The sequence below is a fragment of the Papio anubis genome, chromosome 18 (assembly GCF_008728515.1).
Source record: "Papio anubis isolate 15944 chromosome 18, Panubis1.0, whole genome shotgun sequence".
NCBI classification, from domain to species: domain Eukaryota; kingdom Metazoa; phylum Chordata; class Mammalia; order Primates; family Cercopithecidae; genus Papio; species Papio anubis.
This window is the reverse complement of record NC_044993.1, coordinates 70,969,679-71,103,766: the sequence shown is the minus strand read 5'-3', so window position 1 is coordinate 71,103,766 and position 134,088 is coordinate 70,969,679. Positions and strand designations below refer to the sequence as shown.

Genomic DNA, 134,088 nt, shown 5'->3' with positions numbered 1-134,088 from the left:
CTCCTGAAAAAAACAGCTGAGGATGCTGAGATGATCCCCTAATGTGATTAGTAGAGGCCCTCGCGGGGCAAGCCGGGCTAGGGATTGTTACTTCCCTCACCGAGGGGCTCTTTATCCGTTTAACTGGGTGGGAGGAGTCACGCTTCCGGCCAACCCTCCCCCAAACGCTGGCCTTCTCACCCACACCTCTCCTTCCGCCTTATTTTTGCTATCCTTCTGCCTTATTTTTGCTATTGTCCTAATCTCTGTCTGATGCTCTATCTTTTGTTTGTGAGTTTACTTGTTGACTACCTGCTCCTCCTAGCCCTGGCCTCCAGAACCAGCCCCCCAGACCCTTCGTGCCCCCCAGAAGTCTCTGACAGGTGATGGACTGCAAAGCTTCCCACCCATTCAGTGCCTCCACCCTCTGTAAACGCTCTGTGCATGCAGCAGCAGTGTAGGGGAGGAGAGGCTGGGATCCTGACTGGGGGCGGCAGCCCACCTGCCTGCCCCTTTCCTTGTCCTTTGCATCTCTGGCAGCTGTGCCCCAGTGACTCAGGCAGGATCCTTGTTGATGACTCCAGACTGGCCCCCAGGAGGCCTGGGGCACACACAGGCCCCTCCCCAGCTTCCTAGGGCTACCTCTGCCAGCCCCATCTCCCCGACAGGTCCCCTTCCAACCGCCCATTTTTGAAAATCTGATTTACAATGATAATTAAAAAAAAAAAAAGCATTGAAACACGTGCTTCCGATGTAAATTTCACTGTGTGAGGAAAGGCTGTAATATAAATGTATGTAAATGGAAATAAGGAGAGGGAGCAGGTAAGTGCGTGGACTGGTGTGAGGGAAACTAGGGCTGCGATCCTGTCTGTCCCAGTTTCTGCATGTGTAAAATGGGGATAAAAATAAAAGTGTTCTAGCGGAGGCAACATAGCAAGGCCCTGTCTCAAGAAAGAAAAGAGAAAAGAGGCCGGGCGCGGTGGCTCAAGCCTGTAATCCCAGCACTTTGGGAGGCCGAGATGGGCGGATCACGAGGTCAGAGATCAAGACCATGCTGGCTAACTCTGAGTGGGCTCCCGTCTCCATCCTAAGTGCTTGAGTGCGCCCTGTGGTCAGCCGGGGAGGGAGGGGCTGAAAAGTGAGGAAGAGATGTGGCGTGAACCAGGAGGCGGAGCTTACCCAGTGAGCTGAGATCCGGCCACTGCACTCCCAGCCTGGGCTGACAAAGGAGCCAGACTCCACGTTCAAAAAAGAAAGGGAAAGGAAGTGGCGGTGAAGCCTGTCCAAGCACTTTGGGAGGCCGAGATGGAAGTGAGGATCGAGGTCCGGGAATTGAGACCATCAGCTAACAGAGGTGAAACCCAAATCTCTACTAAAAATACAAAAAAACTAGCCGAGGCCCGAGGGAGTGGCGGGGCGCCCTGTAGTCCCAGCTACTCGGGGAGGCTGAGGAGCAGAAGGAGGAATAGCAGGAACGGGAGAAATGAACCAGTAAACGAGATCAAACTCGAGGTTTCGACAAAACAGACCAGTCAATAAATCACGAAGCCGGATACGAGATCAAAAATCACATCAAACGATAGCTATTTATGGGTGAAACCCTGTCTCTACTAAAAAAATAAAAATTAGCTGGTATTGTGATTAGCGAGCCTGTAGTCTTACTTCCGGAAACTGGAGCCAGGAGAATAAATAAACCGGAGTGAACTTACAGTGAGAGCAGAGATGCGTGCCACCTCAACCCTGGCGACAGAGGCGACTCAGATCTCAAAATTTAAAAAGAGAGGAAAGAAAAAGGAAGGAAGGAGGAAAGAAAAGAAGATAAATAAAGAAAGAAATAAATCAGTGCAGCACAGTGGCACACACCTGGAGTCCCAGCTCCTCAGGAGGATGGAGCAGGAGGATCACTTGATCCAGGGAGTTAAAGGCTGCAGTGAGGGCCAGGCATGATCCCGCGCCTGTAATCCCAGCAGTTTGGGAGGCTGGTGGGTAGATCCTGCCTGAAGTCAGGAGTTGAGACCAGGCTGGCCAAATGGTGACCCCATCTCTACCTAAAAGCCACAAGAAGAGTGGCTGGGTGTGGTGGCAGGCACCTGTAATCCCAGCTACTCGGGAGGCTGAGGCAGAAGAATTGCTTGAACCTGGGAGGTAGAGGTTGCAGCGAGCACAGATCGCACCACTACCCTCCAACCTGGAAGGTGACAAAAGAGCAAGACTGTCTCAAAAGGCTGCAGTGAGGCCATGATTGAACTACTGTACTCCGGCCTGGGAAACAGAGTAAGACCCTGTGAAAAATATAGAGTAATAATATTAGCAGTTCCTCCTTCCTCGGGGAGTATGAGCACTAAATGAGAAAATGCCTGTGAAGTGCTTAGCACAGAGCAGGACACACAGTAAGGGAGCTCACTCATTGTTTAGAATAACAGGCTGGTGAGGTGGCTCACGCCTGTAATCCTAACCCCAGTTTGGCTAGGCTGGTGACGGGTCACTTGAGCTCAAGTTTGGGAGACCAGCCTGGGCATGTAAGCAAAACTCCCATCTCTAAAATACAAAATTAGCTGGGCATGGTGGGTGTGCACCTGTGCTCCCCAGCTACTCAGAAGGTGGTGGCAGGATCCTTGAGCCAGGAGGTGGATGTGCAATGGCGAGGAGTATGTAGCACCAGCTTGGTGACAGAGAGGCCGAGACTTCAGGTCTCAAATTAATGATAATAATAATAAAACAGGCGAGGCCAGCGGTGGCTCAAGCCTGTAATCCCAGCACTTTGGGAGGCGAGGCGGGGTGGATCCGCGAGGTCAGGAGAGATCCGAGAGACCATCCTGGCTAACATGGTCAGAGGCCCGTCTCTACTAAAAATACAAAAAAAAACTAGCCCGGTGGTGGCTGAGGCTGACTGTAGTCCCAGCTACTCCGGAGGCTGAGGCAGGAAGAATGGCGTGAACCTGGGAGAGGCGAGGAGCTTGCAGTGGCAGGCGAGATAAGCCACTGCACTCCAGCCTGGGTGACACAGTAGCGAACTCCGTCTCAAAAAAAAAAAAAAAAATAAAATAAAATAAAATAAAACAGTAAAAAGACCCCCTCATCTGTACAGTCTGTTTGCGTTTCTTTTTGGTGGGGAGTCTCACTGAGCTGTGGCGTCTCGGCTTTCTCCGCCTCCAGGTCTCATTCGCTGGACTGAGCATAATTTTAATTTTTTTAGTAAGAGATTTCACTATCAATCTCGGCTCAAAGACCCGAGCTTGAGCCATCCTCGGCCTGCGGTCTGGGCCAAGGAGGCCCCGGGAGAAGCCGGGACTCCTCTAACCACCCTGGGGTCACAGGGACCGAGGCACTGGCCCGCAGGGTTCCGGACCAAAGCGCTTGGCCGACCTCCTTCCGGGAGGAATCCTCCCAGCCTCAGCCCAAGGACGCAGTTCCCGCTAGTCCCACCCGTACGATAAGCGCGGGCCGCGCGCGCCCCCATGTGTCCCATTGCCGCCACAGCACCCGCGGCTCCGCCCAGACCCTCCCAGGAAGGCGCACATCCGGTTTTGGCCACAAAAGGAAAGGCGAGGCCCGGCGCGGTGGCTCGCGCCTGTAATCCCAGCACTTTGGGAGGCCGAGGCGGGCAGATCACCTGAGGGCAGACGTTTGAGACCAGCCTGGCCAACGTGGCCCCTACTCTACTAAAAATACAAAAATTAGCCGGGCGTGGTGGCGGGCGCCTGTAATCCCAGTTACACAGGAGGTTGTTACACAGGAGGCTGAGGCAGGAGAATCGCTTGAACCCGGGAGGCAGAGGTCGCAGTGAGCCGAGATCGCGCGACTGCACTCCAGCCTGGGCGACAAGAGCAAGACTCCGTCTCAAAAGAAAAAGAGCGAGGGAATGACGACCACAAGGGCAAATGTGGCTATCCTAATGGGAGGGAGGGGACTGTGATGGGTGCTTCTGCGGAACTGATTTCTTGACCCGGGTGCTGGGTGCATAGGGGTTGTCTCATAAGTACGATTGCTACACAGCACATTCTCGTGTGCGCTAATCTTTGCATGCTATGTTTCACACTTGAATAAGGTTTTTTATTTTATTTATTTATTTATTTTCAGATGGAGCCTTGCTCTGTCGCCCGGCTGGAGTACAGTGGCGCGATCTCGGCTCACTGCATCTTCCACCTCCCGGGTTAAGCGATTCTCTGGCCTCAGCCTCTCGAGTAGCTGGGACTACTGGCGTGCACCACCATGCCCAGCTGATTTTTGTATTTTTAGTAGAGACAGGGTTTCACCACGTTGGCCAGGATTGTCTCCATCTCTTGACCTCGTGATCCACCCACCTCGGCCTCCCAAAGTGCTGGGATTACAGGCGTGAGCCACTGCGCCAGGTCTGCATAAGGTTTTAATGAACTGGCAGATGGGTGGGGAGAAGGAGTTCACAGAGGTCAGCTTTGCTGGTGTGAGTTGCCTTGGCACGCCTAGGAAGGTACACTAGAGGCTCCGATGCTTGGGTATGGGCTGAAGAGCTGCCCAAGCAGAGTGGCCTGCAGGACCCTCAGCACAGCTGCGAGTGCAGAAGGTGTCAGCCCGGCTGGCGCCTGGCCACCGCTCCAGCTGTCCTCCCCAAATTCCTGCCCTCACAGGTGCCACTGGTGTCAAGCAGCTGGCAGGGAGTCTCTTGCCATTTTAGGGCAATGCACTTCCTGGGCCTGGGTCGTGCACTTTCAACATCCCTGCTGTCGCCCTGCCCTTGGCCCTCAGCCCTAGCCCCTCATAGCTGCTCCTCTGTTCAGAGGCTGTGCTGTGTCCCCCTCAGGCCAGGGTGCCTGGGAGCAAAGGGTAGCCCAGGTCGAGACTCCATCAGGGGCTCTCCCAGCCCACACATAGACTCTGTGCTGTCAGGCAGGCCCTGCCTGGGTGGGTCTGGGGGTGAGTAGAGAGGACTGGCTGTGCTGGGAGTACCAGTGGTGGCATTGCAGGGGCTGGGACACCCGACTGGACCCAACCTGGTCCTGAGTGACTGTCAGGCTGGCCCGAGGCCCTGGGCTGGCTGGCATTTTCCAAGGCCATGCTAGCACCAGGCAGACTGGCAGTGGTGGCGGGCACTGGTGTTCCCTCTGGCAGTGGCCAAGCAGGTGCCCATCCTTTACCTCCCACAGGGCACCTCCTGGTTTCCTGCCTGCCTCCTCCTGGGCTACGCTTTCCCAGTGCCCTGCAGGGCAAGCCATGTGTCTGTGTAGGAGCTCTCAGCTGGCCTCGGTCTCAAGCAGACACCTCATCCCGTCTGGCATAACTGGGCCTACTGCCCGCCTGTAAGCATGTAAGATGCTTGAGAGCAGGGACAGCAGGCATGGGGACTTCCAGACTGCTGGGGTTCAGATCTCAGCCCCACCGCTCGGGAGGTGCACAATCTGAGCCAAGTCCCTTCCCCCTGCCTCTGTTTCCTCATCTGTAAATGAGGAAAAGCAGCAGCTCCTCCCAGTAGCCCCAACATAGAGGTGCTCTTATTGTCATTTTAGGGGAGAGTGAACACACACAGGAAGGCCCCGAGCCAGATGGAGTGGGTGTTTGCACCCTGTGTGAATCCAGCACTCAGCTGCTACCCACGGGGCTATTCGGCTACCCTCCATGAATATGCGGGGGACATGTGCCTGCTGCCATGGGCGGGGCAGGTGGCCTGGCAGGAAAGTCCTCCCAGGGAGTCTGAATGGACCATCCCTGCTACCCTGGGCACTCATAGGATGGATGGGGCCAGGGGGCATCCCTGAGCCCCTGTCAGCCACCCATGAAGGTCCAGCCTCTGGGACCCCAACTCATGGCTGTCTGCCAGGCAGGACAGGAGCGGGGCATTCAGGGCACTGTTCTGAGGCGCTGGGCTGAGGGGCCCTGCCGTGAGCACGCAGGCCTTGTGCAAAGGTGGGTCTGTAGTGGGGAGGTGGGCACCACAGGCATCATAGTGTGCCTGTGGGTGTGAGCCCTGTGGGGGGCTTCATGTGTGGGGAGAGAGAGCAGCAGTGGGGTACAGCCTACAATGTGGGTGAGAGGGGAGGCAGAGAGGCAGGGGGCGCAGGGACCTAAGTGCTGGGCTGGCCTATGAGTAAGGGTACCTGGTGGTAACTAACCCTGTAGTCTATTGGTGGCTGGACCTGGCCACAGAGGTGTGGGCTCAGGAACCTCTCTCGGAGAAACCTCTGCTGCCCCTTCCTCATTATAGCCCTCTCCAGACCCCCAGCCTAGCTGCGCTGCCTGGCTTGGCAGGCTGGACTCCTTAGCCAGAGATGCCAGGAGGGGCTGGCTGGGCCAGGGACAGGCCAGCAGACAGACAGGGTGTGGGACCTTCTGGACGAGGGTGCAGGGGCTAGGGGCTGAGTCACTGTCATTCCCAGCCAGCCTGGTGGGGTCTGAAGGCTCATTGAGGGGTGGTGCCTGTTGTCCAGACCTCCATGCCCGGCGCCTCCCTTCCAGGCCCCCAGCACGGGGCCCCAGCTCCAAGTCCATCCACCCAGCCCCAGGCATGGATAGCTGCTCCAAGCCCTCCACGTCCCCTTCTCAGCCTCTCCTGCAGTCCTGCCCCCCAACCCTGATCGGTGGCTCCGCTAGTCTGTGATCCAAAGTTAGAGTCGCTGCTGAGGCAGGAGATGAGGCAGAGCTGGAGGGCCTCCAAGGACTCTCAGAGAGGCTGGGCACAGTTGGCCCATCCTCATGTGTCCCTGCCCCTCCTGGAAGGAGGAGAGAGGAGGAAGGGGTGGCTCTGAAGTTTGGGGCTCTGGCCCACTCTGGCAGGCCGAGCCTCCATGAGGACAAAGGACCCCCCGGTGGGGTCTGTGTAGTCTCAGGACTACACGGGATGACTCCTGGCTTTTGTTGGGACCACCAACCGCCTGTCAGACAGGGTCTGAGATGCTGTCACCTCCACCCCTGCTGTCTGCAACACTCCAAAGCCCTGGTTCCTGCCCTCTCCCCAGCTGTGTTTGGGCTGGGCCTAGGGTGCCTGCCTGCCCCTTGCTGGGGGGACATCTGAGCCCTCTGGGCCTGGAGCCAGGGCCTGAGTCGCTGACAGGGGTGGAGAAGTCTAGGGGGCCTGTCCTGCTGTCAGCGCCCATGATGGATGAAGAGCCAGAGCTAGACTTCTGCCACAGGGAGAGGTGGGGGGCTGACCCCCCAGGGTCTGCAGGCAGAGCCTCTGCCTCTCGCAGCTGGGGTGCCTAGGTGAGGGTCCCCACCCAGCCAGGGGTGTTTAAAGGCCCAAAGGTTGTGGGCACTCCCACTCTGCCTAGAGTCATGGGTGCCTGGGCCTTCCCTGCAGCCCTTTTCCTTCTCTGCCTGACTTCTAAGAGCCTGCAAGGTGGTGAGGGCAGCTCGGGGCTAGGGGTTGTAGAGTGGGCATCTGTGACTGGGGCTAGGGGTCCAGGTGGGGCCCTGGCCGGATACTGGGGTTCTGGAGACAAGGAGGGCTGGGGTGTGGGAAGCCTGGTCTGGGCAGAGAATTCAGACAGTGAGGGTTTCTGGGGGCTGGAGGTTAGATGCCTGGGCCCTTCCCCATCTCAGCCTCTGGGGCCCCCAGCCTTGAGTCAGCACCACTTTGCTCCCCCAGGGCTGCCCCCGCTGCCTCCTGGCCTGGGGAAAGGTAATGGCCCCTCTGGCACTGGGGTCAGGGAAGAGTCTCCCATCTCTCCCGCTCTGGGGTGCGTGGGAGCTCTCTGGGACTCCCAATGCGGGGCCCAGGAGAGCTCAGGGCCCTTGCTGTCTTCCGGGCAAGGAGTCTCATCAAGTATCCACTCGGGGGGGAGCACAGACACCCTGCGCTCTAGGAAGAGTCCACTGGGCAGAACATACAGCCCTGAGGAGGGGCCTGGGCTGCCTGAGAAGGGTGGGCAGGTGTGACAGCAGGGGCGGACCTCACGGCAGCCCAAAGGAGCCTGGAGGGGGAGAAGAGGGAGTGGACAAGAAGAGCAGAGTCTGCTGAGGGGCAGGAGGCGAGTGTCATGGAAGGGTCTTTACTTCAGGGACCTGGGGGGTCCTAAAGGTAGGAGGAGGGGCTCCCCCAAGCCCTGATGCATCTGAGCTTCAGGAGAGAAAGATTGGGGGGCGGAGGCGGTGAGAGGCGGAGGAGGAGATTTCCAGGAAGGGAGGGGAGCCTAGTACTGAGAATGGATGGGAGAGGAGAGGAAGAGGGCGGAGTGGGATCTGCCCCACAACCCCCCAGAGCCCCAGCTCAGACACCTTCCTCCAGGTCCAGGGACCCTCTAGCCTCCACTGCCCTGGCCCCAGACTACTTACCTGCTTTGCCCTCTACCCTCCTGTGACAGCAGGGAGACTGAGACCTGGAGAAGGGGGTGGCATCCAGATTTGGGCCCCTTTGCCCCCCCATAAGTTCCCCTGCTTCTCCCTGAACCCCACAGGCTTAGAGAGCCCAAATGACTACCGATCCGTTAAAAGCTGGTGGCGGGGTGCTCGGGGAGGGTGGCACACCAGCTCCCAGCTGCTCCAGCACCCCAGTTCAACATCTCAGTTTTCCCACAGCCTATGGCCCCCACAGTGGTCTGGGAGCAGGTGAGGCCTGGCATAGGGAAGGGAGGCATCTGAGGGCAGGGTACAGGGCAGGGAGGAGGCACGGCAGGAGCAGGGAAAGCTGGTGGGGGGCAGGTAAAGGGGAAAGCAGTCATCTCAGAAATACCAGAAATACGCGGGGACAGAGCTGAGCCCCAGAGCGTCCCCCAAGCACCCTGGCTGGGGAGAGGGGAAGGCAGGCAGGAAGAAATGGAGCAGGGCAGGGAAGAAAGGAAAGAGAGAAGAAAGGAAGGAGAGAGGGAAGGAGGGAGGGAAGGTGGCTGAAAGCACCCACCTGTGCCCCACAGCCCTCCACCCTCATGGGAAGGGACTGAGTTCCCACAGGCCCGCTGCTTGGGCAGGTTGTGGGCCAGGTGCGGGGTTCTGGGGAGATCCTGGGAGAAGAGTATCCCTCACCTCCCTGTCTCTCCAGGATCTGAAGGGGGCGTGAACCCACAGAAGCCAGGTGAGCCCTGCCCCGGCCCCAGCTCTTCCTGTCTCCCCCTCTTTCTCTTTTTTTTTTTTTTTTTTTTGAGACGGAGTCTCGCGCTGTGTCACCCAGGCTGGAGTGCAGTGGCGCGATCTCGGCTCACTGCAAGCTCCGCCTCCCAGGTTCAGGCCATTCTCCTGCCTCAGCCTCCGAGTAGCTGGGACTACAGGCGCCCGCCACCACGCCCGGCTAGTTTTTTGTATTTTTAGTAGAGACGGGGTTTCACCATGTTAGCCAGGATGGTCTCGATCTCCTGACCTCGTGATCCGCCCGCCTCGGCCTCCCAAAGTGCTGGGATTACAGGCTTGAGCCACCGCGCCCGGCCTCCCCCTCTTTCTCTTACACTCCTCACCTCACCTCATCTGTCTCTCCAGGATTCAGGGTCAGGCATGGGCTGGGAACCCAGCCAGGTGCGAGCCGTGGGGTCCCCTCCTTGCCTTCCCAGGCCTCAGAGGGAAGAGGCAGGATTGGAGAGTCATTGTGGTGGGGGGATGCACAGGGAGCCTCTCAGGTTTGCTGGTGTCTGGCTTAGTCCAAGGAGGGGTCCAAGGGTCTTGTACCCCCACCTCAGCTGAGATCCCAAACCTTCTCAACTCACCTCTCTCTCTCCCACAAGCCCTTCCACTCAGATTGGCTATGGAGCAGGTAGAGGTGGGAGTGGGGGAGCTGGAAGCCAGGATTCTAGGGGTATCCCTGGGATGGAGATTCCTGAGCCCATCATCTGATCCCCCTCTTTCCCAGACACTGAAGGGGGCATGAAACCCCAGAACCTAGGTGAGGCTCGCCCAGCCCCTGCCTGCCTCACTCCTCCTAACTCCCTCCTGCCTTCTCACCCCAGGGTTCAGGACCTTCCCAGGTGCTGCAGCCCAGCCAGGTGAGGCGGGGATGTGGGTATGGAATGGGAGGGGCTTGGGGGTGCCTAATCTTTGCCTGATACTGTGGGGGAGGGGATGCAACCAGATCAGCATTTCCAGGTTCCTCTCCAGGCTCCCCCAGGCCTCAGAGAGGGCAGAACAGGTGGGTGTCTCACAGGAGGTGGGCAGGAGGGGAACCATGAGGAGTTCTGATGTCTGGCTTTGTAAGGGGACAGGGGCACCTGGGCCTCACCCCTGCCTCAGCTCCGTGTGGCTGTGGAACAGGGAGCCCGGGGCAGGAAGGCAGGGCCCCTTCATCTGCCCATCTCTCTTCCCAGGCTTTGGAGGGGCTGTGAAACCCCAGAAGCCAGAGGCGAGCCCACCCCACACCTGTCCCAGTGTCCACTTCCCGCCCTCTGTCTCTGCTCAACGCCCCATTCCCCCCTCCTGATGTTCCTCTGGCTCTGTCTCCCCAGGATATGGAAATGGGCTGGGAGCAGGGGCCTTCCCAGTGGCCGGAGCCCAGCCAGGTGAGGACAGGTGGGACAGGACCTGGGCTTCCAGGAGGGAGGGGGAAGGGGTAGAGCAGAGTCAGGGAACCAGGAGCTGGGAGAGCTGGGCTCTGGAGGGAGGGCAGGGCGCGGCCACTCTGTCCCTTCCCAGGGCCGGGAGTGGGCGTGAAACCTCCGAAGCCAGGTGAGGCAGAGCCCTGTCCCGCCCTGCCCACTTATATCCCGGCGCCTCTGTATCCCCCAAGCCTGCCCACCCCACTGCTCATGGCCCTCACCTCTGTCTCCCCAGGACTGGGGAGCAGAAGTAGTTTGGGCGCTGGCATTCTTCCAGGGGCAGGAACCCCACCAGGTGAGGGTGGCTGGGCAGGGGCCGCAGGGAGGGGCGGGCAGGAGGGTTCAGGGTCCCAACTCTCATTCTTAGGGGAGGAGCTCTTGGGGTCAATGTCAGCCTCTTTCTAGCTCTCCCCATGCCTGGGGGAGAGGGAACCTCAGAAGCGGATGAAGGAAGGACCCCGCCCACATACCACCTCCCTGCTATGCTCACCATGTCTCGTCCCTCTCTGTCCCCCTCTCAGTCTGTGTTATCCACCCCAGGCGCTGGTCCCTCTCTGGCCTGCCAATGCCATTCCTGGGGTGGGGACTCCTGTGGAGGTCTCTGAGTTGCTTCCTGGGCATGCGCCCTTAGAGAACTGTCAGAGCATGGGGCACAGCGGCCCTGGGGTGGTGATCGGACCCGCACTACACATGGCCTAGCTCCAGCCTCTGCCTCCCTCGCCCCACAGGCCCAAAACCAGGTCAGGGAGAGTAGGGTGGAGCTGAGGGCCTGGGCTTGGATCTGGGGGCTCCAGGGAGGAGCAGGCTCCTTTACCTGGTCTCTCTCTCTATATTCCTGATGGGGGTGAAACCTCCGAAGCCAGGTGTGCCTCTCCTTTCCTGTGTCCCTGTCCTGCACTCCCCGCACACACACATCCAGCCCCAGCCTCTGCTTCCTCCTTCCCCTTGGTCTCCCAGGATCTGGTGATGGGAACAGGATGGGAGCTGGGGCCTTCCCAGGAGCTGGAGCCCAGACAAGTGAGGGCGCCTGCACCACACTGGGATTCTAGGAGGCACAGGGAAGAGCCAGGGGATGTCAGAGGGCAGAAAGCTTATTTCTGGGGGAGGACAGGGGATGGGTGGGGTCCGTGAGCCCCTGCTCTTCCCTCCCCTATCTTGACTGTTTCCCCTGAATCTACGGCCTTGTCCCACCCTCAAGGCCTCCCCATATCCACCCCTCACACCCTGCTTTTCCTCCCAGGATACGGCAATGGAAACAGACCGGGAACCCAGCCAGGTCAGGGCCGAAGGGGCTGGGGTGGCTAGGAGGGAGAGGTCAGGGGCCCGGGGCCACACTCTGGGTACCAACGGATGGGCTCTTGGGGTTCATTCATTCACCCAGTCTCTCCTGAGCACCTGCCCTAAGTCAGGCCTCGGCTGGGCATGGAGGACACCCGAGCTGGTCAAGCGTGGCCACGGTCTGGACTCCTAGGTCAAGAGCCAAATCCAGCTTCAACTGCGGTCGGGCCTGGGAGGGAGTTCACAGAGACGGAAAGGGAGAGGGCAGGGGTCCTGCGAGACAGAAAGCGGGAGGGCAGGGCTCCAGGCCCTAGCTCATTCCCACTGCACCACCATCCACACTCCTGTGTCTGCCCCTCAAATAGGTCCTGCCACTCAAAATGGCTTTGGACCAGGTAAAGAGGGTGGGGATGGAAGCGGGGAACCTGGGGCTGAGATTCTGGGCACAGGTCCAGAGGAAAGGATCCCTCACCCTCTCATCTTTCCCCCAGGCTTTGGAGGGAGTGGAAAACTCCAGAAGCCAGGTGAGCCCCACCCTGTTCCTGTCTCGCTGCCCATTTCCTATGCATCTGCCACTGCTTCCCTAGAGTCCCGGATCTCCCCATTCTCTTTGGCTTTTTCCCGTGGGATTTGGGAATGGGAATGGGCGGGGAGCCGGGGCCTTCCTGGGAGCTGGAACCCAGGCAGGTGAGGCCCTGGAGTTCTGGGAGCATGGAGGTCTTAGGAGTTGGGGGTTACTGATATGGGGGCCTGTCCCTGGTCCTGAGCAGAGAGGAAAGGCTGGGTGGACTAACAGAAAGTCCTTCCCCTTCTCTTCCCAGGCCTGGCAGGGGAACTAAAGCCTCAGAGAGCAGGCGAGCCCCAACCTCTAGCCTCCCAACTTGGTCTCACACAACAAACCTCATTCGGCAAACCAATCCAGGCCTGGAGCGGTGGCTAACACGTGTAATCCCAACAGTTCGGGAGGCGGAGTTAGGTGGATCACTTGAGCCCAAGAGTTCAAGACCACCCTGGGCAACATTCCCAAGCTGGTCTTGAACTCTTGGGCTCAAGCAATCCACCTACAAAAAAAAACAAAAACCTAGCCAGTTGTGGTGGCACGTGCCTATGGTCCCAGCTGCTCTGGAGGCTGAGAGGGGAGGATCACTTGAGCCCAGGAGGTCAAGATAGTAGTGAGCGGAGATTTCACCACTGTACTCCAGCATGGGTGACAAAGGGAGACCCTGTTTAAAAAACAAACAAACAATCTGTGAACCATGCCTGTTCTGAGCCAAGCAGGTGCTGGGGACAGGCCCTCCCCAACTAGGGCCACGCTGGGGCGTACAGTATGAGCTGAGGCTGCCCCAGAGCTGGGCCCTGGGCATTCTGGGTAGGAGGCAGTGGAGGCCAGGGAGGAGAGGAGAGCGTGGCCCAAGCCGCTGAGAAATTGGACCAAAAACAGAGTTTTGAACAAAGAAGGTACCGGCTCCAGCAAGAACTCAGACCTAGCCGGGCACGGTGGCTCATGCCTGTAATCCCAGCATTTTGGGAGGCGAGGTGGGTGGATCACTTGAGGTCAGGAGTTCGAGACCAGTCTGGCCAACATGGTGAAACTCCGTCTCTATTAAAAATACTAAAAGTTGGCCGGGCGTGGTGGCAGGCGCCTGTAATCCCAGCTATTCAGGAGGCTAAGACAGGAGAATTGCTTGAACCCGGGAGGCGGAGGTTGCAGCAGTGAGCCAAGATCACGCCATTGCCCTCCAGCCTGGGCAACAAGAGCGAGACTCCATCTCAAGAAAAAAAAAAAAAAAAAAGTCAGACTCAAGATGTGGCAGGAGCTGGAGCTTGACAGTTGGAGGCTGCTGAGGAAAGGAACCCATCTTTCTGGCTGGTTGAAGTTGGAAGTAGGGACACCCCTGCCTGAGGTGGCTGGAGATGGCATCCAGGGCTCCGAAGGGCCTTAACCCTTTCTCTCCTCCACAGGCCCCACTGCTCAAAACGGCTATGAACCAGGTAGGGGCGGGGCTTGGGTTTGGGGAGACCCACAGCTAGGGCCCCAGGTTCCTTAGCTGCTCCCTGTCTCTCCACCAGGCTATGGGTGGGCCATGAAATCCCAGAAGCCAGGTGAGCCCTGCCCCGGCCTGTCCCTCTGCCTCCCCAAACCCTGAGCTCCCTCCTCTTATTCATACCCCGCCTTGATCTATTCCCCCAGGATTCCTGTACAGGATTGGGCTGGGAGCCCAGCCAGGTGAAGGGGGTAGAGTCTGGGGTTCCGGGGTCCGCATCTGGGCGGCCTCTTCCTCCCAGAGGTGGGATTGGTGAATGATGGGGAGGGGTGACGGGGCGTCTCCAACCCTGGCTTCTGGCTTGGCCCTGAAGGGGAACCATAGGCACTGTATCCCCAGCTTAGCTCAGCCCTCCCTCCCCAACAAGCCCCCCACCTCAGAATGGCCCTGGAGCAGCTCCTGAGGGGATGGGAGGAGCTGGGGTCCGGATGCTGAGGTTCTGAGGTGGATCTGAGTTGGGGGCTCCTGGGTACCTCATCTGCTCCCCATTTTCCCGAAGGCTTTAGAGGGGGCATGAAGGCATAGGAGCCAGGTGAGCCTGACTCTCCCCGGACTTCTGTCTCCCCAATGTTCAGAGCCCCCTTCCCGCTCTCATCCCCACCTCCATCTATCCCCCAGGATTAGGGAATGGGAATGGGTTGGGCGCTCAGCCAGGTGAAAGAGGTGGGGTCTGGGGGTCTACCCCTGGGGCGTCCTCTCCCTGCCTCCTTTCCCAGTCTCATGGAGGGCTGAGCTGGTGAATACCTGAAGGGATGCTGGGAGGAAGCCTCCAGTATTCCCTCACCTCCACCTCAACCAAACCCCAAATCATCACCCCACCCTCCTCTCCCCATAGTCTTGACAGCCCAGAATGCATTTGGATTTGGAGCAGGTAAGAGCAGGGGTGGGGAGGGGCTGGGGGAGAACGTGGGTGGGGCCCCTGAGTCACTCACCAACCCCCCATATCTCCTCCAGGCCTTGGAGGGAGTGTGAAGCCTCTGAAGCCAGGTGAGCCCCACCCTGGTCTGCCTCTCCATGCATGCACCCCTGAAGCCATAAGCATCCGGTTCATGCTCCCTCTCCCTCTCCAGGATATGGGAAGAGGCTGGGAGCAGGGGCCTTCCCTGAGGCTGGAACCCAGCCAGGTGAGGACACCTGGAATAGGAGCTCAGGCTTTTTATTTATTTATTTTTTGAGACAGAGTCTCGCTCTGTCGCCCAGGCCTGGGTTCAAACAATTCTCCTGCCCCAGCCTCCCGAGTAGCTGGGATTACAGACATCCACCACCACACCTGGCTAATTTTTGTATTTTTAGTAGAGACAGGGTTTCACCATTTTGGTCAGGCTGGTCTCGAACTCCTGACCTCAGATGATCCACCCGCCTTGGCCTCCCAAGTGTTGGGATGACAGGCGTGAGCCACGGCACCGGGCTGAGCCCAGGCTTCTTAGAAGGAAGGGGGAAGACAGAGAGCGGGCCAGGGGGCCAGGAGGGCAGAGTGTGGGTCTGAACCCTGAGGAATTAAGTGCCACTGTCTGGCCCAGTGTGGCTCTGTCTCCGGAGCGAAGCCTCAGAAGCCAGGCTGGGGAGGGCCCTGGCCCCTCGCCCTGTCTCTAGAGCTGCCCACAGCCGACTGAGCTGCCTCCTCCTGACGCCCCCTCCGAATGCCGCTGTCTCACACCCACCCCATCCCTCCCCCCAGGATATGGCCACAGAAATGGACCGGGAGTCCAGTCAGGTGAGGGTAGCTGGGCCTGGCTCGCAAGGGGTCAGGAGGTGGGCAGGCAGAGAGAAGCTGGGGCCACAGGGACAGAGGGCTGGTGTCTGAGGATCAGCAGCACTGGCTGGAGTTGATGTCAGTGTCTCTGTCTCTCCCAGGCCTAGGAGCAGGGATGAAGCCTCAGATGCCAGGTGAGGGGACTGCCGGCGTCTGTGGCCCCACCTCCCCTAGATCCTGGCGCTCTAGTTGGTTCTGCGTGGGACTCCCAGGGGAGGGGTGACCCCTGCCTCATGAGTGAGGGCAGGTCTGTAGGAGCACCGAGGACCGAGGGGAGAGTAGGTGGAGGAGAGACTGAGAGCCCCCTTCCTGGGCCCTGCCTCCCTGTCCCCCACTGGCCCAGCCTTACCACTCTTCCTTTTTTGCCCCACAGGCTTGGGAGCTCCAAATGGCTATGGACCAGGTAGAGGCGGGGCTGGGGTTCCAGGAGGTCCGGAGCGGAGGCCTTGGGTCCCTCACTTGCTCCCTGTCTCTCCACCAGGCTATTCAGGGGTTGTGAAGGCCCAGAAGCCAGGTGAGCCCTGCCCAGCCTGTCCCTCTGCCTCCCCCAAACCCTGAGCTCCCTCCCTCATTCATACCCCATCTCAGTTCCACCGGGATTCAAGAGGGGGCTGGGAGCCCAGCCAGTGAGGGGGTGTCGGGCTGCTGTTCCTGTCTCGCTCCCAGGCCTCCAAGGCAGGTGGGCACCAAAATGAGGGAGGAGAGGCGGCTCCAGGATCCCTGGTTTCTGACTTGGCTCTGAAGGGGGATCCAAAGGCCCTTCGCCCTCTCCTTAGCTAGAATCCCAAACCCCCTGCTCACCCCTCCCTCCCCACAGGCCCCTCAGCCCAGAATGGCTACAGAGCAGGTACTGGGGGGCTGGGGTTGCTGGGAGTGCAAAGGAGGAGAGAGGTAGGGGCCTGGGTCTCCCCTGACACTGTTCTGAGGGTTCTCTTGGGGGCTCCTGCAGCCTTAGAGGGGGTGGAGTCTGGAGACGCGGTGGCACAAGGTGGACGGAGGTGCCGTGAGCTCCAGTTCCTAAACTGAGAGGAAAGGGGGGCCAGGCTCCAGCCCCCTTCTGTACCCCAGCCTCTCCCCGTACCGCCCCCACAGGCCCTGCAGTTCCCACTGGCCATGAACCAGGTAGGGTAGGTTGGCGTGGGCACCGGGTAGGGGGGCAGATGCTGGGACTGGAAAAGGCCCCTCAGCGAGGGGTGGACCATTGGTCTCTCACCTGCTCGCATCTCTCCAGGCGTTGGAGAGGGCATGAAACTTCAGAAGCCAGGTAAGCCCTTCCCACTCCTCCTCACTCTCCCTGCCTGCAGAAACTGCCAACCCTTCCACTCTTTTCCCCTCCCAAGCCGCACCCTGTCTCCCCAGGGTGCAAGAATGGGCTGGGGCTGGAGCCTTCCTGTGGGAAGGAGCCCAGCCAGGTGAGGGAGGTTGGTGGGAACTGGAGGAGAGGGGAAGGAGGACGGGCTCCAAGGGGCAGAGGTAGGTCTCAGAAGGGGAGGGGTGGGGTCGGCCTGTCCATCATTCTCCATGGGTCTCTGGACTGGGAGGGAGCCAGAAACCTCCAAAGCTGAGTTCCTCTCTGCCCCTCTTCCTGCCTCCTCCAAGGTCCCTCACTCCAAACCCGCCCTCATGCCCTGCTCTTCCTCCCAGGATACACACCAGGGACCCGGCTGGGGCTCCTGCCAGGTGAAAAGGCGCGGCTAGGGGAATCAGCAGGGGAGAGAGGGGTTCACTACACCCCTGGGGTGGACTGGTGTCTGAACTGGCCTCTTTCTCTCTCTCCCCAGGCCTGCGAGGGACTTTGAAGCCTCAGAAGCCAGGCGAGTGGGGGACCCCTGGCTCTGCCCCACACCTCCTTCTGCCTCTCAGCCCTTCTAGCCCCTGCCCCCAGTGTTGCCACACTCATCTCTGCTTTCCCTCTCCAGGATATGGCCATGAAAATGGGCCCCAGCCAGGTGAGGCCACTGGGACCAGGGTTGGGGGCTCAGGAGGAAGGGAGAGGGAGGCTGCTGAAAGATGGACGGGCTGGTGGACCAACACCAGGAGCCCCATCCCTGACAGATCCCTATGTCCCTCTATGCCCTGCCTGGATTCCCAGGTCCCCCCAGCAGGGTGTGGCCTGAGGGAGCTGGGCTTTTTCCAGCCTGGCTAATGTCCCCCTTAGGTGCTGGGTCTGCCCTAGAAGCCACTAGAGGCCGGTAGCTTGGCCAGGCCAAGGCCTCCTGGGTGGCGTCGGTGAGGACTGGCCTGGAGCATAGCTCCATCCCTCCCTTCCTTCCCATCTTAGGTCCCTGCAATGCGAGGGTCGCTTTGAAGCTCCTTCCCAGGCTTCCCACTCCAGGGGTCCCTTCGGACAAAGAGGGTGGCTGGGGCCTGAAATCCCAGCCCCCACCTGCAGTGCAGAATGGCAAGTTCCCAGGTCAGTGTGGAGTGGGGGTGCCTGGGGAGCACTGGGAAGCACCTGGCCGCCATGTCCCACTCTGTCCTCGGACGCCAAGGCTCAGAGAGGGCAGTGACTTGTCACACAGTGATCTGCTGACGAGAAGCCCGAACTCTTTCCCTGGGACCCCATGTATCCCCCAGTATGGGAGCCCTTTCAATCTCTGCCCCATGGCATCCGCAGCCTCTCAAGCCCTAGGCTGGGCTCACTCCTGCCCCTGACTTTCCTCCTAGCACCGATGCCAGCCATCCAGTGGGGACTGCAACCTCAGAAAGCAGGTGTGAGTCTGTCTGCCCCCAGGCCCCACATCCCAGAGGGACAAACTCTCAGCTAGGTCTGTCCTCTATCCCCACCCCATATCAGGGTCACTCCTCCATCACCCTTGTTCCCTAGGCTGCCTCAGCTATTCAGGCACCCTAAGGCCAGGAAGTCCCTCCCTGAGTCTACCCTCTTCTACCCTCTTGCTCCTTTTTTTTTTTTTTTTTTTTTGGAGATAGTCTCGCTCTGTCGCCCAGGCTGGAGTGCAGTGGTGCAATTTTGGCTCACTGCAAAATAAGCCTCCCAAGTAGTTGGCATTACAGGCACGCACTACCATACCTGGCTAATCTTTGTATTTTTTGTAGAGACGGGGTTTCGTCACATTGGCCAGGCTGGTCTCGAACTCCTGGCTTCAAGTGATCAGCCCGCTTCAGCCTCCCAAAGTGCTGGGATTACAGGCGTGAGCCACCGTGCCCAGCCTCTTGCTGCTCTCTGTTTCTTCTGGTTCCATTCCCTGTGGACACAAAAAGTCCCTGCTTCCCCTCCAGAGTCCCTAAGGTCCATCTTTGGCCCCCCAGGAGTCAGGGGAGACCTGGGTCCTCCGCACTGACCTTCTTTCTCCTCACAGGGCACCAGCCTCCAAATGGCTATGGACCAGGAGCAGAACCGGGTGAGGAGGCCCTTCCTGGAGTTCCTCCCCTCCCTTCCCCTCCTCTTCCCTTCTCTTCCTTCTGGCATCCCAGGAAGAGGGGAGGCCAGGGCAGTGGCTCTCGCTGACCTTCATCTCTGAGTCACAGTTTTCTCTTCCCCAGGTTTTAATGGTGGCCTCCAGCCACAGAAAATTGGTGAGTCCTCCTGGGCTCCCCCATGTCGGGCAGAAGCTAGCATCTCCCTCATGCCTGAGTCAGTCTGTCTGTCCGCATCCCCCGTCTATGAGCTGGTCACCTGGCCCTCCTGATGCTGTCCCTGTTCCACTAGCCTGTCCCTAGCTCCTCTCCAATCTCTGTCCTGCAGGTGTTGGTTATGGGAATGCTGTCCTGGGAGCCAGGGTCTTCCCCGAGGCCCACCCACAGCCAGGTATCTGGGGAGCAGGGGTGGGGGTAGGAGAGTTGGGCTTAGAGCCCCAGCCTGGCCTCTGACACCCTCTTTCCTCCTCCAGAGTTCCCTGGGGCCAGAGGTTTTAGGAATGGTGAGTCAGACCCAGGGGACAAAGTGCAGTGGGGTTGGGGAGACAACAGCCCAGGGGCTAGGCGGGAATGACCAGAGTCTCTTGCAGGAGATGAGGCAGAAGCTCTGGTGTACCCCAAAGCAGGAGCTCCAGCCCCTGAAGGAAATGGTAAGAAATGAGCCTTCAGGGAGCAGAGCCAAGTCCAACAGGGGCCAGGGGATCCCAGCTCCTGTGGGCAATGGTGCCCATGCCAGCTTTCCTCCCCACAGTGCAGGCCCGGGTGCTGTGGGACTCTCGCTGGCCCACCCTTCAGGCCTGGGGGGCTGGCTTGAAGCCTGGATATCAGGCTGGAGGTGAATATGCTGAGGCCAGGAGTCAGCCAGGTAATGGGATGCCTGGATGAGTGTGTTGGAGCCATTAGAGGTGGCTTGAGGGAACTGGGCCCTGGGCCCAGGTCTACCCACAGCCCCACAGAGATGGAAGGTACAGCCCTCTTGGTGGAGGGGATAGAGTGAGTGGAAAGAGGCCAGGAGGGCATAGGCAGGAAGGAGCAGGAAGGAACTGGGTTGGAGGAGAGGCCAGCAGAGCCCAGGACCCTGAGAGCCAGCCCGGACACTGGACCAAGAAGGGGAGGTGATGGAGCTGGGCCATCAGGGACTCAGTTCTCCACACTCTGTCCCTCTCCCCACGGTCCTCTGAGAAGCTGAGGCAGAGCTGAGCCCTGGGTCCTCCGGAGAGGGGGGGTCTCCCAGAGCCTGGGTTGAAGCTTGGGTGGACGGAAGCTCTCTGGTGACCCAAGTGCCCCTGATCTGTCCGTCTGTGCTGTAGGGGGCCCTGAGGTGAAGAGAGGCAGCAACGGCCAGCTGGGGAATGGCTACGGAGGTGAGAGGGAGGTGCAGTGGCCAAGCCGCCTGCCCAAAGGCCCCCCATGGTCACCCCTCCAGCCGCACTGGGGGACACCCAGCCATTGGGAAGGATAGCAGATTCTGCCACCTGTAGGTGGCTACTGAGTGACTGACCCCAGAAGCTCAGATCCCTGGGAGGGGAGGAGGGGCAAGGCCTCACCAGGGCCCCACCCCTCCCTAGCCTGGCTCTATCTCTTCCCAGGCCACTGCCCTCTGGGGAAATGCTGAGCACTGCAGTGCCCCTGCGGGTCCTGAGGGCCTCTGCCTCACACCTTAGCCTGCCCAGCAATGAAGACAGACCCTCGGGCCTGGAGTCCGGTGCCTCCTGGCCGTCGACCTCCTCCGTGCTAGCACCACAAACACGCTTCCCTGCTTGCCTCTGCGTGCCATGCAAGGGGCTTGCTGACCAGGGTGGGAGTGGCATGGGCCTGCAGCCACTGCCCAGTACCTCATTCATTCATTCGACAAACATCAATGAGGCCATGTGCCAGGGACCATGTTCCCAATAGGAGAAACCATGAGAAGCAAACAGACTCCATCGACGCCTGCCCTCAGGGAGGGCATCACTTGGTCACCGCCTAGTGGGGGAACCACATCCAAGTTAGGGGACTTATGCATGGAAAAGAACACTTCATTCTTTGCGTTTTAATTTATAATCGATTTGTTAAAGTTGTTAGATAAAAATCTCATTTTCCTTAAGCCTTTATAGTGGCCTTCCAGATATGGTATTGACTAATAATTTGGAAAATTATAAAATTCACTTTCACATTTTTTGATGAATGATCATTAGATTATAAATTTCACAGCTTGGCCAGGCATGGTAGGTCACACCTGTAATCCCAGTATTTTGGGAGGTTGAGGTAGGAGGATTGCTTGAGCCTACAATTTTAAGACCAGCCTAGGCAATATAAAAAATAAATAAGTAAATCAAAACAAATATGAATTTCACAGCTTGACTTTTCCCTAAATATTTTGCATGCCTTAAATGCATGCCCCATCTCTATAAAAAATAAATAAGTAGGCCGGGCGCGGTGGCTCACGCCTGTAATCCCAGCACTTTGGGAGGCCAAGGTGGGCGGATCACGAGGTCAGGAGATCAAAACCATCCTGGCTAATACGGTGAAATCCCGTCTCTACTAAAAATACAAAAAATTAGCGGGCATGTGAAGCGCCTACAGTCAACTTCAGGAAGAGAGAGGTGCAAAACAAAGAGAATCGCTATGTTTCCGGAAAGGAAAGCCTTGCAGTGAGCCAAGATAGCGCCATTGCACGCCAGCCTGGGCGACAGCATGAGACTCCATCTCAAAAATAAATAAATAAATAAATAAATAAATAAATAAATAAATAAATAAATACAAATATTAATTTCACAGCTCAACTTTTCCCTAAATATTTTGCATGCCTTAAATGCCTGATTAACAAAATACCCTTAGACATCTCAAATAACAATTAGAAACATAATCATTTCGACTCTTGATTCCTTTTTTTTTTTTTTTTTTTTTTGGAGACAGAGTCTTCACTCTGTAAGCCCATTTGAGCTAGATGCATTGGTGCAAAATCTGGGCTCACTGCAGCTCATGCCTGGGTTCAGGTGATTCTCCTGCCTCCAGCCTCCCAGGCAGCTGGGACAGTAGTGTGCCACCATGCAGCTAATATTTTTTGTATTTTGAAGTAGAGACAGGTTTCACCATGTTAGCCAAGATGGTCTCGATCTCCTGACCTTGTATGATCTGCCGCCTCGGCCTCCCAAAGTGCTGGGATTACAGGCAGCCAGGCACAGCCCCAATGATTCTGTTGATTCTCTTAATGGAGCTGAGCACAGATCCAAAATCAACATTTTCCTAAGCACTGACGGGGCTCTTGGAAATGAATAAATCAGACATTTAGTATATCAGATTACTGAATTCTTTTATTTATTTATTTATTTATTTATTTTGGACACAGGGTCTCACTCTGTGTCCCAGGCTGGAATGCAGTAGTGTGATCATGGCTCACTGCAGTCTCAACCTCCTGGGAGAGTCAAGCACCCTTCCACCTCGGCCTTCCGAGTAACTGGGATCTCCAGCATGTACCACCACACTCAGCTAAATTTTTCTATTTTTAGTAGAGTCGGGATCTCACTATGTTGCTCAGACTGGTCTCAAACTCCTGGGCTCAAGCAATCCTCCTGCCTCGGCTCCCAAAGTGCTGGGATTACAGGTGTGAGCCACCATGACCAAATGAACTCTTTCAAACATCTTAAAAAGCCAGTTACTAATCCTGGATCAGTGTAAGAGCTACAGGACAGCTTAATTTTTCATCTCATGATTACAAATTTACGAACAGTAAATGCAGAGGCAAGGCAAGGTCCAGAGTGGAGGCTGTGCAATTAGAAATCGACCCACAATGGCCAGGCCCAGTGGCACGCGCCTGTAATCCAGGCCCCAGGAGGCTGGTGGGCAGATCCTGAGTCCGGAGATGAGACCATCTGCCTGGGGCGAGCACAAGTCTCTACTGAAAATACAAAAATTAGCTGGGTGTGGTGGTGGGTGCCTGTGGTCCCAGTATTCCCAGGAGAGCTGGGCAGGAGAATGGTGCTTGCAGTGGCGGAGATCCTCCACTGCACTCAGCCTGGAGTGACAGTGAGACTCTGTATCAAAAAAAAGAAAGAAATTGACCCTGATACTGAACTTTGAGAGCTCAGGCCTGGCCAATCCCAGAACTTTTTTTTTTTTTTTTTTTTTTTTCCAGGGCTAAATCTCATTCCTTCATCCATCCTTCCCTCCATCTTCCCCTCTTCATTTCCTGTCCCTCTTTCCATTCCACTGTTTCTTGTCTGTTCTATCCACAAACTTCATTCTTCTTCTTCCATACACCTCTACCTCTGAATTCAAAATTCTCCCTCCAGCCTCCCAATACTTCAAGACCAGAGTGCATACTACCATGCCAACTGTCATCCCAGAACTTTTACTTTCTTCTTCTCTTTTCTCTCTTTCTTTCCTCTCTTTCCTCTCTTTTCTCTCTCTCTCTCTTTCTGTCTTTCTTTTCTTTCTTTCTTTTGAGACAGGGTCTCTTGATCATAGCTCACTACAGTCCCAATCTCCCAGGCAGGCTCAAGTGATCCTCCTGCCTTGGGCCCCTGAGTTGCTGGGACCATAAACACATGCCAACAGGCTCAGCTAATTTTTTAAATTTTTAGTAGAGACAAAGTCTCACTATGTTACCCAGGCTGATCTCAAACTCTAGCTCGAGTGATCCTCCCACCCAGACCTCCCAAAGAGCTGGGATTACAGGTGTGAGCCACTGTACCTGGCTAAATCTTTACGCTCTGAGTTGAGCCCTTCCAAATCCAAACCTCTTCTTGCAAGCTGGTTCACTGATGGGATCTGGCATTCCTATCTGGCACCTAGCTCTTCTTTTCTTAGTCCGATTTATGATAATGGTATTTGGGTGTAGACCAAAGACTTATCTCAGTATGCACAAGGTTTTGGGTTGATCAACATTCAGGAGATTCTGTAAATAGTACTGGAATTCCAGCCTGATTTTTCTTGACTACTTCATCTGATTTGCTCTATTGGAGAATCATAGACTTTTGCTTTTTCACAGAATTACTGATTCTTTAAAAATATTCAGCTGGGCTCAGTGGCTCATGCCTGTAAACCCAGCACTTTGGGAGGCCAAGGCAGGCAGATCACCTCAGGTCAGGAGTTCGAGACCAGCCTGGCCAACATAGAGAAACCCCATCTCTCCTAAAAATACAAAAATTTACCAGGAGTGGTGGCAAATGCCTGTAGTCTCAGCTACTCGGGAGGCTGAGGCAAGAGAACTGCTTGAACCCGGGAGGGAGAGGTTGCAGGGAGCCGAGGTCTCGCCACTGCACTCCAGCCTGGGTGACAGAGGGAGACTCCGTCTCACAAATAAATAAAAATAAAAAATAAAAAAATAAAAATATTCAAACAATCTTGTCTTTCTCTGCACAGCATCGAGTAAACCACATTCCAAGGTTTTTCTCTTTACTGTAGAATAGGATTAGGAGCCAACATCTGCTCAGTGGCCACTGACCAGACTCTCAGGGCAGTGGATGATATCCCTTAACACCAAGAAACACTGTTGTAATATTGTTTTAATTGTTCTTATAAACGTCTCCACCAGGTGCAGTGGCTCACGCCTGTAATCCCAGCACTTTGGGAGGCTGAGGCAGGAGGATTGCTTGAGCCCAGGAGTTCGAGAGACTCCCATCTCTTTTTTTTTTTTTTTTTTTTTGAGATGGAGTCTCACTCTGTAGCCTAGGCTGGAGTGGCACAATCTCGGCTCACTGCAACCTCTAATTTTTGTATTTTTAGTAGAGACAAGGGTTCACCATGTTGGTCAGGCTGGTCTTGAACTCCTGACCTCGTGATCTGCCCGCCTCGGCCTCTCAAAGTACTGTGATTATAGGCGTGAGCCACCGCGCCTGGCGACTCCTATCTCCCCAAATAAAAAAATTAGCCTGGCAGGGTGGCGCATGCCTGTAGTCTTACTTGGGAGGCTGAGGTGAGAGGATTACTTGAGCCCAGAAAGTCGAGGCTGCAGTGAGCCATGATGGCGATACGCACTCCAGCCTGGGTGAAAAAGCAAGATCCTGTCTCAAAAAGAAAAAGTTTCTATATTCCAATTTTGAATAGATTGACCATTTTATCCTTTTTGTTCTGAGCTACCAGATTCTCACCCATCTATCATTTACAATCGTTCTTAGGAACTTGAACACAAACACTTAAGTATATTATCACCAAACTTTGCTTTTGAATTGTGATACCGTTTTATCTTTCTTAAAAGATAACTGAATGGAAATCTGTGTACCATGACCCATCCACACAGGATCCTCATACCTGAGTTGCAATGGGTAAATAGCAACGAGAGGACAATCTCACACTCCAAATTGGTGGCGTCGCGGGGCGGGCGCGGTAGGTCATGCCTGGAATCCCAGCACTTTGGAAGACAGGCCGGCGGATCGCTTGAGCCTTGGAGCTCGAGATCAGCCTGAGCAACATGGTGAGACTCCATCTCTACACAAAATATAATAATTAGGCCGGGCTCGGAGGCTCACGCCTGTAATCCCAACACTTTGGAAGGCCGAGGCGGGTGCATCACCTGAGGACATGAGGTCAGGAGTTCGAGACCAGCCTGGCCAACACGGAGAAACCCCATCTCTACTAAAAGCACAAAAATTAACCGGGCGTGGTGGCGGGCGCCCATAATCCCATCTACTCAGGAGACTGAGGCAGGAGACTCGTTTGAACCCAGGAGGCGGAGGTTGCAGCTGAGATTGCGCCAATGCACTCCAGCCTGGGGGATAGAGCGAGACTCCATCTAAAAGTATAATAATTAGCCGGTGTGGTGGCGCGCGCCTGTAATCCCAGCTACTTGGGGAGGCTGAGGCAGGAGAACTGCTTTAGTCCGGGAGGTCGAGGCTTCACTGAGCCGTGACCGCATCACTGCACTTAGCCTGGGCGCCAGAGTGAAACTCAGTCCCCAAAAAAGCCACCTAAAAATCAAACAAAAAAACCAAATCATTGAGCCGAGGCGCCTCGGGATCGCAGCGAATCTGCAAACCCTCAGGCCAAGTGGGGGCGCTCACTGCGCGTGTGCAGCGCCTGGTCTCCAGGCTAGTTGAGGGCGGGGAGCAGCTGCGATACCTGGGACACAGCAATTGGCTGGGACCAGGAGAGGGCGGGAAGAACTTGGAGGAACGCGCTGATACCTCTGATTGGCTGCCAAGGGTAGCCCTTGCCAGCTGCCGGGACGGAACCGTAGGCCGCTAGCGCACTGGTCCCTGGTTGGTTGGAGCGCGGCGGCGGGCGTCTGCCATTGGCCGGGCCGGTCGGAGCGAGGCGCGTGGCCACCTCCGGAGGTACGAGGTCACGGCGGGCGGCACGCTGGGGAGCCTTGAGGTGGCGGCCGCAGCCAAGCTGGCGGAGCGACTGTCCCGCTCCAGCTCGCACCCGCGGCTCGCCCGCGCCCGCGCCCACTCGCGACTGGGCCGGGCCCGCTCTACGCTGCCGCCAACCCCGCTACCCGCGCCGTCTCTGCCGCACCCGCCGTTGCCCGGCCTGCCGCCCGGCCTGAGCCCCGGGCCGTCGCCGCCCTCCATGCTCGCCCTGGCTGAGCTGCCGCCGCTTCCCGCGCTTCCGCTGCGGCCCGAGCCGCTGCTACCCTGGGGCCCCAGCGCGTACCTGGCGCTACCGGAGCTCCCGCCCGAAGCCTGCGCACCCGCCCCGCCCCCCGCCGCTCTAGCACTGCAGGACCTGCCGCGCCTACCTGCGCCCGCGCCACCGCCCGCGCACCTGCCGCTGCCTCCGCTGCCCGAGGCCGCCGTCGCCGCCGTCCCCGGGCCCGTGGGCGCGCGCGGCCTCCCGCCCCTGGTCTCCGAGCCGCCCCCACAGCCGCTGCCTCCGCTGCCAGCGCGACCCTCTCCTTTCAGCCTACTGGCGCCCCCCGCGACCCGCGACATGTGGCCGCTGCCCGCCTTCCCTTCGCCCCCGCCGCTGCATTTTTTCCTGTCGCCACCCTTCTGACCCGGCCCCTCCCGCGGCGGGTGAGTAGGCAGCCCCCGACAGGGCCAGTGCCCCTAGCCACCTTCCCCGAGCATGGATTCAGAGGACGGGGGTTAGAGCCCAGTTTGGGGAAGAGAGAAGTGGAATCGGAAGCAGCCCAGGTTTGGCAGAGACAGAAGCGAGACTTTCTCTACCAAATAGAAAATAGACTCGTCTAAAGATTCGGGTCTTTCTTCCATTTTCCCCTCTAGCCCTCCAGCGGGCCTCTTGCTCGGTTATTTGAGAATGTAACCCATCCGCTGAGCTGATAACCTGGTTAGTGATCAGAGCAGCGGGCGGGGCCCACAGCACATGTCCAAGGGCATGGGGATCAAGGGTATAAAAACAAAAGTTGAAAGTGCTGGCCGGGCGCGGTGGCTCAAGCCTGTAATCCCAGCACTTTGGGAGGCCGAGATGGGCGGATCACGAGGTCAGGAGATCGAGACCATCCTGGCTGACATGGTGAAACCCCGTCTCTACTAAAAGTACAAAAAACCAGCCGGGCGAGGTGGCGGGCGCCTGTAGTCCCAGCTAATCGGGAGGCTGAGGTAGGAGAATGGCGTAAACCCAGGAGGCGGAGCTTGTAGTGAGCCGAGTGGGCGCCACTGCACTCCAGCCTGGGCGACAGAGCAAAGACTCCGTCTCAAAAAAAGAAAAGAAAAAAAAAAAAAAAGAAAGTGCTTTATATCCAAATATTTCATTTCTCTTATAAATAAAGGGTCTGGATGCCATGGTTAAGGCCATCCTCAGTGTATGGCTCTTCAAAATTCTGATACTGTCTCAAAAGTCTTTTTTTTTTTGAGACGGAGTTTCGTTCTTGTTGCCCAGGCTGGAGTGCAATGGCACTTTCCGCCTCCTGGGTTCGAGCGATTCTCCTGCCTCAGCCTCCCGAGTAGCTGAGTTTACAGGCATGCGCCACCACGCCCAGCTAATTTTCTATTTTTAGTAGAGACAGGTTTCTCCATGTTGGTCAGGCTAGTCTGGAACCCCAGACCTCAGGTGATCCGCCCACCTCGGCCTCCCAAAGTGCTGGGATTACAGGCGTAAGCCACCATGTTCGGCCTCTCAAAAGTCTTCAGAAGTCAAATTTTCAACTTGACAGATCCAGGGGTCGGGCTGGCTGTGCGCACCAGGGAAGCAGCGGTGTGGATCGATACTGGACCTGAGGGTCACATGCAAAGGCTGTGAATCATCCCCAGGGGACAGGAGAGCTTCCCCCACCCCAACCCGCGCTGGGCCCTGAGAGGAAGCTCCTGTTCTTTCCAGCTTTGCCTGCACCCCACCCGCCAGTTTCTGTGCAGCCTCTACAACTTAATAAAGTTCTCTTTGTTCCCTAGGTGGCCTGAGCTCAGGTAATCAGGCAGAAGTTCTATCTCAGTGGGCTCCGCTCCAGCAGCCCAGGACTGGTATCAGGAAGCCAACCTTGACCCTAGGGGACCTCAGAGAGCCCGAGACCCACCACCAAGAAGGGCAGTGTACTAGTTCTTTGTGACTGCAGTAACAAATTTATACACATTGAGTGACTTCAAACAACAGAAATTTATTCTTTACAGTTGTGGAGGCTAGAAGTCAAAAATCAAGGTGTGGGCAGGACCCTGTTCCCATCACAGGTGCTAGGGGAGGATGCCTCCTGCCTCTCCCAGCTCCTGCTGGCTCCAGGCCCTCTGTGGCTTGTGGCTGCATCACAGGAGTTCCTGCCTCCGTCTTCACATGGCCGCCTTCCCGTGTCTGTCTCCAATCTCCCTCTGTTTTTATCTTGTAAGAGGTTGGATTGTCGTTGAATGTAGGACCTGCCTGAAATCTAGGATAACCTCATTTTGATATCCTTAGTTTAATTACATGTGCAAAGGCCCTTTTATCAAGTGAGGTCGCATTCACAGATTCCAGGGCTTAGTGGGTGGAGGTATCGTTTTGCGTGCCCCCATCCAATCCGGACAGGTAGTGTCCTCTCCCCTGTGGGGCTGGCCTATCTTTCCAGCTGTCTTCCCAGAAAGTAATTTTTTTTTTTTTTTTTTGAGACGGAATCTTGCTCTGTCCCCCAGGCTGGAGTGCAGTGGCACGATCTCGTCTCACTGCAAACTCCCTCTCCCGGGTTCACGCCATTCTCATGCCTCAACCTCATGATTAGCTGGGACTATAGGCACTCGCCGCCACGCCCGGCTCATTGTTTTGTATTTTTTAAATAGAGATGGGGTTTCACCGTGTTAGCCAGGACGGTCTAGATCTCCTGACCTCATGATCCACCCGCCTCGGCCTCCCAAAGTGCTGGGATTACAGGCGGCCTCCCAAAGTGCTGGGATTACAGGCGTGAGTCACCGCACCCGCCGAACACGATGTGTTTTAAATCTGTCTTGCTGACCTGGAGCCTTGGGTGCCTTTGGGTAGGAGCTGATGGCACTAGTACCTTGATAAAGTTCTTACTGGCACCAGAAGAAAAGAGAATAAAGTGACTCCTTCCCCTTCTCTGACTTATGGCTAGGTGCCCATTCCCATTGGCTTGCCGCTCCCTAGCTCCCCGTACTTTATATTGTTGAGGCCTCCTCTCTCAGCTAAGAAACAGGAAGTACACGGACGGATGTGTATTCTTAAAGACAGCATTAGCCATGGGGCCCCCACCCTCAAAAGGGTGGGAGCCACAACTGCTGCTGGTTGAAACTGACAATTTCTACTGATAATAAAGTTAATTGTTACCCAGTCAATGGAGTCTGCCCAGGTTTACAAGTGAAACCTCCATTATGCTTCTGACAAAATATGCTTGCCTTGAGTCAATACCTACTTCGATCCCCAAGGCACTAGCTCAGGGATGTGCCAGGGTTGAAGCAGAACTGTCCTCTCTCTGCTTTACAGCCAGGAGGCACCTGAGGTTTGGGCAGCTGTGACTTGCCCAGGGATCCCTGGGGTGGGGCCCTCATGGGGTTCTGGGAGTCCAGCCCGCTGCCTCCTGCAAGTGGGGAGCAAAGGGCACGTCCCTTGCCAGGGACGCGGCAGTGAGAGTGAGCCAGCAGGTGGAGGGGGCCTCCTCCGTAATCAGATCCAGATGCAGTTCTCTGCAGAGGTTTTCCTGTACTGGCAGCCTCGAATAATTTGGGAAAAGGAGGAACGGGGTGGTGCTTGGGAGGCCCAGAAGGAGAGGTCCTGCCCGGCTGCCTGTCGGGAAAAAGGTTCAGGAGGCTCTCTCAGCCCACCCAGGGGGCTGGCTCCAAAGTCAGGGTCTGGGTTGGTGTCAGGCGTGTCCTGCTCCCTGCTGTGCACTTGGTCAGGTTTGCTCAGCTCCCTGAGCTTGTTCCTGTCTGTGAAGGTGGGCAGTGAACCCGTGAGGGTGACGGCCATACCACCGAGATTTAGCTGCACCTTTTGGTCTGGGAGCCAGGGGACCGGCTTCTCTACCTGTAAGATCAGGGTCTCAGCTCCTCCAGGCGCAGTGGGTGACTCTGCCCTTGGGGTTCTTAGTGTGCAGTCCCCACACCCACCCCCGCACCATTCCTGCCTCATGATAGCTCCTGGTAACTTAGTTCCCTTTCTTGGTCGTTGGGCCCCACTTCCCCCTCTTTTTTTTTTTTTTTTTTTTTTTTTTTGTTGAGGCGGAGTCTTCACTCTGTCGCCCAGGCTGGAGTGCAGTGGCACCATCTCGGCTCACTGCAAGCTCCGTCTCCCGGGTTCGCGCCATTCTCCTGCCTCAGCCTCCCGAGTAGCTGGGACTACAGGCGCCCGCCACCGCGCCCGGCTAATTTTTTGTATTTCAGTAGAGACGGGGTTTCACCGTGTTAGCCAGGATGGTCTCGATCTCCTGACCTCGTGATCCGCCCGCCTCGGCCTCCCAAAGTGCAGGGATTACAGGCGTGAGCCACCGCGCCCGGCCCACTTCCCCCTCTTAAGAGCCGCGGGTTAACCCACTTCAACCCTATCCAAGCTGATCCCTGGTTTCTTCTGCCCACCTGAGTCTCCCTGCCCCTCTTTCCTCCTAGACGGAACAAAAACAAGGTCCATTTTGTCGCTCCAGGAAGGGGCTGGTGGAGGGCCGACTTCCTTTCCTCCCAGGGTAGTACAGTGGGGAAGGTTCCCCTCCCCCACCTCTTTCCCCCGACCTGGCGGATGGGGGAGGGGACTTCGCTGGATGTGTTAAAGTGCCATTGAGATGGTAACTACACCAGGGGGCTCCCACTTCTCCATATCAATGGCATTCCGGCCCTTGAAGTCTCGGATTCAGCCCCAACCTTAACCCTTCCGTTCCCAAGATCCAACTGAATCCAGGTGCACGGGGGCCTAGGAGAGGGTCTGGGACCTCCCCAACCCAGGCCTAGAGAGGGCTGAGGACAACAGGTGAATTGCTGCCCATGTGTCCTGGGAATCCTCCCACCGTGGGCAGGTCCCCAACCACCCTCTTCCAGCCTCTCCTAGGCTCCGAGATGTTTCCCCACTTTTACTCTCCCCAAGGGGCTTGGAGAGATACTTTGTTTTATCTTAGAGACCTGGAGTGGGAGTCGGGGTGGGAGGAGGCTGAAGCCACACCAGGCCACTGTGAAGGCAAGTCCAGCGGGTTGGTCCCTGAGGTGGGGGTGTGTGTGTCCACTGAGCAGCCGCCACACACGCAGCTGGCTAGTCCCTGGAGTGTCGGCTTGCTTTCCTCCTTGCTCCAATCTGGAGATGTTGGGTCAAAGAGGAATTGGAGTCTTAAAAACCTGGGGTTGGCTGGACGCGGTGGATCACACCTGTAATCTCAGCACTTTGGGAGGGCAAGGCAGGTGGATGATGAGGTCAGGAGTTCGAGACCAGCCTGGCCAATATGGTGAAACCCCGTATATCTAATAAAAATACAAAAATTAGCTGGGCATATTGGCGCATGCCTGTAGTTCTAGCTACTCGGGAGGCTGAGGCAGGAGAATCGTTTGAACCCAGGAGGCGGAGGTTGCGAGGTTGCAGTGAGCCAAGATCACGCCACTGCACTCCAGCCTGGGGGTTAGAGCGAGATTCCGTCTCAAAAAACAAAATAAAAAAACCTGGGGTTGCTGAGCAAGTGTGGCGGCGCTCGCCTGTAATCCTAGCACTTCGGGAGGCTGAGGCGGGCAGATACCTGAGGTCAGGAGTTCAAGACCAGCCTAACATGGTGAAACCCTGTCTCTACTAAATTAAAAAAAAAAAATAACTGACTGTGGTGGCACATGCCTGTAATCTCAGCTACTTGGGAAGCTGAGGCAGGAGAATAGCTTGAACCCGGGAGACAGAGGTTGCAGTGAGCCGAGATTGTGCCATTGCACTCCAGCCTGGTCAACAAAAGCGAAACTCACGTCTCAAAAAACAAAAACAAAAAAACCCTGGGATCCTCTTATGCCCTTTCCAGGCACAATGCTCACCGGATGTGTGCAGCCCGCCACTGGGCTACAACGTAAGGGTTTAGAGCTGCCTGTGGAACCGCAGGGCCCGACGGCAAGTGGACCAGCTGTCCCGGTTTCCCTGGGATGCAGGACCCAATATTCAAACTGGGAATGTCCCTCGAAAAAGTGAGATGAGCCGATCACCTTAGGCCCTAGGAAGAGGAGGATTGGTTCTGGCCTGGGGAAGAGAATAGCCCCTAGGATGGGGCTGCAGGGTGGGGGCCTTCCAGAGAGCCAGGCTTGCTGCTGCCTCCTGACAGCTGCCCAAACCTGTGCGACTGGATTCCTGGAGGCCCCTGGAAGGCTGCGAGGGAGCCCACTGACCGGCTTGCCTCCGTCTGCAATTCTTCGCTCTCCCCACCCCCACCCTGTGAAATCCAAGCCCCGGGGGCTGGATGAGCTAGACAAACCCACCACAAGATTCCCTGAGTCCATCGACGGCCATTTTCCAGCCCCTATCATCAGCCCCCATTCTCCAGACTCTGTGGGGCCACCAGGTCAGCCCCTCATACCGGAAGAGCCCCCCTCAGTGGAAAGGGGTGGTGAAGAGGAGGTGAGGCTTCTGTTTACCTTACAGACCAGCTGATTGGCGCTGGCCTCAGTCTCTGTGTTTGCAGAGGAGGATCTTAAGTTGTTTTGGGTCAAGGCCCCTTTGCAAATCTGAAGGAAAGTATAAATCTCTCTTCCAAAAGTATCATTTTTTTTTTTTTTAAATAGAAACAGGGTCTCACCTAGGATGGACTGCGGTGGCATAATCATAGCTCACTACTCCTGGGCTCAAGAGACCCTGCCACCTCAGCCTCCTGAGTAGCTGGGACTACAGACAGGAACCACCTCACTCAGCTAATTTTTGTATTTTGTTTGTTTGTTTTAGAAATGGGGTCTCACTATGTTGCCCAGGCTGGTCTCAAGCTCCTGGCCTTAAGCAATCCTCCCACCTTGGCCTCTTAAGCGCTGGGATTACAGGTGTGAGCCTCAGTGCCCGGACCCAAAAGATGCTAAAACCTTTCACAGAAGTGATGCTCATACTCCTGGATTTGAACCCTGAACGCTCCTTGAGGTTGGAGCCCTTTATACATAATGTCCCACCGAATAGGTGAGGGGCACTGAGCAGGGGCGTGCCTGGCCACTGGCTCCCTGAAGGCAGTGCCGTGAAGTGGTGCAGCCACCAGATGTGTGTGGTGGGCACCCCAGCCCTGCCCACACTGGCCAGTGGGCTCCAGCACACCCTAGCCCTCCCAGCACCAGGCGGGTGAGAGGCAGTCCCAGGTGAGGGCCCACTCTGAGGATCCTCTGTACCTCCCTGGAAAGTGTGTGAATGGAGGGAATCTTCCTCACATCGCCTTTTCTTTTTCTTTTTCTTTTCTTTTTTTTTTTTTTTTTTTTTTTGAGACAGAGTCTCCCACTGTCACCTGGGCTGGAGTGCAGTGGTGCGATCTCGGCTCACTGCAACCTCTGCCTCCTGGGTTCAAGCAATTCTTCTGCCTCAGCCTCCCAAGTAGCTGAGATTACAGGCGCCCGCCACCACGGCCAGCTAATTTTTTTTTCCGAGACAGAATCTCACTGTGTCGCCAGGCTGGAGTGGAGTGGTGCGATCTTGGCTCACTGCAACCTCCGCCTCCTGGGTTCAAGTGATTCTTCTGCCTCAGCCTCCAGAGTAGCGAGTAGCTGGGACTACAGGCTCGTGCCACCGTGCCCAGCTAACTTTTGTATTTTTAGTAGAGACAGGGTTTCACCATGTTGGCCAGTATGGTCTCGATCTCTTGACCTCCTGATCTGCCTGCCTCGGCCTTTCAAAGTGCTGGGATACCTAATTTTTTTGTATTTTTAGTACAGATGGGGTTCACCATGTTGGCTAGGCTGCTCTCAAACTCCTGCCCTGGTAACTCACCCGCCTTGGCCTCCCAAAGCGCTGGGATTACAGGCGTGAGTCACCGCACCCGGCCGTCACACCCCCTTTTCAGACAACAATCTTCAGAGGTTCTTAGCACCCGGGCAGGAGCTTGAGGGAGTTCATGAATGCTCCCCCACAAATGAGGGGCACATTTTTGTGGGTGCTTTTTCTGTGAGTCCCATGGGGTTTCTCAAGTGGGTCTTTGACCAAAGGAGGTTAAGGACCTTGACCTTCCATGATCTGTCCCAGATAGGGGTCAGGATTTGAGCTTCGGTCACTGGGACTCCCAGGCTGTCCCCGTGAGTGGAATCACAGGCTCTGAGGGAGTTTTTCCAGAGGAAAGGATTTCCTGCACACTGGAAGGCAGGTCTTGGGGACACTTGAGTCCCCGGACTTAACTCCCGTGCCCACCTCTGGGGTGTCTTGTCCCGGGAGGCCTGACTGGCCACTCACTCACCCACTCATGGAAGATAACTGGATCCTGGGCTGCGCCTCACCCTGGGTTCCAGCCCAAGCCCCTCCCACCTCCATCCCCCTTCCTGAGGGTCCCCCAACTTCACAACAGGCCCCTTATCCTCTGGCCTCTGGAGACCTTAGGCAGCTCAGCTCAACCTTGGTTTCAGCAGCGGGGATGGCAAGAGCGCACCTGAGCTGAGGTTGAAGCGGGGGTAGTTTTCTAGGCCGTTGCCAGGGCGATGCCACCTGAGCTGGGCGCCAGGCACCTGTCGTCCGGGGAACAGTACGGGCGGGGCTCTTCCCCTGGGAGCTAGCAGGGCCACTGGGCTGAGACGGGGGATGGATCAGATTCCTGAGAGTCCCAGGCAGGTGGGGGTGTGCGATACTCGGGGAGCTGGGGCATGTTTGCATCACGAAACTGGGCTGGGGGAGAGCAGAGGCGGCTGGGAGGGGCTGTGGGAGGAGGCGGCTCAGGAAGGCAGGCCAACGCCCCCTGTGTGTGTTTCTGTCCTGAGCCTGTTACTTTTTTGGCCCCCAATCCCTCTCTTCTTCCTCAGCTTGTCCTCCATCTTCCCCTCCTTTACCTTTGGTTCCCACATGCACAGATGCTGTGGATGCTTTTCCTCCCCTGTCGCCACTCAGTCGCGGCGTCCCCCACTGACCCCCCGGGCCCCTCATCCACCTGCTGCCATGAATCCCCAGCCCCGCACCCTCCCCATGGCTCAGGTCTCCCCTATCCTGGCCTCCCTGCACTTCACTCTGCTCCTCCCCTACCTGGGCCTTAAAACCCCGCCTGCAGCTGAGAGCCTGCAGAGTCCTCAGGTGGCACTGTCAGAGTTGCTTGGTGGGAACCTGTGCCAGCCCGCAGGGGACGCAGATGTCCTCAGCCTGGCAGTGCATCCAGAGGGCCCGTGTGAGCTCAGCCCAGGTGTGACAGCAGGGTGGCAAGAGCAGCAGCACCCTCACGGCATTCGATGGGCGGAGGCCCCTCAACGTGACACCCACCACTCAGCTGAGTGGGACCAGGAGTCTGCTTTGTACTCTGCAAGGACCAGAGACACCTGCAAGAGGCACGGAGAGGAGGAGCCTTTCAAGAGGTTCACAGAACTGAGGACTGGCCTGGCCTGGGGACACCAACAAGCCTTCCCCTCCTGCTGGGCACAGAGACGCCCATCCAGCACACCAGACACACCCTTTGAGTCACCTAGGCTGCCTGGGGCTGAGAAGACCTAACCGAGGGGCCAGATGGCTTCGACTGGCTTAGAACTGCTGGGCATGACCCTGGCTGTGCTGGGCTGGCTGGGGACCCTGGTGTCCTGTGCCCTGCCCCTGTGGAAGGTGACCGCCTTCATCGGCAACAGCATCGTAGTGGCCCAGGTGGTGTGGGAGGGGCTGTGGATGTCCTGCGTGGTGCAGAGCACGGGCCAGATGCAGTGCAAGGTGTACGACTCGCTGCTGGCGCTGCCACAGGACCTGCAGGCTGCACGTGCCCTCTGTGTCATCGCCCTCCTACTGGCCCTGCTTGGCCTCCTGTTGGCCATCACAGGTGCCCAGTGTACCACATGTGTGGAGGATGAAGGTGCCAAGGCCCGTATCATGCTCACCGCGGGAGTCATCCTCCTCCTTGCTGGCATCCTGGTGCTCATCCCTGTGTGCTGGACGGCGCACGCCATCATCCAGGACTTCTACAACCCCCTGGTGGCTGAGGCCCTCAAGCGGGAGCTGGGAGCCTCCCTCTACCTGGGCTGGGCGGCAGCCGCACTGCTTATGCTGGGCGGGGGGCTCCTCTGCTGCACGTGCCCCCCGCCCCAGGTCGAGCGGCCCCGTGGACCGAGGCTGGGCTACTCCATCCCCTCCCGCTCAGGCGCGTCTGGACTGGACAAGAGGGACTACGTGTGAGGCAGAGGCTTCCCCTGGGAGCCCGCTGCTCCCCACTGCTCCGCACCTTCCACCTTGGCCTGGTGACCAGATGCCCTGCTCCACCACAACCTCCTTCCCCAGGAAAACCCACTTTCCAAAAACCCAAGCTATACCTGGCCGCAGGGCTGGGTCAGCTGGCCTGGCTGAGCTCTTCTCAATGGGGTCCCCTTTGATGTTCTCCCCCAAGCTGGGCAGCCCAGAGGTGTTGGGCACCCTGGCCTGCCCCCGCCTCCCCAGTAGTTGTTTCCTTCCATTGCCCAGGATACTGGCTGGCCTTCCTTCTCTTCTGAGCCCTCCCCTGTCCCAGGAACCCTGACCTCACCGAAAGGGCAGCAGCTCATTGGCTCCAAAACCAAGGAGCAGACCATGCCCTCCCAACCCTGGAGTTGGCAGGGAGGGCCTGCCCATCACCTCCCCTCCCCAACACCCCCACCCGCGAGTTGGAAATAAAGAGCATTTGTAACTGGGCTCCCTCTAATCTGTGTGCCGCCACTAGGGCTGGGCAGGGACAGCCAGGTAGCCTCCCTTGGTGGCTGTCAGGCCAAGGTCTGGCTCCAGGTTCTGCCTGGTAGGTATGCTCACTCAAGCCACGGGCAGAGGAGATCATGACTCACTTATGCCCACCTCTTCCCCTAGCCAGGGTGGGCACTCAGTAACCCCCTGCAACACCAAACGCACTAACAAAACATGCTTTATTTGGTAAAAATGTGAGTGTAAAGGGGCGGGCAGGGCAGAAGGGTGCAGTGTTGGAGGTGGAGGTGGGGGTCTACATAGCTGGGACCTGGCCCCGGGGGTGGACGTCCTATCAGGATGGAAGAGCCAGAGGTCAGAAGTTCCGGGGGTGGGCAGTCCTTTGTTAACAGATCACTTGCTTTTCCAGGGGGTGATGAGAGGAGCTCCAGAGGCCCAAGTAGGATGGGGGTTAGCTGTCCAGTGACGTCTAGGGAAGCCCAGCCCCCAGCAGCAGCAGGAACTCTTGGGGACAGTCTGTCTTGTTGCAAAGGCCAGCACAGCAAGCAGCCCCCACGTTAGTTCCACAGCTCGACTGGCTTCTAAGATGGGCATGTCAAGATCCAAAATCTCAAAGCATCCCCTCTTTGGCTCCATCATCCAAGGGTGAGAAACAGCAGAGCCTAAGTGGGAGTCTGAGCTATCTTCTTGGTTCACTTTTCAAACGAATTTTAAATACCCTCAGTCAAAAGAAAAACAGCAGAAGGCAGAAACAAAAGATACCAACCTATCCCAAAGCTGTTGGACTTCTGGATGGCTCTAGTGCCAGCGGAGCCCCCATTCCCCTCCACGTCAGACGTAATTCTTAGTGGGGTACTCAGAGGGCCCCCGAGAGATGACAGGGGCAGATGTCGAGTAGCGGGCCATGTAATGGCTTGGGCCCCGGGACACCCCTGAGGGGCATGTGCAGCACAGCAGCCCCCCACCCAGCAACAAAAGGCCTGAGGCTGCCCAGCCCAAGTAGAGGGAGGCCCCCAGCTCCCGCTTTTGGGCCTCAGCCACCAGGGGGTTATAGAAGTCCCGGATGATGGCATGCGCCGTCCAGCACACGGGGATTAGCGTCAGGACCCCTGAGATGACAAAGACAATCCCAGAGGTGAGCACCAGGCGGGCCTTGGAATCCTTCTCCTCCACACAGGTGGTACACTTCGCCCCAGCAAGGTAGACCAGCAAGCCGAACAGGGCCACAAGGAGGGCAATGACACAGAGGGCACGTGCAGCCTGCAGGTCCTGCGGCAGTGCCAGCAGTGAGTCGTACACCTTGCACTGCATCTGGCCGGTGCTCTGCACCACGCAGGACATCCACAAGCCCTCCCACACCACCTGGGCCACCACGATGCTGTTGCCGATGAAAGCGGTCACTTTCCACATGGGCAGGGCGCAGGAAACCAGGCCATTCACCCAGCCCAGCAGTGTCAGGACGACTCCCAGGATCTGCATTCCGGCAGAGGCCATGGCGAGGTTGAAGGAGCTGCACTGTATTTGGGACAGAAGCACAGCAAGGTGAGGCCTGGCAGGCCCAGACCTCAGGCCACATGTGGACAGGACACTAGGGGCATACACCATGGAAAGTGGTCATCACATCCCGGAACTCGGTCAAGACATGCTCCCTGAGCCTCACTTCTCATGGGCAAAATGAACACTTAATGCTTTAGCATTTATTATTCTTTCTAGTTATGTGACAGGCACTGGCTCATAACAGTGAATGTGCAAGCAGCCCTGCCCTGGCTATTCTGAGTGCAAATGAAAAATAACAGGATGAAACCTATGCAATGACAGTCCAAGGCCAGAGCCAGTGATCAGGCTGCAAGGCAGCAAAAAGCAGGATGAGAAGACAGTGTGATTTCCAAGCAGTCTCCGTGTAGAATGGTTCAGTTCTAGCCCTGAGTTTAAGGCTCAAAACTCGTCCATTTCTTTTTGTTGTTGTTGTTTGAGACAAGGAGTCTCACTCAGTGGCCCAGGCTAGAGTGCAGTGGTGTAATCTCGGCTCACTGCAACCTGTGCCTCCCAGGTTCAAGTGATTCTCCTGCCTCAGCCTCCCAAGTAGCTGCGATTACAGCTGCACACAACCACGCCCGGATAATTTTTTTTTTTTTTTTTTTCTTTTTGAGAGGGAGTCTCGCTCTGTCGCCCAGGCTGGAGTGCAGTGGTGCGATCTCGGCTCACTGCAAGCTCCTCCTTCTGGGTTCACATCATTCTCCTGCCTCAGCCTCCCGAGTAGCTGGGACTACAGGCGCCTGACACCATGCCCAGCTAATTTTTTGTATTTTTAGTAGAGACGGGGTTTCACTGTGTTAGCCAGGATGGTCTCGATCTCCTGACCTCGTGATCTGCCCGCCTCGGCCTCCCAAAGTCCTGGGATTGCAGGCATGAGCCACCGCACCTGGCCTTAATTTTTGTATTTTTAGTAGAGATGGGGTTTCAACAAGTTGGCCAGGCTGGTCTTGAATTCGTGACCTCAGGTGATCCGCCCGCCTCAGCCTCCCAAAGTTCAGGGATTACAGGTGTGAGCCATCGCACCGGACCAAAACTTGTTAATTTCAACACTAAGATTGAAGATCCCAAGCTTCCTCCCACCACCCAACATTCCTCACAACTTGGTTCCACACCCCAGGCTGGCAGACACCAGGGGCAGGAGAGATGAAGAAAAACATCATTAATCCTCCACCTAAAAGCAGTTCCTTCCCCAAAGTCACTCAATGACTCCCTGGTCCCACCCTTCTGACCTCCCCTAGGGGCTGGAGAGCATAGCCTCAAAACTTGAGGGCCTTTTCCTGTGAATTCTAGACCAAATGCTGTGCTAGATTCCCCTCGACAGCAGTTCTCCCACCACCACCTGGCCTGCACCTGTGTCCCCTCATATCCCAGGCAGTGTTGGAGGGGACCATCTCTGACCAGGGCCTCCCACTGCTGGGGCCTCCCACTGCCCAGAGTTCTTCCATTGTACAGCTTGGACCTAAACTTATCCCGGCAGGCAGTGGCCGGAGGGCAGGCTCTACTCATTAGCCGGGGGTCCCAGGCCTGGGCAGAGCAGGCCACCTTGGGGAGACTGGCTGGGGCAGGCTGCCCCAACGCCCAGGTCCGGCCGTTAGGCCTCTGGCCGAGCTAGGGTCGGGGCCACGCTGGTCTAGGCGCCCCAAGCCTCTCCCTTGTGAGTGTGCCCCTGCCCCTTTCTTTTCCATGCACTGCAGGCCCGACTCTGTCCGAGGGCGCCCGGGCCCACCCGACCACTCCAGCCTGGGAGCCGCTCGCCCAGGAAGGGTTCTATAGCTGCAGTGGCCGCAAGGTCTGCTCCCCTAAGCGAGGGGGAAGGGGGAGGGGAGCCCCGCCCCGAAAGGCAAGATAGGTGGGGGAGGGGCGCTCGGAGTTTCGGTGTCTTTGTCCCTGGGGAGGGGGGAGGGGCGTTTAACCCTTGGGAGCCTCGAAGGACTCGATCACCTCGGCGTCTTGGGCGCAGACCGCCCGACCCCCTGAGGGACTCGCGCATCCAGGTGGCCGCAGCCCGAGTTCGCACGCACCCCTACCCACGCCGCCAGCACCCTGCACCCGGCCCCAAGAGGCGTCTCTCCAACACTCACACTTGCCCGGGACTCACCTGCGAAGACAATAAGGGAAATTCCTAGGCCGAGTGTCGGGACAGGGCGGAGGCGAGGGTCTTAAAGAAGCGGTGACGTCACTGGACCACCGCCCCGGAGGAGGGGCAGAGACCCTGTACCCGACGGCAGCGGGCGTGCGAATCCCAGGCTTGTCAGAGGGGGGCGCTGGAGGCTGAGGTAGCTGCCAGACTCACCCAGGGTGAGGGCGCCAGGCTTAGGGGAGGACAGAGCTTGAGTCTCCGCTTTGCCACTTAAGCAGCGCGATGACATGGGGAACTCACCTAACCTACCCGAGCCTTCGTTTCCTACTCCGTAAAATGGAGATAAGTCTGCATTTTATTTTTTTTTATTTTTATTTTTATTTATTTTATTTTTTTTTTTTGAGACGGAGTCTCGCTGTGTCGCCCAGGCTGGAGTGCAGTGGCCGGATCTCAGCTCACTGCAAGCTCTGCTTCCCGGGGTCACGCCATTCTCCTGCCTCAGCCTCCCGAGTAGCTGGGACTACAGGCGCCCGCCACTTCGCCCGGCTAGTTTTCTGTATTTTTTAGTAGAGACGGGGTTTCACCTTGTTAGCCAGGATGGTCTCGATCTCCTGACCTCGTGATCCGCCCGTCTCGGCCTCCCAAAGTGCTGGGATTACAGGCTTGAGCCACCGCGCCCGGCCAAGTCTGCATTTTATTATGTAACTACGTCCTAAGTTACAAATTACAGGGCAAACTATTGGTATTATTTTAGAGAAATATTTTCACTGTGTCACCCAGGCTGGAGTGCAGTGGTGCGATCACGGCTCACTGCAGCCTCGACCTTCCGGGCTCAAGCGATCCTCCCGCTTCAGCCTCCTGAGTAGCTCGGACTACAGGCGGCACACGCCACCGCGCCCAGCTAATTTATGTTTTGTACAGACAGGGTCTTGCTATATTGCCCAGGCGTCTCGAACTCTGGGGCTCAAGCGATCCGCCCACCTTGGCCTTGCACTGCGCTGGGATTACCGGCTTGAGCCACCGCGCCCGGCCAGATAATATTATTTTTATGTTGTTATGATTTTTTTTGTTGTTGTTTGTAAAGAGTCTAGCTCTGTCGCCCAGGCTGGAGTGCAGTGGCGCGATCTCCGCTCGCTGCAAGCTCCGCCTTCCGGGTTCACGCCATTCTCCTGCCTCAGCCTCCCAAGTAGCTGGGACTATAGGCGCCCACCACCATGCCTGACTAATTTTTTGTATTTTTAGTAGAGATGGGGTTTCACCATGTTAGCCAGGATGGTCTCGATCTCCTGACCTCTGATCCGCCCGCCTCAGCCTCCCAAAGTGCTGGGATTACAGGCCTGAAACACAGCGCCCGGCCTGTTTTGATTTTTTGAGATGGGGGCCCTTTCTGTCGCCCAGTCTGGAGTGAAATGGCGCTATCTCAGCTGACTGCAACCTCCGTCTCCCGGGTTCCAGCAATTCTTCTGCCTCAGTCTCCCAAGTAGCTGAGATTACAGGTGCCCACCAGCACGCCCAGCTAATTTCTTTCTTTTTTTATTTTTAGTTTTAGTAAAGACGGGGTTTCACCATGTTGGCCAGGCTGGTCTCGAACTCCTGACCTCAGGTTTAATTGTTATACCCCCAGGGGCCTTAAGAAAGCTGCAGTGGCCAGGCTAGTCTGGGCAACATAGTGAGACCCTGGTCGCTACAAAAAATACAAAAATTAGTCGTGTGTGCTGGCGCAGTGCCTGTGGTCCCTACTTGGGAGGCTGAGGTGGGAGACTCGAGCCCAGAGAGCCGTGATCGTACCACTGCACTCCAGGCTGAACAAGAGGAAGACGCGATCTCAAGGGGAGGAAAAAAAAAGGAAGCTGCAGTGATCTCTGCATGGATTGTTCATGTGTCTGATTTTATTTATTTATTTATTTATTTATTTATTTATTTATTTATTTGAGAAGGACTCTCACTCTATCGTCCAGGCTGGAGTGTAGTGGCGCCATCTCGGCTCACTGCAACTTCCGCCTCCCGGGTTCAAGCGATTCTCCTGCCTCAGCCTCCTGAGTAACTAGGATTACAGGCGCGCGTTGCCACGCCCGGCTAATTTTTGTATTTTGAGTAGAGACGGCGTTTCATCACGTTGGTCAGGCTGCTCTCGAACTCCTGACCTCCTAATCCGCCTGCCTCAGCCTCCCAAATTGATGGGATTAAAGGCGTGAGCCACCGCGCCCGGCCGTACATGTCTGATTTCTATATGAGATGCCGAAGAGAGCACTCGTGTCTGATTTTTTATTTCCCCACCCCACGCGCGCTGGACTAGATCACCTGCTGGGCAAGGGAGGGGTCTGCGTCCCTGCGGGGTCCTGGCAGCTCCCGCACCAGAACTTTGTTGAATGAATGACTGAACTGAGCGGGCCCCGCGGGGCGGGGCGTCCCGCAGCCAAACTCAAGGCGGGCGGAGGCGAGAGCTCCGCCCCGGAAGGCGGGGGCGGGGGCGGGGCGGCGGCCGTGGGTCCCTGCCGGCCGGCTGCGGGCGCAGACAGCGGCGGGCGCGGGACGTGCACTATGGCTCGGGGTTCGCTGCGCCGGTTGCTGCGGCTCCTCGTGCTGGGGCTCTGGCTGGCGTTGCTGCGCTCCGTGGCTGGGGAGCAAGCGCCAGGTACGCGGGACTTGGGGGTCGGAGAACCCCGATCCGGGGCTCGGGAGCCGGATTGGGTGCCTGGAGAACAGCGCGGAACTGGGGGAACAGGCGGATGTGGGTATCTGGGTTCAGGTGGCCTTCTAACAGCTCGCTCCCGGCTGTGGGAACTTCCATCACTCTCCAAGTTTCATTCACAATCCGGGCCTCAGTTTCTCCCACCGTCCAATTGGGGTTGGGGTGGGTTCTTCGGTTCCGAAAGTCCGAAAGTACTTGGAAGTGGAGAGAGAAAGTAAGTGAGGGCGGGATGTTTAGTCTAGGAAGGGGCACGCCCCCAGCCTGGTCAGTACAGGGTCTAACTAGCCCCAGTGACCGACGAGTTGGGGAGGCCGTCGAGAGGTACTAGGGTCTGTGCCCTCTATACCATGTGGGGTGCCCCCTTCCATCCGGTGACTTCAGTGCCCAGCTATGCGGGGGGAGGGACCGGGGTCGGGCCCGGTGCCCAGGAGTGAGTCACCCGCCGGCGGCAGGGGGGTTGTGGGGACCTGACCCCCCCCACCCCCAGCGTCCCGCGCTACGCCCTCCCTCCTGGAGCTGCCGTGTCCCGGTCGGGCCGTGCGGTCACCTGTGAGGAATGCGCGGGGAGGGCGCCAGTGACTCACGTTATTCGAGCCGGCCGACCCTGACCTCAGACCCCAGAATAGCCGAGTCCCGCCCCCAGCCTCTGACCCGAGGCCCCCTCCCCAGGCACCGCCCCCTGCTCCCGCGGCAGTTCCTGGAGCGCGGACCTGGACAAGTGCATGGACTGCGCGTCTTGCAGGGCGCGACCGCACAGCGACTTCTGCCTGGGCTGTGAGTGGGGGGCAGGGCCAGTGGCCAGCGGACCCCAGACTGGGAGAGAGGGTGGCTGGTGCGGAGAGGGTGGCCGAGAGCTTTGCATCGGGGAAGTCAATCGGGAGAAGGTGGGAGTTGGAAGGTGGCCCGGGTCAGGGAGGAGGCCACGGTTGGGAGAAGGCTGAAGGCTCAGTCTTAGGGGGCGGGGCTGGCCTGGAGAGGGGCGAGGTCTGACTCCGAGTCCCGCCCCCAGGCGCTGCGGCACCTCCTGCCCCCTTCCGGCTGCTTTGGCCCATCCTTGGGGGCGCTCTGAGTCTGACCTTCGTGCTGGGGCTGCTTTCTGGCTTTCTGGTCTGGAGACGATGCCGCAGGAGAGAGAAGTTCACCAGTAAGTGCGCCCTGGCCTGCCCAGCCCTGTCAGCACTCGACTTTTTCTCTGCCCCTGACGACCCCACCTCTTATCTTGCAGCCCCCATAGAGGAGACCGGCGGAGAGGGCTGCCCAGCTGTGGCGCTGATCCAGTGACAATGTGCCCCCTGCCAGCCGGGGCTCGCCCACTCATCATTCATTCATCCATTCTAGAGCCAGTCTCTGCCTCCCAGACGCGGCAGGAGCCAAGCTCCTCCAACCACAAGGGGGGTGGGGGGCGGTGAATCACCTCTGAGGCCTGGGCCCAGGGTTCAGGGGAACCTTCCAAGGTGTCTGGTTGCCCTGCCTCTGGCCCCAGAACAGAAAGGGAGCCTCACGCTGGCTCACACAAAACAGCTGACACTGACTAAGGAACTGCAGCATTTGCACAGGGGGGGGGGTGTCCTCCTTCCTAGAGGCCCTGGGGGCCAGGCTGACTTGGGGGGCAGACTTGACACTAGGCGCCACTCACTCAGATGTCCTGAAATTCCACCATGGGGGTCACCCTGGGGGGTTAGGGACCTATTTTTAACACTAGGGGGCTGGCCCACTAGGAGGGCTGGCCCTAAGATACCGACCCCCCCAACTCCCTAAAGAGGGGAGGAGATATTTATTTTGGGGAGAGTTTGGAGGGGAGGGAGAATTTATTAATAAAAGAATCTTTAACTTTAAATGGTTTGGAGAGACAGTGATCCCCGACTGACTCCCCTGAGCTGGAGGGAGGGAGTGAGTCAGCCAGCCGCGGGGGCGGGGGTGAGGCTCTGACTCACACATTCTCAATGCCTGGAACTCAGCCGGCCAGGACCTGGCTGGCCCTAACAGTTTTCCAGGGAAGATCTTGAGGAGAAAGCCCAGCATCCCGCACCTCTCCCCTCTCCACCATCCCCCAAAGCCCCAGGTTCTAGACTGAAGCCTTCCTTTGCTCAGCAATCTTTATTCAGTTCTTCTTGGGGGTGGGATGCCTCCCTTCCCATGCTCCCACCCCTCCCATCCCAGAGCTCCGTTGGGCTCAGTGTCCTCTGTTGAGGGAAGGTCTTGGTGCCCAGATGCCTGGTCTGCAGGAGAGGGAGGAACCTTGTCCCTTTGCAGGAGTCGCTGGTCTCTTTTGTGGGGAAGAAGGAAGGTGGGAGGGGCAGTCCACCAGCACTCAGAGCTCCGTTATGTCTCCAGCTGGGGTTGCAGGGTAGGGGGGACTGGGGGTGTCCCCCAGCCTCAGCAGACGAAGGGCCTCGGGGATGAGGCTGCCAGGGTAGCGCCAGAGAAGCAGCTCAGAGCAAGGGCTTCTAGAAGAAGAAATGACTGTCAGGGCATGGGGCTAAGGCTGGCCTAGCTGAGCACCTCCCACCAGGTCCAGGTCCCCAGGGACTCCTGGGTTCCCAGCACTTTCCAAAGAGCCAAGATGAGAAACAACCCAGAGGTCAGCTAGAGCTAAAAATGGCACGATGAGGCAGGGCCTGAGGTCAGCTGCGAGGACCGCCTGTGATTCTGCAGAAGGCCTGGCCAGTGGAGGAGCCTACCTGAGTGGGGGCAGGGCTTGGGGGAAGGCCATGGGGGGGCTGCAGTAGGGGTGGTCATTGTGCAGGCTGAGTTGAGAGAAGTGGGTGGCCATGTTCTCCTCAGACAGAAACTGCTTGCGCAGAGGCTCCCTGGGGAGAGATGGGAGAGAGGCAGGCTGGGATATTGAGACAGGAGGCAGCCTGTTGGGGACCAGAGGTGACAGAGCTCTCGTTGGGAGTCCCTCCCTACCCCCAAACTCACTGCTCCTCCTCCAGGCGCCGCTTGGTGCTCATGGGCACAGCTCCTCGGAGAGGGGAGCTGGGAAAAAAAGAGAGCCTGGTGCACCCCACCCTCTTGGCTCCTTCCCAAGGATATGCCCGCCTGAGCCTGCAGCATCAGCCAGGAGCCCCAAGCCCATTACTGTCTCAGCTGGTGCTGGTCCCCCCTCTCCTGGGCCATCCAGCAGCGTACTTCGGAAGTCTGGACCCTGAACTGCAGCCCCAGTACCATCTCAGCTCACGCCTAAGCCCCGCCGATTCGCCCCACCCCGTGTTCATCCTGCAGACCAGCCCTGAGCACCCAGCCAAAGCTCCTGCGGCCCTTGGTCAGGCCCACCCTGGTCCCCCACACGCACCTGGCGTCCAGGCCCCGAGTCACCCCCAAGGCGGCCCGCGGGAGGCGCTGGGCCCCACCCTGGGGGCCTCGCTCCAAGGGCTGCTGAAGGATCATTGGGTTTTGGGGTCCTGCGGGTGGGATCTGGGTGACAGGGGAGGAGTCTCTGAGGGCGTGGCCCAGCGAGGATGGGCGTGGCTTTAGGCGGGCACAGCGGCGAGGTTCTGCGCGGGCGCGGAAGAAGGGCGGCGCGTGGCGGAAGGCAGGCTTGCTCCTCGGGGTGGGGGAGGGTATCCGGCTTAGCGGGGCTGCGGTGGACACCACTTCTTAATGTCGGGGGTCTTCGCGGCGCTCACCTCGGCTCCTGGGGTTCAGGACGGTACGCAGCAGCCACCTTCGCGCCGAAGGCAGTAGGGCGCCACGGAGAGGAACCGCTGTAGGCACGTAAGGCCTCGTGAAGTTGCGTCGCACGCGGAGCACTCTGGGACTTGTAGTTCTGGAGATGGAGCGAGCTGTGCCGCTCGCGGTACCGCTGGGTCAGGTGAGACGGACGTGGTGCGCGTTGCCTTCTGGGATTTGTAGTCCATTCATGGCTGGGACGGGGCGGGCAGGGAATTGTGCCCTTTGAGTCCTATTTTGCCTGGGCTATTTGTGGAACTCAGACGCTGACCGGGGGCGGGAGAGTAACCCAGAAGTGCCTCAGGGGCTTAGCACGGTCAGTGGGGATTATAAAATCCGGTTTTCTATGTTTGGGGTAGTGGGCCCCTTTTTTTTAATTTTCTAGTTCCTGCAAAGCACTTTTTTTTTTTTTTGAGACGGAGTCTCACTCTGTCAACTAGGCTAGAGTGCAGTGGCACGATCTCAGCTCACTGCAACACCGCCTCCCTGGGTTCAAGTTGCCTGCCTCCAGTTTCCTGAGTAGCTGGGACTGGTGATGTGCCACCATGCCCAGCTAATTTTGTGTTTTTAGTAGAGACAGGGTTTCACCATGTTGACCAGGCTGGTCTCGAACTCCTGACCTCAGGTGATCCTCCCGCCTCAGCCTCCCAAAGTGCTGGGATTACAGGTGTGAGTCACCATGCCTGGCCACATTTTTTTTTTTTTTTGAGATGAAGTTTCACTCTTGTTGCCCAGGCTGGAGTGCAATGGCTCCATCTTGGTTCACCACAGCCTCCGCCTCCCAGATTCAAGCAGTTCTCCTGCCTCAGTCTCCCAAGTAGCTGAGATTACAGGCATGCGCCACCACTCCCAGCTCATTTTGTATTTTTAGTAGAGATGGGTTTCTCCATGTTGGTCAGGCTGGTCTGGAACTCCAGACCTCAGGTGATCCGCCCACCTCGGCCTCCCAAAGTGCTGGGATTACAGGCGTGAGCCACTGCGCCCGGCCCCACATTTTTAAATTTTTTGTTGAGACGGAGTCTCACTATTTTGACCAGGCTGCTCTCGAACTCCTGGCCTCCCCAAGCGGTGGATGACAGGCATGAGCCACCACACCTGGCTTCAGCACTGAGTGACAGCCCCATGGAAAGCTCTTGTCTATACACTAGCTCATCTAATTGTGATGGAATCTTCTGTGAGCTCCACTTGACAGTTGAGGAAGCTGGTAGGAGAGTGCTGGGTGCTTGCTCAGAGGTCCCTGAGGCATCACCTCGACTCGCCCCTTCTTCAGTGTCTTCTTGGAGCCGCCCATGGGACTGCATGGGCAAGTGCTGGCTTGGGGCCGGGCCGCCTCAAAAGAGGGCTGAGAAGTCAGGACAGTGGGAGGCCTGGCAGGTGTTGGGGGAAGCAGGAAGGAGTCTGTGGATGGGAGGTTTCATACATCCCAGGCAGGCCTCATCCAGTTCTTCCCTGCAGACAGAGGTGTTCCAGGCCTTGCAGCGGCTCCATATGACCATCTTCTCCCAGAGTGTCTCACCGTGTGGGAAGTTTCTGGCGGCTGGCAACAATTATGGGCAGATTGCCATCTTCAGGTACCCTCTGCCGCTGTCCACCCATTAGCCCTGGCACTTGGCCCTCATGGGACGGATGCCCCTGTTTCTGACTCCTGGGTCCCCTCCGCTGTCCCCTGCAGCTTGTCCGCTGCTTTGAGCTCCGAAGCCAAAGAGGAAAGTAAGAAGCCGGTGGTGACTTTCCAAGGTGGGTATAGCTGTGGAGTCTGGCTTCGGGACTTTGGGTGGAATTGGTCAACTCAGTTCTGCATTTCTCTTTAGCCCATGATGGGCCTGTCTATAGCATGGTCTCCACCGATCGACATCTGCTTAGTGCTGGGGATGGGGAGGTGAAGGCCTGGCTTTGGGCGGAGATGCTCAAGAAGGTAAGGAGTTGAGCTCGGGAAAGGGCTGGGGTGCCGGGACCCAGAGAGAGCCTTTGAGGTCAACTGGTATTTTCCCTTTTGAAGGGGTGTAAGGAGCTGTGGCATCGTCAGCCTCCATACAGGTGAGCCAGGGCCACATGGATAGAGGGGGCATCGGGGTGAAGTGACTTCCTCACTGACCCTGCCTTTCCTTCCCCAGGACCAGCCTGGAAGTGCCCGAGATCAATGCTCTGCTGCTGGTCCCCAAGGTCTGAGCCCCATGTGACTGTTCTTGTCCAAACTTTGATCCTTCACCCTCTGCCTACCCTGATTTGACATTGACTTCCTGCCTCACCCTGCTCCCTCCACAGGAGAACTCCCTCATCCTGGCTGGGGGAGACTGTCAGTTGCACACTATGGACCTTGAAACTGGGACTTTCACGGTGAGCAGGGTCTTGGAGCCCTAGAGCAGGTCCAGGCCAGGGAGAGGCACTCTTCCTAGGTCTCCTCCTGACATCGCCCCTCTACATGCAGCGGGTCCTCCGGGGCCACACAGACTACATCCATTGCCTGGCACTGCGGGAAAGGAGCCCAGAGGTGCTGTCAGGTGGCGAGGACGGAGCTGTTCGACTTTGGGGTAAGGAGGTGGCTGGCTGGAGGGCAAGATGGCAGTGAAGGAGGCTGAGGTGAATGGGGCACCACTCACAGTTCTTTCCCCGCAGACCTGCGCACAGCCAAGGAGGTCCAGACGATCGAGGTCTATAAGCACGAGGTGAGGGTCTGTCCATGGCCATTGTCCTCTTCCCCTCCCGCTCCTTGAATTCTGCATGTCTTCACCTCTTTCCCTCCCCCGCCGCCCAGGAGTGTTCGAGGCCCCACAATGGGCGCTGGATCGGATGCTTGGCAACTGATTCCGACTGGATGGTGAGCTGGGCAGACTGTGGGATTGGATGGCAGCTCCGGGCCCTGTCCGCTGTGGGCCTGTAGTTCACAGCTGGGGACTCCCACCTTTCTGTCCAGGTCTGTGGAGGGGGCCCAGCCCTCACCCTCTGGCACCTCCGATCCTCCACACCTACCACTGTCTTCCCCATCCGGGCGCCACAGAAGCATGTCACCTTCTACCAGGACCTAGTGAGTCCCTCTCTCTCACTTCTGCCACCCCCACTGACTCTTCCCTTCAGTCGTGACCCCCGAGCACCTTCCCTGTCCTCTGCAGATTCTGTCGGCTGGCCAGGGCCGCTGTGTCAACCAGTGGCAGCTGAGCGGGGAGCTGAAGGCCCAGGTGCCTGGCTCCTCCCCAGGGCTGCTCAGCCTCAGCCTCAACCAGCAGCCCGCGGCGCCCGAGTGCAAGGTGGGTCTGGCAGGGGCCATGGGGTGGCTGGGAGGCAGGGGTGTGGGCAGGCCAGTCATGCCCCTCTTTCCTCCAGGTCCTGACAGCTGCAGGTAACAGCTGCCGGGTGGATGTCTTCACCAACCTGGGCTACCGGGCCTTCTCCCTGTCCTTCTGACCTCCGACGACACCCCCAGCCAGCCCAGGGTTTTAGAGTGTTTTTCATTTTCTTTTTTACAATAAAGTTTCAGGCTTTTTTTCTGTGCTCTTTCTTTCCACGAATGGAGGCCAAATCGGTGGAGTGATTTATATATTACTCTGTCCCATCTTGATACATAAATACCCAGCCCCATCCCTGCCCTAGAAAAGATAGACCTATATTGATTCGGAAAATAGCTCTGTTCACCTGCCCCTGCCACCCACCAGGGGCTCCTGCCCCACAAAGCTGGCCCCTGCTCCAGATGAGCCCCTGCTCCCGATGAGCCCTTGTCCAGCATCCTGGGGTGGGGAGGGCATCAGCTCCTTTTGGAAGACAATCCAGGCCCTGTCGCTTAATTGGCCAGAAGAGGAAAGTGAGCCCCTAAGCGGGCAAGGGCAGCCCCTGGGCCCAGCCGTCAGGTCCTTCGGAAGAGGTTGCTGAGAAAGCCACCGGCGGTCCCGGGGCCCAGGCGCAGAGAGAAGCGGGGCGCGGCACGGCGCGGGGTCGACGACGACGCGGCGGCGTTCAGTTCCTTCTGGCGCTGTGAGCGCAGCTGCTGCCCGATCACCACCTGCATGTCGTCCTGCGGGAGGCCGTGGTCGGCTCAGCACCGGTCCCGCCCCCTGCCCTCCTCCGCACACGGACCCGGCCCCTCACCTGCCAGGCCTCCAGCTCCTGCGTGAGCGCCACCTTCTGGCGGATGGCGCGCAGCAGCTCCCGGGACAGGGAGTCTCGCTCCAGCGAGACGCGGTTGAGCTCCAGGGACAGCTCCAGGGCCCTAGGCGGGGAGGGGCGGACGACGCGTTTGAGGGCGCTAGGGCTTCAGGGAGCCGGGGTGGCGGGGGAATTCTGGACCCGAACGGGAGGAGGGCTGCCAACACCTAGATCAAGGAGGTCAGTGGGCCCCTGGGTGGGAGTGGGGATCATTATAACCCGTATCAGAAGAGGAATCAGGAGCCCAGGAGGGCCCAGAGGGCGCTGGGGTGGTGGTGGATGGCTTGAGGCTTACTTGTTCACGGCCTCGTCCCGGTCTGAGAGGGCACTGTGCAGGGCCTCCCCAGGGTCTTCCTGCGCCCGCAGCTCCTTCTGCCTCTGCAGCTCTTCCCGCAGGGACTGCAGCTCTGCCTGCTGCAGCGAGATCTGTGAGCAGAGGAGGGGCCGTGCGGCAGATGAGCCAATGGGCCTTTCAGTCCCTGCTTCTCCCAGCAGCCCCGACTCTGGCTTTCCCCAGCCCTCCTCTGCCTGCGACAGACACCCCAGGCAGCTGTAGCCCTGTGCTGGAGACTCCAAGATGAGCCCTCTGAGACCCTCAGGCTGGTGCAGGGTGGGGTGGAGCAGGGCTAGTGGGAGTGGTATAACCCTGCAGGAGGGATGCAGGGAGAAGCATTGGAAGTGGAACTAAGCGGGGAGGTGCTGTCTAGGAAGTCTTCCTGGAGGAGGTGGCATGCAGGCTGGCTCTTGAAGTAAGTTTGTTGAGATGAAGACCGATCCAGGTATAGGGAGCTTAGTGGGCAAAGGCTGGGAAGTGGACATGGGAGACAGAAACTGACAGCTAGAGGGGCCCTGCATCCAGCACAGTGCCCTCTCCCCCACCTCATCTTGCAGCTTGGCCACTTCTGCCTCCTTCTCCTCCAGTATCTCCGCTGGGCTGAGGGATGTTCGCTTCTTGGGGGGCTCTAAGCTCTCTTCCGGAGGTGAAGGCTGGGGACTGGATGCCTCTCGGGTCTTTGGGGACCGGGTGGTTTGTGGGCCAAAGAAATGGGTTAGTGGTGTGGAGTCTATTAGGGAAAGGAGGAAAGGCAGAGCCTGCGACCCTCTCGATGGCACAGGTAAGGGGGCTGAGGGCCCACGAGCTCACCGGGGTGTCTCCGCGTGCTTCGGCGCTCTGGCCCTGGTCACCGTCCTCGAGGCTGTGGGCCAGTTCTGACTGCAACGAGGCACCCGACACGTCGGCGTCCTGGAGGCGTGACTCCTCCTCCAGTTCGGAGATGCGCCGCTGCAGCCTCCGCAGCGCGCTCAGCGCCTCCCCGGCCTCGGACCGTGCGCGTTCCAGCTGTGGACGGTCCCGCAGACGGAAGCGCAGGTGGTCAGCGGGACGCACCCAGCGCCGGCATCCCGCGGCAGGTCCACGCGGGGGCGCCGTGGAGGGCCCCGCACCCCATCGGCCCAGGCTGTTCCCGTTCCTGGATCGCTGGGCGCCTTGGGCCATGCACCTCCCTCAGCAGACACACAATTTCCTCGCCTATAAAGCAGGGCCCCACCTCGAAGAGCCCTATTCCCTCCCCTGCCCAGTCTACCTCCTCATTCACTAATTGTTTCATGCAGCATTTATCGGTGCTACTGAGGCTGCTTGTCCCACAGTAGCAAAAAGGGGCACTGGGATGTGAAGGCAGGCAAGCTGACCCCAAAGTGCAGACTCCTTTGATCTCTAACATCAGACCCCGCGTCCTCTTTTCATTTCTTTTTCTCCATCTCCATTGCCCAGCCATGGTCTAGGGGCTGTCATTCCTGGCCTGAGCTCTGGCATCAGCCCCTTCCCTGCCCTTTCAGCTGCCAGGCTCTGATGTATTCTAAGAGCATGCCTCCCCTGCTTAACAGCCTTCCGTGGCTCCCACTTGCCCATGGGCTAATGCCCATGCTCTTGTGGGCCAGCCTCTGGACCTCCCAGTGATCCAGCTCTGGCCTCATCTCCCAGAAAACCCTGAAGCCATTGCTAAGGGTCCAGGCAGTTGTATCCCCTAGCCCTGCAGGTCACCTCCAGGTTGTGCTCCCGCCTCTCCCGCCTCAGCAGCAGCAACTCCTCGTGGGTGGTCTGCAGTCGGCCCTGGCCCTTCTCCACCTCCTCACGCAGACCTCGGATCTGGGCCTCCAGGTCCTGCCGGCGGCTCTGCAGCATCTGGTTCTGGGGAAACGCCTGAGAGCTGGGGAGGGGGGCAGCCCCCTCCCAGCCCCCGGCCCGGCTTTTTTGTCTCAGACAATCCCCCAGCCCCAGCTGAAACTCACTTCCCCCTGCAGACTCTCCAGCCGCGTCCTCAGCTCTGCCCCAGCCAGTGCCTGAGCTTGGCACTGTCCCCGAAGGGTGTCCAGTTCCCTCTGAAGTTCCTGCTCAGTCTGGGAGGCCTGAGGAGGTGGAAAGGGGGGCAGAGGAGCCTCAGCACCATGCCCAATGCACCCACTCCCCACTGGGGACCAAGGCGTCCTCCTCCACCTTGTCCACCTGAGCCAGCTGCTGGCTGAGCCGCAGGTTCTGCTCGCTGAGCTCGCTGAGGGCCCGTGCCCGTTCTCGCCCACTGTCTTGCTGCTCCGAGCGCTGCTCCCCGAGCTGGGCCCGCAGGGCCTCCACGTCCCCCTCCAGCTCCACGGCCCTGGCCTCCCACTCGGCTCCTCGGGCTGCCAGGCCTCGCCGGAGCTCATGGTTCTCCTGCTGGAGCTGCTGTAGGGGCCAGGGCAGAGGGACAGAGGCAGAGAGGCACCGATGAGACTGGACAGGCACAGAGAGATGGGGATGGAGGGACAGACACCTAGGGAGAAAGCCTAAGGGGGCCTTGTGTCCAAGATAGACACAAAAGCAAGGGAGAATGAGGGGGGAACAATGAGCAAGACCCAGGGATTTAGAGGGAAGGTTCCGGGCAGACAGGACGCGTGGGCCCAGGGCAAGGGTGGGGATGGGGCTCTCTGATGACCACTCACCTCCAGATGTTGCCTGGGCTTCTGGACCCGAGGTCGCAAGCGCCGTTTTTGGCGCCTGAGTCTGGCAGAGTTCAAGCCCCGGCCCATGGCGGAACACACCTGCTGTGTCCCAGGGGCTCTGGAGGCCTGGACTCTGCCCAGCCCCCTCCCCAGCTCCTCCTAGCCAGTTCCCTCTAATTAACCCTGGTCAGCCTCGCCCCAGCCCCAAAACCTGTCTGACCAGCGGGGGAACGCCCTGGCACCCCCAGATGCCCAGCGTGGGGAAGCAGATGAGTCGGGGGTTAACCTCTGGCCCACTCTCTCTAGGCCCTCAAAGCGGGATGGGCTTGGACGAAGGTGACAATTGCCACAGCTACTGCAGTGACTGGCAGGTACCCTGCATTAGGGGTTTATCTGCATTACTTCATTTCATCCACTAGAGGGAGAATCACTAACGTCCTGGGTTTAGATGAAACTGAAGCTCATAGTTGCTAAGTGCCTTGCCTAAGGACACACAGTCATTTATTTTTGTTTTTATTATTTATTATTATTTTGTTGAGACAGATCTTCACTCTTTTGCCCAGGCTGGAGTGCAGTGGAACAATCTCGGCCCATGGCAATGTCCGCCTCCCAAGTTCAAGAGATCCTCCTGCCTCAGCCTCCCAAGTAGCTAAGATTACAGGTGTGCACCACCTTGCCTGGCAAATTTTTTTTGTTTTCTTAGTAGGGATGGGGTTTCACCACGTTGGCCAGGCTGGTCTTGAACTCCTGGTCTCAAACAATCCACCCTCCTGGGCCTCCCAAAGTGCTGGGATTACAGGCGTGAGCCACCATGCCCACACAATAACTTCACAAAGCAGGGATGCCAACTCAGGCAGCAGAACTTTTAACCAAATCCTGTAGGGACAATACAGCTTCAGGATTAAGCTGTCAGGTTCAAGGTCACATTGTCCTGGCTGATATTCGGCTCTGCTGATGCCTTGTGGCCTGGACACAATATCTCTAAGTCCATTCACCCACACTACTATCAATCCTCCCATATTTCCTGAGCTCCGCTTGTTCTGGGGTCTGCTGTCAGCGGCACATGAGACCACCAAGTTCACTGCTTCAAGTAGCTTAGAGTCCAGAGGGCATGGACACATGCCGGAGCCAGGTAATTTCAGGGGGACAGTAAGGGCTGCAAAGAGACGCAGGAAGTGATGGAGAGTAAGGAGTGGGGTGGGGGTGGAGGGTCCTTCAAGGAGGATGTCGTGTTTGAGTTGACTTCTGCAGGACAAGAAGAGCCACCAGAAAGAAGGCTAGGCATTAAGGGACAGCAAGTGCAAAGTTCCTGAGGGAACAAGCGTGAGTTCTTAGAGGAACTGAAAAGAGCCCTCATTGTCGGGGAGAGGGTGGATCGGCTGCCCTTCTTGGAGGAAGGGAGAAAGGGGTGGTGTTGCTGTGGTGAGGTCAGGGAGGAGCCCAGCTTGCCGGGACTTTTAGGCTCTGGGGAAGAGTTTCGGTTTCATTCTAAGTGTGAGGGGGAGATTCTGGTTGAGGAGTGAAATGATGTGATTTGCAGCTTTTGAAAATTCCGGGCTGTCCCTTAGAGAATGGGCTCCAGGGGTCAAAGGTGGAAGCTGGGGGCTGGGCGCAGTGGCTCATACCTATAATCCCAGCACTTTTGGAGGTTGAGGCAAGTGGATCAGCTGAGGTCAGGAAGTCGAGACCAGCCTGGCCAACATGGTAAAAACCCGTCTCTACTAAAAATACGAAAATTATCTGGGCTTGGTGGCACACACCTGTAATCCCAGCTACTCGGGAGGCTGAGGTGAAAGAATCACTTGAACCCAGGAAGCAGAGGTTGCAGTGAGCTGAGATCGCACCACTGCACTCCAGCCCGGGCAACAGAGTGAGACTCCATCTAAAAAATAATAATAATAAAAGAGCGGAAGCTGGGGACTCAGGAGCAGGTGGCTGGAGTGTCTGGGGCAGAGGTGATGGAGGCTGTGATCTGTGATCAGCTTGGAGGCTGCAGAGCCAACAAGTGGGTGGCTGGAGTCTAGTCTAGAAGAATCAAAAGGACTTGTGGATATTGGGGGGAATTTGTACATTCAAGAAAGTTTGAGCGCATTGACTCACACCTGTAATCCCAACACTTTGGGAGGCTGAGGCAGGTGGTTTGGTTGAGCCCGGGAGTTTGAGACCAGCCTGGGCAACATGGTGAGATCCCATCTCTACAACAAATGCAAAAATTAGCCAGGTATGGTGGTGCATGTGTGCCTGTAGTCCCAACTACTCAGGAGGCTGAGATGGGAGGATTGCTTGAGCTCATGAGGTTGAGGTTCCAGTGAGCTATGATTGCACCACTGCACTACAGCCTGGATGACAGAGGGAGCCCGTGTCTCGCCAAAAAAAAAAAAAAAAAAAAAAAAAAGGCCAAGGAGGTGCACAGGCCCTGGTCCTCAAGTGGGAAGGCAAGGATGGGGACAGCAGGTGATGTGGGCATGGAATCAAGTGTGTGGAATCAAGTGCCACTTGTGTTGAGATGCCCACTAGGTGGCCTGGTGGAGAGGGTTAGCTACCCAGGTCAGGCTCAGGGGAGTGGTTGGGGCCAGCGCAGCAGATGAAGGAGGGTGTTCAGGAGACCAGATGTGAGCCCCAGAGCAAGAATTTGGCCAAAAATAGAACCTGGGTAGAGGGAACTATTCCTGCCTCATTGGGCTGGGCAAGAATCAATGGAGAGTCATGGAAAGCACTCAGCCCAGTGCCAGGCAGGGTGTAGACACCCATGACTGTTGCCTGGTGTTCTGTGATACTGCTGAGGAGCTAGACACAAGATCCAGAGAGGGCCAGCAGCTGACCCAGGGTCACACAGCTGGACAAGGGTCTGAACCCAGTTTTTTATTTTTTATTTATTTTTTATTTTTTTTGAGATGGAGTCTCACTCTGTTACCCAGGCTGGAGAGCAGTGGCATGATCTTGGCTCATAGCGACCTCTGCCTCCCAGGTTCAAGTGATTCTCCTGCCTCAGTCTCCCAAGTAGCCGGGACTACAGGTACACCCCATCATGCCTGGCTAATTTTTTTTTGTATTTTTAGTAGAGATGGGGTTTCACCATGTTGGCCAGGCTGGTCTCGAACTCCTGACCTCAAGTGATCCAGCCACCTCAGCCTCCCAAAGTGCTGGGATTACAGGTGTGAGCCACCATGCCTGGCCTGAGAATTCACGCCTTTTTTCCTTTCCCTTCTCTTCCCTTCCTTTCTTTTTTTTCTTTCTTTTCTTTTCTTTTTTCTTTCTCCCTTTCTCCCTTTCTCCCTTCCTTCCTTCCTTCCTTCTTTTTTTTTTTTTCAGGATCTTACTCTGTCATCCAAGCTGTAGTGCAGTGGATCATAGCTTACTGCAGCCTCAAACTCTAAAATTCCTGGGATCAAGTGATCTCCCTGCCTCGGCCTCCTGAGTAGCTGAGACTACAGGTGCCACCACCACATCCAGCTAATTTTCTTATTTTTTGTAGAGACAGAGTCTCGCTATGTTGCCCAGGCTGATCTTGAACACTGGGCTAGTGATCTTCCTGCCTTGGCCTCCCAAAGTGCTGGGATTACAGTTGTGAGGTACTGTGCCCGGCACCCAGAGTTCCTGTTATTTACCACTAGGCAACACTGCCAGGGGGACTGGGCCCAGCTCTGATCTGTTCCAATGTCCTCCCCCTGCCCCGCTGTCCTCCCCGGCTCCTCTCTCCGTCCTTTGCCTGACTCCCTTCCCTTGTCTTCTCCAGGCCCACCCATCCTCCTCTGCCCACCCGGCCACCCACCCAGTCCAGTGCTAGCTCACTTCCTCACGCTCCAAGTGCTGGGCATTCAGCGTCTCCAGCTGCCGCCGCAGCTCCTCATTTCGCTCCAGAAGCATCTTGCCGAGCTCCGCCGCCAATAGCAGGTCTTTCTCCTTCTGCTGCAGCTGCAAGGCTAGGTCCTCGGGCTCCTCAGGCCCTGGGCCCCCTCCCAGGAATGAGTCCCTCCGCTCCAGCACAAAGGGGAAGAAGCCCTCGTCGCCGCTGGGAGAGGCGCTCCCCGAGAGCAGCCCCGACGGGAAGCTGGGCCCATCTGGAGAATTCATGTCACCTGCAGCATCTGCGGGGACAGGTGACTGCAGGACACTCTACTCTGCAGTCTGACAGGGGCTCACCCTCCGCCCAACACCTGGCCCGCCAGGAATTCTCCACCTGCTGCCAGCCTGCCAGGTCCTGCAGCCAGGGCTTCCTGAGCCACGAAGGGTTAATGACCTGTGTTTTGGCCACCCAGTTCCGTTAATGTCCCTGGGGTAAACTGAGGCAGCAAGGAGAAGGAAATGACCTGCCCAGCCTTTGGCCTCTGCTAGACAATCTCTGTCCCCAGGAAAGTTCATTCCAGTGCTCCAGGGCCACAGGCCACCTCCGCTCCCTGTCCCCTCTCTTCCCAGAACCCAGCAGTTTGGCTCCTAGCCCCTTGCCATCTGAGACAGTTCCCAGAACCCAGGTTCTCAGGGACTCAGCAGTTGGCGTTGAGCCCAGCCCCTTCTCCTCCCAGGAATGCAGGACCCTAAGACTTGGGAACTGAGGTGTCTTCGCCCCCAGGAATCTAGCTCCCTTCCCTACTAGAAGCCCGGATCCCGGCTGCTGACCTCCCAGCTCTCTGGCACTCATTCTCCTGTTACCTCCTGAGCAGGTGCTTTGACTCCACCCTCCAGACTCAGAGGTCCCCACCTCCAATGTCCCTCACCAAGGATTCCCACCTCAGTCCCCACTTTCCACAGGACTCAGGCATTCATGTCCCCACCCCTCCGGACTCAGGAGTCCTGACCCTCAACCCCCCAGTTTCCCAGGGCCCTGGCGTAGGGCCCAGGACAGGGCGAGGTAACAGGTTGTGCCGGCCGCCCGACTGCAGCGCGGCTCGGAGTTTCTGTTTACTTCCTGGCCCGCCCCTGGGGACGGGAGCCCCGCGCTCCCCTAAGGTTGCTCAGGGGTTGGGGTTCAGGGGCTCAGGTCAGAGGGCCCGACGCACCGGGCTTACCAGCCCCAGCCCTCAGGGCGGTCTCCACCCACAAGGTGCACACACCTGTGCTCCCCCTCCTCCTCTCGCCCGATGTCCATGTGCAGTCCTGCTCGCAGGACCTGAGTGTCACCGTGGTCCTAGCCCAGCCGCCCCTAGGCCGCTCCCGAGAATCTCCCTGACTTGGCCCTCGCTGGCCCCGCTCCCCCCACCCCCTCCACCCAAGAGACCCGGACATGGAAACCTCTCCCCTTACCCTTCCGCATTTAGCTGCCCAGGTGTTGGGGCCTCCAGCCCCCCGACCCCTGGCCCCAGGTGTCGGAAGCCCGGAGAAGGGGCTGGGCTCACCCCCGACGGCTGAGTTCCTGCCGGCGCCCCCGGTTCCCCGGCGATCTCGGTTCCCCTGCCCCCGCCCTGGTTCTCCAACCTTCTCTGCCGACGCGGCCGGACAAGTCCTTCCCCAACTCGAGGGGCCCGGCCCTCGGCGTCCCCCAGACTCTCACCCGAAGCCGCCGGGCTCCCTCCGAGGTTCCCGCGGTCTCCGGTCCCCTCTTCCGGAGGCGGCTCCAGGTGTGCGGCCCACACAGGTGAAGGGGCGGGGCCGCGGGAGAGGCCGGGGCGCTCCCTAGCTGCCTGAATGGCCGGGCGGGGTCGAGGGAGAGTCGCTTCCACCTGGGTGGGGGGCACTGGCCCATCCTGCTGTGGTTGCAAATGGCCCGGCCAGTTAACTGAGCACCTACTGTGTGCAGATCCCACATTGAGGTAGCCGCTGCTTCTTTGCCATCAGGACTGCCTTGCCCTGTGGGGGTAGGAACTCATTAGCAATGACAACAACATTGAATCTGACATCTTAAGCACCCGGCTAACTAAACTTTTTTAGTTTTTAGAGATGGGATCTTGCTCTGTCACCCAGGCTGGAGTGCAGTGGCACCATCACCGCAACCTCGTCCTCCCATGGTCAAGTGATCTTCCCACCACAGCCTCTCCAGTAACTGGGACTACAGGTACATGCCACCATGCCCGGCTAATTTTTGTACTTTTTGTAGGGGTGGGGTTTCACTATGTTGCCCAGGCTGGTCTCAAACTCCTGGATTCAAGTAATCCTCCCGCTTCAGCCTCCCAAAGTGCTGGGATTACAGGCATGAGCCACTGCTTCTGGCCAAGTAAACTCTTTTATAGGCATAACTTGTTGACCTTTTTTTTTTTTTTTTTTTTTTTGAGATGGAAATTTACTCTTCTTCCCCAGGCTGGAGTACAGTGGTGCCATCTCAGCTCACAGCAGCCTCCTCTCCTGGGTTCAAGTGATTCTCCTGCCTCAGCCTGACCAGTAGCCGGGACTACAGGTGTGCAACACTACGCCCAGCTAATTTTGTATTTTTAGTAGAAACAGGGTTTCAACGTGTTGGCCAGGCTGGTCTCAAACTCCTGATCTTGTGATCCACCCACCTGGGCCTCCCAAAGTGCTGGGATTACAGAGTGAGCCACCGCCCCGGCTCAACTTGTTGACTTTCTTTTTTTTTTTTTTTTTTTTTTGAGGCGGAGTCTGGCTCTGCCGCCCAGGTTGGAGTGCAGTGGCCGGATCTCAGCTCACTGCAAGCTCCGCCTCCTGGGTTCACGCCATTCTCCGGCCTCAGCCTCCCGAGTAGCTGGGACTACAGGCGCCCGCCACCTCGCCCGGCTAGTTTTTTGTATTTTTAGTAGAGACGGGGTTTCACCGTGTTAGCCAGGATGGTCTCGATCTCCTGACCTCGTGATCCGCCCATCTCGGCCTCCCAAAGTGCTGGGATTACAGGCTTGAGCCACCGCGCCCGGCCTGTTGACTTTCATGATGACCTGATGAGGAGGAACTGTTGTCATCCCCATCTTACAGATGAGGAAGCTAAGGCTCGGGGGCGGGGGGGGGGGGTCCTCCACCTTGTTTGGGGTCCCCGGTCAGAACTTGAAGGTGAACAGCACAAGTGTGGCTTTAGGGTCATGCTCTTTACTGATTCCCATGCCACAGACAAGGACACTGTAGCACAGGCAGTGAAAGTGACTTGCCCAGAGCCATGCCCGAGTCCGCATGGCTCCAGACCTGGTGCTCTCAGTTCCTGAGTTATGCAGAGCTGAGGACCATGCTGTTGTCTGGGACAGGGGCCTTGGTGTGGAGATGGGAAGGTCTGGGACTAGGGACCCAGGGTGGCTTGGGCAGCAGTGATGCCCCAGCCATGGCCTTGTCTTGTCACGATTTATCTCCAGACTCCAGGGCTCCCTGGGCCTCGTGACAGGGGCTCCTGGCCTGGAGAGCAGGTCAGATGGAAGGCTGGGAGCAGCGATGTGCTGGTAAGCATTTAACAACAGGCTCCCTGGTTAAAACAGAAGCCCTCGCTGGTTGCATTTGCCAATTTCCATGATGCAATACACGCTCCTTGGCTGACTTCAGCTACTCACCTGGCCTCACTGAGTTCGGAGGTAGAAGGGGCCGTGCACATCAGCTGTGGCTGGCCGGTGTCAGGTGGGTCCATGCACCTCTGGCTGGGGGTCAGGACCCCTGAGTCTTGGGGGACTGGGGGCTACTTACCTGGGTTCTAGAAAAATAGGAGGAGGGTGGGCACTGGGACTCCTGGCTTGTGGGAAAAGGGGAGCAAGGACTCCTTGGAGGGATGACTTAGGAACTGGGACTCCTGGGTCCTGGGGCTGGGACAGGGTTTTCTGCCAGCAGAGAGTAGGGGAGCTGATTTGTCTTAGACCCACATTGCCCAGCAAGGCTGCCACTTTCTCCCACTGCACCTGTGGGAGCAGCCTGGTAGCCTCTGGAGGGCTGAAGACATCCCAGCCTCCCCGAGTGCTGCTATGTGACCCTCTGGAAATATAAGCTCAGTGTCCCCTCCAAATGCCAGTCACCCTGGGCCCCACTCACACCCACACTTAGCACATCTTGAGCGTCTCCTGCCAGCCAGACTGAGCTCATCCCGGGATGAAGTGATCACAGCCCTACTTCCAGAAGGTTCATAGTTCACCTGGGCCATGGGAGGGAGCATAGTCCTATAAACCAGAAATGAACCAATAAAACAGTACAGCAAAGGTGCTTGGCCCATGGGTGCTGGCATCACATGGCTTCAGTCCAGGAGCCAGTTGGCCACATACCAGATGTGATGTGTGTGCCTGTGCCCTTCAGCTGATTAATCTCTGCAGCCCTCAGTTTCCCCATCTGTAAAATGAGGATGATAGTTCCTAGCTTATAGGGATGTGAGGATTTTTTTTGAGATGGAGTCTCGCTCTGTCCCCCTGGCTGGAGTGCAGTGGTGAGATCTCGCCTCCCTGCAACCTCTGCCTCCTGGGTTCAAGCGATTCTCCCACCTTAGCCACCTAAGTAGCTGGGATTACAGGCGTGCGCCACCACACCCAGCTAATTTTTGTATTTTTAGTAGAGACAGGGTTTCACTGTGTTGACCAGGACGGTCTTCAACTGACCTCAGGTGATATGCCCACCTCCGCCTCCCAGAGTGCTGGGATTACAGGTGTGAGCCACCGTGCCTGGCCAGGTGTGAGGATTAAATGAGGGTGAAGTGCCAGCACTTAGTCCTTGCTGGTGATCTCCGCATGGCCACCAGAGATGACTCACCTGCATGTCACAATGTATTTCATCCTCAGAGCAACCCCATGAGGTCATGCCATTCACAGGTGAGGAGGCCAGCTCAGAAAGGCGAAGTCATTTGTCTGTGGGTACATAGCACAGCCTTCATCCCAGCTTGCCTAGCTCTCAACCTCAGTCACTCTTGGGAAATTTGTGTTGTTTTTGTTTTTTTCGGAGACAGGGTCTCACTCTGTCACCCAGGTTGAAGTACAGTAGCATGATCATAGCTCACAGCAGCCTTGAACTCTTGGGCTCAAGCGATCCTCCTGCCTCAGCCTCCTGAGTGACTGGGACTACAGGCAGATGCCACCATGCCCTGCTAACCTTTTTACTTTTTGTAGAGATGTGGTCTTGCTATATTGCCTAAGCTGGTCTCAACTTCTGGCCTCAAGAAATCCTCCTGCCTTGGCCTCCCAAAGTGATGGACTTGGAGGCATGAGCCAGTGTGCCTGGCTTTGTATATTTGAATCTGGTCCTCAGTCTCCTCTGGACCCAGGAGTCCTGGCCTCCATCTCCCTGTTGGGCCTAAGAGTCTTGGCCACCCAGCACACAGGGGCCCTCAGCCCTCGCCTCACCCCCAGGCTCCTTGCTGATCCCAGGAGAAAGATGAATAGGAGGGACACAGTGACCTCAGGGAAGGCCCAGGGAGGCTGGGACATATCTGGTTAAGAAGGGAGGGATTGGCCGGGCACGGTGGTTCATGCCTGCAATCCCAGCACTTTGGGAGACCAAGGAGGGTGGATCGCGAGGTCAGGAGCTCAAGACCAGCCTGGCCAAGATGCTAAAACCCCATCTCTACTAAAAATACAAAATTTGGCAGGGCGCAATGGCTCACGCCTATAATTCCAGCACTTTGGGAGGCCGAGGCAGGTGGATCATGAGGTCAGGAGATCGAGACCATCCTGGCTAACACGGTGAAACTCCGCCTCTACTAAAAATATAAAAAATTAGCCGTGTGTGGTGGCACGCGCCTGTGGTCCCAGTTACTCAGCAGGATGAGGCATGAGAATCGCTTGAACCCAGGAGATGGAGGTTGCAGTGAGCCAAGACCATGCCATTGCACTCCAGCCTGGGAGACAGAACGAGACTCCATCTCAAAACAAAAACAAAATCAAAAAACAAAACAAAACAAAATATAAAAATTAGCTGGGCGTGGTGGCACGCGCTTGTAATTGCAGCTACTCAGGAAGCTGAGGCAGGAGAATCAGTTGAACCCGGGCAGCAGAGGTTGAAGTGAACCGAGATCGCACCACTGCACTCCAGCCTGGGTGACAGAGCGAGACTCCATTCCAAAAAAAAAAAAAAGAAGGGAAGGATGATCACCCAGCCTCACCTGCTCTCCAGCCCAAACAAGCCAGCTTCCCAGGCGCTTAGTTTGGAATGCCCTCCCCGCCTTTCCATCCACCCGCTGAGCCCTGGGGGGTTCTGAGTCTTGGCTGGGAGTTGAGGAGGGGTCGTCCCTGGGGAAGCTTTCTCAGATCTCACAATGCCTTGGGAGTCTATGCTGGGCATCCAGAGGCCAGTAGGACCCCACTCTGCTCCTTGCCCTTCCCCAGAAGCAGCCTGGTAGAAATAACTTGGGTCCAGATCCAGGTGCCTCCAGGCTTTTATGACATATGCTAAGTCCATGAACAGTAGGTAGTATTGTTTGGAACAGTAAAAACCTTTATATAAAATATTTCACACAGAATTCATTGTTCTGCAGCTTGGTTTTTTGTTCGTTTTTTTTTATGTATGCTTATGTTTCCAAGTGTTTTCTCCCACTTATTAAAAAAAAAAAAAAATCAGGGCAGGCATGGTGGCTCACGCCTGGAATCCCAGCACTTTGGGAGGCTGAGGAGGTGGGTGGATCATGGGGTCAGGAGTCCAAGACCAGCCTGGCCAAGATGGTGAAACTCCCTCTCTAATAAAAATACAAAAAATTAGCTGGGCATGGTGGCAGACGCCTGTAATCCCAGCTACTCGGAGGCTGAGTCAGGAGAATCCCTTGAACCTGGGAGACAGACAGACATTGCAGTCTACTGAGAATGAGCCAGTGCATTTCAGCCTGGGCGACAGAACGAGACTCTGTCTCAAAAAAAAAAAAAAATTAGCTTTGGCTGGGCACAGTGGCTCACACCTGTAATCCCAACACTTTGGGAGGCTGTGGTGGGCAGATAACTTGAGGCCAGAAGTTCCAGACCAGCCTGGGCAACATGGCAAAACCCCATTTCTACAAACAAATATAAAAATTAGCAGGGCATAGTGGCGTGTGCCTGTAGTCCCAGCTACTCACAGGGCTAAGGCAGGAGGATCACTTGAGTCTAGGAAATGGAGGCTGCAGTGAGCTGAGATTGTGCCACTGTACTGCAGCCTAGGTGACAGAGCAAGACCCTATCTCAAAAAAAAAAAAAAAAAAAAAATCAGCTTTATTGAGGTAGGTATTAGCTTCCTAGGGCTGATGTATGTAACAAAATATCCACCAGCTTGGGAAACAGAGCAAGACCCCCTCTCTACAAACAAAAATAATAATTAGTGGCACATGCCTGCGGTCCCAGCTACTTGGGAGGCTGAGGTGGAAGGATCCCTTGAGCCCAGGAGGTCGAGGCTGCAGTGAGCCATGATTGCATCACTACACTCCAGCCTGAATGAGAGAGCAAGACCCTGTCTCAAACAATAAAAGGAAACAAACAAACCGAAAAAACACAAACTGGGCTTACACAACAGAAAATTATTGTATTACAGTTCTGGAGGCCAGAAGCCTGAAATGAGGATTGGTTCCTTCTGAATTTCCCTCTTCTATAAAGATGTCAGCTGTTGAATTTAGGGCCCACCCTAAATCTAGGATGATCTTATCTTGAGATTTTTAACTTATGTGTGCAAAGACCCATTTTTCTTTTTTCTTTTCTTTCTTTGAGATGAAGTCTCGCTCTGTCACCCAGGCTGGAGAGCAGTGGCGCGGTCTCGGCTCACAGTAACCTCTGTTTCCCGGGTTCAAGCAGTTCTCCTGCCTCAGCCTCCTGAGTAGCTGGGACCACAGGTGCGTGCCACCATGCCCAGCTAATTTTTGTATTTTTAGTAGAGATGGAGTTTCACAATGTTTGCCAGACTAGTCTCAAACTCCTGAGCTCATGCGATCTGCCTGCCTTGGCCTCCCAAAGTTCTGGGATTGCAGGCATGAGCCACTGCACTCGGCAAGACTCTATTGTCAAATAAGGCCACATTCTTGCAGACCTGGGGTTAGGACTTGTACATATCTTTTTTTAGGGGGGACACAATTTTTTTTTTCTTTTTTTGAGACGGAGTCTCACTCTGTTGTCCAGGCTGGAGTGCAGCGGCACAATCTTGGCTCACTGCAACCTCCACCTTCCAGGTTCAAGCGATTCTCCTGCCTCAGCCTCCTGAGTAGCTGGGATTACAGGTGCACGCTGCCATGACTGGCTAATATTTGTATTTTAGTAGAGATGGGGTTTCACCATATTGCCCAAGCTGGTCTCGAACTCCTGAGCTCAGGTAACTCACCGGCCTTAGCTTCTCAAAGTGCCAGGATTACAGGTGTGAGCCACTGTGCCCAGCTTAGGGGATGCAATTTAACCCACTACAAGGAACACTTTACATATAATTAAATTTATCAATTTTATGTCTTTCAGTTGACGAGTTTTGACAAATATATTCAGCAACAAAACTACCACCACAATGATGATGAATCACCCCAAAAAGTTGTCCTTGCCCCTTTGCAGTCCATCTGTTTCCCCACCCCAGCCTCTGGCAACCACTAATCTGCTTTCTTTTTTCCTTTTTTCTTTCCAACTCTCCAGCAGTGGGGGATGCAGTGTGCTGTGATGGAGCCTGTGAATAGTTACTGCACTCCAGTCAGAGCAAGACAGCAAGACCCTCTCTGTTTCTTTTTCTTTTTTTTTTTTTTTTGAGACAGAGTCTCTCTCTGTTGCACAGGCTGGAGTATGATGGTGTGATCTCAGCTCACTGCAACCTCTACCTCCTGGGTTCAAGCGATTCTCCTGCCTCAGCCTCCTGAGTAGCTGGGATTATAGATGCGTGCCACCACGCCCGGCTAATTTTTGTATTTATTATTATTATCGTTATTTTTGAAACAAAGTCTCACTCTTTTGCCCAGGCTGGAGTGCAGTGGTGTGATCTCAGCTCACTGCAACCTTTGCCTCCCGGGTTCAAGCGATTCTCATGAATCAGCCTCCCAAGTAGCTAGGATTACAGGCATGCGCCACCATGTCTGGCTAATTTTTGTATTTTTAGCAGAGACGGGGTTTCACCATTTTGGCCAGGCTGGTCTTAAACTCCTGACCTCAGGTGATCCACCCACCTTGGCCTCCCAAAGTGCTGAGATTACAGGTGTGAGCCACCGCACCGGCCTAATTTTTGTATTTTTAGTAGAGATGCGGTTTCACCATGTTTGCCAGGCTGGTCTTGAACTTCTGACCTCATGTAATCCACCCACCTCGGGCTCTCAAAGAGCTAGGATTACAGGCATGAACTACCACGCCAGCCAGCAAGACCTTGTCTCTTGTCTCTAAAAAAAGAAAAGAAAAGAAAAGTTGCAGGAATAGTGTAATGAATAGCCTCCAAGTAGGCTTACAACGGTGAATATTCTATTAGATTTTGCATTATGTTCCTTTCAGACTACACACACCCATAAACATTTTGCTAAACCATTGGCTACTTCAGCTGGCATCTCCCTAGGATAAGGATGTTCTCCTACATAATCTCGAACATTATCTCATTCAAAAAAGTGAACACTGGTAAAATAGATACAATGACCATATCTAATATACAGCCCATGTTCGCACGTTCCAATGTTCCCAGGAATGCCCTTTTTAGATTACTTTTTAAAAAATCCAGGATCCAGGCCAGGTGCAGTGGCTCACGCCTATAATCCCAGCACTTTGGGAGGTCCAGGTGGGTGGATCACCTGAGGTCAGGAGTTCAAGACCAGCCTGACCGACATGGTAAAACCCCATCTCTATTAAAAATACAAAAATTAGGCCAGGCGCAGTGGCTCACGCCTGTAATCCCAGCACTTTGGGAGGCCGAGGCGGGTGGATCACGAGGTCAGGAGATCGAGACCATCCTGGCTAACACAGTGAAACCCCGTCTCTACTAAAAATACAAAAAATTAGCTGGGCGTGGTGGCGGGCGCCTGTAGTCCCAGCTACTCGGGAGTCTAAGGCAGGAGAATGGCGTGAACCCAGGAGGCGGAGCTTGCAGTGAGCCCAGATCGCGCCACGGCACTCCAGCCTGGGCGACAGAGCGAGACTCCGTCTCAAACAAACAAACAAACAAAAATTAGCCAGGCGTGGTGGTATACACCCATAACCCCTGCTAATCCGGAGGTTGAGAATCGCTTGAACCTGGGAGGCGGAGGCTGCAGTAAGCCAAGATGGCATCACCACATTGTAGCCTGGGTGACAGAGCGAGGCTCTGTCTCAAAAAGAAAACAATTAAAAATCCAGGATCCAATCCAAGGTCACATATTTCATTTAGTCATCTTTTTTTTTTTTTTTTGAGATGGAGTCTTTTTTTTTTTTTTTTTTTTTTTTTTTTGAGATGGGTCTGGCTCTGTAAGCCCCAGACTGGAGTGCAGTGGCGGATCTCAGCTCACTGCAAGCTCGCCGCTCCCAAGTTTAGCCATTCTCCTGCCTCAGCCTCCCGAGGAGTAGCTGGGACTGGCGCCACGCCACCTGCAGCCGGCTAGTTTTTTGTATTTTTTGGTAGAGGCGGGGTTTCACCCGTATTAGCCCAGGATGGTCTCGATCTCTCCTGACCTCGTGATCCCACCCGTCTCAGCCTCCCACCCAAAGTGCTGGGATTACAGGCTTGAGCCACGGCCCGGCCTGAGATGGAGTCTTGCTCCGTTGCCAGGCTGGAGTGCAGTGGCACAATATCAGCTCACTGCAGAAAGCCCCGCCTCCCGGGTTCATGCCATTCTCACCTCAGTCTCCCGAATAGCTGGGACTACAGATGCCCACCACAGCTGGTGCATTTTAGTAGAGACAGGGTTTCCTGTGTGTTAGCCAGGATGGTCTTGATCTCTCCCTGACCTCGTGATCTCTGCCCGCCTTGGCCTCCCAAAGTGCTACAGGATTACAGGCATGAGCCACTGCACCGGCCTTTGCTTCTCATTTTTTATTTAGTCTTTCTTTTTTTTTTCTGGAGGCGGAGTCTTGCTCTAGCCATGGGCGCGGAGTGCAGTGGTCGCGATCACCAGGTTCACTGCAAACTCTGCCTCCGGGCTCACACAATTCCTCCTGCCTTAGTCTCCCTAGTAGGTGGTTGCGGGCGCCCCACCACCCACGCCAGCTAATTTTTAGTAGGGATGGGTGAGTCACCTTGCCTTCTTCTGTCTTTCAGAATTTCATGTTTGAATAGTTGGGCCAGTTGTTTCTAAAATGTTTCCACAAGACCAAGGTGCAGTGCCTTGTTCCTGTCATCCCAATGCTTTTGGGAGGCCAAGGCAGGAGTATCAATAAGGAGCCAAGGAGTCGAGGCTACAGTGAGCTGGTGCGCCACTGGACGGACCAGCATGGGTGTCAAGCGTGACTCTGTCCTAAGAAAAAAGAAGAAATTAGGCAGTAGCAGTGGCTATCAAGCCTGTAATCCCAGCACTTTGGGGAGGCGAGATGGGCGGATCCACAGGATCCCGGGAGATGAGGACCATCCTGTTCACCCAGTGAGCCGATCTCGGCCTAAAATACAAGAGGAAATTAGCCGAGGTGAGTCGTAGCCTGTAGTCCTGGCAGGGAGGCCTGAGAGCAGCGGGAAGAATAAGCTAAGCTCCAGGCCGGAGCTTGCAGTGAGCTGAGATCCGGCCACTGCACTCCAGCCTGGGGCACAAACAGGCTGCGTCTAAAATTATTTCAGAGATGTAATCGGGATGGCAGCATCTGGGTTGAGCTTGTGTTTGTGCTTACTGTATGGTAGCCCATCCCGATATTTCCAAACTCCTAGAAAAAAACAAAACAAAAGATGAAAACAAAAATAACCCCCCCAAAACACAAAGAAAAAATAATAAATAAATAAAAGGAAACAAACAAACATAAAGAACGTAATATGATAAAAATAAACTCCCACTATTTCTCCACTCCCATTTCTCATAGGAGTATGAGAGAACATCCTTACATAGATCTGCATAGACACACGGCGGAATTCTCACTCTGTCACCACCTAGAAGTCAAATTAGTGGGTGAGAGTTCCAGTAATCTCTTGTGGCATCACTACTCCACAATTTACAGGCTTATGACAACAGTTTGTGGCCAGGCGCAGTGGCTCCTTCCTGTAATCTCAGCACTATGGGAGACTGAGGCAGGAGAATCACTTAAGCCCAGGAGTTCAAGACCAGCCCGGGCAACATAGTGAGACCCCGTCTCTCTCTCTCTCTTTTTTGATACGGAATCTCACTTTGTAGCCAGGCTGGAGGGCAGTGGCACGATCTCAGCTCACTGCAACCTCCACCTGCCGGGTTCAAGCAATTCTCCTGCCTCAGCTTTCCAAGTAGCTGGGACTTTTCGTTTTTTTTAGTAGAGACGGGGTTTCACCATGTTGGCCAGGATGGTCTCGATCTCTTGGTCTTGTGATCTGACCACCTTGGCCTCCCAAAGTGTTGGGATTACAGGCGTGAGCCACCACACCTGGCCAATGAGACCCCAACTCTATAAAAATTAACTGAGCATGGTGGTGCATGTGTATAGTCTCAGCTACTTGGGGGCTAAGATGGAGGATTACTTGAGCCCAGGAGGTGGAGGCTGCAGTGAGCAGTGATTGCGCCACTGTACTCCAGCCTGGATGACAGAGGGAGACCCTGCCTTAAAATAAATAATAAATAAAAAGACAATTGGCTTTTCTCTCTCTCAGTTTTGCAAGCAGGTTGAGTTGTGTTGGGCAGTTCTTGCTGCCATGATCTCATTAAGTTGCAGGGAGACGTGGCTGGGGCTGTTTATGCCCATGTCGAGTGCCTGGGCTGGATGGCTGGATCAGCAGGGCCCGGCAGCATTTCGCTCTCCACACAGCCTCTGCATGTGGCCTGCCTGGACCTCCTCACAGCAGGTCTGTCCCAGACTTCCTATATCATGGCCGACTTCTTCTAATGTGAGGTTCCGGAAGGCTTTGGTAGAAGCTGTAAGGCTTCTTAAGACCTACCTTGGATGTCCTAGAACCATCACTTCTACACCATTCTGCTGGTCAAGGGAGGCACTGAGGCCCGCCCAGGCTCAGGCAGAGAAGATGAGATTCCACCTCTACTGAGAGGAACAGCAAAGGAATGGCAGCCATCCTGATCACAGATGCCCGGCCCTTCGACGCTAGTCAGTATGGCCAAGCTGGTTTTCAAAGCACTGGTATTATCTTCACATTTTATTATTATTTTCTTGAGAGAGGGTCTTTCACTGTCACTGAGGCTGGAATGCAGTGGCATGATCATGGCTCATTGCAGCCTTCATCTCCCTGGCTCAAGCGATCCTCCCACCCTAGCCTCTCAAGTAGATGGGACTACAGGCACACGCCATTGTGCCTGCCTATTTTTATTTATTTATTCATTTATTTCAAGATAGAGTCGTGCTCTGTTGCCCAGGCTGGAGTGTAGTGGTGTGATCTTGGCTCACTGCAACCTCCACCTCCTGGGTTCAAGTGATTCTCCTGCCTCAGCCTCACCAGTAGCTGGGATTACAGGTGAGTGCCACCACATCTGGCTAATTTTTTGTACTTTTAGTAGAGATGGGGTTTCGCCACGTTGGCCAGGCTGGTCTGGAACTCCTGGCCTCAAGTGATCCACCCACCTCGGCCCCCCAGAGTGCTGGGATTACAGGCGTGAGCCACCTTGCCTGGCTTATTTATTTTATTGTTTTATTTTTATTTTATTTATTTATTTTTTGAGATGGAGTTTCTCTCTGTCACCCAGGCTGGAGTGCAGTGGCGCAGTCTCAGCTCACTGCAAGCTCCGCCTCCCAGGTTCATGCCATTCTCCTGCCTCAGCCTCCCGAGTAGCTGCGACTACAGGCGCCCGCCACCACGCCCAGTTAATTTTTTTATTTTTTTAGTAGAGACGGTGTTTCACCGTGTTGGCCAGGATGGTCTTGATCTCCTGACCTCGTAATCCACCCGCCTTGGCCTCCCAAAGTGCTGGGATTACAGGCCTGAGCCACTGCGCCTGGCCAGCTTATTTATTTTTAAGACAGGGTCTCACTCTGTCACTTAGCTGGAGCGCAGTGGTGCAGGAACAGCTCACTGCAGCCTCAATGTCCCAGACACAGCTGATCCTCCTGCCTCAGCCTACCAAGTAGCTGGCACTATAGGTGTGCACCACCATTCCCAGCTAATTTGTGTATTTTTTGTAGAGACAGGGTCTCACTATATTGTCCAGGCTGGTCTCGAACACCAGGGCCCAAGCGATCTGCCTGTGTTGGCCTCCCAAAGTGCTGGGATTACAGGCATGAGCCAGCATGCCTGGCCTAACGCATAGGCTTTAATTTATACTAGGTAATAAAGTATCCGACTCCCTTTCTGATGTTTTACAGCTGGCAGCTTTAAAGCCCCTGCCTCTCTTCTCCTTGTGCCCACATCTAGGCAAGCTAATCCGAAGGCCCTGGTGCTCTCTCCCTTGCACTACAGAGAAATTTAAATTAGGAAAGCCCTGACTGGTTGGAAGGGACCTTCATCCCACTTTATCCCCTAACAACAATAAAAGCCCCTCCTTGAATTACTTGAACCTGGGAGATGGAGGTTGCAGTGAGCCCGGATCGTGCCACTGCACTCCACCCTGGGCGACAGAGTGAGACTCCATTAAAAAAAACCACACACACACACACACACACAAAAAAAAACAACAACAACAACAATAAAACCTTCCTTGCTCTCTCAAACCACTTTCAGAGCTGCCTGGGAGCCCACTCTGCTCTCCCAGAAAGCCTCATCGTTGAGTAATCAAACTCTTCTTATTCTCTTGGTGTGCTTGTGGCCTTATTGGTCTCTAATCTGAACCAAATTTGGGACATAGGGCAAATCACAAAACATGCTTCTATCTGCAGAGTGAATTTCTTTTTATTTATTTATTTTATTTCTATATGAACAAATGCTGCCTCTCCTGCAGAGCATCAATTTATTTCTTTCCATTTTTGGTAGAAATGGGGTCTCAGTATGTCGCCCAGGCTGGGTCTCCCTCAAATTCCAGGCCTTAAAGGATCCTCCTGCCTTGGCCTCCCAAAGTGCTGGGATTATAGGTGTGAGTCACCACACACCTGGCTACAGCACAAATTTCATCTGGGCCACACCTGGCCAATACTTGGCATTGTCAGACTTTAAAATTTTGCCAATCTGATGACAAACATGGGATCTGTTATGGAATACATTGTGCCCTGTCAACATTCCTATGTTGAACCGGGATGGTGGCTCACGCCTGTAATCCTAGCACTTTGGGAGCCTGAGGCAGGAGAACTGGTTGAGCCTAGGTTCAAAAACTATTCTGCTTTCTAGGGAGGCCCCATCTCTGAGAATGGCCATGGTGGCTTGGGCAGTAGTCCCCAGCTTCACCCAGGAGGCTGAGGAACAGAGGACTATGAACTGAAGTTCAAGGCCTGCTCAATAGTCACCCTTCCTCAGCCTGGGAGACAGAGCAAGAGATTCCAGCTCAGAAACCAACAGACAGAGCAAAACAAAACAAAACAAACAAGCAGCTCACATAGAATAATTGTATGTGAGCACCATCCTCAGAATGTGATAAGTAGTTGGAATAGAGCTAGTCAAGTGATTAAGTTAAAATGAGGCTTTAGGGTGGTCCCTTGTGGGAATGGCTTTTAGGGTGGTCCTTGTACCGTTAGAAGCCAGAGTCTCCAGCGCGCTCTGTCCTGCTAGGCACAAAAGATGCCCGAATAGAATATCTCGACTCACTGCAAGCTCCGCCCAGGTTCCGCTCCCGTTCTCCTGCCTCTGACCTCCCGGTAGCTGGGACCACAGGCGCCCGCCACCTGCAGCCGGCTACAGTTTTGTATTTTTAGTAGAGATGGGGTTTCTGCCCGGTGTTCATCCAGGTTGGTCTGGTCTCCTGGCCTGCTTCGTCGCCATCTCGGCCTCCCAAAGTGCTGGGATTACAGGCAGACACAGCGTAGCTACAGATGACTTCACCCACAAAGGGTGCGATGGCGGTGATGGCTCCCAGCAATCCCAGCACTGAGCCAGGAAAGCGGAATCACTTGAGGTCAGGAGGTCGAGACCATCCTGTGTAAGGTGAAACAGTCTCTGCTAAACTTATGCAAAAGTAACAGACCTGACAGGCATGATCCCAGAAAGACAATGGCGTCAACCAGGAGGCAGGAAGTTAAAATGGCTTGAATCACCACTGCACTCCAGCCTGGGCAACAGAGCGAGTCTCAAAAAAAAAAAAAAAAAAAAAAAGTGGAGACCTCTGAGGTGTGCAGGCACAGGGGAACGACCGTCTGCGGGAACAGCAAGAGGACGCCCATCTGCACGCCCAGGAGGAGGCCTCAGGAGAAACCAGCCCCGCAGGCACCTTGATCTTGGCCTTCCAGCTTCCAGAACTGTGAGAACGTAAACTTCTGGTTGAGCCTCCCAGTCCGTGGTGTTTTTTTCTGGCGGCCCCTGCGAGCCGGCGCTGGATCGCAGTGTTTGCTTTTGCATCTCCAGCTCCGCATCCTGCTCGCTGTTTATTTTGTGAGCAGCCCCGGCGGGTGCACCTCAGCTGCTCCAGGACTGAGCAGTTAGTAACTCACACTCGCCCACCCGCCCTCCCCAGGAAGCCTCCCGCCCGCTTCCTCCAGTTCCTTCCCCACCTGTCCGGCCTCCTAGCCCGGTGCTCTCGGCGCGGGAGGGGGTGGTGGCTCGCAGACCCCCAGGTCTCAGCTTCCCGGATCTCCGCCGCCCACTCACTCCCCGGTCTCCGGCTCCCGGCACTGACCCGCGCTGCGGCTTCCGCGCAGTGGTTGCTGCATTTAAATGTCCGGCACCTGGGGAGACGGGCGCAGTCGCAGAGCAGCTCCTGTTCCCGGGATCTAGAGGGGCCCAAACCCCCGCTTGCCCAAGTCGAGTCCCGCGCGCAGCCCACGTGGGCTGGGGGACTGAGTATCCGGCCCTCTGGCAGCTGCAACCGCGCACAGCTGGAGCTGGCGGGGCAGAGGGCGGACCGGGACCCCGTAGGGAAGGAGGCTTCCTTCCCAGTCTCCTGCTGCCCGGAAATCCCCCCGGCTCTCAGACAACCCGCAGCACCGGTCCTGGGGGGAAGGAGCCGGGCGGGATACAGGGATGGGGAGGGCTGGCTAAGTCGGAGGCCCGGGTCGCCCTCCCCCAGGCCGCGCTGCTTCAAGAAAGCAGAAGCGAACCCTGCCCCGGGGAGTCCCACAGGAGCGGGGATCTAGGAAGAGAAACTTGCGAGCTAGGGAGTTGGAGCCGTGGACCCCCGGGCCCCGCCCGGGCGTCCTGCGTCGGAGGAGGGTCTCTGGGTCGGGCAGGGGCCACCTCTTGGCCCGCCCCTTGTCCCTGAACGTCCGAAGATTGGGCCATTTCCCTTGCCGCGCCCTTACCGCTTATCGGGGTGCGCCCGGCCCGGCCTGCCCCACGCAGCCCTCCGCTCGCGCCCAGAGAGGAGGGGCCGCCGGCGCAGAGCCCCGGGACCCCGAGAGGCTGCGCCGCTCCCGCGTCCTCTCTACCGTCCTGGGATTCCCAGGCCCACCCCACCCAGCGGCGCGACCCTGGCCCTCCTGGACCCTCCGTTGACTCCACCGCGTGCTTTCCAGGACCCTCGAACATACCCCAGCCCTCCAGCCCATCCCTCCCTGCTCCGTGCCGGGTGCCCCCGGCCCTCTCCAGACCCGGATCTCTTTCCCCAGGTTCCCGGGGCGGCCCCAGCCAGGCCCCCTTCGAACCCCGCCGGCGGCCAGGGCTGGGGTGCGCCATGCGGCTGCGGCTCCGGCTTCTGGCGCTGCTGCTCCCGCTGCTGCCACCGCCCGCGCGCGCCCCGAAGCCTTCGGCGCAGGACGTGAGCCTGGGCGTGGTGAGCGCGGGGTCCACAGGCTCTTGGGGTCTGCAGTTTCTTGGGGTCTGCAGGGAGATTGAGAGGGAAGCCGGGTCCGGACTCCTGGGTCCGGAGAAAGCAGGGGCAAGATTCCAATATCCAAAGAGTGACTGAGGATGGAGTCTGGGCTCCCGGATTCTTGGTCTGTGGGGAGGTTTGGGGCTGGGATTTGGAGCTCTGGAAAGGAGCTGAGGTGAGGAGCTGAAGTCCAGACAAAGACTGACAAACCCGGGACTGAAGTGGGGACCTCCGGAGGGGAGCAGGCAGGCATCCGGGGCTGGGGCGCTCGGCTCTGAGTGCCTGAGAGGGGCAGGGCTGCCAGGATGGTGGTGGGCAGGGAGAGCCCATACTTTTCACCAGCCCGCTTCACCTGTCCCCTCCGATGCCCTAGGACTGGCTGACGCGCTATGGTTACCTGCCGCCACCCAACCCTGCCCAGGCCCAGCTGCAGAGCCCTGCGAAGTTGCGCGATGCCATCAAGGTCATGCAGAGGTTCGCGGGGCTGCCTGAGACCGGCCGCATGGGTAGGTGGCCCTCACCCCTCCCCAGCCCTGCCTCTGCATACAGCCTGACCACCGCCCTACAGTCTTTAGACCTCAGCGTGCTCCTGGAACACGGAGCTGTGAAGATGCTGATTTCAGGCCAGAGGGCCTCAGACATTCATCTTTCCATAAGCATTTATCAAGAACCTGGTGGCTCATGCCTGTAATCCCAGGGCTTTGGGAGGCGGAGGATTGCTTGAGGCCAGGAGTTTGAGACCAGCTTGGCCAACAAAGTGAGACGCCTCCCACTCTCTAAGGACAAGTGATTCTCCTGCCTCAGCCTCCTGAGTAGCTGGGATTACAGGCATGCACCACCATGCCAGGCTAATTTTGTATTTTTGGTAGAGAGGGGCTTTCTCCATGTTGGTCAGGCTGGTCTCGAATTCCCAACCTCAGGTGGCCAGCCTCCCAAAGTGCTCGGATTACAGGTGTGAGCCACCGTGCCCAGCCCTCTAAGGATTTTTTTTTTTTTTTAAGACGGAGTCTCACTCTGTCGCCCAGGCTGGAGTGCAGTGGCGCAATCTCAGCTCACTGCAAACTCCACCTCCTGGGTTCACACCATTCTCCTGCCTCAGCCTCCGAGTAACTGGGACTACAGGTGCCCGCCACCCGGCCCGGCTAATTTTTTGTATTTTTAGTAGAGACGGGGTTTCACCGTGTTAGCCAGGATGGTCTCGATCTCCTTACCTCGTGATCCTCCTGCCTTGCCCTCCCAAAGTGTTGGGATTACAGGCGTGAGCCACCGCACCTGGCCTAAAGCGTGATTTTTTTAAACTTAGCCGAGTGTAGTGGCATAGGCCTGTGGTCCCAGCTACTCAGAACGCTGAGGTGGGAAGATTGCTTAAGCTCAGGAGTTCAAGGCTGCAGTGAGCTATCATTGCACTACTGCACTCTAACCTGGGCAACACATGGAGATCCAGTCTCTCTAACAAAATATACTTTGAGCATCTCTTAGATGGCATGCCCTTTCAGCTCCAATGGTATAGTGATAAATAAAGTAGGTAAAGTTCCTGCTCTCATGGAGCTAACTTTCTCGAGGGAGAGAGAGACAGATCAAGAACATAAATATGCAAGATAATTTCAGATAGTGGTGAGTGTTTGGAAAAAAATAAAATGCTATTGGCACCGAGGGGCTGGTCAGGTTAGGGTAGGTCCCTCTGAAAAGTGTCATATGAGCTGAGACCACAAAGAGGAGGAACCAGCCATGGGAAGATGTGGAAGAAGAATGTCCCGGGCAAGTGCAAAGACCCCATGGCACGCACAAGCTTGTGTGCCTGGAGCGAAAGGAGCATTGAAGAGCTCTGGCGAGAGGCCTCAGCCAAGGGCCCTGAAAGGTGATTGGGGTTGATTCCAACGGTGATTAGCAACTGCGCAAGTGTTCTCAGAAGGGAAGTAACTTGGAACTTGGTATGACTTGCAGTTCTTTTTTTTTTTTTTTGACAGAGTCTCACTCTGTTGCACAGGCTGGAGTACAGTGGTGCAATCTCGGCTCACTGCAACCTCTGCCTCCCAGGTTCAAGTGATTCTTGTGCTTCAGCCTCCTGAGCAGCTGGGACTACAGGCACCCACCACCATGCCCAGCTAATTTTTTTTTATGTTTAGTCGAGACAGGGTTTTGCCATGTTGGCCAAGCAGGTCTCAAACTCTGAGTCTCAAGCGATCAGCCCACCTTGGCTTCCCACAGTGCTGGGATTACAGGCATGAGCCACTGTGCCCGGCCTTGACTTGCAGTTTTAAGCTTCCTCTGAGTCCTGATGGAGAACAAAAGGCAGGAGCCCTGAGACCAGGCAGAAGACGGCTACGGAGTCCACACGAGGGATGGTGGCAGGAGGATGGGTGGCGTATGTGGCCAGGAGTAGTTAGATTTGGGGTGTATATTTTGGAGGCAGGGCCAAGGAACTCTTCTGTGGGGTTAAGTGGGTAAGAAGAGGGAATTTGAAGGATCTGGCTCACTACAAGGAAAGGTAGGCCCTTTCTCTGTCCTGGTGACTCACGAACAGCCTAGAACAGTGTCTGGCATCTATATGTCCTTCACTACTATTTGCTGTCTCAACAAATGAGGTGCAGTTTGACCTTAATTTGGAAATGAGGCTACTGGGGATGGAGCCTGACTGGGAAAGGGGACCCCAGAGAGACCTAACCCCAGAGGAGGTGGCTTGCCACAGGAGGCCAGAGACCCACCCGGCCTGGGAACTTTGGACTTAATCTGGGTTTGAGGAGAGCTTGGCAGTGATGGTGTGAGGCCTGCACAGTTCCCAGAGGGTTCCAGCCTCAAAGGTCCTCACTGCATACCCAGGGTTCCTTTCTCCAGAGTCTGCCCACCAGGGCCCAGGAAAGCTGGATGCGAAATCCTGGCCTGAGCCTCTGAGCACCACCTGCATGCAGCCAGTTTGTCCCAGGCCAAGTGACGCCGCTCCAGAGGGCAGTGGGAATAGCTTGGTAGGAGCTGGCTTCTAGAGACAGACTGCCTGGGTTCAAATCTGGGCTGTGGGGCCTTCGAGGACACGTTTCTTAAGCCCTCTGAGCCTCAGTTTTCCCATGTAGAAAGTTGACTGGTGCTATGATTAAGGCAGGCTCTCCTATTGTGCACCCCTTTCCTCCACATCACCAAATGTCTCCCACAGACCCAGAGACAGTGGCCACCATGCGAAAGCCCCGCTGCTCCCTGCCTGACGTGCTGGGGGTGGCGGGGCTGGTCAGGCGACGTCGCCGGTATGCTCTGAGCGGCAGCGTGTGGAAGAAGCGAACCCTGACATGGAGGTAGGTCCCGGGGCCCACCCGCACCCTGGGCCTGCCTGCTGGGCTCCAGCTTTGAATGGCTGCCTACTCCCTCCACGGCTACCCTTACGCCTTGCTCCCCTCTCCCCAGGGTACGTTCCTTCCCCCAGAGCTCCCAACTGAGCCAGGAGACCGTGCGGGTCCTCATGAACTATGCCCTGATGGCCTGGGGCATGGAGTCAGACCTCACATTTCATGAGGTGGATTCCTCCCAGGGCCAGGAGCCCGACATCCTCATCGACTTTGCCCGCGCCTTCCACCAGGACAGCTACCCCTTTGACGGGTTGGGGGGCACCCTAGCCCATGCCTTCTTCCCCGGGGAGCACCCCATCTCCGGGGACACTCACTTTGACGATGAGGAGACCTGGACTTTTGGGTCAACAGGTAAAATCTCCTTTCTTATGAGAGATCCTCTTGCCAGGTCTGGTCTTGGCCAGAATAAGTTTTCTGGGAGGCTGAGGCGGGCGGATCACAAGGTCAGGAGATCGAGACCATCCTGGCTAACACGGTGAAACCGTGTCTCTACTAAAAATACAAAAAATTAGCTGGGCGCGGTGGCGGGTGGCCTGTAGTCCCAGCTACTCCGGAGGCTGAGGCAGGAGAATGGCGTGAACCCAGCGGAGCTTGCAGTGAGCCGAGATCGCGCCACTGCACTCTAGCCTGGGCCACAGAGCCAGACTCCGTCTCAAAAAAAAAAAAAAAAACAAAAAAAAACACAAGGTCTCGCTCTGTTCCTTAGGTTAGAGTGCAGTGGTGCAATCAGAGCTAACTGTAACCATGAACTTCTGGCTCAAGCAATCCTCCCACCTCAGTCTCCAGAGTAGCTGGGATCACTGGTGCACACCTTCATACCTGGCCTTTTTTTTTTTTTTTTTTTTTTTTAACTTTTTGTAGAAACAGGATCTCATTATCTTGCTCAGGCTGGAGTGCAGTGGCACGATCATAGCTCACTTTAGCCTTCACCTCCTGGGCTCGAGCAATCCTCCTTCCTCAGCCACCCACGTAGCCAGGACCACAGATGTGCACCACCACACCTGGCTAGTTTTAAAATTTTTTGTAGAGACCAGGCTTCACTGTGTTGCCAGGGCTGGTCTTGAACTCCTGGGCTCAAGTAATCCTCCCATCTTGGTCTCTCAAGGCGTTGGGATTATAGGCATGAGCCACCACTCCTGGCCAATAATTAGGTTTAAGTTATATTTATTGATGGAGGCTCTGTCATCTAGGGGGTCTCCAGAGAAACAAAACCAATAGGATGTGTGTGTGTGGGATGTGTCTGTGTGTGTATGTGTGTGTGGGGAGGGGTGTGTGTGTGTGTGTGTGTATGTAAAGAGATTTATTTTAAGGAATTGGCTCACGTGATTGTAGGGGCTAGCAAGTCCAAAATTTGTATGGCAGGCTGGCAACTCTGGATTTCAGTGACAGTCTGGAGGCAGAATTCCTTCCTCTCCAGAAAACCTTAGCTTTTGCTCTCAAGGCCTTGAACCGATTGGCTCTGCCCCCGCCCCACCCCCAGCCACACTATGGAGCATGATCTACTTGACTTAAGGTCAACTGATTGTAGATGTTAATTGCATCTACAAAGCACCTTCACCATAGCATCTAGACTGGTGTTTCTCCAACCAGCTGGGCACGACAGCTGGGCCAAATTGACCATCACAGAGGCCTAGCAGGTGCCTAGCTCCAATCCAGAGCTGGGGGCTTACAGAGATGAAAACAAATCTCTACCTGGCAGCTGAGTCAGAAGAGTGACTGGCAATGACAAAACCCACAGTGACACAGCTGCACAGAGTCCCAGCAGAGGAAGTCCTCAAGCCTGCAGGGGCTCAGAGATGTTGGCCCAAAGCTCTTGGGCAAGAGAAGGCTTCCTAGAAGAGGTAACTTCATTCCCTCAATATATATATGAATATAGGCCGGGCGCCGTTGCTTCCGCCTGTAATCCCAGCACTTTGGGAGGCACAGGCAGGCAGATCACCTGAAGTCAGGAGTTTGAGACCAGCCTGACCAACATGTTGAAACCCCATCTCTACTAAAAAATACAAAAAAATTAGCCGGGTGTGGTGGCACACACCTGTAATCCCAGCTACTGGAGAGACTGAGGCAGGAGAATCTATTGAATCCAGGAGGCAGAGGTTGCAGTGAGCCAAGATCGTGCCACTGCACTCTAGCCTGGACAACAAGAGCAAAACTCCATCTCAAATATATATATATGTGAATATCCACACATACACACTGAGCGCCTACTAGCACAAGACCAGACATACAGGGTTCCGCTCTCCCCAGGTACACAGGGTTGAGATCCAATAGGAAGGCAGTGAGTCAGCTCAGTCAGGGGTACGAGGAGCCAGTGAACAGGGAAATGACCCGGGACATCTGAGGCCGGAAGCCAAAACTATGGCATCAGTAGGGAGACTGCAGAAGGTGGCAGGTCCCAGATCACCAAGGACCTTGAAAGCATGTGGAAGACTGTTCAGTTGGGGAAGCATTAAGGGGTTTTGCATTCTGGAACTATCAACTTCAGCGGGGTCCGGGGGTAGGATAGAGGCAGGGAGGCAGGAAGTTCTCGCACGGTCCAGGCACGAGATGGTGGAGTGTGCTCCCGGGGAAGGGGGCAGTGGACGGATCTAAGGGAGGTTCAGTTAGGATGGGCACGGATTGAGATCTGGCTGGATCCTGGTGACAGGAGAGATGAGGCTGGGGCCTTTGGAGGATGGTGTCCTGGTGGTGCTGTTAATGCAGGTGGGAGAGTGGGAGAGGGAGGAGCAGGCTTGCAGAAGGCAGGCACGAGTGCAGGTCTGGGTGGGAGTCTGCAGAGCTCCGGGCTGGCCATGCAGGTGGGGCCCAGGAAGTTGAGGATCCTGCCCTAGAGCTTGGTCTCCTCTGTCTGAGGTCAGGTTCCCTAGAGGTGGAGCTCCAGACGGAAATTCTTGTGCAAGCAGTTTCTCAGGGGCCGTGTGCTGAGGGGGATGGGAAACAGGAACAGTCTAGAAGCTGAGTGAGGATGTGGTCTCAGCTGGAGAGGAGCCTGATCCCATGGGAGCTCTGCAGCAGGGATGGCAATGCCAGGGAGGCGATCCCGCCTGAGGCCAGGCCCAGCTCTTTGTAGCCCCATATTAACTACATTGGCTGTGGGCTGCTGGGGAGCCTGAGTGACGGGGGGAGAGGGGCAGCCAGGGAGGTGCCTAGGTCCTGCGGAGGGCTTGGGCGAGGCAAAAGCTGGGGAGGCTGTGTGCTGCAACATTAAGATGTGGGCTTCAGCCAGGCGTGGAGGCACATGCTTATAGTCCCAGCTACTCAGGAGGCTGAAACGGGAGGATTGCTTGAGTCAGGGAGGTTGAGACTGTAATGAGCTGTGTTCATACCACTGCACTGTGGCCTGGGTGACACAGTGAGACCCTGTCACACACAAAAGGAGGATGTGGGCTTCAAAGTTGAATTCAAGTAAGTCAGGGTTCTTCCCCTCGTAATGAATAACTTCCTTCACCTCATTGTCTCAGGTTCCTCGCCTGAGAAATGCAAGGAGAATGGTGCGTGCTGGTGGCATGGGCTTGCCGATGAAATGAGCGATTCACCCGTGCCTCTCAGCACAGGGCCTGCCCCGGGCCGCATAGTGTGCATTGCCATCTGCTGTCAGAGCTGGGCTAGTGGCCGCCTTGAGAGCCAGCAGTCCATGGGGGCTGGCAAGCTTCTGGGAGGAAAGGGTGGAACGTGACGGCCAGACACAGAGCTACAGAGAACCCCACCATGAAGGGGTAGGTGGCATCAACAGAGATGGAGAAAGACTGAGCCCAAAGGTGATCAACAACAAGAGTGAAGGAGGAAGTGGTCAGCCGTGGCTGGGACAAAAACAAGCCCAGTAAGTTACATTGGCTTGTATTTGGTCATCCAGGGACAAAGTCACCTTTTTAGTGCCTGTAGACCCAGCGCGTTGGGGAAGAATTTAGGCCACAGTGGGCTTAGGCATGAGAGGAGCAGAGGAAGTGAAGATTGAGTTGAGACCACTGGCTGGAGAACTTGACTGGGAAGGGAGGGCAGAGAGCCGCGTGGGGTGAGGGGAGGGAATAGGTCCAATGAGCGTCTTAGGATGAGGGAGTTGTGAGCACTGAACACTGGATGAGCTGATACAAAGAAGGGGTCAGGGATGGATAGACTGACAGATGCATGCACAGAGGCAGGGATGGATAGACTGACAGATGCATGCACAGAGGCAGGGATGGATGTACGGACAGATGCATGCACAGAGGCAGGGATGGATGGACAGATGCATGCACAGAGGCAGGGATGGATGGACGGACAGATGCATGCACAGAGGCGGGGGATGGATGGATGGAAGGATACATGTCCAGAGGCAGGGATGGATGGGTGGGTAGATTGGATGGACAGATGAGGGTAGGTTGTTCTTGTCCTGGAGGAGGTGATCCAGGCTAAGTCCTCACACTGAGCACAGCAAGAGGCAGGAGGTGAGCATGGGGAGATGCAGCTGTGTGCCCCAGTGCTCCGGAAGTTACAGATAACATTGATGTCCTGTCTTGATGAAACAGGAAACACATTTATCATCTGAGAATTGGGGGCTGGGGTTGACTGGAAGCTCGAGGGGCTCTGAGCCTGCCATGGGGCTGAGGGAAGCGTGCAGGAGCTGCCTGCCAGAGCCTGGGGCAAGGATGATAGGAGGTACTGGGGCCCCTGTGGACTGCCCTCTGAGAATCTCGTGGGGCTGGGGCTGCACAGTTGTGGTTGTGTAATTTCCCCCAGATGCATGGCGTGACAAGGGTGCAGGAAGGGGTGCAGGGTCCGGAAGCTCAGTATGGCCAAGGAGAGACAAGGCAGGGAAGAAGGTGAGAGATGAATGATATCGCTCTGATTGAAACACCAAACTTCCCCCAGTTTCTCAGAAAAAGAACTCAGAGCAACAAGAGAACCTACAGTCGACAGGGAAATTCATCAGTGCAGATGTGATTTGACCAAGACCATTGAAACCCCTGATGAAAGGCAGGCCGGCAGAGCCAGGGTACCTGGCCACCTACCTTGAAGTTTCTGTGCCTCAGTTTCCTCCTCTGTAAAATGGGCTTAGGAGGCAGGTTTGGTGAGAAGTGAATGAAAACGTGTTTGCTACCCCTCTTAGGACTCACGTTTCATGCTTAGACGCTCAGCAAGTGGCTTTAGCGAGTGAGATAAGTTTGCTTTTCAGTTCATCAGGTCGTTACCTATGAGCCTGCCCTGAACAGTGCTGACCTTAGTTGGAGATGGCCATGAAACTCATCCGCATGGGGCCATCGGGGCCTCCCTGTGGTGCTGCGGGGCTGTGTCTCTGTCTTGGTCTCTTCTGGCCTCTCAGCAGCCAAAGCAGGAGGCAGCAGGCGGCTCACCAGTTGATGAGGAGCTGGGCTTCAGCCAGGCTGGCATGTGAATCCTCTGGGTCCTGGTGGTCCTGAGCGCCTGAGCTGAATCTGGAGGGAAGAGGCTGCTGTGGTGGGAAGAGGCTGGGAGTGAGGCCGGGTGCTGGGGCCAGCAGGCTGTGGTCTGAGAGTGCCTGCTAGAGGAGCTCTGTGTTCCCAAGGAGATGCAGGAAGACTTGGGGTGGGGGTGGTACAGGGTAGGATGAGGAGGGGTAGAGGCTGTGGACAGGGAGATGGGGGGGGGTGGAGGACTCAAGGAATGTAAGGGATATGACTTGAGGAGGGATGGGGGTAGGAATGGGGTAGGAGGCAGGAATGGGAGAAGGTCTTGGGTCAAGGACATGGACCTACATCCCCAGCAGATGGGGGTGGCAAGGGGGAGAGGGGTGGGGGTCGCTGACCATAGACTGTAGCTGGGAGGAGGGGATGCTCCCAGTGCTGGGGCTGTCTGCAGAGAATGGCACGCACCTTGTAGGCTCCTGCCCTCGCCCCACTGCCCTCTCAAGTTTCTTTTATTTTCTGTTTTCTTTTTTTGAGACGGAGTCTTGTTCTGTCATCCAGGCTGGAGTGCAATGACACGGTCATGGGTCACTGCAGCCTTGACCTCCCGGGCTCCAGCAATACTCCTGCCTCCCTGCCTCAACCTGGGACCTGAGTAGCTGGGACTACAGGCGTGCGCCACCATTCCTGGCTAATTTTTTTATTTTTATTTTTATAGGGATGGGGATCTCCTTATGTTGTCCAGGCTGGTCTTGAACTCCTGGGCTCAAGCTATCCTCCCACCCGGGACGCCAAAAGTGCTGGGATTATAGGTGTGAGTCACCACATCCAGCTCCTCCCCTCAAACTTCTGTGCAAAAAGTGCTCCCTTCCCAGAGGAGGGGCTCCATCTGTGTGTAAGGTGGCCTCTTCCTCTGTGTGTTCTCTGGGTCTTTTCAGCCTTGTGGTCCAGTGTCCAGCACAGCCATGCTGACTGGGTGACGAGACAGGGATGATGGAGAGTTCGGGGGGGTCCCGGGCAGAGGAGGCTGGGGCCACCTCTGGAGGGTGTCCTGCTGTTCCTGTTGGCCATAGCCGCACTCGCAGGGCCTTCCTGTGCCCCCTTTCCCCAGGCAGGGGCAGCCTCAGCTTCCGTCCACTTTCTCCTGCAGACGGCGAGGGGACGGACCTGTTTGCCGTGGCTGTCCATGAGTTTGGCCACGCCCTGGGCCTGGGCCACTCCTCAGCCCCCAACTCCATTATGAGGCCCTTCTACCAGGGTCCGGTGGGCAACCCTGACAAGTACCGCCTGTCTCCGGATGACCGTGATGGCCTGCAGCAGCTCTATGGTAGGAGGAGAGGGACCCACCGTGAAACCATCACTGCCCCATCCAGTGTCCTCTGCAGCAGGCCAGGGGACCCACACTTGCTTGACTCTTTCCCCACAGGGAAGGCACCCCAAACCCCATATGACAAGCCCACAAGGAAACCCCTGGCTCCTCCTCCCCAGCCCCCAGTCTCACCCCCAGACAGGTGAGTCCCCCACTAAATGGGTGACCTTGGGTGACCAGCTGCCCAGCCTCAGTGTCCTCTGAGATGGGGATGGTGGGGGTCTCCGCCTTGGAGGAAACAAGCCCCCTACCCCGCTCACCTTTCCTTTCCTCCCCAGCCCATCCTTCCCCATCCCTGATCGATGTGAGGGCAATTTTGACGCCATCGCCAACATCCGAGGGGAAACTTTCTTCTTCAAAGGTGAGTCATTTCATGTGGCCTCATGTATGTTGGCTTCCTGCCCACTTCAGTGACCCACTGGGGTTGTGGGCTTACCCTGGAAGTGGAACTTTTTTTCTTCTTCTTTGAGACGGAATCTTGCTTTGTTGCCTGGGCAGAAGTGCAGTGGTGTGATCATGGCTCACTGCAGCCTCAAAATACGGGGATCAAGTGATCTTCCCACCTCAGCCTCCCTAGTAGCTGGGACCACAGGCACATGCCAACATGCCTTGCTAGTAATTTATTTTTTTATTTTGTAGAGATGGGGTCTCACTTATTGCCCAGGCTGGTCTCAATCTCCTGGCTCAAGTGATTCTCTGTTGTCAGCCTCCCAATGTGCTGGCATTACAGGTCTGAGCCACCAGGCACGGCCCTGGGACTTTTAGTGCTAAAAAGGGAAAAGTCCCAGGCAGGCCAGGATGGGCTGGTCACCCTAGATCCATTGCGCCCTTGATTTCCAGATGGGACCCGTCCCCACCCAGCCACACACCCTGCGGGAGGAGACTTCATGCTGTCTCATGCCTTCCTGTGAACCCCTTTGTGCCCTGCAGGCCCCTGGTTCTGGCGCCTCCAGCCCTCCGGACAGCTGGTGTCCCCGCGGCCTGCGCGGCTGCACCGCTTCTGGGAGGGGCTGCCTGCCCAGGTGAGGGTAGTGCAGGCCGCCTATGCCCGGCACGGAGACGGCCGAATCCTTCTCTTCAGCGGTGAGTGGGGCGGGCCGTGGAGCGCGCTGGGGCCGGCGCGGGGAGCCCACGCTGACCTCCCGGCCTCCGCTCTGCAGGGCCCCAGTTCTGGGTGTTCCAGGACCGGCAGCTGGAGCGCGGGGCGCGGCCGCTCACGGAGCTGGGGCTGCCCCCCGGGGAGGAGGTGGATGCCGTGTTCTCGTGGCCACAGAACGGGAAGACCTACCTGGTCCGCGGCCGGCAGTACTGGCGCTACGATGAGGCGGCGGCGCGCCCGGACCCCGGCTACCCTCGCGACCTGAGCCTCTGGGAAGGCGCGCCCCCCTCCCCTGACGATGTCACCGTCAGCAACTCAGGTGGGAAGCGCGGTGACCTGCGGGTTACTGGGCCTGGCGTGAGGAGAGGGGTGTGGGGAATGGGGACATGGAGACCACCCTGCGGGGATGGGGGTCCTTGGGCAGCAGGGAGCGGGGGCGGGGCGGGGCGGGGCGGGGCGGGACCGGAACTCAAGCTCTGCTCTCCCAGGTGACACCTACTTCTTCAAGGGTGCCCACTACTGGCGCTTCCCCAAGAACAGCATCAAGGCCGAGCCGGACGCCCCCCAGCCCATGGGTCCCAACTGGCTGGACTGCCCCGCCCCAAGTTTTGGTCCCCGCGCCCCCAGGCCCCCCAAAGCGACCCCCGAGTCCAGAGTCTGCGATTGTCAGTGCGAGCTCAACCAGGCCGCAGGACGGCGGCCCGCTCCCCTCCCGCTGCTCCTCTTGCCCCTGCTGGTGAGGGTTGTCGCCTCCCGCTGATGGGGGGAGCGATCCAGACGGAACAGCGCCCTCCACGGCCGAGTCCCCCGCAGCTGGACCTGGTCGGGGGTTGTGAGGCGCTGGGCGGAGGCCCCTTGTCTGTTCCCACAGACGGGGGCTTGGGCGCGGACTAAGCGGGGTGGATCTCTCGCGCAGGGGCAGCGGCAGCGGGGACTGGTCGCCCTGGCGCTGGGCTCAGTCTCCGCGGGATCTCCCGCCCCCTGCGATGCCACCTGAACCGGCCGCCAGGGCGCGCGCGCGCGCTGGGTCCACGTGTCGGTCGCCGCCCCCGTCGTTCCCTCGCGGCAGCCGCCCGGGGGATAGGACCGAGCCCGGGGAGGACAAGGGGCGGGCCTGCGGCCTCACCCGGAGGGTCGGCGGTCCCTGGCCGCGAGCTGCCCCCGAAGGACTGTTCTTTTCCAGGAAAAGGCAGCTTTTCTCGGAGCGCAGTCCCGGGACTCTCCGCAGCCCCGCCCTGCCTGGCCACTGTGCCTGGCGTTCCTGGCTTGTTAGAGGGCAGGCTTTACTGCGAAGCTGGGCCCTGCCCTCTCCCACCCGCAGTTTCTCACCCCGTTCTGCTCCCACGATGCCCCTCTACAGTCATTGCCACATTGGTGGGAACCTGGGACCCAGACCCGGAACCAGCCCAGATATCACCCTTGAGGACCCATGCGCCACGTCCTGGGTGGTGGCATCAGTGGCTGGAGGGATGATCCTTGCTCTCCAGACCCTGTTAACCTTGTTTCCATTCCTCCCCTGCCACCCGTCTCCTCCTCCTCAGGCCACCCAGCCTGGGCACCTCCCTGGGCCCAGAACTGCCTCCCATTGAATGGAGCACCCTTCTATCCCCAAGAACCCCTTCCTTGCTTGCACCTTGGAGAGAACAGCTTAACTCCCATCAACTCAATGCTGGTGGAAAGACAGGGACGGAACCGTGGCTCAGGCCTGGTCATTGCCCCCTCAGCACTCTCTCCTGGAAGGCCTTAGTTCTAGAGTGAGGGGTGGGTGGAACCTGGGGGCACCTGATTCACCCTGTCCCTACTCCCCACAGTTTTAGCATCTAAATGATTGCCTCTGGAACTATTTTTCTAGGCTATCCCACATCAGGATCACTGGGAAATTTAAGTTTGCAGATCCCTCACGTCACCCTGAATCCTCACTCAGGGTGGGGTCGGGAAACTGCATTTTAACTAGTTGCCGGGATTGTGGGGGGCAGTAGCTGACTGTCTCGTGGCGTTTCTGTGGCTCTGAAGTGTTCCCCCATTCCGGGACCAATCTCTTCATATCTTCTCTACAGAGCCACACTGACGGCCTGACCCCCATGGGTAGTCACTTAGGGGCCACTTCCTAAGTTGCTGTCCAGCCTCCGTGACCCCCTAGTGCTTCCTGGAGCTGAGGCTGTGGGCAGCCATCCCCGCCACCAGGGAAGGGGTTCCCCCAATTTCTCATACAAACAGATCAGCATGAGGACAGAGGCAGGAGACTTTGGTCAGTCAGTTACCTGGGAATTCTGGGCTGCTGGGAAACGATTTGGGCCTCTGTCAGTTTCTTTTCCATGTATGAGGAGGGAGAAATTTGTATTTTAGAAACTTATTCATCCCAGTCAGGACAATAAAAATGAATGGACAAAAAGCCCTTTCATTATTCTGAGCATTGATGGACTTAGGGAGAAGTGTGGTGGCGGGAACTGGACGACCTGAATCTCCCTGCTTTGCAGAAGAAGGAATCCAGGGTTGATGGGGAATCTAAGAAGGAAGAGTGGGGCTGGGTGTGGTGGCTCACACCTTAATGTTAGCATTTTGGGAGACCAAGGCAGGCAGATCATTTGAGGTCAGGAATTTGAGACCAGCCTGGCCAACATGCAGAAATCCCATCTCCACTAAAAATAGAAAAAAAAAATTAACCAGGCATGGTGGTGCATGTCTGTAATCCCAGCTATTAAGGAGGCTGAGACAGGAGAATCTCTTGAACCTGGGAGAGGGAGGTTGCAGTGAGCCAAGATCTCATGATTGCACTCCAGCCTGGGCAACAGAGCGAGACTCCGTCTCAAAAAAAAAAATAATAAAATAAAAAGAAGAAGAAGAAAAAGAAGAAAGAAGAGTGGGAGGAAGAAGTAGAGAGGAACCCAAAAGTTGGTTATGGGGCACCTGGAGGACAGTCGGCCACTGTGGAATTGAGACTGCCTCATGACTCCATGTAGACTTCCAGAGCCTTTAAAATTTTATAACTGCTACACAAAAATGTCATGTCAAAGCAATTATTTTTATTTTTTAAATGGTCTCATAATCAAAATTTCAAACTTTTGTGCTTCAAAGGACATCATCCAGAAAGTTGGAAAGAGGCTGGGCGCAGTGGCTCATGCCTATAATCCAAACACTTCGGGAGGTCAAAGTAGGAGGATGGCTGGAGCCCAGGATTTCAAGACCAGCCTGGGCAACATAGTGAGACCTTGTCTCTACAAAATAATCCAAAAATTAGCCGGGCGTGGTGGCGACTCGTGTCTGTAGTCCCAGCTACTCAGAAGGCTAAGAGGAGAGAATCACTTGAAGGCAGGAAGTCTTAGCAACGATGAGCTGTGATCACACCACTGCGCTCCACCCTGGGCAACAGATCTGTCTCAAAAAAAAAAAAAAAGGCCGGGTGTGGTGGCTCACACCTGTAATCCAGGCACTTTGGGAGGCTGATGCAGTCGTTTGAGAGGCAGGTGTCACTTGAGATTGAGAGTTTTAGACCAACTGGCCAATATGGTGAAACCCCATCTCTACTAAAAATACAAAAATTAGCCAGGTGTGGTGGCACATGCTTGTAATCCCAGTTAGTTGGGAGGCTGAGGCAGGAAAATCGCTTGAACTCGGGAGTTGGAGGTTGCAGTGAGCCGAGATCACGCCATGGCACATCAGCCTGGGCGACCAAGCGACACTGTATCCAAAAAAAAAAAAAAAAATTGTCACATGATACCATTTCAGCCCACTAAGATAGCTAGAATTAAAAAGACCCAGAGCACAGCAAATGTTTCTGAGGATGTGGAGAAACAGGAACCCTCGCACACTGCTGCTGGGAATGTAAAATGACAGACATTTTGAAAAATGGTCTGGCTGTTCCTCAAAAGGATAAAAACACATTTACCACGTAACCCAGCTATTCTTCTCCTTCATACATATCCAAGAGAAGTGAAAACATATGTCTGCACAGAAACTTGTGCGTGAATGTTCACAGTAGCATTATTCAGCATAGCCAAAAAGTGGAAAGAACCCAAGTGTCCTTTGATGGGTAAATGGAGAAACCGCTTGTGGTCTATCCACACAGTAGAATATTATGCAGCCAGAAGAAAGGAATGAAGGACTGATCCATGTTACAACACAGATGAACCTCAAGAACACGATGCTCAGTGAAAGACACTAGACACAGAAGGTCACCTAGTGTGTAATTCTACTTACAGGAAACGTGTGGGGGAGACGCATCCGTTGAGTGAGAAAGCAGATGAGGCCGGACTCAGTGGCTCACGCCTGTAATCTCAGCACTTTGGGAGACCGAGGCAGGCAGATCACTTGAGGTCAGGAGTTCGAGACTCCTTGGCAACATGGTGAAACCTCGTCTCTACTAAAAGTACAAAAATTAGCTGGTTGTTGTGGCATGTGCCTGTAATCCCAGCTACTCGGGAGGCTGAGTCAGGAGAATTGCTTGAACCCGGGAGGCGGAGGTTTCAGTGAGTTGAAATCGTGCCACTGCACTCCAGCCTAGACAACAGAGGGAGACTCTGTCTAAGAAAAAAAAAGAAAACGTAAAAGAAACTAGATGAGTGGTTGTCCAGGGAAATGAGGACTTGTGGTGATGTCTCAGAGGGGCAGAATTTCTCTTAGAAGTGATGAAAATGTTCTAAAATGGGTTGTGGTGATAGCTGCACAGTTCTGTGCTTTAAATTGCACAGGTCAGTGAGTGAATTGCTTTGCCTGTGAATTGCATCACCGTAAAGCTATAAAAACAAGGTACAGTCTGGATGGACCCCAAGATGCCTTCGGATGGTGGCCTTTGTGAGAGTCATGGAGGGTCTAGGATTGGGGGGCATGGAGAGACAGTCTCTTGGAGCTGAAGCCTAGAGCATGACTTAGCTGGTGCAGGAGTGGCCTCCTTCTCTCCTGCCCTGGGAGAGGCTCCGCCCACTACTCCCCACTTCCCCCATGAAACCAGCTGTGTCTTTGTGCCAGGAAGACTGGGTGTAGAAGGTGACTGTCTCAGTGGAGCTGGGTCATCTCAGGTGGGGAGTTGGGGTTTCTGAAGGTGAGGACCCTCTGGGGAGGAGGGTGCTTCTCTGAGACACTTTTCCTCACACCTGTTCCTCGTCAGCGGGCCCTGGCTCCTGGAACTTTTGGCCGCCATGTGCTTCACGAAGGTGAATGAGAGGCTGCGTGTGTTTTGTGGGCATATCTGAAAACAGACCGTAAGGGTGCGGGTGCCCTCAGTATTTCCCGAGGTGCCTGTGTGTCAGGGCTCAGTCAGGGACGCCCAGTGGCAGGAGGATAGTGATGGGGTGAGAGTGTCACTGGAGGCGCTGGAGGTCACATCTGTCGGGGGCGCTGGAGAATGGCAGGGGTGCAGATGAGAGGGAGCACCTGTCCCAGGAGCCCCTCACAGCCCAGAAAGCCTGGGGCAGGGATGGGGCAGGGCTCTCCTGGAAACGACTCAGAGAATGATCCTCTCAGAGGCTGGCTCAGCTGGGCAGGCCCAAGAGTAGGGCCTGTGTGGGTCCGGGTGTCTCTTCCTCCTTTCCTGGATTCCCTCCGACCTCTCATTCTCTACCACTGCCCCACCCCAAATGTGAGGCACAGCACACCCTCCAGGGAGCTCTGCGGCCTGTGCCAATGGGTGAAACCCCGTCTCTACTAAAAATATAAAAATTAGCTGGGAGTGGTGGCGTACACCTGTAATCTCCACTACTAGAGGGGCTGAGGCGGAGAATCGCTTGAACCCAGGAGGTGGAGGTTGTGCTGAGCAGAGATTGCATGATTGCTCTCTAGCTTGAGCAACAAGAATGAAACTCCATCTCAAAACAAAACAAAACAAAGCAAAACAAAACAAAGCAAAACAAACAAGAAAAGCATCAGATCTCGTGAGAACTCACTCGCTTTCACCAGAACAGCATGGTGGGAAGTGCCCCCATGATCCAATCACCTCCTACCACGTCCTTCCCTTGACATGTGGGGATTACAATTCCAGATGAGATTTGGGTGGGACACAGAGCCAAACCGTCTCAATTGCACCCCGGATGTGCTGACCCCTGTGATTTCCCCAAGTGTGGGACACCTGGCTGCATAATTTGTGGTAGTGGGGTACTGCACTCATGCTTTCCCCTGAAAACAATAAAATAAAATAACAGTTGCTTAAATGGAATCAGGTGCGTATCTCCAGGCTTCTCTAACAGGCAGGCACAGGGAGGCAGGGGGCCCAGTAGTGACAGAAGACTGTGGCTCCGATAGACCTACCCAGGTTCTAGATGTGGAAGAGCAAGGCCAGGCCCCTGACTTTCTTACTGATAATGGTGCATGGGTCTCCGTGCCCTAGTGGGTTGGTTGAGGACTAGAGGATTTCAGCCTGGTGTGTCCTTGATCACAGAGCTGGAAGCACAGAACTGCTCCCTGATCGCCACCCCTGAGCCCCCGGCGTGAGGGGACTTTGGCCCCCACATCTTTCTTGTCATGACTCCCTCTTCCATCCTCATCCCCCGGGCAGGGCTGGGGCCACAAATTCTCCTTGGTTTTCTCCCAAGATCAAGGGCCCCAGGGGCTGGGGCAGAGGGGACTCCGGAGTCCCCCACCAGGCCCTGGTTTCAGGGGAGAGGCAAGAAGGCAGGGGTCAGATCTCTGGGCCTGAGGCCTCAGCACCCTGCAGTTGCAGAGCCCGGGGCAGCCAGGAGGAACGACTGGGAGGGCACTTCTCACCATTTCGGAGGCCACGCTCAACTGGCCCTGCAGAGGCTCCCGTCGTCCTCCACTTCCTGCCTCTGCTTACTCACACAGACCAGCCTACCCCATTCAGGGGAGGCTTGGCAGCCAGCAGCAGCTGGTGAGATAAAGATGGGGTTGGGGGCCCTGTCCTGTTCTGTCCCATCCTATCCTGGGATTCCATGACTCTTGCCTTTGGGCTGAGGAGGAAGGAGGAAGGGGAAATGGGCCACGGCTTGGGGAGGAGCAAACATCCACAGGGAGGCTCCCTGAGCAGCTCTCCTAGGGCTGAGCCCGCAGTCTGGGAGGGACACTGGGGTGTGCTCAAGGGTGTGGGGGGCTTGGGGACCAGGAACACTGCTGGAGGTCAGTATGCCCCTCCCTGGTCTGCCCTTTCAGAGCATTGGATGCACTCTTGAGTTTCGGAGCAAGCCCTCCTTGGCTCCAACCTAGAGTCCAGCCAGGGAAACAGCTGGACAGCAACCCTGACAGTCACCTTTGGTGGCCCTGGTCACTCTGAGGGGCCCTGCTTGCTTCCAGCCCCTGTCCCAGCAGCTCCTGCAGGGCTGAGGGAGGTGACCAGGGGGAAGGAAAGGTGTCGCCAGGCTCTCTGGGCCCTGCTGCCCCCAGCCTTCCTGAGGAAGGAGGCAGCTGGATCCAGAGTTCTCTCTGCAGAGCCTCAAAGGGCCCCACAGGCTTTCCTCCTCCGCATCCTGCAGAAACCTCTGATGTCCCTTTATCCTGGAAGGACTGTCTCTGGCCTGAGACCCCAGCTCTGAGGGGCCGCCCATGGCCCAACCCTGGCCCCGCCTCTCCTTACCCTGTGCCACGTGCTGGGATCTCCTGTCCACCACTGCTCAAGTTTTTTGTTTTGTTTTGTTTTTCTGAGACAGAGTTTCACTCTTGTTGCCCAGGCTGGAGTGCAATGGCACAATCTCTGTCTCCTGGGTTCAAGCAATTCTCCTGCCTCAGCCTCCCAAGTAGCTGGGATTACAGGCATATGTCACCACGCCTGGCTAATTTTGTATTTTTAGTACAGACGTGGTTTCTCCATGTTGGCCAGGCTGGTCTCTAACTCCTGGCCTCAGGTGATCCACCCACCTCGGCCTCCCAAAGTGCTGGGATTATAGGTGTGAGCCACCGCGCCCAGCTGCTCAAGTTCTTTCTACCATTTCCCCAACCTCTCCAGTGACTCCGTGTCCCCCTTGACTCACCCCTCATGTCCCCCTTGGCTTCCTCTTACCTAGAAATCCCTCCTGCTGTGCTGTGGTCCCCAGGCACTCTGTCACCCCCAGCCTGGACAGCAGTCGCAGCCTCCTAGCTGGTGTTCCTGGTCTTGCCTCTCTCAAGCCATTTCCATGCAGTAGCCAAAGCTGAAGTGATTTTATTACTAGAGAAGAAATCCCTCCCTTCCTGAGCCCTCTGCAGGTCTCCCATTGCACATGAGCCCAGGGCTGACCTGTCAGGCCCCAGGCATTGGCAGCTTTTTTGTCCCCCTCCGGGACAGATGCTATCCAGCTGCATCTGGGGCTCCTCCCTTCCCCAGGCCTGGCTTCCTGCTACTCCCTCTGCCTGGGCCGCCCCTCCCACATCCTTCCCAGGCCGCCTTCCCCTTATTCCCCTCAATAACCCAGCACCTTCCCTGGCACACAGTAGGCACTCAATACATCAGGAGGGCTTCCCGTGCTTCAAATGTGGCCTCTCCCAACTCTTCACCCTCCATCTCTCAGTTGACTGATCCCTCCTCCTTGAAATGTCCTTTCCTGGGGTCTTCCACGAGAGGAATTTCTCCTGCAACATCTGGTGACATAGTCTCACTCTGTTGCCCAGGCTGGAGTGCAATGGCATGATCTAGGCTCACTGCAACATCTGCCTCCCGTGTTCAAGCAATTCTCCTGTTTCAGTCTCCCAGGATGCTGGGACTACAGGCACACACCACCACGCCCAGCTAATTTTTGTATTTTTTGTAGAGACAGGGGTTTCACTATGTTGATCAGGCTGGTCTTGAACTCCTGACCTCAGGTGATCCACCTGCCTCGGCCTCTCAAAGTGCTGGGAGCATGGGCACCACGCTGAGCCAAGTCAAGGAGTCTTATGTGACTAGTGAGTACTTACTGCACAGCACAGATCAAGGGCAGACTCCAGAGGAGAAAACATTCCAGGGTCAGATTCCTTGGCCCTCCCCACAGCTGGCTGTGAAGGCTGACATCTCCCCCTTCTCTCCCACTTCGGGTGGTAACACTCTCCCCCCACCTGCTTCCAGGCAGCCTGCTCCAGAGGTGCAGCTGTGTCCCTGTGCCCCAGAGGGACAGCTGACAGTTCGAATTTTGGTGGACTTGTAAAGAAATAAAGAGGGGCCACTTTGGAGAAGGCCATTTTACTTCGGGCGTTTTAATTACATTGCTGAGGCCGGAAAGCAATGCCTCGGGCAGGGAAGGACAGCCGTGAAAGTGGAAGGAGAGGGAAGTGAGGTGTGGTAGGAAAGGACATTCCTGCAGGCCTCCGCTGTGGAGGACCCCGGGTAGGTGGCGCAGGGCACGGCTGGCGGAAGGCGGGCCAAGCTAGTATAGCGTCTCGCGGGCGTGGGTGCGCAGGTGGCGCAGCAGGTGGGAGTTGCGGCTGAAGCTGCGGCCACATTGCGTGCAGGAGTAGGGCCTGGCGCCCGTGTGCACCAGCAGGTGTCGCAGCAGATTGCAGCTGCGGCTGAAGCTCTTGCCACACTCCACGCACTCCTGCGGGGGCTCGGCCTGCTCCTGCCCTGGCTCCGCATGGGTAGCCAGGTGCCGCCGCAGATGCGCGTTGCGCCGAAAGCTGCGACCGCACGTCTGACAGCTGTAGGGCCGCTCGCCCGTGTGGCTGCGGCGGTGGCGGGCCAGGTTGGAGCTATTGCGGAAACGGTGGCCGCAGGTGTCGCAGGCGTGGGGCTTTTCCCCTGTGTGGATGCGCTGGTGGCGCGCCAGGTGGGCGCTCTGGCTGAAGCCCTCGCCGCACTCGCTGCAGCGGCAGGGCTTCTCGCCAGTGTGGCTGCGCTGGTGGCGGGCTAGATCCTGGGTCTGGCCGAAACTCTTCCCGCACTGGGTGCAGAGGTGGGGCCGAGGGCCACCGTGGGTCAGCAGGTGGCGGGCAAGACTGGCCCGGCGCACGAAGCGCTTCCCACACTGCGGACAGGCGTAGGGCTTCTCGCCCGTGTGCACCCGTTGGTGGCTGACCAGCTGCGAGCTTTGCGTGAAGCTGCGGCCGCAGGCCTGGCAGGAGAAGGGCCGCTCGCCTGTGTGCACCCTCCGGTGGGCCACCAGGTGCTCGCTGCGCCGGAAGGCCTTGCCGCAGTCGCTGCACACGAAGGGCCTCTGGTCGGAGTCCCGGCGGCGGCTGCCAGAGCCTTCGGAGGACCGGTGGTCCTTGTCCCTGGCGTGGATCCGCAGGTGGCGCTTAAGGCTGGAGCGGCGCTGGAAGGTCTGGCCGCAGTGGGAGCACAGGACTTCGGTCAGCGGTGGCGCTTCGGCCTTGCTCTCAGGAGCGCAGGGAGGCTTCTGGTCCTGGGCGTGCGCCAGCAGGTGCTGCACAAGGCTGGCGCGGCGCTGGAAGCCGCGGCCGCACTCGGCGCACAGGAAGGCCGGCTCGGAGGAGTGGGTCAGTAGGTGCTTGCTCAGGTGCGAGCTCTGGCGGAAGCGGTGGCCACACAGGTGGCAGGCGTGCGGCCGCTCGTCCGTGTGAGTGCGCATGTGCAGCTTGAGAATGGAGCTGCGGCCGAAGCTCTTCCCGCAGCAAAGGCACAGAAAGGAGCGCCCGGCCGGGTGCGAGTGCAGCTGGTGCGCCTTCAGGCGAGACAGCTGCGGGAAGCTCACCCCGCAGTCTGCGCAGATGAACTGCAGCTCCGGATTGGGCTCGGGGACGCCCTCAGCCACTTTGACCTCCAAAATTTCACTGCCGCCAAGAAGGGACCCATCTCCACCAGGGCCACTCGCCGCAGCGCCCCGTCCGAGCGTCTGGACGCAAGGCTCTCCCGGCACCCCAGGACTATCTGTCTGAGACTCTGCTAAGATGGCAGTGGGCCAGGCAGCCCCTTTGGGCTCTTCTTGTTTAAATTCCTCCTTGTCTGGGGTTCTGCTTCCAAATCCTGGGAAACAAGAGAAAACAGAGATGGTCAGGCCTATTCCCAGGGCCCCTATCAATCACCAGAACCTGATTGGCCTGGAAGTGGAAAGAAACCCAGGATCCTGCAAAGCTGGTAGGTGAAAGGCCAGGCACGGTGGTTCACGCCTGTAATTTCAGCACTTTGGGAGGCCGAGGCGAGTGGATCACTTGAAGTCAGGAGTGAGTTCGAGACCAGCCCGGCCAACATGGTGAAGCCCCGTCTCTACAAAAAATAAAAAATTAGCTGGGTGTGGTGGCGTGCGCCTGTGGTCCCAGCCACTCGGGAGGCTGAGGCAAGAGAATCACTTGAACCCGGGAGGCGGAGGTTGCAGTGAGCCGAGATGGTGCCACTGCACTCCAGCCTAGGCAACAGAGCGAGACTCCATCTCAAAACAAACAAACAAACAAACAAAAAACCTGGTAGGTGGGTAGAGAGGATAGAGGTCAAACAAGGGTGCCCTTTTATTTGACCTCAAAACAAAAAGTTAGCTGGGCATGGTGGCACACACCTGTAGTCCCAGCTACTCGGGAGGCTGAGGTGGGAGGATTACCTGAGCCCAGGAGTTCCCGGCTGCAGTGAGCCATGATTGTGCCACAGTCTGGGCGAGTAACATCCTGTTTCAAAAAACAAAAAGGCCAAAAAGTCAGGTAGGGTCTGGAACTTCAGGCAAAGAAGCGGTGTTGGCCGGTCACGGTGGCTCGCGCCTGTAATCCTAGTATTTTGGGAGGCCAAGGTGGGAGGATTGCTTGAGCCCGGGAGTTGAGACTAGCCTGGGCAACACAGCGAGACTCCATCTCTTAAAAAAAAAGACAAGAGGCCGGGCGCGGTGGCTCAAGCCTCTAATCCCAGCACTTTGGGAGGCCGAGACGGGCGGATCACGAGGTCAGGAGATCGAGACCATCCTGGCTGACACGGTGAAATCCTTGCCTCTACTAAAAAATACAAAAACTAGCCGGGCGAGGGTGGCGGCGCCTCTGTAGTCCCAGCTTACTTCGGAGGCTGGAGGCGGTGAGAATGGCAGGAACCTCGGGAGGCGGAGCTTGCAGCGAGCCGGAGATCTGCCACTGCACTCCAGCCTGGGCGGCAGAGCGGTGACTCCGTCTCCAAAAAAAAAAAAAAAAAAAAAAAAGACAAGAAAAGAAAAAGAAAGAGGCATCAGTGGTCACTACTCCAGGGAAGGGTTGCTTACCCAGGGGGTGTGCAGGCCACGCCTTATTCTCTGGCACATCCTCAAAGGTCAGGGACTCCTAAATAAGAGCAGAAACCTTTAGTCAGAGAGGATCATGCCCAGGACCTGTGGGAATGAAACACTCCCAGGACTGGAATCAGGAAGGTATGATTTGCTAAAAACTACAGTGGTAGGGAAGCTCCCCGGGGCTTGAGAACATCTTCGGTGGCGCCCCAGCTCACCTCTCAGCACAGTCAGCCAGCTCCTGATCTCCTGAACTCTCCTCTGGCCATGGTGAGGGGCCCTGGGGGCCTGACAGCATTGGGGAGGAAGCACTGTTAGAAGGCAGTCTCCTGCCTGCCATGTGGCTGCAAGGACATGCACCACATCATCGGGCCCTGTGAAGACACCTTGGTGCTCTCCTTTCCGGGTCACTCCTGGGAGGCCCCACTTCTCACCCCACCCTGGCAGACATCCAGGTCAGCCCCAACACCCAGTCCTGGCCTCCTAGGGCACACAGGCTCCTCACTGCTTTCTTGCAGGGCCCGGAATGTCTCTGGGGCCCCGGCTCAGTGGCTGCTTTGAACTTGGGGGAAGTCTCCACTGTCCCAGCTCAGCAGGCTTGGCAGGCCTTGGCTGGGCTGGGGGAAGCCCATCCGATGGGCCCAGCACTGAAGGTTCTTCTGCAGGCAATTCCTTCTTGGGGCTGTGGCTGGGGACCTGGGAAGCACACCTCCAAGGTGACGCCTAGTAACGGGGACAACTCTTCTTGCCAGCATTACAACTAAAAATCCTGTTCAAAACACATTCAAGCTAAGTGACTCCTGGGTAGCCTGTGTCCTTCTGACCGAGGGACATGGGACAGAAACGAGGTGAGAGTCAGACAGGGTAGTGGAGCATGAGGTAAATGAAGGAAATGTCCAGGTGGGGAAAGTGGAGTTTCCAGAGATTGTTCACTGGGGCTTATCAAGTTTCATCATCTGCATACTGCTCAGTCCACTGCCCCACCCTTCTCACCAGCGTGCCTCCGCTGGGCACCTCGGTGGATGCTCCAGCAGCAGCACCACCTCCTCCTCCTCCTGGAGGCTGCCCCTGCAGGTTTGCCCCAGAGTGAGCACACCCCAGCAGTCTGCCTGCCCAGCCCGTGATCTACTGGGGTGGGCAGAGTCGTCGTAGCCAGTGGCTTAGAGCCCGGAGCCGGCTCAGGGATGCCTCGTGGCCCCATGTCCTCCTGATACTGGAAGCATCTGAACAGCTGGTGAGCCACCTGGCTCAGCCTGGACTCCTGGCCTCAGTCCTCTGGGCTGGGCAGCCTCCTCCTCCTCCAACTCTTGACTTCCCCCAGCTGCTCCTGCCCAGGCAAGCCAAGACTACCCTTCAAGCATCCTTCACTGTGGGATGCTCTCCCACAGCCGTGCACCCCACCTCGGCCCTCCTCTTACCACACTCCAAGGTGAACACCCTGGGTTAGGATCTGAGGAAGCTGGCCGCATTAACCTAGGTCATCCAAGCAAAGACATCAATACTTTGCACCCAGAGGAAGAGTTTTACTCATTGGGTAATGGCTCATGAGGGCAGGCACCGGGTCTCAGGGTTACCAACAAAGCAAAGGCCAGAGAAACGACAGTTCTGTATTATCATCCTCCTTAAACATTTAGAAATTTGCATCACTTGGCTGGTGCAGTGGCTCACACCCAATCCCAGCACCCCAGAGTGTGCCCAGGCCGGGCGACCGGCACAGAGATCTCCTGGCCAACACGGTGAAACCTTCTTACCAAAAATACAAAACACCATGGATAATTAGTCCCAGCTGCTGGGGAGGCTGAGGCAAGAGAATGGCTGAACCCAGGAAGTGTGAGCTTGCAGTGAACCGACCACTGCACTCCGCCCAGCAACAGAGCCAGACTCTGTCTCAAAATAAAAAGGTCAAGTATGGTGGCTCACACCTGTAATCCCAGCACTTTGGGAAAGCCGGTGGCAGGCGGGATCACGAGGTCAGAGACGAGACCATCCTGGCTGCACGGCAGTGAAACCCTGCCTCTACTCAAAAATGCATGAAAAATTAGCTGGGCCTGGTGGCGGCTACTTCGTAGTCTCTGAAGCACTTGGGAGGCTGAAGCAGGAGAATGCATGGAACTGGAGGTGCAGTGAGCTGGAGATCGCACTTCACCAGCACTCCATAGCCTGGCTACAGAGTGAGACTTGTTCAAAAAAAAAAAAAAAAAAAAAAAGAGAGAAATTTGCATCACTTTCTCCCAAGTGACTAAAGTGACCATCCTGAAAGAGAAACAACCCACTCTTCCCTTCTTCCTGATGTAGCCACTGGGAGCACATGCATCAAGACGGGATCCTGGCTAAACAAGTTTGTTTTTACAGCTTTTTTTTTGATATGGAGTCTTGCTATATCACCCAGGACTGGAGTGCAGTGGTGCAGTGGCATCTCAGCTCACTGCAGCCTCCACCTTCCAGGTTCAAGCGATTCTCGTTCCTCAGCCTGGGTTTACAGTAACTGGGATTACAGGCCTGTGGCACCACGCCCAGCTAATTTTTGCATTTTTAGTAGACACAACGGTTTCACCATGTTGGCCAGGCTGGTCTTGAACTCCTGACCTCAAGTGATCAGCCCGCCGCAGTCTCCCAAAGCGCTGGGATTAAGGTGTGAACCACTGGCACCAAGCCTGTTTATTTAATTTTTAATTTAATTAAGTAATTTATTTACTTTTTGAAGACAGGGTCTCACTATGTCACCGAGGTTGCAGTGCAGTGGCGCAATCACGGCTCACTGCAGCCTTGATCTCCTGGGCTCAAGTGATCTTCCTGCCTCAGCCTCCCGAGCAGCTGGGACTACAGGTGCATATCACCACGCTGGGCTAATTTTATTTATTTTTTGTTGAGATGAGGTCTCATTATGTTGCCCAGGCTGGTCTCAAACGCCTGGGCTCAAGTGATCCACCTGCCTCAGCCTCTCAAAGTGTTGGGATTACAGGTGTGAGCCACTGTGCCTAGCCCAAAAATGCCTAATCTCAATCCAACCGGCCTTTATTTATTTATTTATTTGAGATAGAATTTCACTCTTGTTGCCCAGGCTGGAGTGCAACGGCAAGATCTCGGCTGACTGCAACCTCCGCCTCCCGGGTTCCAGTGATTCTCGTCCCTCAGCTTCCCGAGTAGCTGGGATTACAGGTATGCGCCACCACACCCCACTAATTTTGTATTTTTAGTAGAGACGGGGTTTCACCATCTTGGCCAGGTTCGTCTCGAACTCTTGACCTCAGGTGATCTGCCCGCTTCGGTCTCCCAAAGTACTGGGATTCCAGGCGTGAACCACCCTGCCCGGCCTAACTGTGGCCTTTAGATCCAACTTCCAATGTTTAGGGCCTTGCAGGGAATATGGAACAAGTCAGACCATCTCTCAAAGAAATTGGCCTGAGTTACTCAGTGTCATAAAAAGTAAGTGCCTGTAGGAGGCGCTATTGGAGAGTAGCCCAAAGAAGTCTCACAACCAAGTGGGTGAACCTAAATTGGATCCTCATTCATTTTTCTTAAAGGCTTTAAAAGACATCCTGGGGCCAGTTGGAAAATTTTGAGTATGGTGGGGATGGATACTAGACGATAATAGTATGACTACTCATTTCTGAGATGAGAGTCTAGTCTTGCAATATATAGGAAATGGCTGCGTTCTTAGGAAACGCTGAAGAGTTTGGAGAAGGGGCCTGAAGGCTCAGCCACATTTATGGACTGACGATGAGATACATATATTAATGTTCATTTCACTGCTTTTTCAAGTTCTCTGGATGTTTTCAAATTTTCAAAATAAAAGGTTAGAGGGGCTGGAGTCATGCCTGTTAACCCAGCACTTTGGGAGGCCTAGGCAGGAGGATCACTTGAGCCTCAGGAGTTCAAGGCCAGCCCTGGGCAACATGGCAAGACCTCCATCTCTAAAAAAACTTAAAATGTAGGGCTGGGTGTGGTGGCTCACATCTGTTAATCCCAGCACTATGGGAGGCCGAGGCAAGCAGATCACAAGGTAAGGAGATCGAGACCATCCTGGCTAACATGGTGAAACCCCGTCTCTACTAAAAATACAAAAAATTAGCTAGGGGTGGTGGCGGGTGCCTGTAGTCCCAGCTACTCGGGAGGCTGAGGCAGGATAGTGGCGTGAACCCAGAAGGTGGAGCTTGCAGTAAGCCGAGATCATGCCACTGCACTCCAGCCTGGGCGACACAGTGAGTTAAATTAGTCACAGTGAGCTAAATTAAAAATTTAGCTTACCAGGCGCAGTGGCTCTTGCCTGTAATCCCAGCACTTTGGGAGGCCGAGAAGGGTGGATCGCAAGGTCAGGAGATAGAGATCATTCTGGTTAACACGGTGAAACCCCGTCTCTACTAAAAATACAAAAAATTAGCCAGGTGTGGTGGTGGGTGCCTGTGGTCCCAGCTACTCGGGAGGCTGAGGCAGGAGAATGGTGTGAATCCAGGAGGTGGAACTTGCAGTGAGCCGAGATCGCGCCACTGCACCCCAGCCTGGGTGACAGAGCCAGACTCCGTCTCAAAAAAAAAAAAAAAAAAAAAAAAAAAGGGTCAGCTGTGGCTCAAGCCTGTAATCCCAGCACTTTGGGAGGCTGGGTAACCGCCGGATCACGCAGGTCAGGGAGATCGAATCATCCTGGTTAACACGCAGAAACCCCGGCTCTACTAAAAATACAAAAACCAGCCGGGCAGGTGGGTGGACGCCTGCAGTCCCAGCTACTCGGGAGGCTGAGGCAGGAGAATGGCGAACCCTCGGGAGGTGGAGCTGCAGTGAGCTGGAGATCCCGCCACTGCACTCCAGCCTGGTGACAGAGCGAGACTCCATCTCAAAAAAAAAAAAAAAAAAAAAAAAATGTAACCAGTCATGGTTGTGTATACCTGTGGTCCTAGCTACTTGGAAGGCTGAGGTGGCAAGATTGCTTGATCCCAGGAGGTTGAGGCTGCGGTGAGTGAGCTGTGACTGCAACACTGTACTCCAGCCTAGGCGACAGCCTGAGCTCCTGTCTCAAAAAATAAAAAATGTAAAATAAGTCACTTATCGCCACCAGGGGGCACTGACAACCTCCCCCAACCTCCTCCCAAGTCTAGGACTGTGGGGCTTCTCCTTCCTGGTCTGGTAGCCCAGTGCCACCCACAGGGGATTCAGTTCAGTCCTGCTCAACTAATTGAGGCTGGATGACTTAAGCTTTTCTGAGCGGAGCAGGCTCGTATTTTTGTTAGATCTCTGAGGCACTTTTTACATTTTATTTCAGACAGGGGTCATTTTATAGACATGGAAACCCAGGCTCCTGCCCTCTGCTTTCTGCCCTTCCTGTTCTCTAGCCTCAGGGCTACACAAGGGAACCTCTCCTAGAGCCTCCCACTCTCCACTCCCAGTTGGCACCCCAGGTAGGGGGATGTGAAGAAAGCCTGAAGCACCACTCCCCCCACCTGAGTGGCACAGGGCACTGTCCAGCACATAGTGGCTGGCACACAGTAGGCATCCATGAGCACGAGCTATTACTGTTCTCATTGCTGATGATGACAACACCAGGCACCGCAGCAGTGACTCATAGTTCTATTGCACCCATCACCCATTCTACAGCCGAGGACACTAAGGCTCAGCAAAAAGGTAACCCAGTGGCCGGGTGCAGTGACTCAGGCCTGTAATCCCAGCACTGTGGGTGGCCGAGGTGGGTGGATCACCTGAGGTCAGGAGTTCGAGACCAGCCTGACCAATATGGTGAAACCCTTGTCTCTGCTAAAATTACAAAAATTAGCTGGATGTGGTGGCATGCGCCTGTAGCCCCAGCTACTCAGGAGGCTGAGAGAGGAGAATTGCTTGAACCTGGGAGGCGGAGGTTGCAGTGAGCCAAGATCACGCCACTGCACTCCAGCCTGGGCGACAGAGTGAGACTCCATCTCAAAAAAAAAAAAAAAAAAAATTATCCGGGAATGGTGGCATGCATCTGTGGTCCCAGCTGCTCGGGAGACTGAGGCAGGAGAATCGCTTGAACCTAGGAGGCAGAGGTTGCAGTGAGCTGAGGTTGCACCACTACACTCCAGCCTGGGCGATAGAATGAGACTCTGTCTCAAAAAAAAAAAAAAAAAAGGTAACCCAGCCTTGGGCAGCCTCTCCCTAGTAACAATGGCCTAGTTGAGAGCCTTGGCCAGTTCGGTGTACCCAATTAATATGAGCCTGAGGGTTCTCTGAACCTCTTTCTCAGGTGGGGTGTGTGTTGTGGTACAGAATGGGGGATTTTAAGCTTAGCCGCTGAGAAGGAGGGGGAGGTGATGCTAGAACATGACCCATCTCTCCCAACCTCCCCGAAACACACAGTATCTTCCAAGCCCCTCACCCCCACCCCATCTCCCCTCCATCTCCCAACCTCAGCTACCTGGGGAAGGACTCCGACAAAACTGGGAAGTTCCCTGCCCCAGTCCCATCCCATCCAGGCGTTGAGATGCTTCCTAGCGTTAACCCTTAAGCTCCCAGTTTGGGAGCCGGATGGGGACAGGGTGGGGCCAGATAAATGAAGACAAAGTGAGAAATCCAGATTTCAACCCCTGCATGTGTGAGAGTGTAACCACCCCCGAGCCAGAACTATGCTTTCCTGCCCTCTGGCATCCACTCCAGGCAGCCCCCATCCCCCTCAACCCGTCTCTCCCCACTAGGGCGATGCAGTGCCTCAATCACAGATGAGTGTATTTCTCTGCCTGGCCTGGGAGTAGGAGCTGTGACTAGTTCAATGAGTGTTCATCCAGCACTTGAAGTTACTTCAATGTCTATTAGCAGCAATTAGGAAATGGCAATGATTCTGGCCAACTCAAAGGAAAGCACATAACAACGTCTAGGGCAGAAAAGGTCTGTGATAAATGATCAGAAAAATGGTGTTGTGAGGCCGGATGCGGTGGCTCATGCCTATAATCCCAGCATTTTGGGTGACCGAGGCAAAAGGATCGCTTGAACCCGGGAGGTCAAAGCTGCAGTGAGACATGTTCGCGCCACTGCACACCAGGCTGGATAAAAGGGGAAGACCCTGTCTCAAAAAAAAAAAAAAAAAAAGAAAAGAAAAAAAAAGTGAGGGGGAGGGGAGAGAAAATGGGATTGTGTTTCACTGGTTTTTAGTAGCATGCACAAAATAACAAGAAAACCAATCACTGCTCATCCACTGCCCTGCAGGAGAAGCGGGCAGGTACTGAGCGTCCAGCGATTAGGCTCATTTCATCCCGGTCCAGCCCATGCACTAAATAATCATTTCTCCCTTTGCGAAGTGCAAAGTTGCACTTGGTGACGTGCTCAGGGTCACACCAGATGGAGCCAAGATTTGCTTTAGGCTGAGAACGTAGGTCTAGAACACAGTGCCAGAGCTCTGAAACAGAAAAGGAACTGATCTCCACCTGCTCTGTGCCATTTTCCTAGCCTTAACCGAAATATCACAGCATGAAACAAAAAAAATAAGAGGATTCCAAATTTCAGCCCTCAGGCCGAGCCACACAGGGAGGCCGGAATCTCCAGGTGAGGTCTCTCCAAAAGGTTTCAAAGAGGTGGAATTCGAGACAAGTTGGCTTCAGAGAATTTCTCCCTCCCCCCAGATCTCCAGGACAAAAGCTCTGTTAATATGCACCTCTGTTGGGGGTGGGCTGGGTAGGGAAGCAGGCGGAGGCTCTACAGCCACCATCCAACATTTGACCAGCTTAATTTGGAGCCCAGGGTGGAGGTGCTGCCACGAGACCCATCCAGGTCATGTGAGAGCCCAGAGTTGGGGAAGGGGGCAAAGGTGGGGTCCGCGGCCGGGAACACCCCCTTTCTCCCTGGACACAGTTGGCAGATGCCTGATTTGTTGTTTGGTGGTGGGCTTCCCTCTGCGTGCTGGGCTGAGTGGACAAGGCCCATCAGTCCACCTGGGAGCATGTGAAGCCAGCCTTCTTCAATGTCACAGGAAGTTCTGCGATCTCCCTCCTCCCCAACGCCCCCATCGCAACAGGTCCACCAAGCTGGCTGACACAAGGCTCCCCAGCAGACCCTCTACATCCTCCCAAGGCTCTTCCAGCCCCCACCCCAGCACCAAGGCCTGGAGCTTCCCCTGCTCTCTCCAAGCTGCTGTGAACTCCTAGCACCCGTTCTGGCAGCCTGCACCCCGGCCTCCCTCCAACTCACCACTCCGAGTCCCCACTACACAGGCAGAGATGCTAGGGGGGTTCTCTGAGGACTCCAGGGCCAAAGCCAGCCTCCGCCAGCCTAGGGAAGGGCTCTGGGAAAATGGAACAGGAAGTTCCTTGCCCCAGTCCCATCCCATCCAGGTGATGAGGGGCTTCCTAGAGTTAACCCTTAAGCTCCCAGTTTGGGAGCGGGATGGGAAGAGGGCGGGGCCAGGGACATGAAGACAAAGTGAGAAATCCAGATTTCAATCCCAGCATGTGTGAGTGTAACCATCCCCCAAGCCAGAACTACCACCTCCCAAATGAAGACTGGCCTGGTGCCCCTTGCAGGTCTGCCCATCTTTCTTTTGGGCTAAGAGCTGCCATTTTTAAATGCCCACAGTGTGCTGGTTTCTTTGCTAGGCTTTTCATTCACGTGACTACTCTTTGCAATGGCCTCCTGTGTGCCAGGCACTGTTACAAAGCAGGGGCTAAGGACCCAGAGAGAAACTGGAGGAATAAGGCCCTGCTCTCAGGGTCTTACATTTTAGGGCAAAGGAGCAGCGACGGTGCTAGGAAAAAATGGAACAGGAGGATGTGATGGGGCAGAGGCTGCTCCATCTAAACGGTCACCTAAAGTCCTCCGAGTCCTGCCAGGTGGTTTTGTCCCAACTTTACCGATGACGAAGCAAGGGCTCCCCAGGAGGGAAGTGACCTCACCAACAGCGTTTGGGCCCAAACCAATTCCTTCCCTGTGCTTAAAGTGCCTTCTTGGGTTGTGCCCTTGGCTGCAGCTCGTGCCTTACTGAGCGTTCAGAGCCCCCGGGGAGTCAGGACCACCTCTCAGGTGTTGGCCGTTTCCCCGGCCTAGACCCCTCGGTCCTTTGGGGCCTGGACCCGCCTGACTGGCTCATCTGCCGGGTCTTTGTTTTCCTGCACTTAACATCTGAGCTCATCCTGTTCTTATTTCAGTTGTCTAGTGCTCCCTGCGCACGACGGTCTTTCTCCTTGGTCTGCTCTGCATTCCCCGCGTCCAGCGCCTCGCGCTTCCAGTCGCGGGCTCCTCCCACACCATAATTTGTCCAGTGGCAGGGCCAGAAAAACCCGCCCCCAGGGAAGTGGGCCCGAAGGCCAAGGGGCGGGGCGGGGTTCTGTAGGGCAGGAGGGGGCGTGTCCGGGGCGGGGTGGGGTGCTGTAGCGCCGGAGCGGGTGTGGCCTTGGCGGGACCAGGCAACCACTAGAGGCTGGGAAGCGAGAGGCGTGGAGACTCTCTCATCACACCCGGTTAATTTTTTTTTTTTTTTGTATTTTTTGTAGAGATGGGGTTTCACCATGTTGGCCAGGCTAGTCTTGAACTCCTGACCTCAGGTGATCCACCTGCCTTGGCCTCCCAAAGTGCTGGGATTACAGGCATGAGCCACTGCACTCAGCCTCTTTGATCAACTGAGGTCAGGAGTTCAAGACTCGCCTGGACAACATGGTGAAACCCCATCTCTACTAAAAATTTTTGTTTCTTTTAAAATTGTAATTCTCCCAATTCCACTTATTTTATTTTATTTTGTTAGAGACAAGGTCTTGCTATATCTCCCAGGCTGGACTCAAACTCCTGGGTTCAAGTGATCCTCCCACCTTGGTCTACCAAGGAGCTGGGACTACAGCTGGGACTCCATGCCATCGAGCGTTCTTTCCCTCTCATTGGTGAATGATTTTCCTCATTACATCAGTTATTCATTCTACTGTGGGTAGACAGTGGGAAGTTTTCAGTTTGGGGCTATCTGTAGTTGTTTTCATATGTCTCTGGTGACCATATATGGGACAGCAGTCTGAAATAGGTGAAGAGCAAAGTGGGAGGTTTTATCTTTGGGAGGTAAGGACTGCACGTGTGTACTCCGAGTTCTGAGGCCACCGAGGGAGCCTCAGGGACTGGCCTCCGGGCAGAGCTGCTCTCACTGCCCTGGGCACTGGGGACAAGACCAGGACAAGCAGGACCCTGTGCATGTTTCCTCGAATGGCTTATGGTCGCTTCTGAAAGATGCTGGGTGTCTGTTGACGTTCGGGCTACCAGTGACATCTAATCTGGTCATCTGCCAGGGTGTGCAGGGGGAGTGGTGCTTTTCAGGTGTAGGAACAGCTCTGGAAATAAACGAGGGATGTAAAAGGAGACAGACTGAGCTTCTAGCCCTAGGCCCTCCACAGCCCTGCTGCATGTGTCCTTGGCGAACTCACTTTTCATTTGAAAACCATCACTGCCTCCTCTGTAATGCATGAACGATGATCCTACCTGCCAGATGAATTGCAGGAGAGGGTTGCAGAAGAGGAGGTTTGCAAAAGCACTGAGACCTTAAAGATAATAAACGTGTATGAATCCGTACCTGAAACTAGGGGGCGCTAAAGAGAGTGTGGTCCCTGCAGGGTTGGGGTGAAGTGTGCGGAGTGGGAGGGGGAACCTTTGGAGTAGTGTCCTCCAAGAGAAGTGTGGTGCCACCCACAGCCGCAATTTTAAATTTTCTGGTAGCCACAATTAAAGAGGTAAAAGGAAACAGGTGCGATTAATTTTTTTTTTTTTTTTTTGAGACAGATTTTCGCTCTTGTTGCCCAGGCTGGAGTGCGATGGCCCGATCTCGGCTCACCACAACCTCCACCTCCTGGGTTCAAACAATTCTCCTGCCTCAGCCTCCTGAGTAGCTGGGATTACAGGCATGCACCACCACACCTGACTAATTTTGTATTTTTAGTAGAGACAGGGGTTTCTCCATATTGGTCAGGCTGGTCGCGAACTCCCAACCTCAGTTGATCCGCCTGCCCCGGCCTCCCAAAGTGCCGGGATTACAGGCCTGAGCCACCGCGCCCGGCCAGCAATTAATTTTAATAATACGATTTAGTTAACTCGTTATATCCAAAATGTTATTATTTCAACAAACACAGAAAATTGTTAATGACTTGCTGCACATTCTTTTTTCTCATAAAAGTCTTCAAAATCCAGTGTGCATTTTACAGTGAGAGCACATCTGAGCTCCGCCTCGCCCCATTTAAAGCACTCAATAGCCATCTGTGGCTTTGGGGCGGTTCTGGGACCTCAGAGTTGTGGTGTTTCCTGCGGGGAAAGACTATTGTGGCTGCTGGAGGGCGGAGGAAGAATAACAATAGGCGAAGTGCAGGGCACCGGGGTCTCTTAGGAGAACACAGCTGCTTGCTGAAATAATTAGGAGTCCAAAACCTCTGCAAGGAAGAAGGGGAGATGGGAAATGAGGAAGGAGCCCCGGGGGACACCGGGGAAGGGAGAAAATGAGCCGGGGCAGCTTGATTTGCAGCAAATTTATTATTTTAAAGGCCCGGCAAGGTCGGGCACGGTGGCTCACTCTTGTAATCCCAGCACTTTGAGAGGCCAAGGCAGGTGGATGACCTGAGGCCAGGAGTTCAAGACCAGCCTGGCCAACATGGTGAAACCCCTGTCTCTACTAAAAATACAAAAATTAGCTGGGCGTGGTGGCGGGCGCCTGTAGTCACAGCTGCTCGGGAGGCTGAGGCAGGAGAATTGCTTGAACCCAGGAGGCGGAGATAGTAGTGAGCTGAGATGGCACCACTGCACTCCAGCCTGGTGACAGAACGAGACTCTGTCTCAAAGAAAAAAAAAAAAGACCTGCCCAGAAGGTAGGTCACTCCCAGTCAGTAGAATTTTTGTTGATTTGGGATTTGGGAGGGTGAGCACTTAGAACCACAGTCCAGGCCAGTGCAGTGGCTCACACCTCTAATCCCAGCACTTTGGGAGGCTGAGGTGGAAAGATCACTTGAGCCTAGGAGTTTGAGACCAGCCTGGGCAACACAGTGAGATCTCTACAAATATTTTAAAATTAGCTGGACATGGTGGTGCATGCCTGTAGTCCCAGCTACTTAGGAGGCTGAGGCAGGATGATCACTTGAGCACAGGTGGTTGAGGCTGCAGTGAGCCATGATCACACCACTGCACTCCAGTCTGGATGACAGAGCCAGACCGTGTCTCAAACACACACAAACACACACACACACACACACACACAGAGAGAGAGAGAGAGAGAGAGAGAGAGAACCATGTCCCAGCTGCAAAGACTGCACAGCGCTGGGAAAGTATTTTGGTCCCTATACACGCCACAAAAAAAAGAGAGAGAGAGTGTTGAACCTACCTCCACGGTTTGTCCTGGGGGTGGTCCCAGCATGGCTTGTTCAGGACCATCTTGGCCCTGCTCTGAAACCCCTATAAGGAGCGAGGCCCTTCTAACTGGTTAAGCACCTTAGTTTTCTTACTGCAAGGTAGTGCCAAAGCATATGATTCCGAATAACTCCCAGCATAAGCTGGGTGCAATGGCTCACATCTGTAGTCCCAGTTTCGTGAGAGGCTAAGCCATTGGCTCACTTGAGCCCAGAAGTCGGAGTCCAGACTGAGCAAATATCAAGACTCTGTTTCTAAGAAGAAAAAACAAACAAACACACAACATAAAATATTTGCATGTCAGTTCCTTCTCAAAGGACCTTGAACTTTCTGCTTTGTGATTCTCTCTGAAAGCTCTATTGCCAGTAGCAATCTTCAAGGTGACTGCTTAAAGAGTGGCAGTACATCCCTCTCTAGTATTTACATATTATTGATTCCAGCAAGACCTGCAGAGAGTTCCCTGTTTGGGGCACTCCCCTTTGCAAGTGCAGAATTGTGTACTGCAGGGAAAGCCAGGGCACTGGGCACCCCCGAGACATAACAGAGTTTCCACAGAGCCAACTGCTTGTAGGATGCTCATTTGGGCAATTCTGTTATTACTTAGAAATATATTATTAAGAAGGAAGTAGGTCTGGGTATAGTGGCCCACACGTGTAATCCCAGCATTTTGAGAGGCGGGAAAATCGCTTGAGCCCAGGAGTTTGAGATCAACCTGAGCAACATAGTGAGACCTCGTCACTACAAAAATTTTTGAAAAATTAGCTGGGTGTCTGGGCACGCTGGCTCACGCCTGTAATCCCAGTACTTTGGGAGCCTGAGGTGGGTGGATCACCTAAGGTCAGGAGTTTGAGACCAGCCTGGCCAACCTGGTGAAACCCCATCTCTACTAAAAACACAAAAATTAGCTGGGCATGGTGGTGGGTACCTATAATCCCAGCTACTTGGGGGACTGAGGCAGTAGAATCACTTGAACCTGGGAGGCGGAGGTTGCAGTGAGCCGAGATTGGAGACTGCACTACTGCACTCCAGACTGGGCGACAGAATGAGACTCCGTTTCAAAATAATAATAATGATTAATAAATAAATAAATAAATAAAAATAAATGAAAACATGCCCTGTCACTAACTTTTTTTTTGTTTTGTTTAGCATTCCTGTCCTTCCTGGTACCACTAGATTCTCCAGGCTCATCTCACATTTCTTACCAGAGTCCTAGAACTGGCCATTTATCTAAGGAGCCCTGGTTCTTATCCTTAATTGGTTTCTTAAAACAACAACAACAACAAAACAGTATAAAGCATTCGCAAAAACAGAATTTTTTTTTTTTTTTTTTTTTTGAGATGGAGTTTCACTCTTGTTGCCCAGGCTGGAGTGCAATGGTGTGATCTTGGCTCACTGCAACCTCTGCCTCCTGGGTTCAAGTGATTCTCCTGCCTCATCCTCCTGAGTAGCTGGGATTACAGGCATGCGCCACCACACCTGGATAATTTTGTATTTTATATATATTTTTTTTAGTAGAGATGGGGTTTCTCCAGTTGGTCAGGCTGGTCTCAAACTCCTGAACTCAGGTGATCTGCTCTCCTTGGCCTCCCAAAGTGCTGGGATCACAGGCATGAGCCACCGCACCCGGCCACAAAAACACAATTTTTAAAAGAATGAGATGAAAACATGGAAATTCTACATTTTTCACACTCAAGAGAGTGATAAGAACATGATAGAGATTTGTGGGAAAGAATGGAGAGGAGGAAATCTCAAGACTGGGGTGGGGATAGGAAGTAAAAGGACAGCAAGGCAGGTACCTGGGCGCCCTTGCCATCTGCTCCCGTGAGGGGCCTCCAATAGGGTTCCTCCAATGCCGCGCTGGTCAGAGTGGCTCCTACAGGCTCCCATCCCTGCTGGCTTCAGCGACTTTGGCTCATGTATGAGTGAATGCAGCCGAAACTCCACCCAACACTGGGCGATGCTTTGAGTATCAGGTAACAGGGAATGGCAGTAGCATCAGAAATGGGTATTTTCAGATGATGACAGAGTCCCGGCTTCCTAAAAATCCACCAACCCCTAAAGGGAAAGTAATTTAATTTACCCTAATTTCCAACCCACAGGGCCAACCTCAAAGCCTGCGTGAGGGACTATTGAACTTAGTTCCAATAAAGAGTCTCCGGCCTGCCCATCCTGTAAGCTGTCTCAGCTCCCAGGTAGAGACACTATACTGGATACTAGGATGTGGGTATTTGGGGTTTTCTTGTCCTGAAGTTCACAGCTTGCCTGACGCTAACAAGCCTGATAATCAAATAAAGAAGTGCTGACTGGGCGTGCTGGCTCATGCCTGTAATTCCAGCACTTTGGGAGACCAAGGTGCGCAGATCGTTTGAGGCCAGGAGTTAGAGACTATTCTGATGAACATGGTGAAATCTCGTCTCTACTAAAAATACAAAAAATTAGCTCAGCATGGTGGCATGCACCTGTAGGTCTAGCTACTAGGGAGGCCAAGGCTCGAGAATCACTTGAACCCAGGAGGCAGAGGTTGCAGCAAACCAAGCTCACACCACTGCACTCCAGCCTCGGCGACAGAGTGAGAAGCACCTGGTGTTGTTGCCTAGGGATGCTCTTCCTGTCCTCCCGGGGTTTGTTCAAGAGAGGAATAGGCTGTTTTCCCAACTGTGATAGGCAGGCTGCCCAGGCTGAGATTTGTGAGCCAGGCTTAGGCCAGGATCCTGGGGCTGAGGACACTCCTGCGGGCGTATGAGGATAGCCTCCACTCCCGCCCTATTTGCAAGCTCAGATGTCTGTTCATTCCTAGAAAGCCACCGAGGCTCCACGGTAGTAGCTGTTGGGGTGTTTCCTGTTACTGCAAGGCAAGGGTGTCAAGACGTGGGTGGTGAGTAGAAGCCTGGTTAAGGAAACTGTAACAGACCCATATAAGAGAATGCACCCTAGTTAAAAAAAAAAAAAAAAAAGCCGGGCGCGGTGGCTCAAGCCTGTAATCCCAGCACTTTGGGAGGCTGAGACGGGCGGATCACAAGGTCAGGAGATCGAGACTATCCTGGCTAACACGGTGAAACCCCGTCTCTACTAAAAAATACAAAAAACTAGCCGGGCGAGGTGGCGGGCGCCTGTGGTCCCAGCTACTCCGGAGGCTGAGGCAGGAGAATGGCGTAAACCCGGGAGGCGGAGCTTGCAGTGAGCTGAGATCTGGCCACTGCACTCCAGCCTGGGCGACAGAGCCAGACTCAGTCTCAAAAAAAAAAAAAAAGCAAGGCAACGCTGCATTTTTCTCCTATTTTTCTCCTTTTCTCTATGTTTTTTATGTTGAACATTCTCTAAGATATATATCACCGACACAGAGGGGGTAAGTCCCAGGTAGACCATATAGTATAGTCCCGTTTTTGAAACAAAACCAAACACCCGAAACAGGGGAGTGTGAGGCCGACCCTCGGCCGGGGAGGCTGGACCCGGGCGCCCTGGCGGGGGTTGGCGCCTCATGGATCGGAATCCCAGTTCCGGAGGTTGGACTCTTCCTTCTTAAGACCCCCGGGTCCCAGGCATGCAGGAGGCCTCGGCGCTCCCCCGTGGAGGCCCTCGACCAGGCAGCCTCAGTTTCCCCACGGGCGGAAGCCGACTCCAGGCTGGGGTGCCCTCGCCGCGATTGCCCCCGCGCCCCGGGCCGGACAGGTGGGGCGCCGCGAGAAGGCCCAGCAAGCCGGAAGTTGCAATGGGGCAGCCGGACGGAAAACGTGGGGACACCGGCCGGGGTCGGCCGCGTTAGGGTGACCCTCCCCGCTCCGTGGAGCTGCCGATCGGGGACGCGGACCAGAGCGCGCAGGTGAGGGCGGCGGGGAGGTGGGGGGCAGGGAAGGGGGCGGGGCCACGGGGATGCGGCCAATCAGCGGTGCCTCCCTTGGGCGAGGCGGGGCCGTTGCTTGGGCGACTTGCTCCAGCGTCTGTGTTCTGTGAACTGAGTCGCTGGGCGGTGCGGACCAGCTGGGCTGTGCGGACAGATGCACTTGGGGCTCCTGGGCCTCCTGCGGCCGCGTCGGTTTCTGGGACCGGGTAGCCTCCCCGCCTCCGGAGGCTCTCACGCCCTGGTGTCCGGTGGCCCTGGGAATTCTCATCTTTTAAAAATGCGTATTCCCTGGGTCCTATCTAACACTTCTGCTGGTTTCTTTTTCTCCTCTTTTAGAGTTAAATATTTGCTCTGCTCTTTTTTGTTGTTTGTTTTTTTTGAGACGGAGTCTCGCACCGTCGCCCGGGCTGGACGCGATCTCGGCTCACTGCAACCTCCGCCTCCCAGGTTCAAGCCATTCTCTTGCCTCAGCCTCCCAAGTAGCTGGGATTACAGGCACTCGCCACCACGCCCAGCTAATTTTTGTATTTTTAGTAGAGATGGCGTTTCACTATGTTGGCCAAGCTGGTGTCAAACTCCTGACCTCATGATCCGCCCGCCTGGCTTCCCAAAGTGCTGAGATTACAGGTGTGAGTCACCGCGCCAGGCCTGCTCTGCTCTTTATTATTCTCATTTTTATTTACCTTGCTCAGTTCTCTTATTTTCCCCTATGGTCGTCTCCTTCTTTCCTTCCTTCCTAAGGCAATCTACATCTCCCTGTCTCCAACCTGGCTTAGCCATCTTAATTAGTACCTATTATTTTTTTCTTACTTCAGATGGGTCTTTTTCCCCTATTTTTTATTATTCTGTAAGTCTTGACTTAACTGTCAGATCGATCTCTGAGAGTAGATCATCATTTATTTACTAAAGGAGGAGTCCTCTCCTTACTCAGAGTCAGTGAAGCCACCAGCTACAGGAGTTGGCCTTTGTTCAGTATTTACTATGCCCGAAGCTCTGCTAAGCGGCTTTGTGCATTATAGTCAATTTTTTTTTTTGAGACGGAGTTTCACTCTTGTTGCCCAGGCTGGGGTACAGTGGCGTGATCTTGGCTCATCACAACCTCTGCCTCCCAGGTTCAAGCAATTCTCCTGCCTCAGCCTCCCAAGTAACTGGGATTACAGGCATGTGCCACCATGCCCGCCTAATTTTTGTAGTTTTAGTAGAGACGGGGTTTCTCCGTTTTGGTCAGGCTGGTCTCGAACTCCTGACCTCAGGTGATCCGCCCGCCTCAACCTCCCAAAGTGCTGGGATTACAGGCGTGAGCCACTGTGCCCGGCCCCAGTTATAGTCAATTCTTGAGCCCAGCCCCAGTTATAGTAAAATATTGAGAGGTAAGTACGTCCCTGCACAGATGACCTGTGAGTTGAATGCAGACAGCAGGTGTGTTCTGCTGGACTTGTATGGAATTCTTAAATTTTAAAGAAACTTTGTCATAAATGCGTACGTCGCGGTGGCTCATACCTGCCAATCTAGCACTTTGGGAGCTGGCCCGGGAATGAATCCGAGTCCGGTGAGACCATCCTGGCTAACGGTGAAACCCGTCTCACTAAAAGCCCACAAAAATTAGCCAGGCGTGGTGGCGCCTGTAGTCTGCTCGCCGGGCTGAGAGCAGGAGAATGGCATGAACCTGGGGCCAGACTTGCTTGAGCTGAATCAGACCACTGCACTCCAGCCTGGGCAATAGAGACTCCATGGAAGCTCCTCCTGGAGTTCCATGTGCCTCCTCAGCCTCTGAGCAGCTGGGACTACAGAGAAATGCCAGGCTAGTTTTTTTTGAGGCAGGTGCTCTGTAGCCAGGGCGGCTGGAGTGCAGTGGCCGGATCTCAGCTCACAAGCTCACGCCTCCCGGAACAGCATTCCTACCTCCAACCTCAGGAGTAGCTGGGACTACAGCCTGCCACCTCGCCCAGCTAGGTTTTTGTATTTTTAGTAGAGGCAGGGGTTTCACCGTGTGGCAGATGGTCTCGATCCTCTGACCTCAATCCAGCCATTCGGCCTCCCAAAGTGCTGGGTTACAGGCTTGAGCCACATGCCAGCCGGGCTGGATTTTTGTATTTTCCCAGTAGAGACAGGGTTTCACCGTGTTAGCAAGGATGGTCTCGATCTCCTGACCTGTGATCCGCCCGCCTGCGGCCTCCCAAAGTGCTGGGATTACAGGCGAGCCGCCCGGCCAGATTTTTGTTGTTTTTAAGCAGAGTTTGGGGCTGGGCGGTGAAATAACTCAACACTGAGCTAACAAGTGAATCTGGAATCAGAATCCTTCTGGAATTAATCTAAAATACAAGAAATTAACCCGGCGTGGTCGGCTGGCCTAATAGTCCCAGCTTCTCGAACTGAGGCAGAAAGAATGGCGTGAACCTGGGAGGTGGAGCTTGCAGTGAGCCGAGATCATGCCACTGCACTCCAGCCTGGGCGACAGAGCAGAACGCCGTCTCTAAATGAATAAATAAAGAAATAAATCGATTTGGGGTCTCGTTACGTTGCTGAGGCTGGTCTGGAACTCCCGGGCTCAAGCCATCAGCTCATCTTGGCCTCCCAAAGTGCTGGAATTACGGGCACGAGGCATTGTACCCGGCCCCGTTTAAGTTTTTAATGTCTGCTCTGCTTACTGACTCACCTTGCCCTGACGCCTTTTGGAGCTCTTTTAGGGGCTGCTATTGCCACATGGAAACTGTGGTAACCCTCTCTCCTAGACCTGCCTAGATCCAAAAGCCAGCCTTGGAAGGAATACCTCTCATTCTCAAGAAGAAGTTAATGTCTGCCTTATAGTAGATGTCCAATAAATATTCTTTGAACAATTAAATAGATGCTCAGACTTCATTTGACCTAGTTTAGGTGATCCCATGGAGGGATCCAAACCTTTGGACTCCCCCAGTATCCCTAAAGTGTCCCCTTTTGCTGGTAGAGAAACTTCTGCCCAAGAGTCAGGACACATCGACACATCCACTTTTGGGGGGCTTGGTGCACTCCTGGGACTGTGTGGGGTGAAAGGGTCCCTTTCAGGAACAAATTCCCTGACCCTGGACACTCAGCTCTCCTCCTGGTTGGCAGAGTGAAGAGTGTCATCATTTCCAGGACTCCTCCCCACTTCAGCTTTCAGTTCACTGCTCACTCTGGCTTGAATACAGTACTGACTTGCTAAGTTGCATGTCTCTCTTCGCCTTGAGGATTGAAACACCTAGAAGCCGGGTGTGGTGGCTTGCACTTGTGGTCCCAGCTACGTAGCAGGCTAAGGCGAGAGAATCACTTGAGACCAGGAGTCTGAGACCAGCCTGGGTGATATAGCAAGACCACATCTCTAAAAAATCAAAAACAAAAACAGAACACCTGGCCAGGCACAGTGGCTCAGCCTATAATCCCAGCACTTTGGGAGGCCAAGGTGGGTAGATTGCTTGAGCCCAGGAGTTTGAGACCAGCCTGGCCAACATGACAAAAGTCCGTCTCTACTAAAAATACAAAAATTAGCTGGCCGCAGTGGCACACTCCTGTAATCCCAGCTACTCGGGAGGCTGAGGCAGGAGAATTGTTTGAACCTGGGAGGTGGAGGTTGCAATGAGCTGAGATGGTGCCATTGCACTCCAGCCTAGGTGACAGAGCGAGATTCTGTCTCAGAAAAACAAAAACAAAAACAAAACAACAAAATCCCAAAAACAGAACACCTGGAAAACACCAGACACAAACCCCAGGAGAAATTTTTCTTTCATCAAATTCACAATAGCATCAGTCAGAATCCCAGGACTCCTAAAACATGTTTAACTCCAAAAGCAGAGTTGCAAACTCAAATGCTAAAGGGGCCAAGTAGGCACTGTGGCCACCTAGAAAGTGGACCCTGAAGGTGGGGAAGGCGGGTCCAGCATCGGTAAATGTTCTGATTTTTTTTAAAGAATCAATTTTATAGGCCAGGCATGGTGGCTCACGCCTGTAATCCCAGCACTTTCGGAGGCTGAGGTGTGCGGATCACCTGAGGTCAGGATTTCGAGACCAGCCTACCAACATGGAGAAACCCCATCTCCACTAAAAATATATAATTAGCCGGGTGTGGTGGCACATGCCTGTAATCCCAGGTACTCAGGAGGCGGAGGCAGGAGAATCGCTTGAACCCAGGAGGCAGAGGTTGGGGTGAGCTGAGATTGTGCCATTGTACTCCAGCCTGGGCAAGAAGAGTGAAACTCCGTCTTAAAAAAAAAAAAAAAAAAAAAAAAAGAATCAGTTTTATGAGTCTCAATTTTTAAGTGTTAGAAACTAAGTTAAAAAAAAAATTAGCTGGACGCGGTGGCTCACGCCTATAATCCCAGCATGTTGGGAAGCCGAGGCAGGTGGATCACTTGAGGTCAGGAGTTCGGGACCAGCCTAGCCAACATGGTGAAACCCCTGTCTCTACTAAAAATACAAAAATTAGCCAGGCATGGTGATGGACACCTGTAATCTCAAATACTCAGGAAGCTGAGGCAGGAGAATCACTTGAACTGGGGAGGCGGAGGTTGCAGTGAGCCAAGATCACACCATTGCACTCCAGTCTGGGCCACAGAGCGAGACTTCATTTCAAAAAACAAACAAAAAAATTAAACCCTCTGGGCATGATGGCTCACACCTGTAATGCCAGTACTTTGGGATGTGGGAGGATTGCTTGAGATCAGGAGTTCAAGACCAGCCTGGGTAACAAAGCAAGAACCCCATCTCCACAAAAAAATTTTAAAAATTGGCCGGATGTGGTGGCTCACACCTGTAATCCCAGCACTTTGGGAGGCCGAGGCAGGCAGATCACGAGGTCAGGAGATTGAGACCTGCCTGGCTAACGAGGTAAAACCGCGTCTCTACTAAAAATACAAAAATTAGCCGGGTGTGGTGGCGGGAGCCTGTAGTCCCAGCTACTCAGGAGGCTGAGGCAGGAGAATGGCGTGAACCTGGGAGGCGGAGCTTGCAGTGAGCCAAGATTGTGCCACTGCACTCCAGCCTGGGCGACAGAGCGAGACTCTGTCTCAAAAAAAAAAAAAAAAAAATTAGCCAGGCATGGTGGCAGGCGCCTGTGGCCCCAGCTACTTGGGAGGCTAAGGTCAATCACTTGAGCCCAGGAGGTTGAGGGTACAGTGAGCTATGATCGTGCCACTGCACTTCAGCCTGGGTAACAGAGTGAGACCCTGTCTCAAATAACAAAATAAATAAACAAACCCTTGAGAGCCCACACAACACATCACGAGCTGGTATAGGAGCAACTCTGTGCCTGTCTTACTGTGTGAAGGTGTGCATCTCAGGGGATTCTGGTGAGCCAAAGGCAGCAGGCATGGGAGCATTTCCTAGGGAACCTTCCTGGAATCTGATTCCAGGACTAGGTCCCTGGCCCTTTTCCTGACACCCAGCCCCATGCCTGCCCAGCAGAAAGGGTTCCTTCCCCCAGAAAGTAAAGCACAGTCTCTGTCCTCTCCATTTGAGGCCTTACTTCTCAGGGTGTAAAGGGAAACGGTGCCTGAAAGGCAGAATCTGCAGCTGCCAGGCGTGTTTGAGAACTTAGGACCCCATTTATAGCAGGATCACACCCTCTATCCCCAAGCTGAAATGGGTCTGGAAGAATCAGATTTAACAACTTCTTCCCGAGGTGTGGGGCATCCGGGTTGGGGGGAGTCCCCAGCCTGTTTCCCACGTTCACTCAGGGAGAGAGTTCTGTGCCTGTCTTGGGGGGACCCAGAGGGCCCTTGACTAGCAATCCTAAAATGAATTCAGGATCCCTCAGGAGACAACAACCTTCAGAAACCCCGAGTGCTAAAATAAATGGTCCTGCCCTCTCCACCCTGCAAAATGCCCTTCTTTCTACCTGTGAGGACGACTGCAGTGCTCTCTTTGAAATTTCAAATAACACAATCTTTCCACAAAATGTATCTTCCATTTTTCTGTTTTGGTGGCCCTGCCTTGCTGGCATCATGAACGCGGGCTGGGTAAAGCCATCCTCACGAGCTGGCATTGAGGCTCTGGGAGTCACCTCCAGGCCAAGAGCAGGTGCAACCCAGGCTCGGGACTCCAGACCCGGAACCCTCAAAACTGGGAACGCTGTAGGGCTGCGGCTGCATGGGGAATGGGATCTGGGAGGGACTTCCTGTTGTCCCTAATCCCAGTCTCCACCCGGCTCCCCCGCCCGCCCCGTGCAGGCTGTGGAGACTCCCTTCCTGGGGGAGGGGGCTCCCGCTGCTGCAGGTGCCCCCTCTGCCTCCACCCTGGTGAGAAGGGGGTGCTAGGGAGGGCATCTGGATCCTGAGACCGGCGCAGATGATCAGCTTGCAGGAGGGGATGGGGTCAAAGGTGGAAGGCTTCAAGCTGGCAGGAGAGAAGGGGGCCAGGACTGGGTATGGGAAGAAGAAGGACATTGTCTGCCAGGACCGAGAGGAGGATGGGCATTCCAGGCCTGGGGCAGGTGGCTGCAGCTGCAAGGGGGCTGCTGAGAGCGGGCAGGTTGATTTCTGAATTCCTGGTGGGGCTGGGAGTCAGGTAGGGACACGGTGCATGTCCTGGGGTCGGGGGACAGCAGGGCCTGGTTGCCCCTGGCCTTGACGGGCGGGGCCCCACCAGCACCTGTTTTGCAGGATCTCTGCAGAACTTTCTGCTCCTGATGACAGGAAATAGCAATTCCAATTTAGCCTCGGCTTTACCTGAGCCGGTTACGCTGAGATGCGAGGCTCTTGCATCACCGATAAAGGGGACAATACAAAATAGCATTCTTTCAAAAATAGGACCCAGAAAACATCACAGAGAGTGGGACCATTGGATAGGGTCTGGGAGACTTTCTTTCCGATTGGGACAGGGAGCGCTGGTCCTCGTGGGGATTTTCAGGGCTCTTTGGAGGTGTCCAGGAAGCGACGGCTGGTTTCTCTCTGCTCTTCCAGGCTGCTGGCCAGAAGCTCGAGGGGGCTTGGACAAAAAGAGGCAGAAACAACTTAGCTGTTCTTTTTAGCTCGGAAATAGAAAATGTCTGCAGACGGTGGAGGCATCCAGGCCGCCCAGGACAAGGAGACACCCCTGGAGGTACAGATGGGGCTGGGTGAGGGAGGCATGCGATGGAAGAGGCTGGTGCGGAGATTTTCAAGGCACGGAGTCTGGACCCCTGGAAGAGTTAGACTCACTGGGGTGGGGGGATCAAAGAAGAGGTGGCATGCTGGGTAGCACCCTCTGTCTGGAATTTACAGCATAACAGTTTTGTTTTGCTGGTGAATTCTCTAGTCAGTGGCCACAAGAGATGGCAGGGGTCCGGGTGGGGGTCCTATCGGTGAGGTTTTCTTTCTGAGCAGTGCTCAGAGCACACAGGGAAACCTGTTCTCCTTCCCTGTGCTTCTCCATCTGTAACCACAGCTTCTCATCTCTCTGGGTCCGAGCTCCCGGTCCTTCCTCTTCCTTGTACCTGCTACCAGTGTGTGTGTAATTACTATTTGTGGGGGACCTGGGTCTTCGGGCTTGGAGTGGGAGGAGAGTGAGTCATCAACAAGCCGGGGGCCAGTCCCTGGCCTCTGGGAACCAGACCACATGCCTGCCATTCCCACCTGTCTCGCAGGGTCATGGGGAGGTTCTAAGGATAATAGGCATGAGACGTCATCATCTATGGTTTTCATACCATAGAAGCACAAAGAGTTGTTAGCATGGTTCAGTTTCCCATCCACTTCCCATGTGCCTTCAACACCTTGTGTGTGTCAGTAGAGCCCCACACTTTGGCATTCTCTGCTGGCGCTGGCTTCTGTCTGGTGCGCACAGGGAGGGGAATAATGACCAGCACCGCCCTGTGTTTATCCAGGACTTTCCTGAGCCGGCAGCTCCTTCTCCATCATTATCTGTGTGAACCTCATGACCGCTCTGTGCAGGGGCAGAGCAGCTGCGTCCTGAAGGCTACCTGGTTGGGGAGGGGTGTCGCTGGGTCTGGCACCCAGGCACCCTGACTCATGGCCTGAGGTTCTTTCTCTTCAAGACCCAAACACAGACAGGGCATGGAGGAAGGGGTGTGAGTCCCCAGCAGAAGGCCAGCCAGTCCCTGTGCTGTGGATGAGGCCCCACCAGGGCCCTCCCTGACTTTTGAGCTATGTGGTCATAGGGTGTCTCATCCCCAGCCCTGGTGTGTTAGTCTCCCGTGGCTGCTGTAACAAGTTTCCACCCTCTCAGGGGCTGAAAACAACCAGAATTGGCTCTCTCACAGTTCTGGAGGACTGAAGTCCAAAATCTACGTGTTGGAAGGGTCACACTCCTTTTGAAAGCTCTAGACTAAGAGGATCCTCTCTTGCCTCTTCCAGCTCCTGGGGGCTCCTGGTGTCCTTGATGGGGGCATCCCTCCAGTCTCTGCTTCCTTCTCTGTGTCTCTGTGTCCTCTCATATTCTTATAAGGACATAAGTCATTATTAGATTTTAGGCTCACTCTAAATCCATGATGATTTAATCTCAAGATCTGTAACTTACCTGATAAAGACCCTTTTCCCCAATAAGGCCCCATTCTGAGGTTCAGGGAGGACATGGATTCTTAGAGGACACTATTCAAGCCACTACACTTGTTTTCCTCATACACTAATAAACAACAGTCTACACTGCTGAGGTCAGTGTGAGGCAGAGCTGAGAAGGGGTAGCTGCCCTTGGGCACCACGCCCACCGGCACGGTGGCAGCAGCTTGATGAATATTCCTCCTCTTGCCACCCATCCTTGCTGGGGTGAGCTCAATGGAGGCAGCAAGGACAGTCCTTCAAGCTGTGTCTTGCATGTTGGTGTCCAACCCTGCCGGAACGCCCTGGCATGCAGCTCTGGGTGTCTCTCCCACTCATCCGGGTGCTGATGAGGCTGTCCTCTCTAGATTCCAGATCGTGGACGTTCTCATCAGGAAATGCTTTCTAAGCTGGGGGAGGCAGTGCCTTCAGGGGACGCTCAGGAGTCATTGCACATTAAGACGGAGCCAGAAGAGCCACACCCCGAGGGGGCATCGCAGGAGGATGGGGCTCAAGGTGCTTGGGGCTGGGCACCCCTAAGTCACGGCTCTAAGGAGAAAGCTCTCTTCCTGCCTGGCGGAGGTAGGAGAGGGATGGGGAAGAGGCGCTTTCCCAGGGAGGCAGCTATGGGGAGGTGGTGGCTCGGCCCAGGTCCAGGTGGGGCCGAGAGTCTCCATGCTGGCAAGGGACGTGTTCTCCCCATGGCAGCCTCAGAGCCATCTGACCTGTCCTTGGGTCGGGCCAGGGGCGGAGTTTGAGGCAGCTGGAGTAGCAGCAGGTCCAGCAGGATGAGTTGGTCACCCTGAGGACCCCTCTCCTTCCACAGCCCTCCCTTCCCCCCGGATCCCGGTGCTTTCCCGAGAGGGGAGGACCAGAGACCGGCAGATGGCCGCGGCACTCCTCACTGCCTGGTCCCAGGTGAGTGGCCTTTCCCCAGCCCCTGCATGGTGCTCAGCCCTTCCTGCATCTGCTGGTTCTGTATGCAAAGCCAGGACCCCGCTGGCCCCACTTGCAGCCAAGCCTGAAGCCTGGGGCTCTTGCTAGTGTTGCTGGAATTTTCCAGGCTCAAGGCCTATGGTCAGGCCTGGGCCAAGGCTGGAGGAGAAGCAGCAGGAATTAGAGACACAGGACCTCTCGTTGGGAGCCGTTTGGAGCCATCCTCTGAGGTCTGAGCTGAGGATGGGGGCTGCATGGACATCCTAAGTCTTAATTGTGGTCCCTGAAAATACCGCTTGGTCTTTGTTCTTTCTCAACGCCCCAGAAGGCCTTGGGTGGCTCACCTGCTTCCCCATCAGATGGAAGTGGCAGGCCTCACTAGAGACAGCGGGTTGGGAGTCCAGGGTCTCACCACACATCTCATGACACGGTGTCCCTCCACCGCGTCCACGGCATGTCCTGGAGAGTGGATGTTTCATATTGTTTCAGATGCCAGTGACTTTTGAGGATGTGGCCTTGTACCTCTCCCGGGAGGAGTGGGGTCGGCTGGACCGCACGCAGCAGAACTTCTACAGGGATGTCCTGCAGAAGAGAAACGGGCTGTCATTGGGTAAGCACTCGCCTGGAGTGGGGACTGGTGTGTTAGGGAGGGGTCCTGCTCTGCCATCTCCTCTCTCCTCCCTTCCCTCCCTCTCCCTCCCACCCTTCTCCTTGTCCCTCGAGACACACTGTTCCATGGAAACTTCTATAATGATGGAAATGTTCTGTGTGTGCTAGGATGAGAGCCACAAGCCATGTGTGGCCGCTGAGCGCTTGAAATGTGGGTAGAGCCCTTGAGTTTTTAATTTTACTTGATTTTGTTTTGTTTTGTTTTGTTTTGAGACGGAGTCTTGCTCTGTCACCCAGGCCAGAGTGCAGTGGCGCGATCTCAGCTCACTGTAAGCTCCGCCTCCTGGGTTCACGCCATTTTCCTGCCTCAGCCTCCCAAGTAGCTGGGACTACAGGCGCCCACCACCACGCCCGGCTAATTTTTTGTATTTTTAGTAGAGACGGGGTTTCACCGTGTTAGCCAGGATGGTCTCAATCTCCTGACCTTGTGATCCACCCGCCTCGGCCTCCCAAAGTGCTGGGATTACAGGCGTGAGCCACCATGCCCGGCCAGTTTTACTTGGTTTTAATTAGTTCAAATGAGAGTTTAAATAGCCACATATGGCTAGCAGCTACTGTACTGGACGCTGCCCCAGGAAGTCCGCTTTTCCTGGGTTCATCCCCAGGGTTCACTCCTGTAGCTCCATCTGCCTTTCCAAGCCCCCAACTTCAGAAGTGTCTGAGCAGCAAGCTCAGCTTCGGGGCCCGGGGGCTACTTGCCCTGGAGGGAGATGGCATGAGCTAAACTCCCCAGGCCCTGCAGACCCTGGGGTGTCCCATCTGCTTTGAGGAGCAGGTGCTTGTCTCTGAGGGGCCTTGGTTCCCTTTGCTTCTTGAATGGTAAGTATTTAAGTCCCAGAGCTTTTTTTTTTTTTTTTTTTTTTTTGAAACAGAGCCTTGCTCTGTCACCCAGGCTGGAGTGCAGTGGCACCATCACGACTCATGCAGTCTCGACTTCCTGGGTTCAAGTGATCCTCCTGCCTCAGCCTTCTGAGTAGCTGGGGCTACAGGTACCACCATGCCCCACTAATTTTTTCTTTTTTCTTTTTTTTGGTAGAAATAGGATCTCACTATGTTGTCCAGGTTGGTCTTGAGCTCCTGGGCTCAAGCCATCCTCCTGCTTTGGCCTCCCAAAGTGTTGGGATTATAGGCATGAGTCACTGTGCCCAGCCATCCCACAGCTTTTGACTCCTCAGTTTCAGACTTTAGTTTTCACATGGAAAAATCAGTATTCATTTACTCATTCACTCATTCAGTTGACACTTAGCTTTTTTTTCTTTTTCTTTTTTTTTTTTTTTTTTTTTTTTGAGACAGAGTCTGGCTCTCTTTCACCAAGCTGGAGTGTAGTGGTGATCTTGGCTCTGCAGTCTCCCGGGTTCCAAGTGATTCTGCTGCCTCAGCCTCCCAAATAGCTGGGACTACAGGTGCCCACCACCATGCCAGGCTAATTTTTTTTTTTTTGTATTTTTAGTAGAGATGGGGTTTCACCATGTTAGCCAGGATGGTCTCCATCTCCTGACCTTGTGATCCGCCCACCTCAGCCTCCCAAAGTGCTGGAGGCATGAGCCACTGTGCCTGACCAACACCCAGCTAGCACACTTGCTAGTCCAGGCAGAATCCAGGATTCAGCAGTTCCAGCTGGTGGCGTCATGGTGGTCCCGAGGCCCCGCTGGCTGGCACCAGGGATGCTCACCCCTTAATTAGCTCAGGCTGCTCACCACCCCTCTTACGGTTCCCCGGTGCCTGGGCCAGCAAGCCCAGGCAAGTCCTGGGGGATCAGAAGGAACTCAGCACCCATTTTCAGCCCCACGGCAGGACTTGCAGAGCCCCAAGCCACCCGGTTGGTCCAACATATTCCTTTCTTCCCAGGGGTGGTGGAAGCCGGGGCCCCCTCTGCTCTTTTACTGACTTGACCAAAATTCCTGGGGCCACACACCCCTAAGACTTGACAAATGGGATGACCTTAGTTGTTGGCGACCCTGGCCTTCCTGTCCCAGGTCCTCCCACTTGGAGGGCCACTACCCCCGCCCCTCCAGGTGAGGTAGGGTGTTGCCCACTCCTCTCCCTTAAACTCTGTTGCTCTTTCAGGGAAAGAGACAGGCCTACTCAGCTCTGGCAGCCCCCAGCCAGGGGGCGGACCCCTGACCCAGGGGGACTTCTTGAAACTGCTTTATTTTACCCCATGTTTCCAGAGCCTCACCCCTGACTTGGGCCCCATCAGTTTTGGGGGAATGCTGTCTGCAGCTGGGCAGTGCCAGAAGGCCTGTGACAGCACAGCATCTTTTCTGGGCAGGCTTTCCCTTCAGCAGGCCTTTCTGGGCCCCTCAAGCGCTGGGCAAGGGCGAGGCCTCAGGCTCCAGCCGGCAGACAGGAGATGAGAAGGAGGAGTGGAGAGGCGCGTACTCAGGTGAGGGACTGGCGCGCGCCTTTGTCTGCGGGAGTGGGGTGCAGACGCCGGCCTTCTGGCTGTTGTCCGTGGGAGTGGGGCAGGGACATCAGACCCCCTCCTGGACCGTTTGCGCCCAGGGCGGCCCTTGCGCTTTTTGGTCTCCGAGAATCCAGCCCCCACCCTTAGCTCTGCCTTCTCCACCCTCCTGGCGCCCTTAGGAAAGCTCGTCCCTCGCTGGAAACGACTTTCTTTTTCCAGGAGCTATCGAGGTGGGGCAGAGGATGCCGACTTCATCGGTGGCAGCCCTTGGAGATGTGAAGCCCTTCAGAAACAGGGCGGGGAGAGTCCAGGGGGGCGTTCCGCAGTGCGCGCAGGAAGCAGCTTGCGGCCGGAACTCAGGGCCGGCCAAAGACTCCGGGCAGCTGGCTAATCCAGATGGCACTCCAGTTGCAGCTCCGCCAGACCCCAGTCCCACGGAGCCCCAGGAGGGCCGCGTCCCGGAGAAGCCCAGCGAGGAAGAGAAGGGAGCCCCGGAGAGTGGCGAGGAGGGTCTGGCCCCTGACAGCGAGGCGGGCAGGAAGAGCTACCGGTGCGAGCAGTGCGGCAAGGGCTTCAGCTGGCACTCGCACCTGGTGACACACCGGCGCACGCACACGGGCGAGAAGCCCTACGCCTGCACTGACTGCGGGAAGCGCTTCGGCCGCAGCTCGCACCTCATCCAGCACCAGATCATCCACACGGGCGAGAAGCCCTACACCTGCCCCGCCTGCCGGAAGAGCTTCAGCCACCACTCCACACTGATCCAGCACCAGCGCATTCACACTGGAGAGAAGCCCTACGTGTGCGACCGCTGCACCAAGCGCTTCACCCGACGCTCGGACTTGGTCACCCACCAGGGCACCCACACGGGCGCCAAGCCGCACAAGTGCCCCATCTGCGGCAAGTGCTTCACGCAGAGCTCGGCGCTGGTCACCCACCAGCGCACCCACACCGGGGTCAAGCCCTACCCGTGCCCCGAGTGCGGCAAGTGCTTCAGCCAGCGCTCCAACCTCATCGCGCACAACCGCACGCACACGGGCGAGAAGCCCTACCACTGCCTCGACTGTGGCAAGAGCTTCAGCCACAGCTCGCACCTCACCGCGCATCAGCGCACCCACCGCGGCGTGCGGCCCTACGCCTGCCCACTGTGCGGCAAGAGCTTCAGCCGTCGCTCCAACCTGCACCGGCATGAGAAGATTCACACCACCGGGCCCAAGGCCCTGGCCATGCTGATGCTGGGGGCGGCGGCGGCGGGGGCTCTGGCCACACCCCCACCCGCTCCCACCTAGGAGGCCAGGAGAGGGGAAGCGGGGCGCCCGGGGCCACTGGGACAGCCCCACTGGAGTCAAGGCTCCGAGGGAGGAGAGAGGGGAGCGGGAAGGGAGCTAGGGCGGTGAGGGCATGGGGTGAGGCATGGCGACGGGGGAGGGCGAGAAGGGGCAGACACTCTGCGAATTAAAGGCCTTGGACTTGAAGCGCCCGCCTACACAGCTTTGTCTCCTGGTGCCCTGGTGCTGATTCCCCGAATGTGGGGGAGCTCCTGGGTCAATCTCCTGTCCTCGTCGAGGCATCCCCGAGTCACCACTCTTGGCTTGGGACCCCACCGGGGTTGGGTTCCCTTTTGTCAAAGGCCCATTCCAGAGCGTTGCACACATTGGCAAGCAAAGGCTTCAAGTACAGAGAGGTTTCCAGGGCTGAAGCCAGTCAGCCACTCCTGGACCTGGGGAACCCTCGCCGGCCGTCTGCCGCTGCCGCCGCTTGTCCCAAGGGCACTGCTTACTGAGCCCGCACTCTCCCGTGGCTCTTCTCTTTGGAAGCCAGGAACAGGCAGAACTGGTACGGAAACTCCTGCCTGCCCCATTTCTCACCGAGGCATCGGTGGCTCAGTTTTGTGACTGGCCTTTGCCGTTTGCTCCCACCGTGGCCTGCCTTTGCTCCTCACCAGGGGCCACTTTCCTTCTTGGCCCATGCTGCAGCTGTTGTCACCTGCCTCTGCTATGTCTCACCTTCTTGGCCTCTTGGTATATGTCCTTCATAATTCGCCCTGCTCGCCCCTGCCTGGCTCTGAGATTTGATTTACTCCTGGTCTTCCTGCTGGCCTTTTTTTTTTTTTTTTTTTTTTTTTGCCACGGAGTCTCGCTCTGTCGCGGCTGGAGTGCAGTGGCCTGATCTCCACTCACTGCAACCTCCACCTCCTGGGTTCAAGTGATTCTGCTGCCTCAGCCTCCTGAGTAGCTGGGACTACAGGTGCACGCCACCATGCCCGGCTAATTTTTGTATTTTTAGTAGAGACAGGGTTTCACCATGTTGGCCAGGATGGTCTTGATCTCCTGACCTTGTGATCCACCCACCTTGGCCTCCCAAAGTTTTGGGATTATAGACCTGAGCTACCTCGCCCGGCCCCCTGCTTTTTTATTTGTTTTTGTTTCATTTTTTTTTTTTTTTTTTTTTTTTGGAGACGGAGTCTCGCGCTGTGTCACCCAGGCTGGAGTGCAGTGGCGCGATCTCGGCTCACTGCAAGCTCCGCCTCCCAGGTTCAGGCCATTCTCCTGCCTCAGCCTCCGAGTAGCTGGGACTACAGGCGCCCGCCACCACGCCCGGCTAGTTTTTTGTATTTTTAGTAGAGACGGGGTTTCACCATGTTAGCCAGGATGGTCTCGATCTCCTGACCTCGTGATCCGCCCGCCTCGGCCTCCCAAAGTGCTGGGATTACAGGCTTGAGCCACCGCGCCCGGCCTTTGTTTCATTTTTTGAGGCTGAGTCTTGCTCTGTCGCCCAGGCTGGAGTGCACTGGCGCGATCTTGGCTCACTGCAACCTCCAGCTCTTGGGTCCCAGCGATTTTCCTGCCTCGGTGTCCCAGGTAGCTGGGATGACAGGTGTGCGCCACATACCTGGCTAATTTTTTGTATTTTTAGTGGAGACAGGGTTTTACCATGTTGGCCAGGCTGGTTTTGAACTCCTGACCTCAGGTGATCCGTCCACCTCGGCTTCCCCAAGTGCTGGGATTACAAGCATGAGCCACCGTGCCTGGCCTCTTCCCCTGGTTTTAACCTCTGTAGCTCCCAACTCCCATTCTCTGCTTTTTTCCCTGGGTGGGGATGGACTCAGCTGGCCTGTCATCCCTTATTTGTGGCCCAGGTCCCAAGATAACTTTCAGTTCTGACACCAACTGACCATGAGGATGTCTGCACCAAGGAGGCCCTTGAGACCCTACCTGTCTTTGTGGATTATGGGGCCACCAGGGTGGCCACAGCCCTGGTTGGCTCCCAGAACCTAAGGAAAAGAGTGGCTTGCCGAGGATGGTGGACTGAGAAGGATAATCATAGCTGCCAGTTGTCAAGCAGCTGCTCTTCCAGGCATAGGGCCAAGCACTGTAGATACAGCACCCCAGCTCTCCACAACAATGTAAGTGTGCATTGTTAGCCCAGGTTTTTTTTGTCTTTTTAAAAATAGAGATGGGGTCTTGCTATGTTGTCCAGGCTGGCCTGGAACTCCTGGGCTCAAGTGATCCCCTCACCTCAGCTTCTCAAGTAGCTGGGACTACTGGTGTGCACTACTAGGCCCCATGCAGGGCCATCTAAAAAGAGGAGGACAAGGCCAGGCACAGCGGCTCACACCTGTAATCTCAGCACTTTGGGAAGCCGAGGTGGGTGGATCACTTGAGGCCAGGAGTTTGAGACCAGCCTGGCCAACATGGTGAAACCCCGTCTCTACTAAAAATACAAAAATTAGCTGGGCATGGTGGCAGGCACCTATAGTTCCAGTGACTTGGGAGGCTGAGGCAGGAGAATCGCTTGAAGCCAGGAGGTGGAGGTCGCAGTGAGCTGAGATCTTGCTACTGCACTCCAGACTGGATGACAGAGCGAGACTCTGTCTAAAAAAAAAAAAAAAACAAAAAAAAGAGAGAGAGTAAGACAATAGATTTGACCTTCAGGAATGTTAGACTCAGCTAGGGATGTGGGTGGGGTGAGATGTAATCAAATGGACACTAGGGGGCTGCTCACTAGTGGAAGCCCAGGCAGGACTTGATGGTGTCCAGGAGGTCTCAGGAATCTAGGCTAGGGAGGCTGGCAGGATTGGTTGAATTAAATGATTATTTCTCAGGCCAGAAAAAAAGCTGTTTTCTCCCTTCAGTTTGTCTTCACGCACCAGTCACTTAGCCAGAAATAGGATTGCTCTGCTTGGTTCAGTGTGAGGGGGTGAGGGAGACTCATTTGTAAAGCAGGGTTGCTCTCAAAGAGCTCATTTTCTAAGTAAGGAGAGAGACAGAGGTGGGAGAGTTGCTAAAATGACCCTGGAAGCCGTCATCACTTGGCAAGAGAGCTGAGCAGAGTACTCACTCGCACAGTGACTATTGCTTCCTTTAATTTCAGTTCCTTAGGCTCCATGAACAGCGTGCCAGGGACCAGATGTCAGGACTTGAGTGATTCAGAGGTCTGTCGAGGCTCAGTGTGGTGCCTTACACCTGTAATCTGAGCACTTAGGGAGGTTGAGGCAGGAGAATCTCTTGAAGTCAGGAGTTTGAGACCAGCTTGGGCAACATAGGGAGAGCCTCGTCTCCGAATAATTAAAAAAATTAGCCAAGCATGGTGGTGTGTGCCTGTAGTACCAGTTACTTGGGAGGCTGGGGTGGGAGGATCGCCTGATCCTGGGAGGTTGAGGCTGCAGTGAACTGTGATCAAACCACTGCCCTTCAGCCTGGGCAACAGAGCAAGACCCTGTCTCAAAAAAAAGACTGTTGGCCGGGCGCGGTGGCTCAAGCCTGTAATCCCAGCACTTTGGGAGGCCGAGATGGGCGAATCACAAGGTCAGGAGATCGAGACCATCCTGGCTAACCCGGTGAAACCCCGTCTCTACTAAAAAGTACAAAAAACCAGCCGGGCGAGGTGGCGGGCGCCTGTAGTCCCAGCTACTCGGGAGGCTGAGGCAGGAGAATGGCGTAAACCCGGGAGGCGGAGCTTGCAGTGAGCCGAGATCCAGCCACTGCACTCCAACCTGGGCAACAGAGCGAGACTCCGTCTCAAAAAAAAAAAAAAAAAAAAAAAAAAAAAAAAAAGACTGTTGAGTGATCTAGGGAGTTATTTAAAAACTTCACTCTGGGCTGGGCGCGGTGGCTCACGCCTGTAATCCCAGAACTTTGGGAGGCAGAAGCGGGTGGATCACGAGGTCAGAAGTTCAAGACCAGCCTAGCCAAGATGGTGAAACCTTGTCTCTACTAAAAATACAAAAAATTAGCCAGGCATGGTGGCACGCTCCTGTTAATCCCGGCTACTCCAGAGGCTGAGGCAGAGAATTGCTTAAACCTGGAGGGGCGGAGGTTGCAGTGAGCCAAGATTGCGCCACTGCACTCCAGCCTGGGCAACAGAACGAGACTCCTTCGCAAAAACAAAACACTTCACTCTGGCCTCCAGGGAGCCCAGAAAGCACAAAGTATCCTGGAGAAATGTTTCCCCTTTTGTGGCAGAGTGCAGGGACACAGGTTCCAAGGGCCCCATGGAGGGTGCCTGCAGATGGCCATTCCCTAGGGCTGGCCCACTTCTCCCTCTAGGGATTCCTCCAGAGGCCCCATTGTGGGATAGATCTGGCAAAAGTATCTTAACAGTGGAACTTGGCAGTTTGGGAAATATTCGACAAGCACAAATAAGACAGGGAGGAGTAGTGGCTGTGCCATGGAAGGGCCTGGAACGCCAGGCTGAAGGGTACTCATAGTTTGGTGGGTTACGGGCATCACTGAGAAGTGGGAGGCTGGAGGGAAGAAGCCAGGGAACAGTCTTGGTGTCTCCCTGGGTAGAGGGTGAGCAGGTTCAGAGGTTTCCTTGGCTTCCTCGGGGCTTCTTGGCCACTAGAGAACCCCACTAGATCATCACCGACGCGGTGTCAGGAGCAAGGTGAGGGCAGAGGCGGAGAGGCAGAACGTTTCCATCCTGGCTTCCCACCTGCTTCCCTGCGGCCCCAGGTCCCTGTTGCAGGTGCTCAGGGATCGGCTGGCGGCGCTGCCCCCCTGGGCCGGGGGCATCGGCGTCAGCGCCCCCCTAGCCTGGAATACTGTCTCCCAACTCCCGGGCCCGGCCGTGTAGTGAGGCCCAGAGTCGGCAGGGTCCTTTGGGCCTAGCCTCTCGCTCTGCGGCCCCATTTCCCGCAGGACTGAATCCAGGAGGCCACGCCCACGCTCTGCCCTTAGCCAATCAGGCATCGAGGTGGGGGAGAAAGGCGGTGCCAGCAGAACCAGCCAATCACGACAGACGTTTGTGTCCGGCCCTCTTCCCCCCTCCCCGCCACGCCCCAAGCCGCACGGTTGCCCCGGCAACTGCTCCAGGCGCCAGTCTTTGAAACATTCCCTTTTACCCTTCGCTGGGCGTTGGTTGCGGAAGGTAGCAAAGACCACGGGGCTGGCCTCGGCTTCGGCTTCGCTGCAGACCTCAGTCCTCACAGCGCGCCCCGCCCCGTCACTGACTTCCTGGGTCTATCACCCAGATGCCGAGCCTCCTGCAGTCCTAGAAAGCATACGGCGCAGGGCCAGGGCCACTTCCGGCCCCGAGGACTGCCTGCCAATTTGCGGCACTGGCTCCTGCACCAGGGCTGGGTGCGTTCGCCGCACATGCCTCG

The 134,088-nt window shown here is 55.8% G+C and overlaps 10 protein-coding genes, 2 long non-coding RNA genes and 1 pseudogene across 37 annotated transcripts; 7 read left to right on the top strand and 6 right to left on the bottom strand.

Moving 5' to 3' along the window:
* Positions 1-34,026: 34,026 nt before the first annotated feature.
* CLDN9 (claudin 9) lies at positions 34,027-36,904 on the top strand. The gene has a single exon (XM_003916418.4). The coding sequence runs from the start codon at positions 35,763-35,765 to the stop codon at positions 36,414-36,416; it is 654 nt and encodes a 217-aa protein (XP_003916467.2). The 5' UTR covers positions 34,027-35,762; the 3' UTR covers positions 36,417-36,904.
* Positions 36,905-37,111: 207 nt separating this feature from the next.
* Positions 37,112-38,937, bottom strand: CLDN6 (claudin 6). Its single transcript, XM_021931679.2, has one exon. It carries the CDS (start codon positions 38,511-38,513, stop codon positions 37,740-37,742), a length of 774 nt encoding a protein of 257 aa, XP_021787371.1. The 5' UTR covers positions 38,514-38,937; the 3' UTR covers positions 37,112-37,739.
* Positions 38,938-42,984: 4,047 nt separating this feature from the next.
* On the top strand, positions 42,985-45,053 carry TNFRSF12A (TNF receptor superfamily member 12A). The gene is made up of 4 exons (XM_003916419.3): positions 42,985-43,159; positions 43,886-43,990; positions 44,226-44,360; positions 44,442-45,053. Exons 1-4 carry the CDS (start codon positions 43,066-43,068, stop codon positions 44,495-44,497), a joined length of 390 nt encoding a protein of 129 aa, XP_003916468.1. The 5' UTR covers positions 42,985-43,065; the 3' UTR covers positions 44,498-45,053.
* A 241-nt stretch (positions 45,054-45,294) lies between these two features.
* Positions 45,295-46,953, bottom strand: HCFC1R1 (host cell factor C1 regulator 1). 6 transcript variants are annotated; one of them, XM_009195802.2, is made up of 5 exons: positions 46,846-46,953; positions 46,512-46,633; positions 46,139-46,195; positions 45,898-46,026; positions 45,295-45,663 (listed from the first exon to the last, which is right to left on the bottom strand). In XM_009195802.2, the coding sequence occupies exons 2-5, from the start codon at positions 46,604-46,606 to the stop codon at positions 45,528-45,530; spliced, it is 417 nt and encodes a 138-aa protein (XP_009194066.1). In that variant the 5' UTR covers positions 46,607-46,633; positions 46,846-46,953; the 3' UTR covers positions 45,295-45,527. The 6 variants fall into 6 exon arrangements, with proteins under 6 accessions (XP_009194066.1, XP_009194068.1, XP_003916473.1 ...); XM_009195804.2 differs by lacking the exon at positions 46,139-46,195; XM_003916424.3 differs by having other exon boundaries at positions 46,512-46,932.
* On the top strand, positions 46,700-50,371 carry THOC6 (THO complex 6). The gene is made up of 13 exons (XM_003916422.4): positions 46,700-47,030; positions 48,344-48,459; positions 48,561-48,625; positions 48,700-48,803; positions 48,888-48,925; positions 49,003-49,051; positions 49,154-49,225; positions 49,317-49,419; positions 49,505-49,554; positions 49,644-49,706; positions 49,803-49,913; positions 49,999-50,133; positions 50,210-50,371. Exons 1-13 carry the CDS (start codon positions 46,992-46,994, stop codon positions 50,288-50,290), a joined length of 1,026 nt encoding a protein of 341 aa, XP_003916471.1. The 5' UTR covers positions 46,700-46,991; the 3' UTR covers positions 50,291-50,371.
* A 34-nt stretch (positions 50,372-50,405) lies between these two features.
* On the bottom strand, positions 50,406-74,965 carry BICDL2 (BICD family like cargo adaptor 2). 14 transcript variants are annotated; one of them, XM_031658547.1, is made up of 13 exons: positions 74,392-74,965; positions 67,056-67,127; positions 61,892-62,010; positions 59,490-59,785; positions 57,794-58,105; positions 53,529-53,744; positions 53,315-53,431; positions 53,067-53,213; positions 52,170-52,364; positions 51,905-52,054; positions 51,321-51,451; positions 50,969-51,089; positions 50,406-50,894 (listed from the first exon to the last, which is right to left on the bottom strand). In XM_031658547.1, exons 3-13 carry the CDS (start codon positions 62,004-62,006, stop codon positions 50,727-50,729), a joined length of 1,968 nt encoding a protein of 655 aa, XP_031514407.1. In that variant the 5' UTR covers positions 62,007-62,010; positions 67,056-67,127; positions 74,392-74,965; the 3' UTR covers positions 50,406-50,726. The 14 variants fall into 14 exon arrangements, with proteins under 14 accessions (XP_031514407.1, XP_031514408.1, XP_031514413.1 ...); XM_031658548.1 differs by having other exon boundaries at positions 74,517-74,965; XM_031658553.1 differs by lacking the exon at positions 61,892-62,010 and having other exon boundaries at positions 57,794-58,089; positions 59,727-59,785.
* On the top strand, positions 58,669-59,439 carry LOC108583396 (putative uncharacterized protein FLJ46214). Its single transcript, XM_017953121.3, has one exon. The coding sequence runs from the start codon at positions 58,706-58,708 to the stop codon at positions 59,345-59,347; it is 642 nt and encodes a 213-aa protein (XP_017808610.2). The 5' UTR covers positions 58,669-58,705; the 3' UTR covers positions 59,348-59,439.
* A 6-nt stretch (positions 74,966-74,971) lies between the features above and the next one.
* On the top strand, positions 74,972-89,202 carry MMP25 (matrix metallopeptidase 25). 4 transcript variants are annotated; one of them, XM_003916425.5, is made up of 10 exons: positions 74,972-75,608; positions 76,021-76,153; positions 78,796-78,931; positions 79,041-79,333; positions 85,493-85,669; positions 85,769-85,853; positions 85,990-86,072; positions 86,642-86,794; positions 86,872-87,129; positions 87,299-89,202. In XM_003916425.5, the coding sequence occupies exons 1-10, from the start codon at positions 75,510-75,512 to the stop codon at positions 87,568-87,570; spliced, it is 1,689 nt and encodes a 562-aa protein (XP_003916474.1). In that variant the 5' UTR covers positions 74,972-75,509; the 3' UTR covers positions 87,571-89,202. The 4 variants fall into 4 exon arrangements, with proteins under 4 accessions (XP_003916474.1, XP_009194071.1, XP_021787373.1 ...); XM_009195807.4 differs by lacking the exon at positions 74,972-75,608 and adding an exon at positions 75,615-75,822; XM_021931681.2 differs by lacking the exons at positions 74,972-75,608; positions 76,021-76,153 and adding an exon at positions 76,994-77,505.
* A 3,585-nt stretch (positions 89,203-92,787) lies between these two features.
* On the top strand, positions 92,788-92,921 carry LOC116271400 (annotated as a pseudogene).
* A 2,952-nt stretch (positions 92,922-95,873) lies between these two features.
* On the bottom strand, positions 95,874-104,328 carry ZSCAN10 (zinc finger and SCAN domain containing 10). The gene is made up of 2 exons (XM_031657987.1): positions 104,205-104,328; positions 95,874-97,674 (listed from the first exon to the last, which is right to left on the bottom strand). The coding sequence occupies exons 1-2, from the start codon at positions 104,326-104,328 to the stop codon at positions 96,071-96,073; spliced, it is 1,728 nt and encodes a 575-aa protein (XP_031513847.1). The 3' UTR covers positions 95,874-96,070.
* A 5,446-nt stretch (positions 104,329-109,774) lies between these two features.
* LOC108583397 lies at positions 109,775-113,544 on the bottom strand. Its single transcript, XR_001898004.2, has 3 exons — positions 112,945-113,544; positions 111,123-111,402; positions 109,775-110,181 (listed from the first exon to the last, which is right to left on the bottom strand). It is a non-coding gene; the product is annotated as an uncharacterized LOC108583397 (long non-coding RNA).
* Positions 113,545-118,760: 5,216 nt separating this feature from the next.
* On the bottom strand, positions 118,761-121,043 carry LOC103880267. The gene is made up of 2 exons (XR_001898006.2): positions 120,838-121,043; positions 118,761-119,203 (listed from the first exon to the last, which is right to left on the bottom strand). It is a non-coding gene; the product is annotated as an uncharacterized LOC103880267 (long non-coding RNA).
* Positions 121,044-121,129: 86 nt separating this feature from the next.
* On the top strand, positions 121,130-128,956 carry ZNF205 (zinc finger protein 205). Of its 5 annotated transcripts, none has more exons than XM_003916426.5 (7): positions 121,130-121,237; positions 121,901-122,039; positions 123,838-124,051; positions 124,296-124,387; positions 124,895-125,015; positions 127,347-127,460; positions 127,701-128,956. In XM_003916426.5, the coding sequence occupies exons 2-7, from the start codon at positions 121,983-121,985 to the stop codon at positions 128,768-128,770; spliced, it is 1,668 nt and encodes a 555-aa protein (XP_003916475.2). In that variant the 5' UTR covers positions 121,130-121,237; positions 121,901-121,982; the 3' UTR covers positions 128,771-128,956. The 5 variants fall into 5 exon arrangements, with proteins under 5 accessions (XP_003916475.2, XP_003916477.2, XP_021787374.2 ...); XM_003916428.5 differs by having other exon boundaries at positions 121,134-121,505; XM_021931682.2 differs by having other exon boundaries at positions 121,149-121,237; positions 123,838-123,985.
* The last annotated feature ends 5,132 nt before the right edge of the window (positions 128,957-134,088 follow it).

Bases quoted from the DNA above. Each gene is read 5' to 3' on its own strand.
- CLDN9 (XM_003916418.4), top strand. From the start codon at position 35,763: ATGGCTTCGACTGGCTTAGAACTGCTGGGCATGACCCTGGCTGTGCTG.
- THOC6 (XM_003916422.4), top strand. From the start codon at position 46,992: ATGGAGCGAGCTGTGCCGCTCGCGGTACCGCTGGGTCAG. The intron at 48,460-48,560 runs GTACCCTCTGCC...TGTCCCCTGCAG, and splicing joins GGGCAGATTGCCATCTTCAG to CTTGTCCGCTGCTTTGAGCT. The intron at 49,052-49,153 runs GTCTGAGCCCCA...CTCCCTCCACAG, and splicing joins CTCTGCTGCTGGTCCCCAAG to GAGAACTCCCTCATCCTGGC.
- LOC108583396 (XM_017953121.3), top strand. From the start codon at position 58,706: ATGTCCCTCACCAAGGATTCCCACCTCAGTCCCCACTTTCCACAGGAC.
- HCFC1R1 (XM_009195802.2), bottom strand. From the start codon at position 46,606: ATGATCCTTCAGCAGCCCTTGGAGCGAGGCCCCCAGGGTGGGGCCCAG. The intron at 46,196-46,511 runs GTGCGTGTGGGG...TTTTTTTCCCAG, and splicing joins ACTCGGGGCCTGGACGCCAG to CTCCCCTCTCCGAGGAGCTG. The intron at 45,664-45,897 runs GTAGGCTCCTCC...TTCTTCTTCTAG, and splicing joins CAAGCCCTGCCCCCACTCAG to AAGCCCTTGCTCTGAGCTGC.
- ZSCAN10 (XM_031657987.1), bottom strand. From the start codon at position 104,328: ATGGATGCCTACTGTGTGCCAGCCACTATGTGCTGGACAGTGCCCTGT. The intron at 97,675-104,204 runs GTGGGAGGCTCT...GGTGATTGATAG, and splicing joins GTGCCAACTGGGAGTGGAGA to GGGCCCTGGGAATAGGCCTG.
- ZNF205 (XM_003916426.5), top strand. From the start codon at position 121,983: ATGTCTGCAGACGGTGGAGGCATCCAGGCCGCCCAGGACAAGGAGACA. The intron at 124,388-124,894 runs GTGAGTGGCCTT...ATATTGTTTCAG, and splicing joins TCCTCACTGCCTGGTCCCAG to ATGCCAGTGACTTTTGAGGA. The intron at 125,016-127,346 runs GTAAGCACTCGC...TTTTCTGGGCAG, and splicing joins GAGAAACGGGCTGTCATTGG to GCTTTCCCTTCAGCAGGCCT.
- TNFRSF12A (XM_003916419.3), top strand. From the start codon at position 43,066: ATGGCTCGGGGTTCGCTGCGCCGGTTGCTGCGGCTCCTCGTGCTGGGG. The intron at 43,160-43,885 runs GTACGCGGGACT...CCCCCTCCCCAG, and splicing joins GGCTGGGGAGCAAGCGCCAG to GCACCGCCCCCTGCTCCCGC. The intron at 43,991-44,225 runs GTGAGTGGGGGG...TCCCGCCCCCAG, and splicing joins CAGCGACTTCTGCCTGGGCT to GCGCTGCGGCACCTCCTGCC.
- BICDL2 (XM_031658545.1), bottom strand. From the start codon at position 62,075: ATGCCAGCACCCATGGGCCAAGCACCTTTGCTGTACTGTTTTATTGGT. The intron at 59,786-61,891 runs GTGGGTGTGAGT...CTACCCCCACAG, and splicing joins ACGCTCAAGATGTGCTAAGT to GGCAAGGCAGTCCTGATGGC. The intron at 50,895-50,968 runs GTGAGGGGCCGG...GGCCTCCCGCAG, and splicing joins AGGAGCTGGAGGCCTGGCAG to GACGACATGCAGGTGGTGAT.
- MMP25 (XM_003916425.5), top strand. From the start codon at position 75,510: ATGCGGCTGCGGCTCCGGCTTCTGGCGCTGCTGCTCCCGCTGCTGCCA. The intron at 85,854-85,989 runs GTGAGTCCCCCA...TTTCCTCCCCAG, and splicing joins CCAGTCTCACCCCCAGACAG to CCCATCCTTCCCCATCCCTG. The intron at 86,795-86,871 runs GTGAGTGGGGCG...TCCGCTCTGCAG, and splicing joins CCGAATCCTTCTCTTCAGCG to GGCCCCAGTTCTGGGTGTTC.
- CLDN6 (XM_021931679.2), bottom strand. From the start codon at position 38,513: ATGGTGTATGCCCCTAGTGTCCTGTCCACATGTGGCCTGAGGTCTGGG.